This window comes from Polypterus senegalus, chromosome 17, assembly GCF_016835505.1.
Source record: "Polypterus senegalus isolate Bchr_013 chromosome 17, ASM1683550v1, whole genome shotgun sequence".
Taxonomy (NCBI): Eukaryota; Metazoa; Chordata; class Cladistia; order Polypteriformes; family Polypteridae; genus Polypterus; species Polypterus senegalus.
In genome coordinates, this window is record NC_053170.1 from 66825250 (window position 1) to 66969428 (window position 144179).

At 39.7% G+C, this 144179-nt stretch overlaps 1 protein-coding gene across 3 annotated transcripts; it reads right to left on the reverse strand.

The window, feature by feature from the left end:
- Window positions 1-15761: 15761 nt before the first annotated feature.
- Window positions 15762-75999, reverse strand: si:dkey-93h22.7 (zwei Ig domain protein zig-1). Of its 3 annotated transcripts, XM_039739995.1 has the most exons (8): window positions 75872-75988; window positions 72613-72639; window positions 68541-68582; window positions 63681-63722; window positions 60869-61129; window positions 55141-55422; window positions 20263-20362; window positions 16067-16207 (listed from the first exon to the last, which is right to left on the reverse strand). In XM_039739995.1, the coding sequence occupies exons 1-8, from the start codon at window positions 75945-75947 to the stop codon at window positions 16174-16176; spliced, it is 864 nt and encodes a 287-aa protein (XP_039595929.1). In that variant the 5' UTR covers window positions 75948-75988; the 3' UTR covers window positions 16067-16173. The 3 variants fall into 3 exon arrangements, with proteins under 3 accessions (XP_039595927.1, XP_039595929.1, XP_039595926.1); XM_039739993.1 differs by lacking the exon at window positions 20263-20362 and having other exon boundaries at window positions 15762-16207; window positions 75872-75983; XM_039739992.1 differs by lacking the exons at window positions 16067-16207; window positions 20263-20362 and adding an exon at window positions 31829-32096 and having other exon boundaries at window positions 75872-75999.
- Between the last annotated feature and the right edge of the window lie 68180 nt (window positions 76000-144179).

Below are 144179 nucleotides of genomic sequence, written 5' to 3' on the forward strand. Positions count from 1 at the left end.
GGGGCTTCATGGGAGTTAGGGTTCAGCACAGCCCTGTTGGTTTCTGTTAGTGCCGCCAAGGGGTGCTTGCGGGGTCTACAGAGCCCTAATTTGTTGGGCTTCTGCCTCACCCGGACGTGCTTCCAGACTATGGTAATGGGCCACCAGAGGTACACCCAGGTGCAGGATAAAAGAAGCCTGCTGCTACTGTTCCATAGAGCCAGAGTCAGGAGGAAGAGGGATGAAGTTTGCTGATGAAGAATTGGAGGTGGAAGGATACAGAGAGAGAGAGAAGAAAAAAGCTTTCTGTATTTTTGTGCTTTGGTACTGTGCCGTGGGAAACGGCTGAAAAGTGTTTCCCACTGAATAAAGCCAGTGTTGTACTTGTGAGCTTTTGTCTGCATCTGTCTATATCAGGTTTGGGGAGCTGGTGTGCCCCCATGTACGCCACGGCACATAATAAGAGATGTGCTACTAATATTGAAAAAGTTAAAAATCAAATAAATCAAGATAACATTTATCCTACATTTAAGGAAGTTCAGAAGTAACATATTTTGCAGAAATTTTCAGATAACTGGGAACATTCCTAAAGACTGAAATATAGCAAATGTTGTACTATAATGGGGCGGCACGGTGGCGCAGTGGTAGCGCTGCTGCCTCGCAGTTAGGAGGCCAGGGTTTGCTTCCCGGGTCCTCCCTGCGTGGAGTTTGCATGTTCTCCCCGTGTCTGTGTGGGTTTCCTCCGGGCGCTCCGGTTTCCTCCCACAGTCCAAAGACATGCCGGTTAGGTGGATTGGTGATTCTAAATTGGCCCTGGTGTGTGCTTGGTGTGTGGGTGTGTTTGTGTGTGTCCTGCGGTGGGTTGGCACCCTGCCCAGGATTAGTTCCTGCCTTGTGCCCTGTGTTGGCTGGGATTGGCTCCAGCAGACCCCCGTGACCCTGTGTTCGGATTCAGCGGGTTAGAAAATGGATGGATGGATGTACTATAATGTAACAAGATAAAAAAATGTATGTGTCATAGTCCGATTCAGAAAGCCACTCAGGATATGAAGAATACCTTTACTAACACGTCTGAGGAGCCACACAGTACGTGGAAGAAGATGACTGAGTTACAGATGCTTGTTATATTTCTTAAATATACTTGTCAATTTCAAAAGTGTGGGATTATTTTCATTTCTCTTGTTCTTGCTAGTTAACGATAAACAGCTCCCTTGGAGTCAGAATTCTGTTGCACTAGATTATAGTGGTTCTGTTATTAATTCTTGTCCTTATTGTAAAGTAGCAGCATGTCCTGGGTCACAGATTAAGAGGCTTTAATCTAAATGTTTCCTCAGTGTGCTGCAGGCAAAAGCTAACAGGTAATAAAGACAGAAGTCATTTAATATAACCAATATATAATTAATTAGTGAAAGTCATATTTATCAGTAAAAATCAACTCAAACAATCCCTGATTTTGTTCTTCTGGAGCAACAATAATCAATTATCATTTACTTTAGGCAAATGATTGTAGCAAGTATACATTAGCATAAAGCAGTTCGAGTGACAGTGCAACATAACCAATTTCAGGAGTGGGAGCAGACGTATTTACCATGATTTTGATGACAGGTGGCATAAACACTCTCAATGCACCCAAAATCTGGAATAGCCTGCCAATAGGAATTCGCCAGGCAAATACAGTAGAGCACTTTAAAACACTGCTGAAAACATATTACTTTAACATGGCCTTCTCCTAACTTCACTTTAACTTAATACTGATACTCTGTATGTTCAATTCTTCATAATAACTATTCACAGTGACTCCAAAATCCGTACTGACCCCTACTCTCTCTTCTGTTTCTTTTTCCGGTTTCTTTGTGGTGGCGGCCTGCGCCACCACCACCTACTCAAAGCATCATGATGCACCAACATTGATGGACTGAAAGCCAGAAGTCTACGTGACCATCATCATCATCAGGTCCTTCCATGAAAACCCTAAATACAAAGAGGACTGTTTCATTTATGTTAGGTAGATTGCCCAGAGGGGACTGGGCGGTCTCTTGGTCTGGAACCCCTACAGATTTTATTTTTTTCTCCAGCCTTTGGAGTTTTTTTTTGTTTTATCTGTCCACCCTGGCCATCGGACCTTACTTATTCTATGTTAATTAATGTTGACTTATGTTTATCTTTTATTGTGTCTTCTATTTTTCTATTCATTTTGTAAAGCACTTTGAGCTACATTTTTTTGTATGAATATGTGCTATATAAATAAATGTTGATTGATTGATTGATTGAGTAACATAACAAAATGATGATAAGAAAATATTAGAGCAATGAATACTGCTTTTAACCAAGCCAGGCAAAAATAAATAAAATTATTTAACCAGTCAGTATTCAGTTCAGCCACATGAAGAATCTTTTAGGCTAGATAGGATATACTCTGAGAAGTGTCCAGAATGTAGGAGGCAACATTTCTGCCCTATCACCTTGAAGATCCCTTCCTCGGCTACCAAAAGCATACTCAGGTCCATTCAGTTTTGCAAATTCACAGTTCTTGTAGCAAGAGTCTCACCTGAAAGTTCTTGAAGGGCCTCAAAAGGTGAGATTAGCCAGCAGTTGTATTGCAGTGCCAGTTCATTTATGTGAGCTCCAGCTGCAGGCCCAAAATGTGAGGCAGAAAATTTGCTCCATACCAAATCCCATCTCAGGTAGGAGTTTTCCGAGGAACTGAGATGGAGGCCCAATTAAGCCAACATGCAGGTGTATTCAAGGAGTGTGCAGGCACAGTAGCCCTCTCTCCTCGGTATCCTCATGTGGCACTTGATGCCACTGCTCTACTGCTAAGTTGTTTGCATTCCTGTGGAAAAGTCACCTCAGATAAAAGAGTATTGGAGTCATCGAGTGGAAGGGTCCTTTCATCAGAGTGGCCGGCCCAGCACTGACTCAGCTGTAGAATGTCCAACAGGAGGGTAGCAGCTTGTTGGCCGAGATCTCCAGAAATCTGACTGTGTTTGGGTTGTCTGACTCCTTTATTACAATCTGGCATTGATTCTAGAATTAGCTGATGGATAGATGGTGTTGTCTATTAATTTTATTAATTAGTTTCTCCTTTATTTTTGATGCATTTGAATAAAGTGTATCCTTACATGTAGTACTTCTGTATTTAGTGAGTTGTATAATCTATTCTTGTATTTTGCCTTTTAGTTTGTACTATTGTATTTCTGAACTGGCAGTTATAGATTGACTGTCTAGCTCTGTGAAGAGGATTATTTGTGATCTGTGTTGTGTGTTATATTTACCCAGTTACTTTGACCCCCATTGTATGCCGAACCTACCTGGTAGGGGGTCTCTATCACTGAATTGCCTTTCCCAGGATTTCTTCAATTTTTATTCCCTTCAAAGTTAATTTTTTTGGGTTTCTTGTCTTCTTAGGCTGGGAGGCTGTCATTGTTAAATTTGGCCATTCTGTGTGTGTGATTATGAATTACACAAGAAATAAATTGTTGTTCTCAGGCATTGTGGAGGCCAGAGGCTACTCCACCAGGACTGTGCAAAAGACTGAAATCAGGTCTGGGCAGGACTCTAGTCCATCACAGGGTCTACTCTCACTTTCATACACACACAAACTTTGCAACTGCCAACTAACATTACCTAAATAAATAAATAAAAAACTTTGTAATTAACTCCTTCTTTGCTTTAGCATGTCTGGCTGTAGTAATTTTCATGAAATGACACTTGAAAAGCTATTCAGTTATGACAAATCATAGGTTGTAACACAAGTGAAAGGCAAACTTTGTTACAGTAGCTGACCATTATTGATAATGGGTGAATGTGGCACTTTGAGAGTAAATTATAGGGTGACCAGACTTTCAAAGTGCCAAAAAGGGATGCTTGTGTAGAATGTATGCATATGAATAAAACCAATCTTCATTTGTTTAATGCCTGCTTTATCTCATCATCATCATCATCATCACAAAGGCATCAGGACAGAGGAGAAAAGCACTATCACAAATTAACTTGTATGATTTCACGTAGTGCTTGAAGTATAAATGCCAGTACTCACTGTTTTTTGTGCTTCTTGTTCCTCCTTGCGATGCTGTTCAAATATAAAACAAGTTCTTAATCACACAGGTTTCCCATTTGAGGATTCATGCATGCTGTTTTGAGTGCACTATATTGCGACAATGTTTGTTTCATGCGTCACTGAAAACGTTATTAGATAGGCAGCCTATTAAAAGTGGGAAATATTTATGTTTTTCATGTCCTGCACCCTACCTGAGTCGAATGTCAGATAAACTTCTTTCAAATGACCACGCCGACAAGAGTTTCCAGTTTGCTTTCTTTACTGAAGCCAGTTGGAACAGGGTAACAAACACTACAAGTAAATTGTAAACGCAATAATGTGAGAAATCCTTACATACAAGCTCACAATGAATTTAATGACAGAATTATGCATTATTTACAAATATACATATATTGTGGTAGATAGGGGGCGCTCTCGCTCCCTTGAACCCCTGTCCACGACTCCAGACACCAGATAAAAGTCCAAATGATGACTTTATTTGAATGCCACAGTGCACAAAGCACACTCTCCACCACAATACTCATATAACTCACAATAATACACTAAACCAATCCTCCAGCTCCCAGACGCGTTGCCACCCTTCCACCCAGCTCAGCTCCCCGTCTGGGAGCTCTCACAGTCCTTTTATATTCCCTGACCCGGAAGTGTTCCCAATCCTCAGTCCATGTGATCCTGTATCACTCTTGGGTCAGGTAAAAGTTCTTTTCTTCACCCCGGAAGCCCGTCGCTCTTCCCTTGATGAACCGGGTCATAGGGCACAAATAAGTCTTTGGTCCTCCCTGCAGCTCCCTCTTGCGGCCCCTGTGGTATCCAGCAGGGCTGAGGATAAAAACTACACAGTCCTTGACTCCCTGCTGGTCTTCGGGGCACCTCCATACTGCAGGGAGGGCTCCATCTGGCGGCTTAGGGGTAATGGCCAGGATGACAAGCCGGCCACATCTCACAGTATCCCCAGCGGAAAACCAAGGATTTGCGCGTCTTGTCCCACACGGGACATCTTCCCCCAAGGAGATCCAAAGACCGGGTCCCGGCGATGCAGTTGCCACTCCCGTGTGAACCTAGGAGGAACATTGTGAAAATAAATATTTTGCTGTCCTGCCACATCTTACTATATATATATATATATATATATATATATATATATATATATATATATATATATATATATATATATATATATATATATATAGTGGACTAAGCCCCGGACACAGACAGGAAGACGTGTTGTTAAGCACCACCACACGTTTATTTACAAGTCCAACTATTTACAAAGTGCACCAAAACCCCAAACTCCCCCAAAGTCCAGGCCTCTCACACTCTCTGCCTTTCTCTTCACACCGCCTCCACTCCTCCCCTTCAAGCTCCTGTCCTCTCCTCACCCGACTCCAGCTTTGAATGAAGGGAGACGGCCCCTTTTATAACCACCCAGATGTGCTCCAAGTGTCTTCCAGTAACCTTCTGCCGACACGCCCCTGTGTAGTGGAAGCACCGGCTGTGTTCCTGGAAGCACTCCAGGTGTCCCCAATCCTTTTCCCCCCAGCACTTCCAGGTGTGGCGAAGTGCTGAGGTCCAGGGCTCTCTAGGCATTGGGGCACCCCTGGCGGACACGATGGGACCCTACAGGGTTGAGCTTCTAAGCTCTCTACCCGTGGTCACCAAAGCAGCCAGGGCAGTCGCCCCCTTTTGGTCTGGAGGAGGCGCAAGCCCTCCTCCGGTCCTCCTGGGTGTCACGGCTGGGTAGCAGCCCAGGCACTTGCCACTATATATATATATATATATAGTGACAGATAGAAGGCTCTATCGTCCTCTTGAACTCTCAGACAATATGTCAGACACCAGGTAAAAGTCCAATAGTTGACTTTATTAATAAACAACAGTGCACAAAGCAACCTCCTCTCCACAATACTCATAAACTAACAATAATACAATTCTCAATAACAAATCCTCCACTCCCAGACACGTTGCCACCCTTCCACCCAGCTCAGCTCTCCGTCTAGGGATTTCCCATAGTCTTTTATATTCTCTGACCCTGACAAGTAATTTTTTTAATGTAGTGAAAACTCAGATAACAGCTGTAATTTGCCAGACTTTTTTTACCTTAAATACTTCATTAAATAACTTTAAATACTTAACAGACTCACAAATATGCATTAATACAGAGAAATAAAAATCTATAAAACATTTCTATGTACCGACAATGCCAAACTGAACATTTAAAGCAAAAGAAGTGAGACAAACATGTGCTCTCCCTTTGATTTTACTCTCTGAGGCTCAGCTTGATGACATCATTGCCCAAAGACAGGCTGTACCCCAAGTAAAGAAATATTGAATTTCACCAATAGATGGTGCTCATCTTAATCTTTTCCTATTTCAAGTCTTAACTAGAACAGCACACTTCAGTCATTTGTCGTAACGCCTAGCCTGAAATCATGGCTGTCCCTGTCACTGGGACATCTGGTCACCCTCAAAATTATAGTGTCAGTGAAAGAGTGAATCATTATAAACTGCAAATAATGGGGCTGTGAATTTGGTTTAGTGTTAGTTTAATACGGAGTAAATGTTTATTTACTTTCTCCATAACAGCCTACACACCACAGTGTACTTCATACAATTGCAGGTAACCTTTTGATTGCTTGCATTTTATACTTTTACTGTTAGGAAGCTCATTTAATTTACCTGTTATGACTTAATCACTGGATGGAGTAAAATGCTGGTGCACTGAATCTGTTCTATTTGCACTCAAGCCACTGGGAAGACTTCATAAAGCAGAAAACAAGATGCTGATGCAGAGGTTTCTGCATGCCCAGCTGAACTGCCAATCAGACCACCTATGAAAGCAGCTCATGACTATAAATAACCTTCTACCTATGCATGCACACTGCCTGGCATTTCATTAACTTTTATTGGGGATCTGTTTGCTGTCAGTAGTGGCTATTGTAGGTGTTTGTAACACTGAAATATTTTTTTCAGGCTTTCATACTTTATATGCTTTCAGACCATTTATTCATTAATTGAAGATGTTTTTGCAGTACCCAATCTAAAGCTGAAACTTATCATACAATTACTTTGTACTTACTTCAATTGTTTAAACAAAAGTAATGCACGATACCCTAAAAACAACAAAAATACTGCCCCTCAAGGACTCTTTATAACAGATAAGGTCAAGGCACAAAGGATCTCTGTCTTTTCATTCCTTCAGTCAAAAAATGACACCCCCTTTCTGGGTAGTTGTACTTTTATGGTCCAGGGACTGGAAGGGGTAGATTCATTTGCCCTTACTGGGTGGCTTCTTGGCACTGTGGATGAAAAGGAAGACAACACGGGTAGCGTCAACACCCCCTCCCAGCCCAAGGTTGGATTGCATACCTGGGAGGAACCCAGAAGGGGACCCTCTAAAGTGCATACGTGGCACGGCTCCCTTTCAGCTTGGGCCCACAGGGGCGAGCAGATCTAGCCATAAGGTTCTGGACCCAGTACAGTGTATCATCATTGTTACGGAAAGACCCTTGCTGGTGGAGCACTGTGTTCTTATCCAGCTGGAGACTGAGGAATCAGCAAGTCACCCTCAGGTTGGTTTCTCTATGAGAGCATAACCACTGGAGAAGGGGTGTGGTCTGTCACCAGGGTGAACTCCTTCCCCAACAGGTAATACCATAACTGGGTGACTGCCAACTTGATGGCAAGGGCCTCTCATTCAACAGCTGCATATTCTGTCTCCTTGTCCAGCATTTTATGACTGAGGTATATAATGAGGTGTATAGCCCAGTTGACGACTTGGCTCGACATGGAACAGAGTCGCCGCTTTGGAGGAGAAAGGGTAAAGTAAAGTTAGGAGAATGTAAGATCGGGGCTGACATAAGGACTGTTTTCAGGTCACCCAATGCATCCTTTTATCTGGGGTCATTCTTCCTTGGAAGTGCAGTCAAGGGAGTGGCTCTCTCATTGAAAGAAAGCCTGTACTTGCCTCTTGGTTTGTGGCCGGAGTTAGTCCCGAATGGCAGACTCTTTGGACCACTGTGGCTTACCTCATCCTCCCCCTACCACGTAACTCAGGTATTTTGCTTTGGTCAGCCCAAAACAACATTAGGGGTTGACAGCTTGTGGATCAACCCCAAGAAAAGTGAAGAGGATGACCAAGACATGCTGCAAGTGCTCTCTTCCCTCTATCCACCTGATGCTGAAAGGTTGTTGGAGCCCTGTGCTGCCCAAATGGGAGGATGTAGTACTGCCAGTGGTGTGTTTTTTTTCTTTGACTGAGTCCGTCAGGGGAATCTGCCAATAACCTTTAGTCATGTCTAGGGTGGACAGGTACCAAACACCACTAAGGCGGTCTTCCAGGAGGTCTTCCACCATTGCCATGGGATAGGGATCAGACTGGGAGACCTGGTTCAGCCAAAATAATTTGCTGCAAAACCACCATCTTCCATCGAGCTTAGGTATGAAAACTATCAGGCTGTACCACAGACTGTGGCTGGCCTCTATTGGCGCTTTTCCACTGCATAGTACGGCACGACACAGTTCAGTTCAGCTCACTTTTGGGGCGTTTTCCACTGGGAACAGTACCTGGTACCTGTTCCTTTTTTTAGTACCACCTCAGCCGAGGTTCCAAGCGCACCGAACCGTTACCAAAACGTGACGTGTAAACTCTGCTGGTCACTGATTGGCCGGAGAAAATCGTCATTACTGCGTCACTGGCTATTCTTTTCTTTAAAGGTACACACACGCGGAAGTTTGTGTCCCGTCTCTCCATCGCTGGACGCAGTTTGTTGCATAAGTGGATGAATGTTTCTTCAGACATTCGAAAAGTTCTCCAGCCACTGAGTGTTTGTAAAACCGGGAACAATCACATCCCACCACTCTGAAGCACGGTTAAATGTCCAAACAGATGGTCTGTTGCGGCGACTTTTTTGCAAAATGTGGAAGATCTGTAATATACAGAATCAGCATTTTAATGTTACACTGGCAGTTAAGTTCATTTTATACTTTGCAACAGTGATAAAAGTTAGCTAGTGACGTGCTTTTTTTAGATGCTTACCCTTGCGCGTCGTCGAGCTAAAGTGTTGTCGTTGTCTGCGTGTTGTTGTAAAAGTTCCACGGTGTCACGGCAGTAGAGGCGGCGCAACTATAACGACACGTGAATAATCCTGCCCACTCTAAAGCGGTACGAAACTGCAGTCGAAACGCAAACCGAGCCGAACTGAGCCGAACCAAGGTGAGCTGTACTGAACCGGGCTGTGCCGTACTATGCAGTGGAAAAGCGCCTTATGACACAGAGGTCCAGCATACGTTGTACCTCCAGCTCCACCTCTGCCTGTTAGGCCTCAGTGAGTTGATATGACCTCAGGATCCGTCACAATGGCATGAGCGATCAATGACATCTTGCCTGGCTTTGGGTTAACAATTAGCTTATGGCCCCCAACTCATTTTTTTGCCAAGACATAAGGGTGTTCCCAAAGTTTAGCTGTTCAGCATCCTGTAGTCATGACATTGCCGTTAGTTCAATTTTGCCATGTAATACACCCATTTCCTTTGGATGGCAGTTAGGCTGATAGACCAAGTAATTCTCCAGCCCCTTTCTCTTGCAGACCTCAAAGGGTTCCTGCCAATGGGCTAGTAGTTTCAAATGTGATGTTAGGATCAGAACCATGACCCCTATCCTCTAGGCAGAATTCACGGAGGCATCTGTTGCGGCTATATATCCTGGCCTGGGATCACTGTGCACCCTCAATGTGTTCCTTCATTTGATAAAATTGCTCAAGCAATCCTTCCTTCTGTTGATGGTATACAGAGGTTTTGAAATGAGTGATGCAGATCATCTTTGTATATGGATTTGATTATCTTTTTCTTTCATGGCTCCAAAATCCATACTAACCCCTACTTTCTCTGCTGATCTCTTTCCGGTTTTCTGTGGTGGCAATCTGTGCCACCACCACCTGATCAAAGCACCATGTAGTCCCTACACTGAGGGATTGAAGGCCAGAGGTCCACATGGCCAGTATCGTCTAATTCTTCCACGTGAAGCCTGAAAACCACGAAGGCTGATTAAGATCATTAATGTTAGGGAGAATGCCTAGTGGGGGCTGGACAGTCTCATGACCATGGAACCTCTGCAGATTTAGTTTTTTTTTGTTTTATCTGTCCTTCCTGGCCATTTGACCTTATTTTATTCTTTGTTAATTATTATTGCCTAATTTGTATACATTTTTCTCTTTTTTTTTTCTTTCTTCATCTTGTAAACCACTTTGAGCTACATCATTTGTAAGAAAATATGCTATACAAATAAATGTTGATTTCTCAGAAAATTCTCATTGTAAAGGGCATCCCCTGGTCTGTCTGGATTTCTTTGGAGATGGTTACCTGTGAAAAGACACTAAAAAGCTCTTGGGTGATATTTCCCATAGGGGTAACCTGTGGATAGCAAGTGGCATAATCAACCAGGACAAGGATAGAAAGTGGAAAATGGGTTGTCAAAGACGTAAATCATACTTTATTTCTAACATACTACATCTTAGAACAAGGGGAAAATGTATAAGTAGTGGAAGTTTCCAAGTCTAAACAACTCTTATAGATAAGCCACATATACTTGGCACATTTTACAATGGAAATTTCAGCATAGTAGGCTGAGGAACAATTCTGCCCAAAATTCCTCAGTATATTCTTGTCTTGTATAAGTCTTTATTAATTGGAGTTTGGTTATTATATAATTTTTTTTAGTAGTTACCAAAAGTAGTGTTAAATTGTAAGCTATCATGTATGGCATTATCAAATGTTGGCCAAAAACACCTTGTGACCTTTTCCAAATGCATAGTTACTGTTACATGTAATAGACTTCCAAGCCATCTATTGATTAGAATGTAAATTGCATCCAGCGTTTTAATAGTCCTGAATATTAAAATATGACAAGTAGCATTAATAGTTTAATCTTAAGATTAGGTACTATAAAATCTGCACAGCTAATAAATAAATGATTTATAAACATGTGGAAACCAGTATAATACATACATAGTTTTAACATTAGAAGAGTACTGCAAAAACATCTACTGTACAATCCACCTTAATAAAAGGATAAGTGCCTGTGTGTCTCTCTGGTTGTTCTGTCTCAGTCTTTTCAACATAAAATTGCATATTTGCATACAAATATTTGTAGTAATAAAATGAATAGAATTTATCATTTCAATAGATGGGACATCACAGATATTAACAGTGCTTTTATGAGTCCTATACCAAAAGGCATATAATAGAGATATATGCATTGCAGTTGTCATTCCAACAGATGGTGCTTTACAAACACAAGCACCATCTGTTGGAATGACATGCAATGGATTTTATTACTACATGAATTACAAAATAACAACAACAGAAATGTATTTCTTGCATAACCCAAAATCACACAAGGAATGCCTCAATGGGCTTTAACAGTCACTGTTTTTTGACAGCCCCACAGCCAAGATACCCTAAGAAAATGAGAAAAAAAAAACTCCCAAAAACTATTTTAATGGGATTTAAAAGCTGAGATTGAAGGGGCATCTCTTATAATAGCAGTCAGATAATTCCACAGCTTTAGGCCCTGTAATTGAAGGCTCAGCTCTCGCTGTAATTTTATTAATAATAAGATTATAATAAGCAATAAGCAATGATAAGCAATGATAAGTTCAGTGTAGTAAGTAGAACCTTGACCATTTAAGGCTTGGCATGTTAAAAAGAGGATTTTGAAATCTGTCCTAAACAATTGGGAGCCAGTATAAGGACTTACGAACTGAAGCTACATGTTTGTATTTTCTCGTTCTTGTAATAATTCTTGCAGCAGCATTTTGTATTAACTAAAAGCTGCATAAAGAATAATTTGAGCAGCCAGTGAACACTGCATTGCAGTAGTCAGTTCTCCTAGAAATAAATTAATTAATTTCTTAGAGTCCTGCATATCAAGAAAAATGTTTTGGATATTTTTCAATAGAAGGTGTACTGCAAACATTAACATTAAGGTCTTCGTTGATTATTTAGATTTCAAACTGTTTTAGATGGGTAGCACAGGTAGGAGCATTAGAACAATCTAGACATGAACAGGCAATTCAGCCCAACAAAGCTTGCCAGTTCTCTCCATTAAATTCTTTAAAAAAAAAACATCCAGCCTGGTTTAGAAAGTTCCTAAAGTCTTACTGTCCACTATGCTAATTGATAGCTTATTCCAAGTGTCTGTGGTTCTCTGTGTAAAGAAAAACTTCCTAATGTTGATGTGAAATTTACCCTTGACAAGTTTCCAACTATATCTCCATGTTCTTGATGAACTCATTTTAAAATAACAGTCTCAATCCACTGTACTAATTCCCTTCATAATTTAAGCACTTCAGTCATGTCACCTTTTAATCTTCTTTTGATTAAACTGAAAAGGCTCAGTTCTTTTAATCTTTCTTCATAATTAATGCCCTTTAACCCTGGAATCAGCCTAGCCACACTTCTCTGGACTTTTTCTAGTGCTGCTATGTCCTTTTTGTAGCCTGGAGACCAAAACTGCACACAGTACTCAAGATGAGGCCTCACCAGTGTGTTATATAGCTTGAGCAGAACCTCCTTGGACTTGCACTCCACACGTTGTGCTATATAACCTAACATTCTGCTTACTTTCTTAATGACTTTTAAACACTGTCGGGAAGTTGATAACATAGAATCTACTACGACTTCTACACCCCTCTCATATGGTGTACTCTCGATTTTCAGACCTCCCATTGTGAATTCAAACCTAACATTTTACTTCCTATGTATAATACTTTACATTTACTGACATTAAATTTCATCTGCCACAAATCTGTCCTAGCCTCTATAATGATAAGTCCTTCTGTAATGATTTAACAGATTTCCCTCTACAATTTTCAAATCCTTCAGTACCTCCTTAGAAGTCCTGTTTACCGCTGGGAGGTTATCCACTTACTCACTTGTGAAGACCTAAAAAATGCAAGTTTAGAGCATCCACTATTTCACTCTCTATCTTTTAATTCCCATTTACTATTTCTGGTGCTCGTCACCTTCTCCTTGACTGTACTTTTACTACTAAAACACTGAAGGAATCTCTTAGGGTCTTCTTTTGCCTTATCTGCTATATTCCTCTGCAACTATCTTTTAGCCTCCCTAATGGCTGCCTTCATGTTCTCATAAGTCCTATGATTCACTTTGAAGTTATTAGTCTCATATGCCTTTTAAAGCTGTTTTTTCCTTTGCAGCTTTTTAAAAACTCTTTATTAACCCACTGTGGGGTTTTCATAAATTTCCTATTTATTCCAAATGTAGGTATGTATCTGTCCTGTATTACATGTAAAATATTTTTAAACCTGCTCCACTGCTCCTCAACTGTCTCCACACCTAAACGCTTATCCCAGTCTATCCTCCTTAGACTTGGCCGTGTTTTCTCAAAATGTGCCCTACCAAAGTTAAACTTAACAATTTTAGTCTTTGCATCTGCAGCCTTACAAAATACTTAGAACTGTATCCCAGTTAATATAGTTGAAGTCCCCCATGAATATAATTCCCTCCTTAAGCTTGCCTTTTTAATATTAATAAAAAGATGTGTGTTGATATTACTGTCTGCATTGGGAGTTCTATAACACACTCCTAAAGTAAGTCCTCTTTCCCGAATGCTTTCCAGGTGAAGCCATATGTCCTCACTAAGATCGGGCTCATTGTTCAACCAAAGAACACTTGCATTTAAATTCTGTTTGACATAACCAGCAACTCCACTTCCCTTTCTGTTCTGTCCATCCTTCCTAAAAATGTGTATCCACATATGTTACACTCATCCCCATCTTTGTTATTTAGCCAGGTTTCCATCATTTCTATAATATTATAATTGTGCTCGCGACATACAGCTCCAACTCACTTGCCTTATTTTTGATACTTCTAGCATTAAGGCAAGCTATTTTTAATGTACTACTCCTTCTATATTTAGGTAGTTAATGAATAAAAGATCTAAGAAAGATGTATAGTGTGAAAGCCTGCAAAAGTGATTTCAGTGTTAGAACCAAGACAAAATATGAAATAATCAGTTTTACAGACTGTACACCTCATGAACAATAAACTAAATGATAAAATGTGTATTTAGCTAATATTTAAAGATGCTTGTGGCTTATTAGCTAAACATTCAATGAAGCTGTCTCAACATGAATAATATGCTACTAAATGGTAAAAAATGTTTTACTAACCATTTGTTAAATAATTTGTAAATGTTTTAAAATAGATTACCTAATCATTGTAATAATAACTCAAATGAACATGAACTCATGTTTTAAATGTTGTAACTGATTTATTAATGAAGGATATTATAGTGTTACCATGTTCTACAGTTCTAAACCAGAGACTTTAAAGAAGTGATAACAATAAGAATTTTAATTAGACTCCATGAATATGGACAAACCAAGAAACTTTATAACGCCTGATCAATGTCACACCATCTGTCATTATAGAAAAATGCATTCTTAAAATTGGTAATCTACACGTGCTACAAAAGTATTATAATCGCATGAGAAAGTATTGTATTTCACTAAGCATTAAAAAATGTAAGAGTTGGGATTAAAAAGTGCTTATACCTACATATTTTTATTATTCTGTATAAGCTAGAAACCCGCAATACTTCATAAGCCAAAGGTTAGACATGCGGGAGAGCTGGAAAGGGATGGGCCCCTCACGTAGAGGGGGAATGTGAACTTTTTGGCTGTAAATAATGGTAGCAAGCGCTGATCTAGTAGGGAGCACAGCTAGGCCTTGTCAGACAGACATGATGGACAGAGAGAGGTTTGACACCCCGTCAGCGGACAAATAATGGTGGGATTAATTAGAGGCAGAACTAGAGCAGGGGAATGTTAGGAGTCAGATGAGGATGAATAATGACTTGTGTGATAAGAACTGTAATAAATGTAAGAGCTACCCATGGCTGCTCGCTCATTCCATCTGAAGTGAGTCTGAATGTGCGCTGTACAATAAATCTTGATTTTGTTGCCTGTCCTGAGACTTCGAGTGCCTTCTTTGGGGCTGAAGGTACCCACACCAGTCTGCTTCCACATCATCCCTGATGTCAGCAATAAAAACTGCAAAGTGACCATCTACACTAAAGTTCCGAAATGGCATCCTGGAATAGCACAAAAAATATTTAACATATGTAAAGATGCATTTAAACAAAAAAATGTGGCCATTGATTTTTTCGATCCCCAAAAAAAACCCAAAATGATGTCTAAATTAATTTTAGAGCTCCAAGAACCATATAGAAAAATGAAAAATTGAGAGTGAAATGCCGCAGCTCAGATGGAGGTGATGCTATGTCTTGATTCCTTCATATTTCTTTGAGAATCTTCTTTGGCACAGGTGGAAGAATGCCCAACATGCTTTCCTTTTTTGTTGAAATGCTGTTTTTCCTCTTGGCTTTGTTGCATCTTATATTCGTGGGCTGTACAGCTACCAAACAGTCGGTTGGCGCACTAATAAGCTTGGCCTAGGGTGCAAAACAGCCTAGCACTGGCACTGCATCTAACAGCAAGTCAGGGTGATATTTATCTGGCAACCCTCTGGCACTGAAACATTCTGAGACCACCTCAATTCTTAGAATTCATTGCAAGAGATATAGTTTTAAACCTAAATACTATAAGTACCAGGTAAAAATTAACTTATGTGAATGTGATTACTTCAGGCTTTCTGTAGTTTGTTTAGTTCTTAGTTTAAATAAAGACAATAGAATTGGAGGTGGCATTATGTTTTATCATAAGATTTATTCAGCTGATAAATATAAAATCTAACACCTTTAATAATGAAAGCGTGTAAAATAAAACAAAGAATCAGGAAAGTCAAGCTAAATGAAACCCCTCTGATGAAAGCTCTACTAAAAGAATAGAAGCCAATGCAGTGCTAACATTTCAAAACTATATAGCATTGTACTGCAGAAAAACAAATTACTGTGTGGTTTTTATTTGTAGTTATGAACAAATTTGGATTTTTTTCTTGGTATTACTGGTCCCAAACCCAGGAATTGTTCCATAGATTTTCACAGGCATGATACTGGAAAGGAAGAAGTTTGTAAAAATCCCTTGGTCTCTATAGTTAGTTCTTCTGTTCCAACAATGGAGGTGAAAGTCTGCAGTAGCGTGTAAATTGATAATTCAGTGCTGGCTTGATACATTATTCTTTTGTTTCCTGGAATAAAAAGAAAAATAAGTAACTAAAGCATTTAGATTAATTCTAAGCTGCATTACATTTTCTTGTAATTAATGTTTCCATGATATTAAATAAATAAAAGATATTCATCAGAAACCATAAAAAACTGAAGTAATTTAATCAGCAACTTATCTAGAATTTTTTGATCTGATACTTTTTAATTTATTTTAATAATTGCTTTTGATTTGCCATATCTATGTCTTTTCCATTTCTTTCTCTACTCAGTGACTGTGGTTTAATTTTGTTTGCCTTGGAGTGAATGCATTGTCATATATGATGGCCAAATTCTCAGATATATTTAAAAGAGATAGAATATTTGCCTACAGAATTCTTTTCTAATTGATTGGCTGTGCAATGCTTTAGAATTTGGACTTAAAAACACCCTGTATACTGTGCATACAATTTTTTACATTGCATGTTATTGCATGACATTATGTTATGTGTTTACATTTCATTCACTTATATTTGCAAAAGCTGTATAGTGTATTGGGTTTGTAAGTGGAATTGTGCTTAATAAAGAATAAAGTGTAATTGATTGGGCCTGTTATTTGCACATCATGTGTCAATGCTGTCCTTATTTTGTGATGCTGCTAATGTTGTAGCCTACACATACATTTTTATGGCTGCTCTAAACACATGTGTTTTGACAGTCTGGTCATGGAAAGAAAATATGAACTTCTATGAAAAAGATTTCATACAATGATTTATTAATAAACTAATCATTTCTTTTCATGTGACATATTAATTGAGTTTAGAGTTTTAATAAGTTTTATTTATGACAAGCTTGTAAAAATAGCAACACTGCAAATTAGTCATATGCACATGATTTATGTGTGCGATGCACAACGATTAATACATGATCAATGTATTTAGTTCCCAAACATATTTCTGAAATATATACTGTCACACGTGTCACACATGTGAGCATGGGAGGCAGCTAAAGGGCTTGAGTAAGGGCAATCCAAACCCAGACTGGGATGTGGCAGAGTGCACTGACTCTTTATCTCTCTTTTTTCTCCCTTTCCTGAAGCCCATTCACAGGAGATTCCACCTGGCTCTCTTGACATCACTTCCAGGTCCGAGCCTACGGAAGAAGACTGGCTCCGGCCCCTGTGATGTCATGTCTGGGCTCGAGCCTATGGTTGAAGACCCTTATGAGCCTGACCCCTTTGACCTCACTTTCTGTCTTCCCCGTTAAAAGCCTCCACCTTTTTCCTATTCCTTCAGTTCTGTTTTGGATTCAGTTTTGTGCACATCAGTGCTGTTAAACATTTTGCAACTTTGCAGCCAGGATACCAATATACGGGTAGCTGCCCCAAATCTTTTTATGACTCTTAATGTCTGGTTTATGCGACAATACATATACTGTATGTAATATCAATAACAATGTGTAAAAACATCACAAATATACTTTTTATGGGCAGTCACCATTCTTAAGATATTTTCTTATGCTTCTGATCTTACACACATGAAGCGAAAGAAAACTTCATGCTTAAAGCACTTTTGCCTAGAACTACATGTGCAGCATACAATTTGTCTCATCTCCAAATCTTTTCATTTCTTCAGTTACATTTCTGCATGTATTGCTTCTTGGCAAGTCAGTTTTACTCCTAAAGTAACTATTGCAGTACAAATATAATAGTCTCATAAATTGCATAGATTTTAATTCCAAGATATGCTGACTACTGTACATTTACATGTAAGTTGTGTGTTTCTGCTAATTACTTTGAGAAGTGTGATTTCCTTAAGTAGCTAAGAATTTATTGTCAGATTAATTGTCATGTATAAACTAGAAACACTCTTTTGTAATTCATTCTGTTAACAAGTTGTCTGTTGTAAAGATAGAGAAAAACACTACTGCAAAACTACTAAAAATATAAACAATCTGCTTACTGGGATAATGAACAAAAGATAAAGTAAGCAAAACCTGAAAAGATTATATATATGCATTTTACATGTATGAAAAGAAAAAACTTTATCACAGTATATCATTTTCCTCAATATATCTCTCTATTATATAAAAAATCCTGCGACGAGACAAGACTTTTTGGAAGATTTTTTCAAGTCCTGCGAGTCAAGACTTCGGCCATGAGATGTTTTCAAGTCACGCCCTACTCTCAACCATATTGAACCACGCACGCAGTACTATCACCTCTCATGTGAATGCTTTTGACAGACACAGTTCTTGCTCTCTCAGTTCTTATAAATTTTAACGTTTACCTCACTTTAAGTTCCCAACTAAAGAAGTATTATGTCCAAATCTTATTGAAGAATTTCATCATGAAGGGTTATCAACAGTGAAAATGAGTACATGGGCAACCCTAGCACCGAGAAACGATAAAACGATGAAGTTAATATCGAATGCGTATCAATACACTATGCTGAAACAGTTGGTAGTGACTGTGCGGAAGATGAAAACATCAACTTACAATATCCCAAAGAATATCTATAACCGTTAACACCGTCTGGTCTTCCTCCGCACGAATTACTGTAGAAAGAAGGATGTATCCAAGAAAGATAATGTAGTACATCTTTAGAGACATTAGACAATGAAGGAGATCTTGATTTGCCATTCATATTAAATATTAAATATTTAAATTAAATAGCTTTTGCAAAGACAATTTACAAATCTCAGAGCCCAACATTAGAAAAAGTCGTTTTATTTAAACTAAACTAAATTCAATAACGGGTAGTTATACGTTGCATTGTCACGATGAAAGTCCAAACACAGAATCCCAATTCAATGTGATATTGACGAAAATTTAATTCAAAAAAATTTTTTACTGATGTTTTACAGTAAAAGTGTTAATTTTAAAATGTTTTTAAGTGTTAATTTCAAAGTCAAACAAACCGAAATTGTATTATGCAACAAATAACTGTAACGCAACATGAAACATAATTTACTTTCAAATTATTACGTTTTACTATTTTTTAATATGGTTAATTACTCGCTATAATGTAAAATAGTTAGTAAATTGTACATCTGCATTCCCATACATGCGCTGCCGAACTGCAAAGAGGGTAGCTCGTGGCGCAGGCACAGGGGATGGCGAGCGCTGTGATCAGGGGAAAGCCCGCTAGTCTTAAATGAAATAAAGGCTGAGATTATAGAATGGAGTAATGGACATAAAACAAAAGCTATTACACAAAAAGTAAACATATGGAAAATTAGAATGTTCCCCAAAAATATATTATAGATTCAAATTTAATATCCCACATGCTATACAATAAAGCATGTACCCATAACAAAGTAAAACTCAAAAATAAATATTCTATACATGTCAATGGATGATACAAAAATATGAAGTACATATATAGTAAAGACTTTATAAACAAATTAATTACAAATGTTCAGTAAAGCACAAAAATATTGATTACTTAAGTATTCACCCTCTTTAATATGACAAACCTAAATCATCACTGGTGCAGCTATCTGGCAGAATAAGTTACATACTTTTTTTAGGTGGAGAGCATCTTTCTGTAGTCATGGTGTTTCAGTTGATTCTAGTATAAATGCACCTATGTCTGGAAAATCCAATTTGTAGTTTTATGGACACAGTGTGCTTGCATGAACATAAGCCAAATATTGAAATTTAAAAGAGAAAACATCCCAAGCTAAATTCAACCCCAAAGCAAAAGCTATAACTGCTGCCCTAATATAATATTATATTATGCATTTATGTGTGGCACTGTGGTGTATTGAGTAGTCGTGACAGATTATGGATTTAGTGTTGGTGTTCCAATTGCATATTGTTCCAATGTCTGTGTGGTTATCTCCACAGGTGCTCTGGTTTTTTTTTTCTCCTACATCCCCAAAGATGTGCAGGTTAAATTAATTGACATGTCTAAATTAGTATGAGTATGGTGGGACCCTGAAATGAATTTGAGCCCTGTGAGGTCAGTGCTGCAGAAATGGATTGGGCCCCTGTGCTGTCCTGAATGGTTTGAGAATATTGCCTTATGCAGAATATGTGTGTAACATGTGTAATCTGTTCAACAATAAACACATACTATTTGAATAAAATATTACTGACATTTTAAAGCCAATCAGAAAGCATGTGATGAGCAGTATCACTAGTATCAGAAAACAAGCAAACCCCACTGCAATTTCTTCAATGGTAATTGGTAACAACTCTGAAAAAAAGAAAACAAAATTAGTTTAATGACAGCATAGAAAAGAAAAAAAAACTGATCCATCACCAACCTGAATTGTATGCTTTGTATTTTACCTTTTTATTACTTTGCAACAATTTAATTTTACAGTGTAATCTTTCATCAATAGTCTGTCCACCTCAGATATAAAAATACAGTTTTCAAAAACAACATTTCTTGAAGGATTCCACATATTATCAGAATGATGGTATCATTCTGTGAAAGAAGTGTTACTGTCTCATAGCTCCAGGGACTTATGTTAGGCAGCTTTCATTGTCCTCTCATGTCTAATTGTGACGTCTTTCAGACAGTCATTTTTCCTCACACATATAAGGGATGTTTATGTTAGGTTAGCTGGAAACCCCAGACTAGCCAAATTGAGAAAAACTGGATGTGTCAGTGCATGTGTCTTTATTACAAAAGACTATACTTAGATTTGTACCCAATACTGCTCAAAAGTCAACAAGCTCTCAAATCGACTGTATTTAATATGTGCTTTCATATATGATGACCTCTATCAAACTCTGGATTTGAAGTGTTCACTTAAATGAAGTGAATGGTGTGCCTCAGTGACTAATGATAAAAGGTGTTTTACATAAAGTAATACCCACAAGGGAAATTAGCTGGTATGGATGAACAAACTAAAGATATTTTGGAGACGAGAAAAAATAGTCATTATTTTGATGGTGTGCCTAGCTAAGTCCAAGCCATATGTATTTGTCATTGATGAGCTGGACTTAAAATTGTTGGTGACTGGCTATAAAAATGTACTATTAAGATGAAATCAAATAAAAGCAACTCACAAAGGATAGAAGGAAAGAATTTCAAAATTATTAGGAACAGCGCTGGCCTTATGTGTTCCAACTATAATCAGAGAATACTGCCAAAAAAATCTCTGGCATGATCTTAAGTCACTTTTGACAAATTTAGTGGTTTGAAATATGTTTTGACCTTTCTTTATTGGAGATTTGTTTTATGTTTATGGCCTTTTTATCACCTTGTTGATGAAATTGTTCTGTTGTATTGCACATTGAGACTACTGTCACATTTACAATACAATACAATGCAATTTATTTTTGTATAGCCCAAAATCACACAAGAAGTGCCGCAATGGGCTTTAACAGGCCCTGCCTCTTGACAGCCCCCCAGCCTTGATTCTCTAAGAAGACAAGAAAAAAAAAAAAAACCCTTGTAGGGAAAAAATGGAAGAAACCTTGGGAAAGGCAGTTCAAAGAGAGACCCCTTTCCAGGTAGGTTGGGCGTGCAGTGGGTGTCAAAAGGAAGGGGGTCAATACAATACAAAGAACAAATCCTCAATACTGTATAGTATAAAAATAAAAATTTTAAAAGTACAGAGCAGAATTTAACAGTAGATGATATCACATAATATGATTTGGATTTGTTTAGAGTCCCAGTGTCCTCATCCATCAAGCTGCCTCCCCCATTTGGCCATTCCACAGCTGAAACAGCGCTGGGCCAGCCAATCCAATGAAAGGACCCCTCTTTCCTATGATTCCTGTGATCCCCCATCAGGGATGACTTTACCTTGGCAGGTGGGTCGTGGCACCAAATGCCACATTTCAAGTGTTATCATTGTTGTCCATGAATTAGTTGTACATATGAATGTTACATGCCATCTTATTTAATTGTGATGGGTTGATGAGGCTTTACCTGAATTAAAGGTAAGACTTTGTGAAAAGAATAAGAAGTATGCTTTTTGTAAATAATTACAGGCTCACAATACAGCTTTCTTGATTATGATTTACAAAAGTCTAACTTATCTATTCATCATTCTCAATCTTTTTTCATAGCTCATGATGGAATGGCAGCCTAGTAGCACATCTCAGGGCTTTGGCCAGTGCTGATGTTATCTTTTATGTAACATGGAGACCAGAACTGCACATGGTGTTCCTGATGAGGCATCACAAGTTCTTGACACACATGCTATTAAATGCAAAATCTTCTATTGCATTAGATATACAGTACATTATAGTACTTAATCCATAATGTATACTGTCTATGTTTGGACATTATTAACATTAATAAACCCATTATGATTCTTACAAATATGATATAAATGTATATTTTCACCCTTCCACAACCCAGTTGTGTAACTCTTAACATTTTTACTTCCTAGGTGCAAAATCTTATATTTATTTACATTAAATGTCATCTGTCACATATCTGCTGTAGTCATTGTTTACTGTCTTTTACAAATTTATCCAGCTTGTTAGTAACCTTCCTATTTGAATGATTTACCTATATTAAAATGAAGAGATGACCTAGCACTAATCCTTGGATAAACTGAGACGCTTCCTCAGTTATGTAACCTGGAGTCCTCAGGTGTTTTAGGTCTTTTAGAATCAGACACCCTCATTCCAGGTGACCCAGCCAGGGGTGATCAATTCCCAGCTTGTGTCCCAGCAGTAACTGACCACAGGGCCTTCCTCTTTTGGTTGTTACTGTGGTATCAATGATTATCCTAATGACCTTCTTCTGTGCTAGCTTCACCACACCCAACTAGGACACAATTTTACAGAGCAATTGTCCTGCAAAGCCCCAATAGCCCACCTCTATTGGCTCACAGTGGGCTTTCCTCTCATATGTCTCTTCCATGCACTCTTCCCAGGGTATGGCAAGTTCTAACATGATTACCTTTTTGATAGACTTCGAGAAGATGACTGTGTCTCAATGGAGTTATAGCAATGTGTTCAGGAAACCTTAGCTGCTTGCCCAAATATACACTTAACTGCCAGTCTGCAGATAAGGTGAGGAGGCCTGTTGCTGGTCTTGGCTCTGGGGTGAGCTTTTTTCCAGTTCTGACAAAGGAAATGATCTTCTTTGGGTGGTTGTGCTTGCTGGTGGAAATGGCTAAGGTTATTACCTCAGCAACTGCTCTGAGTACCTGGAAATGTTACCAGGGGTAACAGCCTTCTCCAAGGGCATTTGGGCAGTTGCGGAGAATATGTTTGCAAAGAGCACAGGATGGTGTTTTGATTTTCTTCAAACATAGAGGTTTGCTAGACTTAGTAGACCATTATATATAGCCATGATCTGTAAGCAGACATGCTGGAAATCTGCCCGCAGGATGTTTTTTCCCTTGTAACCTTGCACTATAATTCAGATTCTTCTCATGTCTAGACTCCTTGTTGACTCTGACGCACAATCCTGCTAGCTGTCTCTTCCTCCACACATGCTCTTACCTGATCTGAATCAGACTGTGTCTCTGATTGCACTGGGCTTTCTTAATCTGCCTCATTAGGAAGTAGCCCAGAGCAGCTCGACCTGTAGCCACATTTCCCACAGACTGTCTGTGCCTTAGCTGAGACTCTGCAACTTCCAATGCATTGGCTGCCCTCCACTCCCTGCCTATTCTGACCTCAATCCCAGGAGAGGGAACCTTGGGGCCTCTCTCGTCTGCAACACCAACACCTCCTCTGCCAGGCTACTGAAAGGCAAGCACAGGCAAGACATAGCCACCTGTGAAGGTAGTTACCAATCCTACTCTCCAGAGACTCAACAGTTGACATGGGGTTCTCATATACAAGCAGATGCCACAATATCTTGGTAAATACAAGCCATGAATCTTCCTAGTAGGCCTGATTTGTCCAGCTTTGTGAGCCAGCCACCAAGGTCTTTCATGGTCTTCTTGTCCGAAAGCCAAGGCTCTTCACTGGTTGCTCTATGATAGATGAAATAGTTGTCCACTACTCAGCCCCTCCTTAGCATCAAGGTTTACTATGTTTTAAAATCATCCTTGCTTAATTGATGAGCTCTCTAGGCCATGGAGGATCCATCTGGCACCTGGCACTGATGTTGTCATTATTATCAGATTGTCCATGGATGATCTGGCTGGGGTTGTCACAACCCAGACTTGTTTTAGGACCTGTGCACTCAAATGCTACTGATTTGGCAGTCATATTTATGGTGAGGGCAAAAAGGATAGTGGAGATGGTATAGTCTCTTAAAATGCCTTTTCCAGACTGTTCCAACTCAAAACAATGGACCCAGAAGTGACTCTTAGCCTGAAATTTGTATAAAATTCAGTATAAGTTGTATGATGTCACTAGGAACGTGGTGTCTATACAGAGCTATCTCAATCAGGCTGAATGGCATGGGCTCATAATCATTGGTAAGTCTAATCACTGAACAACTAGGCCTCCTTTTTCATTCACAGGCTTTTTCGAATCAGTTGTGTGACAACACCAGTGTGCCTCAAACAGCTAAACACTCCTGGAACCCCACTCTCTCCCATCCTCACCAATGTATACCTTGTTTTTAACATTAACTAATTTCCCTGTAGAATATATTGTTCCTTTCTGAATTTAAAACAAGTAGTGAAAAGTAGTGAATTGCATGTACTTTACTGTACTTGACTAGATTAGGTAGGGAATTATACATTTTAAAGTATTTCTAAATGCAAATACTGAAAGAAAAGCATGCCTATTTAAAGATACTACATAAACATCATTATATTTTCAAGGTGAGTCATTACAAAGTACAATTGATTGTCTATGTTTAAAATCCAGAGTTCAAAGAAGCCAATGAAAAACAAAAACTACACGCAAAAATCTGAGAGTCATAGGTCATAGTCTGAAGTGCAAAGTATTTTAACAGATAATGCAATGAGCGTGCAGTTTTTCTCTGGCGCTGTAGGTGAAGGCATCTCAGAACTTCAAGGTGTAATGGTCCAGCGTATAGGCCAAGAACTGACTGTGCAGTGTACGCTTTAAATCTAGTCAGCAGTGACTTTGTTTCTGCCACACATGAAGATACTGGAGCAGTGGAAGATATAGTGGAAACTTTTTGGTGCAGTGACAGCAGCGACACACTTTATAAAACAACATATGGTACTATATTACTGCTCACATTTAGAAGAGCTGTCCAGTCTCAAGAACATAAGACAAAACTGCTTCATTATGCAGAAAAGACTGGATCCCAACTTCTATATAAATACTGTATATGGGCACTTGCAAAATGTTTAGAGTCACTATTTAAGTAAGGCTACAGCAAAAATCCCCACACTGAGAATTGTAATGACGAGTGCATAGAAAATTAGAACATTTGAACAATCTAGATAAGAACAGGCCATTCAACCTAACAAAGCTTGCCAGTCCTATCCAATTAATTCTTAACAAAAAAAAATCAAGTCTAATTTTGAAAGTCACTAAAGTTATGTACCATGCTATTTGGCAGCTTATTCCAAGTGTCTGTGGTTCTCTGTGTTAAGAAAAACTTCTTAATGTTGATGTGAAATTTACCCTTGACAAGTTTCCAACTATGTCTCCGTGTTCTTGATGAACTCATTTTAAAATAACAGTCTCGATCCACTGTACTAATTCCCTTCATAATTTTAAACACTTCAATCATGTCATTTTTTAATCTTCTTTTGCTTAAAGTGAAAGGCTCAGCACTTTTAATCTTTCTTCAAAATTCATCCCCTGTAGTCCTGGAATGAACCTAGTCCCTCTTCTCTGGACCTTTTCTAGTGCTGCTATGTCATTTTGTAGCCTGGAGACCAAAACTGCACACAATACTCTAGATGAGGCCTCACCAGTGCATTATAAAGCTTGAACATAACCTCCTTGGACTTGTACTCCACATATTGTGCTGTTTAACCTAACATTCTGTTTGCCTTCTTAACACTAGAATCCCCAAAGCCTATGAAAAAAGTCATAATCCCGGGCCACCTTAAATTCCTTCGCACCTCTCCATTAGCGTCTTTTGTTTTGCAACATTGTTGATCAGCACAAGCAGCAAGCAGCCTGCCATTCCATCGCCCACTGCCACAGCTCAAATCAGACAAAAAGTTCTCCCAGCTCAAGTCTGTTTATCTGGGTGTGAGATGCCTGGAGTTGTATAGGGTAAATAATATATAGTTATTTGGAACACATGCATTTAAAATGTGTTCTTTGTCTACAACGATCTGGGTAAATGTAGGATGACAGAAAATGTGAAGCAAGAACTGTTGAACGCATAGTTTAAACAGAAACTTTTTATATGTTATAGTACTAATGACAAAATGTTGACGTGAAGTGTATAATGTGTGACGACTGAAGAAATATCTAATAAACACTTTCACAAAAGGTACAATTATAACACAACAAGGGTGCTTTTCTTTAAGAATATATTCAAGAATATAACCAAAGAAAATGAAATCAGGTTAGAAATCGATCCTGAGATGATCGCTTGGCTGGTGCAGAGGTAAGAACTGCTGACTCATAACTAAGAGGTTGCAGGTTCAATTCTGGCTTCTTCCGAGGTTTACCATTTTGAGTAGTGAGCTGCTCTTATTGTTACTATTATAGAATAAAAACATACACTTGATTTGACTCTATAACAGCACCACCCACACCAGTATGTATGTATGTATGTATGGACTGGGTGTTGGGCAAGATTGTGGGGTCCAGCAGCTGTGGGGCACCTGTTGGTGAAGAAAGATTCATGGATCTTGACTTTGCTGACGATGCTGTGATCTTCGTGGAGTCAATGGAGGCTCTGATCAGGGCGTTCAAGACACTGAGCGAGGAGTCTGAGTGGCTGGGCTTGCAAGGGTCCTGGATAAAAACCAAGATCCAGGCCATTAATGACCTCTTGGGAGCAGCCATCAGCAGTGTGTCCATTTGCGGAGAGAGTGTCGACCTTGTCGAGAGGTTTACTTACCTTGGTAGTGACATTCATGTCTGGTGACTCTTCCTATGAAGTCAGTAGACAGAGTGGGAGAACATGGGGAGATCATGAGGTCGCTGGAAAGGGGTGTGTGGCACTCCCGATATTTATGCAAAAGGACGAAGGTCCATGTCTTTAGAGTCCTGGTGCTTCCTGTCTTGCTATGTGGCTGGACTCCTTTGGTACTGTGTCTCTCTGGAAAATCCTTGGGTACTGTTGGTTTGACTTTGTGTCGAACGAGCGGTTGCTCACAGAGTCCCGAATGAGGCACATTACCTGCTTGTGAGGGAGCGTCAGTTATGGCACTACGGCCATGTGACGTGTTTCCCAGAGGGTGATCTGGCTTGTAAGATCCTCATTGCTGGGGACCCGAGTGGCTGGACCAGGCCAAGGGGTTGCCCACGTAACACCTGGCTGCTGCAGATAGAGGGTCATTTCCGGAGGGTAGGACTGGACCGCATGTCTGCCTGGATGGTTGCAAACCGGGATCCTGAGTTGTTTTTTTATCGCATAGTGGGTGCAGCAACGCACCGTATCAGTGCATGCTTCCCAACTTGACTTGACTTGTAACAGCCAGTGTCAATTTATGGTACTTGTAAAGATTAGCATTTTTTCAGTCCCTTTCACACTCTCCCTGATCTGACAGTGCTGTTTACAAATAAAAAGAGGTGAACTTAGATGAGGATGAGTGATCTACATTGGAGAAAGAGAACAAAAGCCCTCCCTGCAAGAAATGTTCAGTCACACATAAGAACAATGCAACTGCACGAGGCGTAAAGGCGAAAGATGGCACCATTTGAATGCAGCAACAGGTCGGGCATCATCATGGCAGTGAATCTGCCTTTCAACAAAACAGCAGGACCTACAGAGCTTGCCAAGGAATCGTGCAAAGTTCCTTTTGCGATTACGTTTTTTGATGGTCTTTATATGAAAAACATTTATATGTGATTTATATAAACGCCACATTGAATATTTTTTGCTTATCTTCCTACAGAGTAAAGACAAAGTAGACTACAGACGTTCCTGTGCTTGAACGACATAAGCATGCTGACAAAGTACATATGCAGTGCCACTCCTTATTTAGGAAAAGAACCATTATGTAAGGTGCAGGTAGAAGGTACAACTTTCACTATGTCCACTATGACTCATAAATCCTTCTCATAAGGTGTACTCTCAATTTTCAGACTGCCTATTGTGTATTCAAACCTAACATTTTTACTTCTTATGTGTAATACTTTACATTTACCAACATTAAATTTCATCTGCCACAAATCTGCCCAAGCCTGCATGCTGCCTAAGTCCTTCTATAACGATTTAGCAGATTCCAAATTATCTGCAAATCCACCTATCTTGGTATCATCTGCTAACTTAACCAGCTTGTTACTTATATTTCTATCTAAATCATTTATATGTAAGGTTTCTAAACTCTTTTGGGACTTGCCCTAACGGGAAGATACGCTGAAGAGCATCCTGAAGCATGATCGGGAAGATCGTGGAAGATAGCCTATCAGTTGTTGGGGCAACCGCAGGCTCGCAGCTCTGTAGCAGCTTGCAGCGAAAGCAAATCCGAGCTGACTGCGTTCACGCTATAAGTATCTGTCGTCGATGGGTGATGCAAAGAACATTATAAATGCAGGAACAGTATTACAGTACATAGCCACTAACTGGGCCACAACCCTGCCTGATTGCTGTGTCTGTGTATAGAAGGGTAGATCCCGCTACAATAAATAACCAGGCTGTTACTGTTTCAAGTTGTATGAAGCTGGTTTTCCTAATGTACTGAGACTCAGCTTCATGTTTTGGGGTGCAAGACAGGGATTCACACATTACAATATATATTAAAAATAGCACAGGCCCTAGCATTGACCCCTGTAAAACATCACTCTTAACATCAGCCAATTCTGATAATGTTCCTCACACCATCACCCTCTGCTTCCTTTGTCTGAGCCAATTCTAGACCCATCTACAAAACATCACCTTGAAATCCCACTTCTCTTAGTTTGATGCCCAGCCTCTCATGTGGCACCTTATGAAATAAATAATATCATATGCTCCACTTTGATCTTATCCTTTTGTTGTTTCCTCATAGAATTCCAGCATGTTGGTAAAACACAACCTCCCTCTTCTGAACATATGTTGACTGTTCAGAAAAACTCCTGTACTTGCCATGTGCTACTCAATCTTATCCTTAATAATTCCTTTAATTAATTTTCCTAAGATGCACGTTAAGCTTACTGGCCTATAATTGTTTGGTTCTACCCAGTCACCCTTGTTATATAACGGGATAATATTTGTCATTTTCCATTCCTTCGAAATCTCCGCAATGCATAGTGACTTTCTAAAAATATGTGATAAGGGTTTATACTGTATATTGTGATGTGTGAGTCATTGTCTTACAACCCAGAAAGGAGGTTGAGTCTCGGTACTTTAGCAAAATCTGGTTTATTCAGCTTGAAAGAGGAAAAACACTGTTATTTATTATAGCGGGATCTACCACTCTCCTTTATTCAGGCATAGCAAGCAGGTCGGGGCCAGGTTAGTAGCCAAGTTATACTGTTCACTACATTTATAATGTCCCATACATTACCCATTGGCGAAAGCTGCTTATAGCACGACTGCAATCAGTTTGTAGTTCTCTCTGTGGCGCTATGCTGGGGTACTGCGAACCTGCGGTTCCCTCAGTGACGGACAAGCAGTCTTCCACAGACGCAGCAATCATGCTTTGGCGTGTTGTCCCATTGTGGGGTGGGGAGAGGGTACCAAAAGAGTTCAGAAACCTCACAATATGTACTTGCTAGCCTCCTTAAGAACTGGAGGTTAAATATTATTTGGTCCCGGTGATTTTCTTGACTTCAGCCTATTTATTCTAAACAGTTCTTCTTTCTCTACAATTTCTAAATCACTCAGAACCTCCTTAGAAGTCCTAATTATTGCTGGAAGGTTATCTACTTCCTCACTTGTGAAGGCCTGAGAAAAATGTAAGTTTAAAGGATCCACTATTTCACTGTCTGTATCTTTTAATTCCCCTTTACTATTCCTGATGCATTTCACCTCCTTCTTGACTGTTCTTTTACTACTAAAATACTGAAAGAATCTGTTCGGGTCATCTTTCTCCTTATCTGCTGTATTCCTCTCCAACTGTCTTTTAAACTTAGTAATATCCTTCTTAATGGTTGCCCTCATGTTCTCATATGATTAATAGGATTCATTTTGGAGTTATTAATATTAGACATCTTATCACCAGAATCCCTAAAGCCTACAAAAAAACAAGTAATCCCGGGCCACTTTAAATTCCTTCACACCCCTCGTCATCAGCATCTTTTGTTTAGCAAATGTGTTGATCAGCACAAGCAGCAAGCATCCTGCTATCGCACACCTGCACCACCCCTCCAACGACGGTGCTGAAATTAGTCACAAACTTTTCCCAACTCAAGTCTCCTTATTGTGGTGTGAGGTGCCGGGATTTATATTGGGTAGATAATATATCAGCAGCAAGCAGCCTGCCATTCTATCCCCCCACCGCTGCAGCTCAAGTCGGACAAAAAATTCTCCCAGCTCAAGTCTGTTTATCCGGGTGTGAGGCGCCTGGAGTTGCATAGCGTAAATAATATATTGTCATTTGGAATACATACATTTCATGTGTGTTCTATGTCTACAAAGATCTATGTAAGTGTAGGATGACGCAAAATGCAAGGCAAGAAATGCTGAACACATACCTAAAGCAAAAACTTTTTCCATGTTATACTAATAATGATGTGAATTGTCATTCAATTTACATGTTTCTGTCAATGAGTTAAAAACCCAAGCTCAAATGTCAATCGACAGAAAGCTGATATGTATTCTTGGATGGTGCAGTGGTATGAACTGCTGCCTTATAAACAAAAGGTTCAGGGTTTGAATCTGGGCGCTCTGCGTTTTAAGTAGTGAGCTGCTATTATTATTACTATAATGTAATAAAAACATATTCAGTTTTATTTTGTCAGTGACGTTCATATGGTACAACGAACTTGTCTCTCCCACTTTGGGTTGATGACATTTATCTCCATTCTTTTCACAAGAGCAGTGATGACCACAGTTTGTGCTGTGGTTGATGCCAGCTTAGAACTATTTGTTGTTCCGGCAATCAAAGATACGATGTCCTGTGACCGGTATCAGACTGGACAAAGGCAGAATCGTAAAAACAGAAAGCTTCATCACAGCGCTTTCACTGGCTAATAGACTGCTGCACTGCAACTCAACTCTGCTTGGCACCATAAGTAAAATCGGACTTCCACCTGTAGCTAAAGGTCACTTTAGTACGCAAAGAATATGCCACACTAGTGTTTAGATCTGGCAGTGCCATGCTTATAGTGTATGTGCTCAAAACGAAGAAGTCTGTCTGCATTTTTAGTAACATGCACCATAACACAGAGTACAGGCAAGATCGAAAAAAAATGTTCAAATGACAACTCAAGTTCAAATGGCATAGCATTTTCAAATAGTGATGTTTTCATGTATAAATTTGTGTGTGCATGTAAGAGAAAGGCAGAGACAGATTTGATCTCATTCAAGTGGTTACTGGAATATAAAATAAACACTTTCGCAAAGGTATAATGAAATAAGTGTGTTTCTATTCAAGAATAAAACTGAATAACACAAAATTGGCTCTGTTTTTAGGCAAAATTGTGAGTGAGCCCACTCCTTTGGCTGAGAAGCAACCCCACACATGAATGGTCTCAGGATGCTTTACTGTTGGCATGACACAGGACTAATGGTAGCGCTCACCTTTTTTTCTCCGGAAAATCTTTTTTCTATATGCCCCAAACAATCGGAAAGGGGATTCATCAGAGAAAATGACTTCACCCCAGTCCTCAGCTGTCCAATCCCTGTAACTTTTTCAGAATATCAGTCTGTCCCTGATGTTCTTCTTGGAGAGAAGTGGCTTCTTTTCTGCCCTTCTTAACACCAGGCCATCCTCCAAAAGTCTTTGCCTCACTGTGCGTGCAGATGCACTCGCACCTCCCTGCTGCCACTCCTGAGCAAGCTCTGCACTGGTGGTGCCCGAATCCTGAGCAATGAATAAAGAGTGGTACTAAAACATCCTCCGAGAGCAACTTCTTCCAACTATACAAGAACAGTTTGGTGATGAGCAATGCCTTTTCCAGCATGATTGAGCATCATGCCATAAGGCAAAAGTGATAACTAAGTGGCTAGGGGAACAAAACATGTGAATATTCGGTCCATGGCCAGGAAACTCCACAGACCTTAATCCCATTGAGAACGTGTGGTCAATCCTTAAGAGGTGGGTGGACATACAAAAACTCACAAATACTGACAAACTCCAAGCATTGATTATGCGAGAATTGTGCTGCCGTCAGTCAGGATTTGTCCCAGAAGTTGATTGACAGCATGCCAGGGTGAATTGTAGAGATCTTGAAAAAGAAGTGCCAACACTGCAAATATTGACTCTTTGCATAAACTTAATGTAATTGTCAACAAAAGCCTTCAAAAATTATGAAATGCTTGTAATTATACTTTGGTATACCATACAAACATTTGACAAAAATATCTACAAACACTGAAGCAGCAGTCATCAGCAGTGAAAACCAATACTTGTGCCATTTTCAAAACTTTTGGCCATGACTGTAAATAGTTTTGTTTATCTACTGATAGTTCATGTTATATATTTTTAGTTTTTCAACACTCATGTATTTAAGGATATGGAGCACAATCACAAGAATTTTACTGCAGCTTGTTCTTCTAAGTTCACATTTGATGTTTACAAAGAACATATTAACTGTGCCTTGAGTTTTTAAAATTTACTTCTCTATGCTAGTTCTATTCAGATTGCTCCTGCTTAATATCAACATGATTCAAAGGTGTTTTCTCCATTAGACCACTTTATTTACAAAACTGTAAGCTTTTCTCTCCACTCAGATCTTTGCTGTATATTTTATAATAATAACTACAAACTGCATTGTCAGCTGATTTTAAGAGCTGATTTTGATTACTTGATTACCATGCATGATACCATTTGAAATTTGAAATATACGGCTTGCTTCAGTGATGTGCACTACTAGTGTAAAATACTGAGATGAGTGAGGTCAGCCGGTTTATAATAATAATCTAAATAATACAGCAGTTATATAATAATTGCAATTAGTATTGTGCAAGTCTAGTAATAAAAACATGTTGACTTGTTTTCATAAATTTAATTCTCATTCTAGGGAGGGAAAGTATGAGGCACTTTATAGTTGATGAAGGACCCAATTTGTTAGAAGTAGACAATAATTACAGTTGAATACCACCAGGTTGTTATATGTTTTATTTTGGATTTTGTTTGGATAGTTTTCTTGTGTTGCAAATACTGTAGCGGCTGGAGGTGCTAACCCAATGTAAAGACACAATTAACACACACTGCAGTATAGGAGGAGGCGGGGTGATGAGTGGAGAGGCAACAGTTATGTATATAGTTTAAGCACATTCAATAACGAAGTTAGTAGTTTTTGCCTGCTTCGAGAAAATGTTATCTGGCATGTTTTCTTCCTTTGCAGGGCGCTACAGTGGTGACCTCTTCCAGAGTTACATTATACATGCCTGCCAACACGATTTTGGAACAGTAAGCCACAGCATGGTTCACCCAAGCAGAGACACAGTTTGTGTTGTAAGACATTACAGCAGAAGACACAAGGTACTAGTATGTTGTTGCAGCTCTCGGCGGCTCCATGGTATTCAGGGTAGTGAGTATCCTTGAAAATCCCCTGGATATGGACAAGTATGTAACCTTAAAGGCATACCTTTAAATGAAAATATGGCGTTACAGAGTCAGAGCAGGCACGGCGACTGCTCTCATTGCCAGGCCTCAGAAATGTGAAGCACTCTACATTGATGGATCAACACGTTAGCTTTTCTAGGCACCCATAAGTCTTGTTTTATATTTAGAGAACTGTTTCTGCACCAGATGCCAGAAAAAATGCTCACTGCCCTGGCCAGAGTGTCAGTTGTTGACTACCAAAAGTTAGCCACGATGGCTGACAGCCTACACTCTGTTTTGCAGAGCTATCTTTCTCCTGCAACCCTCGTCAGGCCCATTAGCAAGCCTGCAGCTCGCATTGCTCTTCCTCTTCCTGCCACGATCCTGACAACTGATCTGTGTTTTTACCATGCCCGATTTGGCAAGAACGCAAATAAATGCCACCCTCCTTGTAAGTTTAGCCTAGCTGGGTCGGTCAACACTAGCTCATTAGATCCTGCAGACAACCTGCTTTACATAACAGATGCCCAGTCCGGCTGCGGTTTTCAATGTGATACTGGTGCAGAAGTGAGTGTGCTTCCTGCATCATCTATTGATGTGGCTTCAGGGAGAGAAGAGCCTGTTTTGGCTGCAAATGGTATCACCATCCCCACCTATCGAACACAGCATACCACCTTATCTTTCAGTGATATACGTTTCCATTGGGCATTTGTCTTGGCCAAGGTGGCCAGGCCGCTACTGGGTGCAGATTTCCTGTGTGCAAACGGTTTGCAGGTTGATATTAAGAACAGTCACCTCGTAGATGCAAAGGACTTTTCCACCCTTCTCTGCACACTCAGCAGTGTTACAACCTCCGCCCTGTACGATATGATGGCTCCGACTTGTGACTTCGCCCACCCTTTCAACGAATTCCCCCAGCTATCCATACCCATTTTTTCCACAGCAGAAACCAAGCATGGTGTTGAACACTACATTTCTACTTCTGGTCCATCAGTCCATGTCCATGCATCGACTGGCCCCTAACAAGCTGGCTATTGTGAAGGCTGAATTTACCGACATGGAACGACTAGGAATTATGTTCCAATCAAATACCCAAAGCAGGTGGAGGTTTACGGCCATGTGGGGATTACTGTCGCCTGAACAATCACACTGTCCTAGACTGCTACCCAGTTCCACACATGCAGGATTTCTGGTCCCCGGCTGCCTCCAAGTACCTGTGCACCTGGCTTATCCCCAAAACAGCTGTCATCACCCCTTTCGGAATTGTTTGAATTCCTGTGTACACCATTCGGCTTTAAAAATGCTGTGCAAACATTCCAGAGGTTGATGGACTCTGGCCTCAACAATTTTGACTTCCTTTGTGTGTACCTAGACAACATCTTGGTTGTCAACTGCTCCAAAGTGGAACAATTTGCCCTTCTCCGAGCCTTGTTTGAGCTCTTGAGCCTTCGTGGGTTGATCATCAATTCTACTAAGTGTCTATCTGAAGTGCCTGTCATAGACCTCCTGGTAATTACATTTGAAAAGAGGTTGTGATTCCTTTGCCTTCTAACGTCTCTGCTGTCACCGATTTTTCCACAAGTCCGCACTATACGTGCCCTCCATGTGTTCTGGGGCATGGTCAATTTCTGCCACTGCTTCATTTCTCAGGAAGCAACTCAGGCAGGTATTTGAACAGTGGGCTGATGATGCGTGGCAGCCATTGGCATTTTTCAGCAGATATTTAGGGCCCAATGAATGTGTCTGTAACTGGCCATTCGACATTTCTACTTCTTGCTTGAAGGCCAGCTATTCACTGTATTTCTTGACCACAAACCACTTGTCCACGCATTGCCCAAGGTCACTGAGCCATGGTTTGCCTGGCAGCAATGGCACCTGGCTTACATATCAGAGTTTACAACAAACATCCAGCATGTCGATGGCAAGAATAATGTGGTGGCTGATTGCCTTGGCCAGCACTAGCAACCATACACATTGAAATTGACTACTCCCAGCTAGTGGCTGACTAGGCTAAGGACCTGAAGGTCCAGGCTCTTCACTTTCCAGAAACTGGTATGTAGTTGTCAGAGGTGCAATTGGATGGTAGTGCTGCTAAGCTCCTGTGTGACACCATCACAGGTTACCCACACCCAATTGTCCCCAGTAACTGGAGGCGGTGCATTTTTGACACCCAGCCTCTCATGCCCATAGCTGAGGGCATCCCAACATTTGGTGGTGAGCAAATTTGTTTGCCGGGGCCTCAAAAAAGATATTAAAAGCTGGGCAGCAGCTTATGTTGTATGCCAGAAGGCTAAACTACATAGCCATGTTAAAGCCGTCTGACACCTTTCCCAGTGCCAACTTGCCATTTTGACCATGTTAACTGGAACCTGGTAGATCCCCTTTCCTCCATCTCACAGTTTTACACACCTACTCACAATTGTTGACAGGACTACCAGGTGGCCTTAAGCTATTCCTTTTATATCCATGACTGCAGCATAAGCAATGAGAGCTTTTATCAGCATTTTGGTTCCATGGTTTGGCACAACCTCCCACATCACATATGACCAAGGTGCACAGTTCAATTCAAAGCTCTGGGCTTCAATGCCAGAGAACCTTGGGATAACACTACGCTATAAAACTGCCTACCACCCCCATGCTAACGGCCGTTGTGAGCAATTTCACCAGTAGCTAAAGTCAGTCCTCAAGGCCTCTCTTACCAACGACAGCTGGGTCAACCGTCTGCCATGGGTGCTGTTGGGATCACATACAGCTCCAAAAGAGGATCTGCAGGTCTCATCTGCTGAACTGGTGTTTGGTCAGCCTCCCTCTTTGCCCAGAGATTTTATCCCTCAGAGTTTTGTCGCCTATACTGCATCCCGACACCAATCTCTACTCCCAGACAGGAGCAGTCAACTTCCAGCCAGCGCCTCCTGCCCAGCACAACTCTCCTTGCTCCTGGTTCCCACGCCACCTGCAATCAGCAATGTTCGTGTTTGTCTGGCATGAGGCACATTGCGGCCCACTGCATCTTTCATCTTGCCTGAAGAGGAGGCTTGAGTTGCCTTGAAAGCTTCCATATTGTAATCTTTCTAGTTAGCCAGTAAAAGGTGTCATTTTTCTTAACTTCTCACGCCTGTGCATAAAAATGTCATCTGAGATTCAGAGAGCATTGGAAGTATCGGATGAAAAGATTATTTTATCAGATTAGACAGTCCAGCATAGACTCCACTAGAGAATGCCCAGGAGGGAGTGGGTGGCTAGTTGTCCTAGGTTCCCAGGGCCAGTATTTATCAAGTGTCTCAGAATTACTCCTAAGAATTGCATTAAAAGTCTTATTAGGATAAGAATGTGTACTGCCTCACAGCAGGACTGAAGAATTTGTGAGGCACTTTACCTCCAGTCCCAGCCGAGGAGTCGGAGGTCAGGTCTAAGAATGAATGATATTATGATTTTGCCATCCCCTTTGCCATAAATTAACACTCATGATAATGTTTTTCAGTTTTCTGATACTAACACTAAGGCTTCACCACATTAATAATAATAGTATTCAAAGTAAAAGAAGAAGAAAAACATAAGGTAAGATATTGTGCTAAGCTGCATATAATTGTTGGCACTTTGAGGCAGCATGAATAATATTGTAACAAGCACTGAGATGGACAGACCAAGACATACACACCAAATGAAAGTCACACCCGATGACAGGCATATGTATTTAATAATGAATGATCCACAGCTGTACTTTAAGAAGGATCACTTTCCTGCTGTTATGGCCATTGGTAATAATGCCTCATAAAGAAAGTTATACTGAAATTAGCGTTGATTAATCCTGCACTGCTATACTCTTCCTGACCATCTTCTAGAGTCATTTGACATGTCTATCTCCATAATCCCCCTTATCTTCTATCCAATGCTCTGAGAGTTTCCGCCTACTGCCTTCATCCTTCCCAGTTTATAAGGTGTAAAGTGAATTGTTTCAGGTGTTCATGGAATGAACTCACTGTAACAGGTTACATTTAACTGTCAATCACCTGTCCAGCCCCACTTATCTTCACTACGCTTGCAACTTCTTCTTCTTTTTGCGGCTGCTCCCGTTAGGGGTTGATCATATTTTTCCATATCTTTCTGTCCTCTGTATCTTGTTCTGTTACACCCACCACTTTCATGCCCTCTCTCACCACATCCATATGTGCCCAGCCACACTGCAGAAATTGTTCACGAGTGGTCTGAAGAACATGATAAAGAGTTCAAGGTGTTGACTTGGCCTCCAAATTCCCCAGATCTGAATCAAATCAAGCATCTGTGGGATGTATTGGAAAAACAAGTCTGATCTATGGAGGCCCCACCTCGCAACTTATAGGAATTAATTGATCTGCTGCTAACATCTTGGGTCAGATGTGTTTGGCAGCACAAGGAGAACCTACACCAGGGCTATTGAATTGGCGGCCCGCGGGCCACATGCGGCCCAGAATCAACCTCCGAGTGGCCCAGCCCGTGGTTCCGCCCATAGATAATAAATTAAAATATATTATTCATAAATTGTTATAATATATATTATAATATAATATAATTTTATATATATATATATATATATATATATATATATATATGCCCCCCGGGCTGGAGCCGGCCGGGACGCCAGGAGGACGTGAGGAGGGCTTGTGCCTCCTCCAGACCGCGAGGCGTCCGTCCTGGTTCTGTTGGGGCCACGGGTTGAGGGCATGGAAGCCCTTCCTGTAGGGGCCCGTGGTCACCGCCAGGCGGCGCCCCGATGCCGGTTTATCCCGTGCAGTTGCCGGTCGGGGCAGGAGCCCGGCCCGGGACGCCTTGGAGGACCGGAGGAGGCGAGTGCCTCCTCCAGACGGAGTGGGGCGTCCGTCCTGGTTAGGCAGGGGCCTCGGGTACAGGGCTTTGAAGCCCAGCCCTGTAGGGACCCGTGGCCACCGCCAGGCGGCGCCCCGGTGCCTAATATCCCGGGAGCCCGGCACTTCCGCCACACCAGGAAGTGCCGGGGGGAAGACTTTGTGTGGCACCCGGAGAGCTGCCAGGAAGACAGCCGACACTTCCGCCACGCTTGGGCGTGGCTAAAGGCGGAAGCACCTGGGGCTCATCCGGGGCATTATTTAAGGGGCCGCCTCCCTCCAGTGATTGGTGGATGTCGGGTGGAAGTGGACAGAGCTGGAGAGCGAGGACAGGAGGCGGCCAGGAAGGCACAAGAGACTGTGGGCCCTGGACTTTGGGGAATCGGTGCAAGAAGGCACTGGGGTTGCGTGAGTGCACTGAACTGTAAATAATATTAGTGTAAATAAAAGTGTGTGGAGCAAAGTATGCTGTCCGTCTGTCTGTGCCGGGGCCAGCCTTCACAATATATATATATATATTATATTAATATATAGTATATTAATATAAATATAAAGTATTTATTATGTCTATGGTCCCGCCAAAAACGCGCATTCCTACGTAAATTACGTAGCCTGCATCCCGCAAACAATGCAGCGCGTGCCGGTAGTAGCTTAGATTACTATCAATATGTCTTTCTCAACACTGAAACGTAAAATTGCCAATGAAAACCGTAAGTTTAACCCTGCCTGGAATGACAAATACTTGTTTATTTTACCGCCACATCCAAACGCCAAACCGATGTGTTTAATTTGTAATGACTGCGTTGGAGTATTTAAAGATTACAATGTGCGGAGGCATCATGTTGAGAAACACCACACTTTTCGCACCAATTTTCCAGAGGGATCTCAAGAGAGGGCTGCAAAAGTGCAGAGTTTGATTGCATCTTACAACCGGAGCAGTACTACCATGGTGCGGTCATTCACAGCCCAAGAGAGAGCTACTGCAGCTAGGGTTGCCACCCGTCCTTTAAAATACGGAATCGTCCCGTATTTGAGAATGAAATTGTGCTTGGCCCCCAAGGGATGTGGCCCCCGCTGCAGTATGCGTCCCTTATTTTTTTGCATTAAAAGTGGTAACCCTAACTGCAGCATCCCTTCGTGTTTCCTGGATACTGGCAAAAAAGAAAAGGCCATTCACAGACTCTGAAACCGTGAAGGACTGTATGCTGGCTGTCGTGGATGAGGTGATAAATGACGATAAAATTAAAATGAGCGTGGTATCTGCTATAAAAAACGTACCCCTGTCAGATACTTCAAACATTCGTAGGGTTGAAATTCTTGCTGCAGATGTGTATGAAACGCTGTTAGGAGACCTGATGAAAGCTGATACTATGTCTATAGCAGTAGATGAGTCCACAGACAAAACTGATACTGCTCAGTTGTGCATATATGTCCGTTTTTGATGGCAAATGCTTCCAAGAGGAGCTGCTCGGCCTACTGCCGTTAGAAGGACACACAACTGGCGGCGATATAGTCTTTGGGAAAATTTCCGCCTTTTTTAAAGACAGTGGTCTGGATATGAAGCGTGTGTGCATGCTTGTGACAGATGGGGCTCCGTCCATGACAGGGAAAGTGAATGGTTTGGCAGCACGTTGGTCCGCTGTTGCACCTCAGTTGATCTCCTTACACTGCATTGTGCATCAGGCGGTGTTGTGCGCAAAACTAAGCGGGGCGCTCAAAACGACAATGGACAGCGTTATGGCTATAATTAATTTTATTCGCTCCACATCAAACCTCCAACACCACTTATTCCGCATGCTGCTGTCAGAAATGTCTGCTGAGCACCACGACCTTCTTTTGCACAATGACGTGACGTGGCTGTCCAAAGGCAAAGCACTGGAGCGTTTCTGCGGTCTCAGAGAAGAGATCATAATTTTCCTACGCGGCAGCAAGCAAAAAAAGGCAGAAACGCACTTGATTCGCATACTGGACGACAACTTCATGGCCGATGCCTGCTTTCTGAGCGACATATTCAAACACCTGAACGATCTCAATTTGGGACTACAAGGCAGAGACAAAACTGTCATCGACCTTGTGGAACAGATGCGCGCATTCCAAGTTAAACTGGACCTTTTCGCAAATGATTTGAGCACAGGCCGAATGCTGCATTTTCCGACATTCCGCAAAGGCATCTTACCCCCGCACAAATCACGAATGTGATGACAGATTTCATTGCGATGTTGAAAAATAACTTTGCTGGTCGATTGGATGGACTTGATCTGCCCACAGAGTTGGCCGTTTTTGTCAGAGACCCGTTCACTGTTGCAATAGAAGGGGACTTATCCGCCAGAGCTAAGAAACTGGTCCCTTCCATTGACGAGGGGAAATTCACACTCGAACTTGTTGACATGCAGTCATCTGTAACCATGGCACTGGAGCTTTCCACTAACGGGCCTGCAATGTTTTGGACTGATGTCAACGCACATCAGTTCCCTAACATTAAGAAAGTAGCGATCGTCATGCTCAGTATGTTTGGATCAACATATACATGTGAGTCAAGTTTTTCACACATGAACTCCATAAAAAGCAACTCTTGTTGCTCCCTAACTGACCATACTCTCCACCAATGCCTTCGAATTGCATTGACAACTTAGGAGCCTAAAGTCACTGCTCTCGTTCAAAACAAAAAATGTCACTTCTCCCACTAAGTCAGCAGGGTAACTGTAGCCTACAATACATCAATATAATGTGGGATGTGTAACAGAGGCATGCCTAATCACACATGGTGATTTAAAATATGTTCCCTCAGTGTTGTTATAGTTGTGAATACTGTGCACTTTTTATTTTATGCACTTTGAGATGTTCCTGGGTCAAATGTGTGTAAGTTGTTTATTTTGTTTCAAAAGGAAACAATGTTATTTCTAATAGCCTACTACTGTGCACTATTTTGTTTTATGCACTTTGTGATCAGATAGGTCAGATATGTAGCCTAGGTCAGTTTTTTTTTCTTTTGTAAGTGGAAAAAATAGGAGCTACCTCAGATTCTGTTAATTCAGCTCTTTTTGTATGCACCTTTTGCTCTGCAAACTGACCAAAGTTAAAAGAGAAACAACGAATAAACCTTATGTTTTTCAATAAATTTGTTTGTGTTGGTTTTTAAAATGTGTCATTACGAGCTGCTTTGCCTCTAAAATGACTGGCCCAGCTAACCTTCTTGGTTCGACAATCTGGCCCAACTGAATTTGTAATTGAATAGCCCTGACCTACACAATATTAGGCAGCTGGTTTTAATGTTGTGGGTGAGATAACTTGGATATATATAAAGAACACTTAAACACAGGAATAGTGTACTGTACTTTATATGATTATTAAATTTCAAACAAATTTAGTCTTTACATGTCTATGAAATGCAAAAGCAAAAATTGTAAGATATCTAAACAAAGCACATGGTAACCTTATTGATTTCAACTTTTAATTAATTTTGTATACTCCTAGTAAAAGAGGTCCATTGTCAATTAAAAAGCACAATCCATTTTTATTGCTTGAGCAGCAATGATAATTAAAATATGAATTATATAAAGTTGCTATGATCTCTAGATTAAAAAACTATAATCACCTTTACTTCACTATTAGCACTTAGACTTATCTTGCTCAACTGGTAGAATCCTAACTCTCCTCTTTTAAGTCAGTAGGTAACTAATGTTATATACTATTTGAAATTGGAAAAAATCTAATTCTCACTTAGAGGATCTGTTCAAAACCTTTTAAAAAACTGGTAAGATATAATCAGTAACATTTTAGAATAAGTGTTTATATTGGGGAGTAGGACTCCTTTCTCACTTTACTACTCTCAAAGTTTTATTCTGGCTGTTGGCCTTCCTCTCTTTCTCATGGGTTGGGGTTGAATTGAATTTAGTTTTGTTAAGTTTGACTTAATTGTATGGAATGTTACATGCTTTTAATAAATTCAATAAAAGATAAAGAAAAATTGTTTTCATGTTCATAAAGCCAGTTTATAACATTACATGCAAAACTACGATTATCAGTCTTTCTATTAAATGTTTAAAATGTACTGATTAAATGCCAAAATTCTAAACATAAGACACAGACAGAAGAATCCAGTGCCATTACTTTGTTTGTGCTTTCTACTGGATTTGAATGTATGAAAATAACTTGATTTTCAAATCAAAATCCAAATAAACAGTATAGCAGCCTTGACAGTTTCAAACTTTAGTTATTATTGTGTATTTCCAGAAATGGGGCCCCTAATCAACTGCAAAGAGTCTAATACTCTCCCTCACTGGAATGAGGTTTAAATCTATGAAAATAAGTCAACAAAGTTTCAAAGCTAGAAGTGCACTATACTAATTACAATTTGAAATCAACACTAAGGTCATTTTTACCTTGTTACCTGAGTGCAGAATGCAGCTGCTAGAATCCTAACTAGGAAAAGAAAATCCGAACACATTTCTCCAGTTTTGATGTCACTACACTGGTTGCCTGTGTCATTCAGGATTGATTTTAAAGTACTGCTTATGGTTTATAAAGCCTTAAATAATCTCGCTCCATCTTATATATCGGAATGCCTGACACGTTATATTCCAAATCATAACCTTAGATCTTCAAGAGTGTCTCCTTATAATTCCAAAAGCTAAACTTAAAAGAAGTGGTGAGGCGGCTAAAATCTGGAATAGCCTGCCAATAGGAATTCGCCAGGCAAATACAGTGGAGCACTTTAAAAAAAACTGCTGAAAACACACTAATTTCACATGGCCTTTATATAACTTCACTTTAACTTAATACTGATACTCTGTATGTTCAATTCTTCATAATAACTATTCACAGTGGCTCCAAAATCCGTACTGACCCCTACTCTCTCTTCTGTTTCTTTTTCCGGTTTCTTTGGTGGTGGCCTGCGCCACCACCACCTACTCAAAGCATCATGATGCACCAACATTGATGGACTGAAAGCCAGAAGTCTACGTGACCATCATCATCAAGTCCTTTCATGAAAACCTTAAATACAAAGAGGACTGTTTGATTTATGTTAGGTAGATTGCCCAGAGGAATCTCTACAGATTTTATTTTTTTTCTCCAGCCTTTGGAGTTTTTTTTTTTTTCTGTCCACCCTGGCCATCGGACCTTACTTATTCTATGTTAATTAATGTTGACTTATGTTTATTTTTTATTGTGTCTTCTATTTTTCTATTCTTCATTTTGCAAAACACTTTGAGCTACATTTTTTTGTATGAAAATGTGCTATATAAGTAAATATTGTTGTTGTTATTAACAAGTAGTTGACCACGTTCATGTCAGTCTGTTACAATACTGAAGCAAAATGTACTGAATATTTTAAATACAAAAACATGCAAACAATGTGATTGTGACAATGAATGCATGGCAAGCAAGTAATCAAAATTATCTTTAAATATCAGCTGACAATGTAGTCTGTAGTTATCCATAAAATATACTTTGATACAGGAGACATCAGTGAAGTGAAAAGCTTGCAAACAAAACGCTTTTGAATCATGTTGGCATTAGGCAATCATAATCTGAATAATCCTAAAAAACCTCAATCTGCAGTTAACATGTTAATTTTAAACAGCACAGTTGAACACAGATAAACAAGCTACAGTAAAATTCTTGTAATTATGGGCCACACCTTAACTCAAATGGGTTCTTGCAAATAAGAGGAAAAGTTCTTATATCCAAGTAACTGGGATACAGTTTACACAGCATAGTGAAGCTGAACTGGCTTATGTCCTTGAGACAGAACAGCTCTTTTAAATGTGACCAGTGATATATAGCAACATCTTTTTTTCCTAAAGAGTGTTACTGTTACCACTACACATAGAATTTTCCCTTGCATCTTCCTCTGCACCGATATCTAAAGTATATGTATAGAAGTAACAAAGTCAATGCAGACAAGATTTAAAGCAGGTACTTGTACTGAGCATAATCAGTTCTTGAACAATACACTGGACCTTTACAACATGATATGCTGAGATGCATCCATTTACTAAGACAGAGAGAACTACATGACCAAAACATGTAGCATTTCCCAATCATGACCGACAACTCTCAACATTTTTGCATGTAGTTCTCTTGTAATTGACCACTTTTAGCTCTGGATTTTGAATGTAGCCAATCAATTGCACTTTATTACAACCCTTAATAAACATGTAACAAAACAGGATTGTTACTAAATAAACATACTGTGACAAACAAACACACTCTTTTGTCAAGAAAAACACTTTTACTCCTTTTCTTTATACTGGTAGTGTTGTACATACAGGTGCAAATTGCAATATTCAAATTAAACCTTCCTCCTTTTGTCCCGATACCAGGATGCATACACTAGGCAGCATCAATCAGAGGAGATGGGCAAACTCCAACTTCAATAAAACAATCATTACCAAAAATTTTAAAAAGTGGTGGCTCTGAGGCTAAGGATCTGTACTGATATCAGAAAGGTTCAAATCTGTTACTTCCATAAGGGATCTTACTCTGTCGGCCCCATGAAAATTGCTCCAGGAGTGCTGTACAATGACTGACCCTGTGCTCTGACCCTGAAAGGTCACACAAATAGATAATTTCCCTTCAGGGGTTAATACAGTTTACCAAATGCCAAAAAAACCCAACAAACTCTTTAAAGCTGAACATCTAAGAAATAAATAAAAGTATGGTTTTAAATGCAGTGGCACAGAGCATCCTGGGATGTCAAAGAGATTATTCATCTTAATTCTCACAGGGAATCTAAAAAGGTCCCATGTGAGAGGATGGACATGAAACTGAAAGAAGTGTTAATTCAGAGCATAGTGTATAGAAGTTTGCAAAATTTGGGAAAAAACCAGGAAGCAAAGGGTTATATGGTGCAATGAAACTTTTCAGAATTAGGTGATGTTAATAGTGGTGTCCATCAGGGGTCAGTGCTGGGGTCACATGATCTTTTTAATATTTATAAATGGATAGAAATATAAATACCACATTACCTAAATTTGCTGATGATACCAAGCTAGGTGCAATGGCAGATTATCTAGAATCAGCTGAATCATTACAGACAGACTTGGACAGAATACAGGCATTGGGCAGAAATAAATAATATAAGTAAAGATATTCAGATATGAAAACACAATGAGAAGTCTGAAATTTGAAAGTACCCCATACAAGAAGTGCCTAGCAGTCATAGTGAACTTGTCACTATGTACATCCAGGCAGCGTTTAGAAGCCATTAAGAAGTCTACCTGAATGTTAGGTTATATAGCACGATGTGTAGAGTGCAAGTCAAAGAAGGTTATGCTAAAGGTTTACAACCCACTGGTGAGGTGAGAAGACACCAGGAATACTGTATACAATTTTGGTCTTTAGGCTATAAAAAGACATAGAACCAGAAAAAAAAACCCAAGGAAGATCACCTAGGGTTCCTCACATGTCTAAAAACCACCATAATAAATAAAAATATGCTGTCACACACGTGTCTTTAGGAGACAGCCAACAAGCCCTAAGGTAAGTGAAACCGCAAGGGACGAAGGAGGGAATCATGGCACTAATATCTCTCTCTCTACCAACAGAACCAACAAAGGAAAATAATGACTCAGCGCTTCCTGAGTCCAACCCTGACTTGATGATGTCACTTCCAGTGCCGACATGATGACGTCTCTTCTGTCCCCATATTTTGATTTAATTTCCTGATTTTCTTTTGTATAAGTAGCCCCGTGTCAACCTCTGTTTTTTGTCAAACGGTTTTTGTTTTGATCTTATGCTTACTATTGTGTCCTTGGGCTGGACATTATATGGGGCTACTCCCCAAACCTTTGTGAAGTTGTCACGAGTTTTCTTTACTTACTATAATGCTTATAACTAAAGGTAATACTACAATAATGCAATGGTGTGAATTATATGGAGTTCTTTGTACAATTTTGGTCTCCATGTTACAAAAATGCTCTAGATAAAGCCAAGAGAAAAGTGACTAGTCTGATTCTGAGACACAGATCTGTTATCTGTGAGGGAAGATTAAAGGAGTTGAACCAAACTGGAGGTTAAGAGAAGACATGATTGAAGTTTTAAAAATTAAATTAAGGATTTAGTACAGTGGATCCAGATGGGTACTTAAAATAAGGTCAAAATAGGGACACATAGTTGGGAAGATTGTTAAGAGTAAATTCAACACAAACATTAGAAAGCTTTTCTTCATACAGAAAACCATAGACAAATGGGATAAATTACCAATTAGTGTGGTAGACAGTAGGACTTCTGAGATCTTCAATACTCAATATATTTTGGAGAAATTAGATGGATAAAATTAGTGAGCTTTGCTGGGCTGAATGACCTGTTCTCATCAAAATATTTCTAATGTTCTAAACCCTTTGGTGTGTGTGCACAGCTTTCCAATATAGTGTTGGATCTTTAAGGTGCTCATATTAAAATAAGGGCTGTCCATGGTTCTCCTTTTTTTAAAATCACACATTTGCACTTCCGGCTCAGCCTTTTCCCAGTTGAGCCAAATGCACACACCAGAGAAGAAGTACTAAAATCCAATACTATTTACTCTTTCAAAAGTAGCCACTGTAATTTTGAAAAAAAATAAAAGAAATCTATGCCAGGAATTCAACAATCATAAGAAATTACGCTGCACCTTGATTTTTACCCACATCTGAGAAGACTTGCACTAAATTTCATAAAGTCACCAAGGAAGCCTACACACGTTTTTTCTACTTTGTGGAAAAATAGCCAGCAGTATGATGCTCCAGTTTCAAAACAGCCCACAATTATGGTACAGAAAAAAATAACAAAGTATGCATAGCAAGTCAAGTTTTGAATGTTTGTTGGCCTCAATAGAACAGCTACGGGATGTGCATAGTGCAGTCCCAGTGGGGTTGTGTGTACACTCTGTGTATTATTTCAATGTTATTTTGGTTTGCCCTTTTTCACTACAAAGCTATTATATTCTAAGCTGTCAGATGACCATATCAAATGGTATCAAAATGATCTGCTGTCAATCGAGACAGTCCAGGCATCAAACATCCCATTGTATAATCAAAATTGAAGTCAGGTGTGTATGAATGTGCATGTTTTGCTAGTCAATAGCAAAAGAGGAGCAGAAATCATCAGTTAAATAAGGTAATGTTTATACTGTATTAAAAAGAGATGAGTACTGTGTGACTTGAAACATGCATCTCCATTGCTCTTTTATGGATGTTGGAAGAACCTACGAAACACCTGGGATAACCAGTTTGGTTTAATTTTGATGCCAGTCATGCCTGCATTAAAGGGAACCTTAATATTCATGTATGGCTGTTTTGTTGCACCAGCAGGAGTAGAGTATGTAGGGCTTGTGTGGCTTTGGAGTGCAGTCATATATGGTCCAGTTTAAAAGAGTTAATGGTTGAGATTCCTCAAAAGAGCTTAAAGCCTGAAGTAAATGAACACATTCCTGGTGTTGACCAATGTGTCTACTCTCAATTAAGTGCAGAGTTTTAACTGTGAAGCTGATTACATTAGATGAATGATCCTAGACATTTTAACACTAGAAGTCCCAGACTTTTCTAACCCTCCTTTAGCCAAGAGGCTGCTAACTTGGCTACTCTTTTGGCTAACATTAGCATCAATTCATGTGTAAATTAGGTCATTACCTGAGCAATTTGCAGGGGAGTGGGGGAGGGGGGTGAATGGTTGCTGGTGGCCTGTTTGTGTTGTGTGTTGATAAAAGCAGAGAACTTCCTTTTGTGCTGAGGTGGATAAAATCTCACTGCACATAGCCTACTACTTCAGTGCCCTCAAGAATTCTGTGGTGTACAAACCTCCTCTCCAAGGAAAGAAAATGCAGATAGCAAGTAACCCTAACCCTAACCCTAGTTGTATCTTTTTATTTAGGAAGATATTTCATTTCATATTATTTCCTATTTCATTTCAAACAAGTAAGTGGAAAATACTAAAAGAGCAGAGCGGAGTGACACAAAATATCCACTCTACCTTTATTACAGTTTACATTTTTTGTGTGTGCAGGGTTAGGGTTAGCTAGTAACCCTAACCCTAGTTGTATAAATTTTATTTAGGAAGATATTTCATTTCACTAGAAGTCCCAGACTTTTCTAACCCTCTTTTAGCCAAGAGGCTTGTTTGGGGACTGACCTCACAGAGACAGCGAAAGATGGCACAGTGTGGCGTGAAGAACAAGTGGGGACCCGTCTCCCTTTCACCCCAATAGAAGCGTACGCCGCAGATGGAGAGCCAACGGCTAAGGCCAGGAAAAGTATCTCGAACTAATGGCATTTATTGCAATTGTCATCTTGCGGGGGCTTACTAAGGTTCCATCACTACGTGACTGCTGGTCAGCAAACCTGGGAAACCCACAGATCATTGGAACTATGCCGCGAAACCGCTTCCAAGACATCATGCGACACCTACACTTTCATGACAGGTCCACCCGCAGTGATCGAGCAAAGACTGATAAGTTCGCTGCAATTTCCAGTGTGTGGGGATCATTTGTCACCAACTGCATCACGTCCTACAACCCTGGTCTACATATCACCGTTGACGAACAGCTTTTCCCATCAAAGACTCGGTGCTGTTTCCTGCAGTATATTGCAACTAAACCTGACAAGTTTGGAATCAAGTTTTAGATGGCATGCGACCTAAAATCCAAGTACATTTGCAATGTCCTGTGGTGTTATGGGTCCACAGCTCGTTGAGTAAAGGCCATTTTTAAATAAGTAATCGATGTGCTCGCGGCTTAGTGAGGGGACGTTTGGCCATAGTGGGCCGCGGGACGATCCGTAGGGTGTGGGCGTTTCTCACCTAGTGCACAGGTGAGGAACTGCCCACATTCATGATTGTCCCGTGGCTAATGCTGCAGCTGCTGTGGCCCTCGTCATTTTAAAAAGAAGCGCGAGTCGGTTTTAAGGGAGGAAACGATCGGAGAGAAAAAGGAAAGGAGAGGACGGAGGTTACCGGGAGCAGGAGAGGAAGCAGGTCGGTGAAAGAGAGAGAGAGCCGCGAAGAGCGAGCGGACGGGCGAGCGGACGGGCGAGCAAATGAGCGCTCGTGGACAGCTGCGTGAAAGCTGGGTGTTAGGCCGACACCCAGGTGTTTGTGTTGATGTCGCTCCCGCTGAGCGATCAGGTAGCGGGAGTGACCAGGGAAGGCGACTGGCCGCAGAGAGGCCATGGAAAGGCAGCGGAAGTCGGGAGACTTGGTGCTGGAATCCCCAACGTGGGCGACCTGGCCGTTGGTTGGAAACCAAGTTCTCAGAGACTGGGATGAGTGCCATACCGAAGCCAGGGATCGGGAGGACTCCAGTCTCATGCGTGTGTTTCAGGAGGGCAGCTGCAGAGAGCGTCTTGCCTGCTGCTTGGCCCAAACAGGATAAGCAGGTGAGACGCTAACAGAAAATAAGCACGGAGCTTGTTTGTTGTTTTTAAGACTGCTTCCAAGAGAAGATTTTAACCTCTCCTTTTAAAGGATTGTTTTTTTCTTATTGTTGTTTTAACCGCCATGTTCTTTTATGGATTATTTATTGACTCTTTGAAAGAACTGCACTATTTATGGAACACTGTTTTTGTTGGTTTTTAATAAAAGCACTGTTGCACTTTCTACCTTCCCCTTGCTCAGTAATTTGCCTCCATTGACTAGCTCACTCGGTAACATTATCGACGGTGTTGGGTTCAAGGGTTCCCAAACAGCCATGGGAGCGTGGAGCCAGAACCCACATCGTCACATGTCCTCCCATATCTTGGCAAGGACCCCAATCATCCCAGTGGGGAACGACTGTCTGAAAATGTAGTGATGAGGCTGATGGAGCCATTCCTAGACAAGGGCAGAAATGTTACCACGGACAATTTCTTCACATCGCTGTCACTTGTGCAAAAACTTCTTAGACGGAAAACCACCATCCTCGGCACAGTCAACAAGATTCTTTGGGAAATTCCTCAATCCGCTAGACACACAGATCGCAATGAATTCACCACTCAGGTATGTTGCAGGTCTTTTGTGGTTCTATGTTTATGTGTTTCTAATTTTTAGAATCAACACCTCCAAGTGTGTCATTGTGTGTAAAAGTGCTATGAAAATAACAATTTATCTTATTTCTTAGGTGTTTTCAACCACTGCTGCCACGCTGACGGCGTATGCGGCCAAACGGAAGAAGACCGTCTATATTCTTAGCAGCATGCGCAGCGTGGTTCAGACTGATAATACCATCAAAAAGAAGCCAAACACTGTCACCCTTTACAACACCACAAAGTGTGGCGTGGATGTGATGGACCAGATGGTGCGGGAGTACACTGTCTGCACAGGAACAAGGCGCTGGCCAGTTGCCGTGTTCTATAACATGATTGACATGGCAGCAATGAATGTACATGTGCTGTATCAAGCATGCACCGGGATGCAGGAAAGATGGGTGGACTTCCTGGTGGAGCTTGCAAGAGAGTTGGATAACTTTCATATGGCTGGGAAGGCGTCAAGAAAAGAACAGTTGCTTCAGACACAACCCTCCACACCTAGCCCTGGAAAAAGAGCCATTTGTCAGGTCAAACACAAATGCAAGAACAATCATGCCACTGTGCGATGTGTTCACTGATACACATGTGGTAAATGCAGACTAGAGATACCATGGCAGTGCCAGGATTGTGAGTGATTGCTGAAATGTACTCACTCACTTTTAATTATTATTTGTAAATATGTGTACAAATGGTTGGTTTGTTTTTTTATTTTATCAATAAATCTCAGCAACAAAGAAAAAAACCCCATGTGTGTTGATTTCTCCCTAAGATGGCGAAGTGAAACACAAGTTTCCTTGAAGTGGCTCAGCATGGCCCCACCTTGTTTGCATAACAAAAGCATCTGTTCACAGGTGATTAAGGATATCAGCTAAAAGCCTTCCAGCCCATCGGCTGTCCTGCGGGTTTTATAGGTAGAAAAGCCAAATGGCTGCTTTCTGGGACTTCTAGTGTTAAAGAGATAAGTGCTGTGAGACTTGAAACGTGCGTCATATTGCTATTTAACAGATGCAGGAAGAGTGGACGAAACACCGGGGGTGACCAATTTGGTTTCATTTTGAAGCCAGTTATGTCTGCATTAATGGGCACCTAAACATTTGTGTCTGGCTGTTTTATTGCACCAGCAGGAGTAGACTATGTAGGGCTTGTGGGGCTTTGGACTCCGATCACATGTTGTCCAGTTTAAGAGTTAATGGTCGTGCTTCCTCAAAAGATCTTAAAACCAGAATTAAACAAAAACATTCCTGGTGTTGACCAACATGTCTCCTCTCAATTAAGTGTGGAGTTGTAACTGTTAATTACAGAAGCTGAGTGTTCCTAGACATTTTAAAGAATTCTGCACATACATAGAAAAATCTGGTATGGCACATCCAAAATTTTCACGCCAAACGTGAGGGTGATTCACACAGCTATTTGCTTAATACTGTCCCTTCAAACATCATCATCTCTTCATGTTGTATGTGTTAAAAGAATTTGGTTTTCTCAACTTTTTTAAAGGATATGCTGGCATTTTCACTGGCCAAGGATCTCTTCTATGTCTTCAATGATGATTATTATTTTATTAACAATATGTTTGATTTTTAAATTTCTCTTTCAGTAATATGTGAGAAATATGATTAAATGAAAACAAACAAATACTTTATTAATATGGATATTGTTATCTGTCTATGTATGATTCTGCTGTGTGCTGGGAGAACAGAGAGAAAGAATGTCATGTGACTGGCTGCAGAGCCTAACCTAATGCCTTGTTTTAACCTTTACGTGATTTTTATTATGAAATATTTATTATAGACTTTTGACTTGGAACTGCACTGAACTTTAATAATTGGACTTTGATTTAATAAGCATGCACTTTGTACAACTAAATCTGGTTGTTGTGTGTGTGTCTCTCTCTCTCTCTGTGCCCACCTCAGTTATGAACTACTGCTGGTTCAAATGGACAGTGTCATATACCTGCGATTGGGAGACAACTTGAGGGCTCATCCAGTTGCAATTCCACCCCAGGATGAGGATTGGCAGTGTTACCTAAAGCTTCCCCTTCTTTTATTCCAACAGATCAGACAACCACCAGTCCCCGTGACACCACTTCTGGGTTGTTCTTTCCTGGCCCTGACCCTTCTAGTCTAGCTTCCTCTTAAGGGGCAGTGCTGCCATCTTTGCCTCCGTAAGCGATCTTACTCCTGTGTGCAAAGACCTTTGAAACTTTTTGCCTCCTTCCCTTAATTCTGGCCATCAGTGACCAGAGTCCAAGCCACACAAGCCCTACATAGTCTTCTCCTGTTGGTGCAATAAAACAGCCATACACGAATGTTTAGGTGCCCATTAATGCAGGCATAACTGGCTTCAAAATTAAACCAAATTGGTCACCCCCCATGTGACCATAAATATTTGGACAGAGACAACTTTTTTCTAATTTTGGTTCTGTACATTACCACAATGAATTTTAAATGAAACAACTCAGATGCAGTTGAAGTGCAGACTTTCAGCTTTAATTCAGTGGGGTGAACAAAACAATTGCATAAAAATGTGAGGCAACTAAAGCATTTTTTTAACACAATCCCTTCATTTCAGGGGCTCAAAAGTAATTGGACAATTGACTCAAAGGCTATTTCATGGGCAGGTGTGGGCAAGTCCATCATTATGTCATTATCAATTAAGCAGATAAAAGGCCTGGAGTTGATTTGAGGTGTGGTGCTTGCATGTGGAAGATTTTGCTGTGAACAGACAACATGCGGTCAAAGGAGCTCTCCATGCAGATGAAAGAAGCCATCCTTAAGCTGTGAAAACAGAAAAAACCCATCCGAGAAATTGCTACAATATTACGAGTGGCAAAATCTACAGTTTGGTACATCCTGAGAAAGAGAGCAAGCACTGGTGAAACTCAGCAACGTAAAAAGACCTGGATGTCAACGGAAGACAACAGTGGTGGATGATTGCAGAATCATTTCCATTGTGAAGAGAAACCCCTTCACAACAGTCAACCAAGTGAACAACACTCTCCAGGGGGTAGGTGTATCGATATCCAAGTCTACCATAAAGAGAAGACTGCATGAAAGTAAATACAGAGGGTGCACTGCAAGGTGCAAGCCACTCATAAGCCTCAAGAATAGAAAGGCTAGATTGGACTTTGCTAAAGAACATCTAAAAAAGCCAGCACAGTTCTGGAAAAACATTCTTTGGACAGATGAAACCAAGATCAACCTCTACCAGAATGATGGCAAGAAAAAAGTATGGAGAAGGCTTGGAACAGCTCATTATCCAAAGCATACCACATCATCTGTAAAACACGGTGGAGGCAGTGTGATGGCTTGGGCGTACATGGCTGCTAGTGGCACTGGGACACTAGTGTTTATTGATGATGTGACACAGGACAGAAGCAGATGAATGAATTCTGAGGTGTTCAGAGACATACTGTCTGCTCAAATCCAGCTAAATGAAGTCAAATTGATTGGGCGTTTCATGATACAGATGGACAATGACCCAAAACATACAGCCAAAGCAACCCAGGAGTTTATTAAAGCAAAGAAGTGGAAAATTCTTGAATGGCCAAGTCAGTCACCTGATCTTAACTCAATTGAGCATGCATTTCACTTGTTGAAGACTAAACTTCGAACAGAAAGGCCCACAAACAAACAGCAACTGAAAGCCGCTGCAGTAAAGACCTGGCAGAGCATTAAAAAGGAGGAAACCCAGCATCTGGTGATGTCCATGAGTTCAAGACTTCAGGCTGTCATTGCCAGCAAAGGGTTCTCAATCAAGTATTAGAAATTAACATTTTATTTCCAGATATTTAATTTGTCCAATTACTTTTGAGCTCCTGAAATAAAGGGATTGTGTTAAAAAAATGCTTTAGTTGCCTCACATTTTTATGCAATCTTTTTGTTCAACCCACTAAGTTAAAGCTGAAAGTCTACACTTCAATTGCATCTGAGTTGTTTCATTTAAAATTCATTGTGGTAATGTACAGAACCAAAATTAGAAAAAAGTTGTCTCTGTCCAAATATTTATGGACCTAACTGTATACAGCATTTGCCTTTGAGGAGCCCCAACTCTTTCTAACTGTGCCTTGTTTTTATTACAGTGGCGTAGTCAGCAGGGTCCTGTTTGACCTGACTAGGTTGGTAGCTGCCCTGACAGAGGAAGTCCAGGTGGTGTGGATACAGGTAGGGAACCTGTGCCCCATCTCTTTCTAAATGTCCTTTGTTTTTATTATAGACATTTTGTGTCAGATATGCACCCTTGACGTTGACTTCTGACAACTACAATCTGAATAGCAGGACAGCTATTTTCTAACATGAAGATGGGAAGATGAACATGGAGCTCTCTGAATATTTTTAAATATGAACAATCTGGCAGATCAAACATTTATTTGGTTCTTTCATTTTTGTAGTCAAATAGCAGCCATAAATGCAGTGACCACCAAATGCTATATAATGATAACACATGTAACATTTGGGGATTAAGTTAATATTTCTGACACTCTCATGTATGATTATTCAATTAGGTAAATCAAGGGAGATAAGCAAAAAGATGGGCATTTACCTTTCACAGTCACATTGAGTGCAGAACTTGAAAAAGTCTGGTTGAACTCATTGCAAGCCTGACAATGGTACATCCCCGAATGTCTCACTTGCACGTTATTAATAATCAGTGTATTATTGAGAAACATGACTTCTTCTGATTCCTCCAACAATTTCTTATTGAAATGCCATTTGAATTTGACATAAGTGGCATTTCCTACATTACAGTGCATCTTGACTGGTTCTCCTTGCCGTAAGTCATCCAGGTCAGTATCATTATGTATAGAAATACTATTTATAGGAACTGCAAAGACAAAGAGAGACACACAATGAATTTTGCAAGTTACAGTATAAATGTGCAGATCATTTTTTGCTCACGTTTATAAGAGACATTTTTACACTTTTGGAAAAAATGTGACTTTTTCATAACAAAGACCGTTTTAAAACGTTGTAGATGTGGACACTAAGATTCTAAAGTCATATGCTATGATCTTGCTTAGAAAGATACAGTTTAGGTTTTTTTCACACATGTATACATAGATATATCTCATAATTTGTCAACATGCGATGCATATATAGTTAACACTAGAATTACCAGAGCCTACGAAAAAACTCGTAATTCCGTCCCACCTTAAATCGCTTCTTAAAATCGTTCACAGCTCTCCACCAGCGTCTTTTGTCATCTAAATGTGCTGATAAAAGAAAAGCTGCAAGCAGCCGGCTATTCCATCCCCCCACCGACTTAGAACGTGCACAAACTTCTCCCAGCTCATGCCTTGATTGATTATCTGGGAGTGAAGTGGAGTTTTAGAGTGGAAAGAATAGATCATTATTTGGAATACACGAATTTCACGTGTGTTCCGTTTCTACAGTAATCCGTGTAAACACATTTTTAAAACAGAAACATTTTTCATATTGTAGTAGTAAATGACAAAATGTAAGCATAAACTATATAATGTATGAAGCCTGAAGTCCAAATATCAAACACTTTCACAAAAGGTACACATATAATAGAACAAGAATGCTTTTATTCAAAAATATAACTGCAGAAAAAAGCCACCTTAGCATGCCATATTGACACATACTTACTACAGTAACCACGGTAGCATAATGGTATCGGCCACTGACTAGTATCCAAATGGTCATGAGTTCGATCCAACATGGTTCAATTTTGAGAAGTAAACTGCTCTTATTCTTACTATTTTAGAATAAAAACACGCATTTGATTTCAGTGTGCAACAGCCAGTAATTTATGATACTTGTAAAGGTTAGTTTTTTTTTTATTCACTTTTCATTCTCAGTCTCAGTCGTGTTCAGGATCCTTCTCTACCCCCCCATCTGAGAATGCTGTTTTCACATAAAGATGCGCTGTAGCTCTGCAGCGTACTTGTGACTGCATTCTCGTACCAATGCTTGCGAACTGAAGTGCCTGCGTGCACTTTTCGTGGCATTACACGTCTATTTTTTTGAGCATGCCCGTGTCGCTCAAACACAGGAACATATGTTGGTGTACAAGAATAAAAACAAGTGCACTTTTATTCTAGACTATAAGTGAAGAAAAATAAAGCAAGTTACAGTAGGCGGTTGATACGACAGCTTGCGTGGTGCAAGGCTAAGAACTGCTGATTTCTGATCCGTGCTATATAAAATCATCACATTCAAATATTAACAATTTCCACACACCCTTCCTACATTCACGACATGTGTACTTGTTGCAGTGTACATCTCTCTGTGCTATGGTTCCTCACTCAATGAGCACCTGACATTGTACTTTCTTCCCTATATAAATAACATTCGAGTATAGCGCGTCTCCAAATAAATCACATTTGAATTATAGCGCATCTTTATGTGAAAACAGCATTGTCAGATATGGTGGGGGGATCGTGAACGCGACTGAGAGAATGGAACTGAATAAAAAAAAGACTGAAATCAAATGTATGTTTTATTCTAAAATAGTTATGTACATGCAATATTATTTGAAAACGAACAGCGTCAGATCGGGTTTGAATATGCGCCCGATCTGACGCTGTTCGTTTTCAAATCATATTGCATGTACTGTGCGTTGAAACTGCTGCACTGAATAAGCTGACGCCTTCTGTAACAGAGTCGGCGTGTATTCAAACCCGATCTGACGCTGTTTGTTTTCAAATAATATTGCATTAGTGTGATGATGTTTTTACATATATTGTCTCTTTCATTCATCTTGCGGTTTGTAATCAGTGACCGCGTGTTTTTTCCCCGATCTTGCCAGTTCGCACATGTTGCTGTATGGTGCTGTTTCTTTTGTACTCCAGGACACGCAGAGGACAGAATAGTACAGAGCAGTAAGTTCAGCGCTATATGCAATCAGACAGACAAACAGGCAGAGAAGGCACTAGATATATAAATAAACAGGGAAGGCACTGTATAATAGATATATAAAAAACAGCTAAGGGGATAGATATATAGATAGGTAGGAAGGAAAGGCACTATATGATAGGCAGACAGGGAAGCTCCTATATAATAATACAATTACTGTTATTACTATGTAGATAGACAGGGAGTTCAGCGTCGCAGCGTGTATTCAAACCCGATCTGACGCTGTTCGTTTTCAAATAATATTGCATGTACTTAACTATTTTAGAATAAAACATACATTTGATTTCAGTCTTTTTTTTTATTCAGTTCCATTCTCTCAGTCGCGTTCACGATCCCCCCCACCATATCTGACAATGCTGTTTTCACATAAAGATGCGCTATAACTCAAATGTGATTTATTTGGAGACGCGCTATACTCGAATGTTATTTATATAGGGAAGAAAGTACAATGTCAGGTGCTCATTCAGTGTAATAGGAACCATAGCACAGAGAGATGTGTACACTGCAACAAGTACACATGTCGTGAATGTAGGAAGGGTGTGTGGAAATTGTTAATATTTGAATGTGATGATTTTATATAGCACGGATCGAAATCAGCAGTTCTTAGCATTGCACCACGCAAGCTGTCGTATCAACCGCCTACTGTAACTTGCTTTATTTTTCTTCACTTATAGTCTAGAATAAAAGTGCACTTGTTTTTTATTCTTGTACACCAACATATGTTCCTGTGTTTGAGCGACACGGGCATGCTCAAAAAATAGACGTGTAATGCCACGAAAAGTGCACGCAGGCACTTCAGTTCGCAAGCATTGGTACGAGAATGCAGTCACAAGTACGCTGCAGAGCTACAGCGCATCTTTATGTGAAAACAGCATTCTCAGATGGGGGGGTAGAGAAGGATCCTGAACACGACTGAGACTGAGAATGAAAAGTGAATAAAAAAACTAACCTTTACAAGTATCATAAATTACTGGCTGTTGCACACTGAAATCAAATGCGTGTTTTTATTCTAAAATAGTAAGAATAAGAGCAGTTTACTTCTCAAAATTGAACCATGTTGGATCGAACTCATGACCATTTGGATACTAGTCAGTGGCCGATACCATTATGCTACCGTGGTTACTGTAGTAAGTATGTGTCAATATGGCATGCTAAGGTGGCTTTTTCTGCAGTTATATTTTTGAATAAAAGCATTCTTGTTCTATTATATGTGTACCTTTTGTGAAAGTGTTTGATATTTGGACTTCAGGCTTCATACATTATATAGTTTATGCTTACATTTTGTCATTTACTACTACAATATGAAAAATGTTTCTGTTTTAAAAATGTGTTTACACGGATTACTGTAGAAACGGAACACACGTGAAATTCGTGTATTCCAAATAATGATCTATTCTTTCCACTCTAAAACTCCACTTCACTCCAAGTAATCAATCAAGGCATGAGCTGGGAGAAGTTTGTGCACGTTCTAAGTCGGTGGGGGGATGGAATAGCCGGCTGCTTGCAGCTTTTTTATCAGCACATTTAGATGACAAAAGACGCTGGTGGAGAGCTGTGAACGATTTTAAGAAGCGATTTAAGGTGGGACGGAATTACGAGTTTTTTCGTAGGCTCTGGTAATTCTAGTGTTAAACAATAGTCATAAGTATGATTTAAACCAATCATATAAATATGAGTAAATAAATCCTAATTAAATTTATATTATATTCATTTAATACTTGAATAGCACTATATGTATACAACTGGTTATGCATTAATTTTTCAATGTCATTATCCTTACCTAGCTGTGAAAAAGTAGTTGCCCACTCTGATTTGTTTCTGCATTATTACATATTTACACAATATATATTTCAAGATCTTCAAACAAGATTTAACAACTGACACAGGGATTCAGAGTGAAAAACATACTGTAATACAAAGTTGTTAATATTTGTTTATTAAAGAATGCATGTATATGTTGTACACATCCTCTTATTCTTATTTCTTTTGAAATCTAAATAATGTGGGCATGGCTAAAAAAACGTCTGTCCATTTCACATAGTTAAAGATATGTACAACAGAGGTAAAATCTTACTTACTCACATTTACAGTTTTCCTGGTGTTTTTATTTGATATCAAAGGGATCATCCCTAAATTGGCCTACTCTCTACTCCTCTTATTTTATAGACTGTAAGGTAATGTAAGGTAAGACCTGTGCGTTGGAACTGGGGAGTCCTCTACAGCGCATCTTCAACCTGAGCCTGGAACAGGGGAGAGTCCCAAGGCTTTGGAAAAGATCTTGTATCACTCCTGTCCCAAAGGTATCACGTCCTAGTGAGCTGAATGACTTCCAGCCTGTTGCTCTGACGTCACATCTGATGAAGACCATGGAGCGGCTGCTGCTTCACCACCTGAGGCCACAAGTCCGCCACGCCCTCGACCCTCTGCAGTTCGCATACCAGGAGAAGGTGGGAGCGGAGGATGCCATCATCTATATGCTACACCGATCCCTCTCCCACCTGGACAGAGGCAGTGGTGCTGTAAGAATTATGTTTTTGGACTTCTCTAGCGCCTTCAACACCATCCAACCTCTGCTCCTTAGAGACAAGCTGACTGAGATGGGAGTAGACTCACACCTTGTGGCATGGATTGTGGACTATCTTACAGACAGCCCTCAATATGTGCGTCTTGGGAACTGCAGGTCTGACATTGTGTGCAGCAACACAGGGGCGCCGCAGGGGTCTGTACTTTCTCCGGTCCTGTTCAATCTATATACATCAGACTTCCAATATGACTCAGAGTCCTGCCACGTGCAAAAGTTCGCTGATGACACTGCTATTGTGGGCTGCATCAGGTGTGGGCAGGAGGAGGAGTACAGGAAGCTAATCAAAGACTTTGTTAAATGGTGCGACTCAAACCACTTACACCTTAACACCAGCAAGACCAAGGAGCTGGTGGTGGATTTTAGGAGGCCTAGGCCCCTCATGGACCCTGTGATCATCAGAGGTGACTGTGTGCAGAAGGTGCAGACCTGTAAATATCTGGGAGTGCAGCTGGATGACAAATTGGACTGGACTGCCAATATTGATGCTCTATGTAAGAAAGGTCAGAGCAGACTAGTGTGAATTTCCCCTTGGGATTAATAAAGTATCTATCTATCTATCTATCTATCTATCTATCTATCTATCTATCTATCTATCTATCTATCTATCTATCTATCTATCTATCTATCTATCTATCTATCTATCTATCTATCTATCTATCTATCTAATTTACTTTTAGAGAGTTAGTGTAAGTTTTTGGTGTAACTACTATGTGGGTATCTGTTTACATACTGTATTGCTGTCACACTTTGTTTTATATTAAGATGAAGTTAAGCCAGAATTAAATCTTAAACAGTAAGTAGATCATACCTACTACAGCAAGGTGGATGGGTTGACTCATTTGGACTTTTCCTGTTGAATTATATATTCCTTTACATGTGTACTCTCCATCAGATGTTATTTTCACCACAAGTGGAAATTCAGCAACATTTGTTGTCGAGGTGTATTCTCCCAATAGCCGCAAAGAACCCTTCTTTAAAAGATGGTATTCAATTTCCTGTGGATTTCCTGTTGTATTGCAAGTGAAGTCAATTATAGAGCCAAGTAAAGCCTCATTAGGACCAAAGATGTCTGATGAACAAAATGAAACAATAATACAGTTAAGGGTCCATAACATAAAAATATTCTACTGTTAATTCATTTAATCTATCTAAAATATGCAGCCTGTCACTTCAACGGATATCTCTTGAGTTTACATTGAATTTATCAACTTTTTTAAATTGCTTCAATTCGAGTTTCCATTTGATTAGGATTACTCTCTGAATGGTCACAAATCTGTTGTTTACTATGTATTTCTAGAACAAAAACACAGCACAAAATAAATTGTAATAAAATAAAAGCTATCAAACTTAACACATACTATAAGGCAGATGTAGATTCTTATACAGATTTTAAAAATACCAGTTAATTGAAGACAGAAGCAGGCTACCAAATACTTAAACCATATGTAATTTATTTTTTGTTTCATTAGCCCATTGGTTATCTTCATAATTTTCTATGTAAAAGAAAGTCTTTTATCAAACATTACCAATGTCCACAAAACTCCAGAAGACATTTCTGTAGAGATATCCTGCACTGATACATGCATTCATACACAAACACTTGGTTCCTTATAATAATTTAGCCTTCAATGGCAATATGATAGGGAAGAAAATAACCCATAATAGTTATTTTTATAATGACACAAGCCTGACAAGTGGAATGAGTGGGATTGAATGGCTGGTGTTTTTCCCAGTGGGTAATACAAAATAACAAAAGGATGAAGAGAGAGTGCTTCCTAGGCCATGCATTCTGTGGTAATTAATTTGCCTTGTTATGATATTTTTATAGTTGTGAAGTTGTGAATTTTATATCATAAAGAAATTAAACACATTTAACAAAGTATCATAAAGTAATTAAGCATGTTTAGCAAAGTTCACTATATAATGTAAAAGCATTTCCAAGTAACCTACTTTGTCCTGTGCCCGGCTAGCAACTGAAAGCAGCCAATGATGATAAGAAACATTATAAGTGATCTAATTCTGTACCTTTTACTTGTGTATAAAAAGACCTCACCTAGCAGAAAAGGGGGTGCATCTTGTTACTGAATGCTGTGTGCCTCTAATTACAGAATCCCGTGACAGGAGTGCTCCCTCTTGGAAGAGAATAAATGGTACATGAGTCAAACTTTACCCTGCCTGTTTTTTCTTAGGAGTTATAGGTCACCCAGGGGGGACGGTCATTACTGCCACAATTCCAACAGCATCCCTCTTATTGAGCTCCAATTTAAATACCTGCATGGCCTCATGAGAGTTATATTCCGAGTGGACAGCATTGTTGGTGTACTTGGATGCCACTGGAGGGACCTCCAGGGAGGAGGCTCTTCTATCATGTACTGGTTGTGTCTGACCAGGAATTGCCCGCAGGACCAGCTTGAAAAGAAGCCCTCACACTTTAGACAGGACAATCAGGTGGGAGCACATAAGGTCAACACTCACCAGGTGAGGAAGATGGAGGATGAAGGAAGAAAACATGGCCTGTACTCTATTTTTGTGGTGCTTTTGGGACCTTTTTTTTTTGTTTTGTTTTTTCTGTCCCCCCTGGCCATTGGACCTTACTCTTATTCTATGTTAATTAATGTTGACTTATTTTATTTTCTTACTGTGTCTTTTATTTTTCTATTCTTCATTATGTAAAGCACTTTGAGCTACTTTTTGTATGAAAATGTGCTATATAAATGAATGTTGTTGTTGTTGTTAAAAGAGACGGTTTTGTGTTGAATAAAGATAATTTTAGACTAAAACTGGTGTCTGCTGCTGCAGCTGTGTCTGAATTTTGGGGTCTGAAACACCCTCTATATGCAATAGTGGATAGAAGTATTTAGATCCTTGACGTTAAACAATCAAAAATGGGCTTCTAATATTACCCCACTTTATTAATATTTTGTTGTAAATGTTGTTCTAGTCATTTATGAAAGGGATACTTAGCAGCAATCTTATCTTTGTCACCAAATGAGCACACACCATATTTTATGTGGTTAAAATAACTGTCATACATCTACCCTCCTATTCCTGTTTAAGTAATGTTTTGATAACTAGCATGGATTGATAGAGGAAAGCTTATGTTGTCAAAAATAGTATCTTGAAGTAACAAAGCAAAATCACACCACAATAGAAGGTAAGGGTTTATACATCACATGTCTTGTTAACCCAGGGAAGGGAAACTGGCTCAGTATAATTCGATTTAAACTTTTAGACATGTGATCTTTGCAGCTTGGTTTGAAGCTAAGAATTTATTTTTAAACAAACACAATGCAAACATTGAAAATCACAGCTAAACCTAAGCAAAATTACTGACAAAGGAATTGTGTTTTGTATACAGTAGTATTTATTGCATTTTATGACTATAAGTGACTTGAAATCTCTTTTGAAATCAGTTTCTGAACTCTGGATTTTGAAGCTGAGACAGCAGCACAAGTTATTGTCAAAACAAAAATTCCTAGAAAGTTTGGAACTCTCTTAAAAACGCCTCATCAGTATTCTGCTAGTCTATTGAAGTACAATAACTGTGGAGATCACGGTATTAGGTAAATGTGGTATCTACCATAACTGTGCCATCCTTATATCCATTTATATGTACTTACCAATCCGTGAATCATAGTCTAGAGTTGCCTGTTCATGGGTATCTTGAAAGAAAAACACAACATTAAGAATAATTGCATTTCATCTAAGGCTTATTCACATTTTGCTAGTATGCTGGACTGCATTAAGCACAATAACTCTGCTGTTGAGGTCTTAGTTGACCACAATTATGCCATATACTTATTCATCGAAGTGCACTTACATTTTTGTGAACCGGGTGGGACAATTTGTAAATGCATATGGCACACTGGTGGAATACCACCTTTGGAAACCTGGTGATCCAGGTACACTTTTTTTGTAGCTTAGCTTTATATAAAGGGTGCAGGACTACCTGCAACTTTTTATAGTAACATTTATTTGTAAAGTTATGTTGTAAGTGAATGCAGATCACTCTTCTACCACAATATAAACACAATTAACAAACAGATTTTTTAAAAAGTTATGGTAAATGGCCTGTATTTGATATAGCGCCTAACTAGAGTTCAAGAACCCCCCTAGGCGCTTTACAACACAACAGTCATTCACCCATTCACACACACATTCATACGCTGGTGATGATAAGCTACTATGTAGCCACAGCTGCCCTGGGGCACACTGACAGAAGTGAGGCTGCCGAACACTGGCGCCACCAATCCTTCCGACCACCACCAGCAGGCAAGGTAGGTTAAGTGTCTTGCACAAGGAACCTGCGACCCTCCGATTGCTGGACAACCCGCTCTACCGACTGAGCTACTGCTATGTCATGTCATGATGATGTGTAATCTTTTTCCAATGTACACAATAATATTGTTTTAAAAATGAACTGAAATACTGCATTAATACTGCATTCTGTTTCTTTTTTCTGACCAAATTTAGACCCCATCCATTACTATCTGTCAAAACATTATTAGTTTGACGTTGGGGTTTATACTGACATGCAATATGTCCTTTACAGTGTAATATGCCTTTAGCTGACCACAGCATGTGTATACAGCTGTATTTCAATTTGTCATGCTTGGACCATTAAGAGTGTCCAAGTGTTATTAAAGGTGAGGTTTAGGTCTGCAAAAATATGTTCACACTCTGCAGTTTAGGGCTAATCATAGGAAGCATGTTCATAACATTCACAATACTATTCAAGAGCATCTTATTTTTTTTATAAGATTCCTTTCCTGTCCTTTCTGTGACTGCATAAGGCAAGATTTGTTTGTAATGCAGTAGCCCTCTGATTTCCAAAGGCTGGTGTCCTTTCCTAAGGCTGACCACCTGAAAATCTGTAACAGAAGCACTGTTTTAATATTCAAGCTATCACAGGTAATCCACAAGCTGCTGAATATTTAGGTCACTTTCTCTGCTGTAGTAAACACTGTCAGTTGAAGAGAGTTATTATATAAAAAAATTCTGAGATGAGACTAGACTTTTTTCAAGAGACAAGACTTTTTGTCAAGAGATTTTTTCAAGTCACGCCCTCTTCTCAACCATTTTCAAACATGCACACAGTCCTCTCACCTCTCATTCGTGTGAATGCTTTTGACAGACACAGTTCCTGCTCTCTCACTTTAAGTTCCCAATTAAAAAAGATGTATTATGTCCAAATCTTATTGAAGAATTTCATGACAAAGGGTTATCAATGGAAAAAATGAGTACACAGGCAATCCTAGCACTGAGAAATGATGAGGTAAAATGAATTAATGCCAAAATTGTTGATCGGTTACATGGCAAATTGGTTAATTGCATATCAGTAGACTATGCTAAAACAGTTGGTGGTGATCGTGCAGAAGATGAAAACATCAACGAACAATATCCTGAAGAATATCTACAACTGTTAACACCGTCCTGTCTTCCACCACACGAATTACTGTAGAAAGAAGGATGTATCCAAGAAAGGTAATGAAGTACATCTTCCGTGGATAACATTAGACAACAAAGGAGATCTTGATGTCCCATTTGTATTAAAACGTTAACAAGTTCCCGTTAAAACTGCTTTTGCAAATACAATTAACATATCTCAGAGCCAAACATTTGAAAAACTTGTTTTATTTAATGGAGAGAAAGAAACAAAATTCAATCACGGGCAGTTATACGTTGCGTTGTCACAATGAAAGTTCAAACACAAAATCAGAATTCAATGTAATATTGACGAAAATTTAATTAATAAAATAGTTTTTACTGAAGTTTTTACAATATAAGTATAAGTTTAAAAAGTATTTACGTGTTAATCTCAAAGCCAAACAGAGCGAAATTGTATTACGCAACAAATAAATCTAATGCAACATGAAATATAATTTACTTTCAATTTATTATGTTTTACTATTTTTAATATGATTAATTACTCGCTGTAATGTAAAATATACTGCTCAAAAGAATTAAAGGAACACTTTTTAATTAGAGTATAGCATAAAGTCAATGAAACTTATGGGATATTAATCTGGTCAGTTAAGTAGCAGAGGGGGTTGTTAATCAGTTTCAGCTGCTGTGGTGTTAATGAAATTAACAACAGATGCACTAGAGGGGCAACAATGAGATGACCCCCAAAACAGGAATGGTTTAACAGGTGGAGGCCACTGACATTTTTCCCTCCTCATCTTTTCTGACTGTTTCTTCACTAGTTTTGCATTTGGCTACAGTCAGTGTCACTACTGGTAGCACGAGGTGATACCTGGACCCTACAGAGGTTGCACAGGTAGTCCAACTTCTCCAGGATGGCACATCAATACGTGTCATTGCCAGAAGGTTTGCTGTGTCTCCCTGCACAGTCTCAAGGGCATGGAGGAGATTCTAGGAGACAAGCAGTTACTCTAGGAGAGCTGGAGAGGGCCATAGAAGGTCCATAACCCATCAGCAGGACCAGTATCTGCTCCTTTGGGCAAGGAGGAACAGGATGAGCACTGCCAGAGCCCTACAAAATGACCTCCAGCAGGCCACTGGTGTGAATGTCTCTGACCAAACAATCAGAAACAGACTTCATGAGGGTTGCCTGAGGGCCCAAATGTCTTCTGCGCCATGTTCTCACTGCACAGCACCGAGGAGCTCAATTGGCATTTGCCATAGAATACCAGAATTGGCAGGTCCACCACTGGCGTCCTGTGCTTTTCACAGATGAAAGCAGGTTCACCCTGAGTATATGTGAAAGACGTGAAAGGTACAGGAGAAGCCGTGGAGAATATTATGCTGCCTGTAACATCGTTTAGCATGACTGGTTTGGTGGTGGGTCAGTGATGATCTTGGAGGCATATCCATGGAGCGACTCACAGACCTCTACAGGCTAGACAATGGCATCTTGACTGCCATTAGGTATCAGGATGAAATCCTTGGACCCATTGTCAGACCCTACGCTGGTGCAGTAGGTCCTGGTTTCCTCCTAATGCACGACAGTGCCCGGCCTCATGTGGCAAGAGTATGCAGGCAGTACCTGGAGGATGAAGGAATTGAAACAATTGAATGGCCTTCACGATCCCCTGACTTAAACCCAATAGAACATCTGTGGGACATTATGTTTCGGTCCATTAGGCGCCGCCAGGTTGCTCCTCAGACTGTACAACAGCTCAGGGATGCCCTCATACAGATCTGGGAGGAAATGCCACAAGACACCATCCGTCGTCTCATTAGGAGCATGCCCCGACGTTGTCAAGCATGCATACAAGCTCGTGGGGGCCACACAAGATACTGAAAAGCATTCTGAGTAGCAGAAATTAAGTTTTTGAAAAACTGGACTAGCCTGCCACATCTTCATTTCACTCTGATTTTAGGGTGTCTACACAATTGAGCCCTCTGTAGGCAGAAAACTTTTATTTCCATTAAAAGACTTGGCATCGTTTTGTTCCTAAGACATTGCCCTGTCGTTATTTGTATAGATATCCAACTTCATATTGAGATCTGATGTATCTAATGTGTTTCTTTAAAGTGTTCCTTTAATTTTTGTGAGCAGTGTAGTTAGTTCTATTACGCATATGAAACAATTCCAATGAAAATAACAGTCTGTTTAAATTGTACATCCGCATCCCCATGCGCAAGCTGCAGAACCGCAAAGAGGCTAGTGTGTAGCGCAGGCCCGGGGGTTGGTGAGCAAAGCGCTCTAGCGAATGTTCTTCAATCTGGCACCAACATAATCAACCTCTCCTCAAAACTCACCCTTTACCATACCATGGAGCCATGTCTACATCACCATGTAGTTAGGTAAAATTTAGTGTGCAGCACACAGAAAAAACCCAGCTTGTGTACTTAGACATGAAGTCATTTTTGCTGTGCTGCCCCTACAAACAGGTAGGTAGGTTTACTATACTTCAAGGTTTCCCATGAAATATCCTTGTCTTAGGCACATTTTCCATAACTGTCATTTTGGTAGTGATTACAAACACCCTTTAATCTATTATACAGATAAAAACTCCAAGCAGTCTTTTTTAAATTTGTGTGTCCTTGTTTGTTATTTGGGCTTGGGAGCTATGGTAACTCTACAAGCAGGTGGGTGCGTCAGGTATAAACCAGCTTTTAGTAGGTGGTTAAGGCATTCTGGCATGCTATAGGCAGCAGACTTTAAAATCAACATGGATTGGATATTTTGGTTTTATCCAATTGTTTTTGATTAGAAAATATTGCATGCAACAAAGATCTGAAACATCTGGAAGTCTACTGGACTTTGCTAGTCTGTAGTGTGGTTGCCTGGAATTGCTAGTCCCAGGTGTCTGGACTACTGATTTGTTCACCCCTGCATAGTCTTGAGTTCTCTCCTAAAGAGGAAAACAAAACTTAAAATACTTAATGCATTTGATCTGCATTTAAGGCATATCAATATTCTTCTAGTATGTTGGACTGAAACACAATTTGGCTATGGAGTTCTTTACAATAATATGCCATCTTCATATATTAATCTACAGTATACTTACCATTCTGTGATGAATATCCTGGAGTTGTGCTTTGATAAGCAACTAGAAAGAAAAACAAAGCATTAATAACACAGTGCAAACATGTTTGCCTGTCAAGAAGCCAGTGCCTTGGTATCTTTGGCCACAGATCATCACAAGAAAGGAAACACTTACATTCTAAAATATAAAACCAGTGCAGAATTTCCAATTAACATTACTTGTGTATTTTTAGTATGTGAAAGAAAACTACAGTGCCTGGGAAAAGGAAGAAAAAAAAAAAAAAACTAGTCACACATATCATGCAAACTTGGGACTCTAATGTAAGACGATGTGTTATCCATTTTGCGAATTAGATATTCTTAATGCTAATCTGTTCATTTTAATTTTATTGAAAGCCTGAAAGCTCTGAAATGGATCACAATCCTAAGCAATCGTAAGCAATAAGAGCAGATTCAGGGTTCTGACCTCAAGACACTTATCAGCAAAACAAAGTGTTATGTTCAGCATGCAGAAATATTTGGGAATACAGAGCATTCTGTGTTTGCAGTTTCAGAATTAAAACTTAACTACATATTTACTTACGCGTATATCTCTTTGTGGGCCTTAAAGCACCTAGGAAATCTCTAAATATGCCTGGAGATGGTTGCTAAGTACAGTAAGACCTAGGTTTCTTATAACATTTTATTATCATGGTCATCCTGACAACATATGTGCATGACACTCTGGTAAGCATTGTTAGTAATTAGTGATTTTCAAATCTGTCGCTGATATTTAATGTTGAATTCCAAATATAATTTTAATAAAAGAAGGTGCTGCATAACTGAGTACAGTTCTCTTTCAAGCTGAACAAGTGCCAACTACAGCTTTTTCTTCAATTTGTGGGAGTCTCTGGACTGCAAGAAGGAACAACTGGACAAGCACACCTGGTCTGAAACTTTCAAACAAACATATGATGTTGCCAGCAGCTTCTATTCCTTCTGAATGCATCTTGTCAAATGGCGGTGGTAGTTACTTTGGGTCATAGGGGTTAGTGAATAAGAAGTCTTCCTAACTCCAGCATAGCGGAATAAATCGTTTACGCAGATATAATTAATGTAGTCCTTTCTGCATTCTCAGTCTATATTCCAGTTACACAATCCCAGTCACTGACATATTTACTGTTTCCCTGCTCCTTACTAATCAAATCAGACAAGTGCTGTCACTTGTTACCGATCATCCACACTATATCATATTCAAGGCTTTATTGTCCTTTCTGTCATACACAAAAAGCAAAGCACACATGTTCTTTACATAAGTGCAATTATAACAATAGTAAAGTGGAAAGAATGAGAAATAACAGAAGACGGGAATATTTATTAGAAGAGTCTGGGCGTTACAGAGAAAAGGTAGTCTTGTCTAACATTACTTTAGATCTTGTTTGCCGCCTCTCAGTCCACTGCAGCCTCATTGTGACCAAATACAATGAAACATACAGACAATGTACATCATAAGTATGACATACTTACTGTATACGGAAACAAGTATACATTCCATTGCCAAACGTAAATCTACAAAGCATTTCTGTTGATTATCAACAGAACACAACACAACCACTAAGTGTTTTTATTTCTTTCTTGTTTATTTTTGTCAAATACTAAAAATCTACTTGATCAGAAATAAATTATTACCCTTTACAATGGCAGGAGGTAAAAATCTATGTGACCAGAAATAAATTATTACCCTTTACAATAGCAAGATTTATAGACCTCAAGTGGCAATGAATGAAAGATGGATTATTGTAAACTTGTTGAACTGCCTTCCGCAAATTAGTCTTTGTATTTTTGATGGCAATTCTAAGTGGAAATGATTCCAGAACAGAGATTTCTTATGTCATTTTCCACAGTATCTCTCAAAATTATCTAGCAATTTAGGCAGAGTTGTTAATTTTTATCAAATCAATTCCAGTCATCATCATCATCATCAGTTGGTTGCTCGCTGCTGCTGTAATTAAACGAAGTTCGTTTTGAAGGAAAATCAACCGTAACTAAGTTGTTAGATTTAGGCCAGCATTTGAAATGATTGACCACTCACTCTATTCTAGAAAACTATGTTGAGCACTTGACGCACCATCATTGTATGATTTAGCTCAGTCAGTCATTTTCCAACCCGATATATCCTAACACAGGGTCACAGGGGTCTGCTGGAGTCAATCCCAGCTAACACAGGGTGCAAGGCAGGAAACAAATCCTGGGCAGGTTGCCATTCCACCGCAGGGCACACACACACCCACACACCAAGCACATACTAGGAACAATTTAGGACCACCAATACACCTAACCTGCATGTTTTTGGACTGTGGGAGGAAACCGGAGAACCTGGAGGAAACCCACGCAGACACGAGGAGAACCCAGGAAACGAACCCATGTCTCCTTACTGCGAGGCAGCCCCAATTTAGTTCATATTTATCAAATTAAATTCAGTTCATACAGAAATGTGCTGACAGTGCTCCATCATTATATTCCGAAGTAAAACATGATGTCCCACAAGCTCAGTACTCAAATTTGAACTGTTTTCACTTTATATGCTTAATTTGGGATCTACTATTATAAAACATAATATTCACTGATATGCATATAGTATCCAGCTATGCCTTCTTTTTTAGACCAAATAATGCTTATTTGGAGTTGTCCTTAATTAATTATGTCAGTGAATTAAACAAGTAGATAAATGAGAATTATTTGTCCCTGAGTACAGTAAAAGCAAAAATGCTACTTACAGAATACTGAGAAATTAATTCATGCATTTATTTCCACAAGGATTAATTACTGTAATGCAGCTTTCAATATGCAGCTTTCAGTTAATTCCGAGCGGCTCACGTGAACTGACTGTGAACGCAGTACGCAGACAACAAGCAAAAGCTCCAAAGAGTGCTGAACAAAAAATGCATTACACAATTGAGAAGGTACAAAGGAATATGAAGCGAGTGACGCATACAAGCATATTCATAAGTGCAGCTACTGCGGAAACAAAGCACACGGTGGAAAAAGTCAATGTCCAGCTAAAGGAAGACGGTGTAAAAAATGCGGTAAATTGAACCACTTCGCTAAAGTTTGCAGGACTGGGAAAGGTAAACCCGTGCATGCAGTGTGTGATGTCTCAGATAAAGAGGAAGACGAGCTGTTTATTGATGTAGTAAGAAAGGAACAACCCTCTGAAGCTGAACAAGCCTTTGTAGACATATCAATAGGAAAGCAAGGTGTAAAGCTTAAGTTTAAATTAAGTTCATAGACACGCTGCCGCTAAATATTTGCAGGCAAATCCACAACTTAATACTGGAATGCCTGCTAAACATCTTAGATTCACGAGTACCAATTTGGGTAGTGAACACTTCGATGAATGAAACCTGTTATCTTTACAACGGTTGACAAACACGGAATGTAATTTCAACACAACACATCCTACAAATACGAACCTGATTGAAAGAAATAATGATAATCAAATCCTTGATGACTGCAACACTCATAACAGTCACAAAACAATTACATTGACAATCATATTACGTTATTTTAAAAATTTTTCCTTTTCTTTTTCATAACTTCTTTAACACACTACTTCTCTGCTGCGATGCGCGGGTATTTTGCTAGTACTTCATATATACGCGAAAATCAGGGAGGTCTAATAAATGGTATTTTTGGTCTAAAATGTTGAGATTCATCAAAATCTTGACATTGGATCTTTGGACAATTACAATGCATTCCCTATATTTCGTATACGAGAAAGTAAAAAAGCAAAAGAAGATTTACAGCAAACAAGAAATAAAATAATATGAATGGGAAAAAACAAAATGCTCAAGTAAAAAAATTACCACAACATACATGCTTCCATAAATACTGGCTGAAATCTCAAGATATTAATCCATGTTTTAACTACCTGGCAAAGGATTCACAATATCACAATATGAGGTTGGGTAATGAAAAGAGTTGGGACTTCTGGTCTCTATTGTCTTCATAAGCATGTGTTTTGATTTCTCGTGGCACCACGGCAGCATAGAAATATCATACTTAAGAGTTATACAGGGGAGTCCCAGCAAATGGGAAAAATTTTATATACTTACAGGACTGGTTATCCAGACAGGCCACAACTTTAAAGGCAAAAAAAGAAAAAGCATAATCAAAATGAATGTTTAAAACAAGTGAGTTCTAATGAGTTATAATACTACTTATCATACTGTATATATCACTGTCTTTCCCCAGGGTTATTATGAACAGTTATTTTATCCTTCATCACTAAACCCTCTCAAACTACCTACTTTTCTTTACCCAATACATCTGTTTAAATATTACAATTCTTCAGCAACATGCATTCATTTAATACTCTGTTTTGATATTATTTTGTCAAAGGAAGGTTATCGTTTTTTGTATTCATTGAGGCTTCCTTTTTAAAATGCATAAGATGAACACCTCAGGCACTCTTACGTCACCTTGAGGTATTATGTTAACTAACCTGAGGTTGCTAATGGTAAAAATATGTATTTTACTAATGACTCCTGTCAAATAACTAATATTTGAAGTGAGTTACTGCTTTGCTTGAGTTGGTAGGCTCATGCTTGGGTGAATACAGAGATGTGGTGACGAGCAGAAGGCAATATATGGAAGGTGAGGAGTGATCTCGTAGCTGTGGCCTTATGTATATATGTACTGTATGCGATTTAAGATGAAGATACAATATGGGTAAGAATGTGGTGGCATCGGGCTTTAGGAGATGTTAGTAGGGAACAGGAGAATTAGTGGGTAAATTGGAGGGGTGGCTGGGGAGCCTGAAATATGTGTGGTATGTATAAATGTGCATGTGTTGTTGGCGGAAGCACTAAAATGGCCTATTGTTTTTCTCTTCGTATTTCTCAGATATATCAATTTACTTTATATAGTCTGTGATAAGGAGAATAGCCTTGTGGCAGATCTCTACCCCACAAACTCATAGATACAAATGAAAACAATAAACCTGCTCCCATTGTGTGCTTAACTCAGATGTGTTTCCACCTTTCATACCACATTTCTGTAGAAGTGCATTTACTTTCTCTTCTGTTATTACCATCCTTTTCTCACTCTAGACACTGAACCATCATCCTTCTTTTGTGTATTTTCCCATTTTCGTCCTGAACCTACATATTGTTATCCTCTGACATGATGGTGACTTCAAACTATTGCATGCTTCCCACCAGGCTGTTCCTCTCACACATATACTGGTGCCCTAGCCTATCCCCATTTACATGGCTTTCAGTACACGTGTAAGACTCTCTAACCTTAGCAGCACCTGCACTCCCACATTGATGCATGAAGGCCCTCTCTTGCTACAAATGTGGCTTTCTGCTTTCCATAGAGATTGGCTGTGGGGCTGAGCCTTGTCCTGTGCCAAACTAGAGGTGCCCTTGTTCCTGGTAACGTTCTTGAAAGAAAAGTGAATTCCTTATTGTTTACCTGTGGCTTATTTTGTCAGTAGGAAAACGATGAGAGTGCAAGAGGCATGAAATAGAGTTTGTTTGGCCAGAAGTGTTAAATTATGTGAAGATCATGCCGCATAAAAGGAGGGAAATATAAACAAAATTTCCGGCTATCTGTGATCCGTAAATTAGAGGGCGTTTAATAAATTACTGGCAATCACAGACAATAACATTCACCCTCTGTATGCCATTCTCACTGTGCTGACACAAAAAGCACTACAGTATATGAGGTAATGAGTCCCCCAACAGTAGGAGTGTTGCTCATTTTTCACTCTCTGAAATTGTTGCTTTCATTTTATATTGAGCTTTACTTTTTGTAGTATGCAATTACTTCTATAAATTTTGAGATTTACTTCAAGATCAATACAATATCATTCCTTCTTTCGTTCTTTTTGTCCTTATTTCTTAAGCCCATTATCATGTGATAGAGAAGTAAGGTCATTTAGTTTGCAAAAAACAAACATGGTCCTCCCAGAACAGATGCCTACGTACAGGTAAAGCGATGCCAGCGAAATGAAACTGTGTGGAGAATCCTGTCTGATACTATGAACCAATCATTGCTGATTGTCATACTCTTAATAGAGATTAAGACCTACAACCTTTTGAAATAATCTCTGGTCTAGTTCAAGTTAATGGGAATGTAGGAGCATAACATGTTAGGAGTAGAACTTTTCTTGTAATGTTTATAAAGTGTACTTTGTAAAGACACTTTATTCAATTTCTAAAACAACTTGTTCTGTTTTACTACTGCAAAATGTACATTATTAATACTTTGGTGATTGCACAAGAATTGCAGGAATATTTTGATAATTAAAGTACAAAACGTAAAAAGCTCTAAAGAGCTCAGTAGCATTGTAATTCTACATTACAGAATTTGTTTAATGTTTAATGATGGATTGTTAATAAAGCAGAATCTGATACTATATCATAAGAAAGAAATTACTTCTCATTTTATTTCTTCAGTAATGTTATTAAACATTTTTTAGGATTTGAACTTCTCCTGATTTTGGTTTCTGTCCTGCAAAGTGCTGCATTTTCTGAACTTAATCCTCATTTATATATTTTGTGAGCTTTTGACAATACAGACAAACTAGCTTAACAACAACAACTGACATGCAAAATAATTAATATCCAAAGGAAAAAATGCATATAATTACACACTTTGTACAAATTGAGAACTTAGTGTGTTTTCCTTAAGGATGATATAAAACTTTGTATTTTGCTTAATACTATTTGCCAAGTACAGTTGCAGCTACAGACGGTGATGTTTTTAAACAAGTTAACAAGATGACTATTCGGGTTATGTATTAAATTCAATTTTTAAAAAGGTTTTTTCCCCCCCCACATGATTATAATTAAACAAATAAGTGCAATTACTTTGCAGCAATAATATTATTTCAATTATTAAAAAAAAACTCTGCAATCTGACGAAAATATAACTTCTTTCTGAGCAGATAACTGAGAATAATCAATATAATATATGTTAGTTTCAGTCATGGGATAGAAACAAGCAAGTGTTATTGTGGGTTTCAGTGTGCAAAGATATCCTTTTGTGTCAGTTGGAAATGTTAAATTGGGTGTCTTGGTAAATTCCAGTAACACACATACCTTGCAAGGACAGAAAATGCATGGATAATTTTTAGTTCAGTTTTTCAAATGATAATTGCTCTAACTCTGTTTTTAAAAATGTAGTACACAGCTTATAAGTCACCTTGATTTGGAATTATGAGCTATCTAAAGACAAGCTACCATGATTAAAAACAGAATTTCAACCTAAATTGAATACCGGTATTTTCCGGATTCCTAAAAATAATTATTATAATAATGCAATAAACAAAAAAAAACAATAAATACATAGGTAGCTCTTACTTACCTAACAATAAGTTAAAAAGTTTTAAAGCTTTCATTTCCATGATGTTCACACTATGATCCTTCAAGTGGAATCTCATAATTAGTAGAAAAATTATGCTTGCAGTTAACTTTAAGATGCCCCACCCAAAACTCACTGGGCAGTTCACATGATAGCTCAGGTTCTTCCTAGCTTATGGCCTGTTGAGATAATGAAAGAAGGAGGTGCATGGAGCATAAACGTACACCGCCTCCGTAGCAAGTGGGGTAGTAAAGTCAGAATTGCTTTTTTTACTATATGAACCTGCAATTTGAATATAAATGAAAAGATGGATACTAATCAAAAGTATCATATGTCACATTTTGTTTCGGACTAATCATTTGCACATGCACTTTACCATTTTAGAGCAATACACCTAATAGTACTCCTTCCTCCATTTTAAGAAAGAATTTGGTCTTGTTATATGCTCTGTGTTAATTGTTTGAATGTAAATAATAACAGAACTGTACAATTGTTTTGTAGTCCATCTCTAGTTTAGTATTAAAGTAAGAATAAGGCTATAGCTCCTTTTCCACATTGTGCACAAACTAGGCATATGTTAGTTTGTCTCATAGTTTTTCTCATTGGTGCCCCAACAAGTAGACACTGGATTACAAAAGAAAAAACTGTGAGCAGTTTAAAAATATAGCCCACCTATTTTTAAAATACTTTAAAATAGCCATCTTTAGGGCTAATTCACCTATTGAAAAACCTCTGCACTAAACACACAATCTCAGAAACAGTAGTCTTACTACTGTATCCATCTATCCATCCATTTTCCAACCCGCTATATCCTAACTACAGGGTCACGGGGTCTGCTGGAGCCAATCCTAGCCAACACAGGAAACAAACCCTGGGCAGGACACCAGCCCACCGCTGGGCACACACACCAAGGACAATTTAGAATCGCCAATATGCCTAAGCTGCCTGTCTTTGGACTGTGGAAGGAAACCGGAGCAATACCCATGCAGACATGGGGAGAACATGCAGACTCCACGCAGGGAGAACCCAGGAAGCGAACCCGGGTCTGCTAACTGTGAGGCAGCACCACTACCCAGTGCGCCATCATGCCTCCCTCAACAATTCATGATATTTATAATACATTTTATTTAAAAGTGCTTTTCAAAATACCCAGGGAAACTGTACATTAGTATATAATGTTAAAACATATCAAACAGTCCAATATCTATACATAGTTAACAAAATCAACAAAAAGCAATATTAAAAGATAGCTTTTCAGTTTAAATTTAAATGTAGAAAGTCAGGTATAAATACAAAGCTCCAAAGGCAGGGCATACCATAATCCATGGGCCCAATACAGTCAAAGCTCTATTACTCAGATTACGCAGCATTTAGCAGCACTGAATCTGTACAGCAAAGTAAGCGTGATGGAACTTGTGGGTTTAAAACAGATAAAGTCGGCCAGACCATGAAGGGTCTTAAAAACTAGGAGAACTAGTTTATATTGGATGTGAAAAGGACAGGCAACCAATGTAATTTTTGAAGTATAATATGCACCCAAGGTTTTAAATTGGTAACAATCCTTGCAGTTGAATTTTGGACATATTGTAGTCTATTTATGGTCCGTACAGGGATACCACACAACACTGTGTTGCAATAAGTCATGAGGTTACAAAAGTGTAGATAAAGATCTCCACTGCAATATCCGAAAGAAAAGGATGTAACCCTGAGATCTGCTTAAGATGGAAAAAGGCCACCTTGGTAATATTATTAATATGTGGTTCAAAGAGAGTGTGGGATCTTAAAAACCACCAAGGTTTTTGACTTGTGCAGATAGAAATGTAATAAAGCGTAGAGTTTCTAATGAAAATGTGTCCATTTCCCATAAATTAACTGGAGATGAAATATTGAAAGCCTGTGTTTTTTCACTATTTAGTCTAAGAAAAGTTTTTGAGAACCAGTGTTTTATATCAGCCAAACAGGCAAACAATGCAGGAGGAAGTAATATTTCTGTAAGTCCTTTGTGTAAATTATCTGCATAACAGTGAAACAACTCAGGAAAAAAAACAAGGAGCAGACTGTTTATATGTCATAGTGTAAGTTAAGAGGAGCAAGATAATCCAAACTAGCTAAGAGGATATACTCATAATGAGAAACTAAAATAGGCCATAAAGATCCACCGTTTGGAGGAGGAAACTGATTCAATGAATTTACAAGAGCAGTGACACTTATCTTGTTTGTGTTCTTCGGAGTGATGTTACAAAGTGTTTTCTATCTGTGTGGTTGACCAGGGAAAAGCAAATCAAACAGAACAGCCTTATGGTCTGAGAAAAAATGGAGGAAACCATAAAAATTAACAGAAGTAATACCTAAGGTACACACAAGGTGTTTGAAAATGTACATGCTGATTAAAATCAAAGCACTGAAGTAAATTAAGAAAATCTGCCACTTACAAAGAATTAGCAAAGTCCGCATGTATGGAAAAATCACCAAGCAGTAGCACAGCAGGATATAAAAAACAGTGAGAGATGAGCAACTCAGTGAGTTCTGCCATAAAAACAGATGACTGTTTTGGAGGATGATAAGCAAGTAATATCAGCAGAGACCTTATGCCAGAGAGCAGTAATGCCAAATACTCAAAAGACGTTACATTGTGAGCAGAAACCGGCTTGATCCTAAACTTAATATATAGCTGCAACACCACCCCAGTGACCATTAATATATGGCTTTTCCAGATAACAAATATTTGGAGGAACAGCCATATTTAATCCAAAATGATCATTAGGTTGTTGCCAAGTTTCTGTCAGAGACAGAAAACTAAGATTATATCCCACAAAAAAAGTCTGCAGTAAAAGCTGATTTGCTATTCAGAGAGTAGACATTGAAATGGGCACATTTTGCATTGTGCATATAATTAGTGGATTCTGGAATTAAATGCCTTAAAGATACAAATTGCAAGTTCTCAAAATTTACAGTACAAGATAGTCCAGTGTCAACAGTAGAATAGTGGCAGTAATAGCATGGAGCCCAGATGAAGTCAATATTATTCATAATCAAACTTCTATGACTGTACCTGGGTCAACATAGAATTCCTAAGTGTCTGTACAGAAGATTCAATGATGGAGTTTGGTGCTGAGAAAGCTAAAAAGCATAGATCTCTGAAAAAGAGTACACTTATTTACAGACTTGTTCAAAACGCAGATAGCTGTTTAGTGTTGGAGTGTATTGTTTAGTATAATTTGAGAAACTAAATGAGGTGGATCAGAATTTTTACAGAAAAATGGATACTGTTATATTTCCATAATATATATAATATTTACAATCAGTGTTTTAGTACTTAATCATTGTGAGTCTATGGTAATACAAAAATGATTTATAAGATATTTTTGTACAGCTAAAACACTGCTCAAAATATTATTTAAAAACCTTTGCAAATTTAATTGTGCCACCTTTTTTAGTAATAAAATATAATTTTATGAGTTTTTCTTTTTGCAGTGCACTAATTACTAATTTCTCATTACTGAAATGAAATTATAAAACTAAACCCGGTGTTTCGTGGGCAGTTCTAGAGACTCCGTGAAAGAGCAATAGACACTCGTTTCAAGCCTCACAGCACTTATCCCTTAAATACTTCTAGGAATGCTCTATTTCTGTAATCGAGTTCACAGTTAAACTAAGCCTTTAATTGAGAGGTGACACATTGGTCAACAGTAGGAATGGGTTCGTTTAGCTCTGGACTCTAGCTCTTTAAAGTAAACGTGGACATTAAATGTTTAAAACACAATGGAATTTGATGCGAGTGCAAAACAAAATAGCCCTAAATAGTCTCTTCCTGCTGGTGAATCGAAACAGCCACAAACCTATCTTTGGGTTTGATTTAAAGCAGGCAAGACTGGCTACAAAATAAAACCAAATGCATCATCCCCGGTGTTTTGTGAGCAGATTCAGACACCAAGAAATAGCAATAGGCACTCTTGTTTCAAGTCTCACAGCACTTATCCCTTAACCACGTCTAGGAAAGCTTTGCTTCTTTAATCAATTTCACAGTTAAAACTAAGGCTTTAATTGAGAGGAGACATGTTGGTCAACAGCAGGAATGGGTTCGTTTAGCTCTGGGTTCAGATTCAGTCCCTGGGTACTCTTTTACACTATATCACAGACATTTTTTTTTACCATGTATCTTTGACATGTCACATGTCACATGAATATGATGAACAAAACAAAGAGCAAAAAAGGATGAAGACTGAATAGTTTTGCCCCCCCTTAAAAGAGCAAAAATATTGACATGAAAATTATTTTCTTTTTGTACCTTTGTAGAAATTCAAGGCTTACATCAAGATTACATCCTTCCTGAAAGCTGTAGAAAGAACAATTTTAACATCCAGTGGACATTGCATTGCAGTAGTCAATCCTATTAGAAATAGGTTCATGAATTAATTTCTCAGTATCCTGAATATTTAGAAAACCACTTAATTTTCTATACTTTTAAAGATGGAAGAAACATGTCTTGGACAGTTTTGTAATGTGAGCTTTAAATGACATTTTGGAGTCAAAGATAATGCCTAGATTGTGGGCTGATTCAGTAAAACTAATAGTGATTCCAACCAATTTAAATAATGACAAAATATTGTTGCAATCAACATTATTTCCTCCAATATTAAATGTCTCTGTTTTATCTGTGTTTAAAGACAAGTAGTTCTGATCCATCCACTCCTTTAATTCACTAACACTTCTAATTAAAGACAACATTGGAGATACGTTATTTGGTCTAAAAGAAAGGTATAAGTGGGTGTTATCTGCATATGATTGAAAATTAACATTATGTTTTCTAATGTTAGATCCCAGTGGAGGCATGGAAAGTGAAAGCAGTAAAGACCCCTGTACTGAGCTTTGCGGGACTCCATATTAACTTCTATGTATAATGACAGACTACTGTAAGTGCAATTCTGTACGTAATGGAATCGATTTGATAAATAAGAACTAAACCAGGCAAGGACATTAACTGTAAGACCAATTTCATTTTCCAGCCTATGTAGTAAAATAGAATGGTCAGTTGTGTCAAATGCTGCACTTAAGTCTAACAACATAATTACATTGGAATTTCCTACATCAGAGGATCGCAGAGTGTCATTTACAACACATGTTAGTGCAGTTTCTGTAGTATGACTAGTACGGAACCCAGACTGGAATTTCTCAAATAAATTGTGATGCATAAGTGTAGGATTAAAGCTAACTGTCAACTACTTTCAAGTATTTTAAAGAGATAGGGTAAATTCGATATTAGTCTTGTGGAAAGACAGCCCCCGGGCACAGACAGAGAGACACCAAATGTTCAAAACACACGTTTACTACTGTCCTCTCTCTATACAGCGCCACACAATGCTCTATTAGCCAAACTCAGTCCCTTCTTTCTTTCTCTGTCCTTGAATCCTTCTACCATCTCTACTCCTCTCCCCACAAGCGCCGCCTTCCTCCTCCTGACTCCGGCTGATGACTGGATGGAGGCGGCCTTTTTTTATCCCCACCCGGACATGCTCCAGGTGCCCTCTGATGAACTTCCTGTGGCACTTACTGGTGTGGCGGAAGTGCCGCATGAGCAACTGGAAGCACTCCAGGTGTCCCTGGTATTTCTTCCGCCAGCACCTCTGGGTATGGCGGAAATGCTGACATCCAGGGCTCCACAATCGTCCGGGCGCCCCCTGGCAATGGCCAAGGGCCCCTATAGGGTTGAGCTTCCATGCTCAATTCTTGTGGCCCCCATACAAATCAGGACGGCTGCCCTCTCGTGGTCCAGGGGAGGCATAGTCCCTCTCCCGGTCCTTCCAGGCGTCCCTGGTGGGTACAACCCCCAGCAGACAACCAAAGTCTCTAATTATTAAGTATATGTGGGTGAAGGTCTGACTTTTTAAGTAAAGGTTTGATAACTGACACCTTGAGTGCATTAGGTACTGTACCATGCAATAATTAACTATTGATAATGCTAAGAATTGGTGCTGCACAAGCACCCGTTGTGAATATTACTAGTTTTGATAGCACTGGATCTAGAGATTAGAGATTAGTAGGCTTCATTTTAGAAACTAAAATTAAGGCTTTCTGTTCTGTTACAGGATTAAAATTTCTAAAGTATCGAATGCCAGCCTAGACAGGGTCTGCCAAGCTAGTATGAGGTTTGTACTGTGATGCTGAGATCTGGGATCTTATATTTTAAATTTTCTCATTAAAGAAGTTTAGAAGGTCTGTATTGCTAACGTCTGTAGGTATTTTGAACTGTAGTTCTGAATTCAAATTTGTTAAATTAGCCACTGTTCTAAACAGTACACAAGGATTATTATTGTTATGTATTATTTTAGAATAGTATTCTGAGCGAACTTTAAGGAGAGCTTTTTTATATTTTGGAATAATACAAAAGATCCCCTCCAGTTAGGATGAAGAGCATCTCTCTTGAAAAATCAACAACAACAACATTTATTTATATAGCACATTTTCATACAAATAATGTAGCTCAAAGTGCTCTACATGATGAAGAAAAGAGAAATAAAAGATAAAGTAAGAATTAAAATAAGACAACACTAATTAACATAGAATAAGAGTAAGGTCCGATGGCCAGGGAGGACAGAAAAAACAAAAAAAAAAAAACTCCACATGGCTGGAGAGATAAAAATAAAATCTGCAGGGGTTCCAGACCATGAGACCACCCAGCCCCCTCTGGGCATTCTACCTAACATAAATGAAACAGTCCTCTTTGTACTTAGGGTTCTCATGGAAGGACTTGATGATGATGGTTATGTAGACTGCTAGCTTTTAATCCAACAAAGTAGGAACATCATGATGTTTTGATTAGGTGGTGGTGGCGCAGGTCACCACCACAGAAAACTGGGAAAAGAAACAGAAGATAGAGTAGGGGTTAGTAAGGATTTTAGAGCCACCATGAATAGTTATTATAATGAATTGAATATGCAGAGTATCAGGATTAAATTAAGGTGAAGTTATGAGAAGGCCATGTTAAAGTAATGTGTTTTCAGCAGTTTTTTAAAGTGCTCCACTGTATTAGTCTGGCGAATTCCTATTGGCAGGTTATTCCAGATTTTAGGTGCATAACAGCAGACGTCCACCTAACACTTCTTTTAAGTTTTGCTCTTGGAAATCTAAGCAGACACTCATTCGAGGATGTAAGGTTACGATTTGGAATATAGGGTGTCAGACATTCCAATATATAACATGGAGCAAGATTATTTAAGGCTTTGTAAACCATAAGCAGTATTTTAAAGTCAATTCTGAATGACACAGGTAACCAGTGTAGTGACATCAAAACTGGAGAAATGTGCTTGGATTTTCTTTTCCTAGTTAGGATTCTAGCAGCTGCATTCTGCACTAGTTGCAAATGATTTATGTCTTTTTTGGATAGTCCTGAGAGGAGTGCGTTACAGTAATCTAGACGACTGAAAACAAACACGTGAACTAATTTCTCAGCATCTTTCAATGATATAAGAGGTCTAACATTTGCTTTGTTTCTTAAGTGAAAAAATGCTGTCCTAGTGGTCTGATTAATATGCAATTTAAAATTCAAATTACAGCCAACAGTTACCCCTAAGTTCTTTACCTCCATCTTGACTTTTAATCCTAATGCATCAAGTTTATTTCTAATAACCTCATTGTATCCATTATTGCCAATCACTAAAATTTCTGTTTTCTCTTTATTTAGCTTGAGAAAATTACTATTCATCCAATTAGAAACACAAGTAAGACATTGTGTTAGTGAAATAACAGTGTCTGGGTCATCAGGTGCAATTGATAAATACAGCTGTGTGTCATCAGCATAGCTGTGGTATCTCACGTTGTGCTCCGAGATAATCTGACCTAACGGAAGCATGTAGATTGAGAAGAGCAGCGGACCCAGCATAGAGCCTTGTGGAACACCATATAGGATATCATGTGTCTTTGAGTTGTAATTACCACAACTAACAAAGAATTTTCTACCTGCCAGGTAGGATTCAAACCAATTTAAGACACTACCAGCGAGGCCCACCCACTGACTAAGGTGATTTCCAAGAATATTGTGATCAATGGTGTCAAATGCAGCACTCAGATCTAAGAGGATGAGAACAGATAAATGGCCTCTGTCTGCATTTATCCGCAAGTCATTTACTATTTTAATGAGTGCAGTTTCTGTGCTGTGATTTGTTCTAAAACCCGACTGAAATTTATCAAGAATGTCATGTTTATTGAGGTGGTCATTTAACTGCATAATGACTGCCTTCTCTAGAATTTTACTTAAGAAAGGCAGGTTAGAAATGGGTCTAAAATTTTCAAAAGCAGAGGGGTCAAGATTATTTTTCTTGAGTAAGGGTTTAACTACAGCAGTCTTAAGACAATCTGGGAAAACTATGTCAAGAATATATCAATTAGCACGCCTGATACTTCTTTGAAAAAACTTGCTGGTATTGGGTCAAGGACGCAAGTGGAGGGTATCAGTTGAGAAATTATTTTATATAAATCAGGTAAATCTATCCTGGTGAAAGAATTTAATTTGTTTATAACGGAGTACTGGGGCTTAGGAGGATTCGCAGTGTTGGGGAGATATACTATATTATTTCTAATATCATTAATTTTTTGATTGAAAAATACATTAATAGCCTCACAGGTTTCACTGGAAGTATTTTTGGAGGCATTCCTTTGTATTACCTGGGTTTAGCAGACGATCAATTGTAGAGAATAAGATTCTGGGATTACTAGCATTGTTTTTTATAATATTAGAGAAATAGCAGTGCCTCTCAAGATGGACTGTGTTATTGTATTCTGTTATTTTAACCTTCAGTATTTCATGGTGGATAGTTAGTTTAGTTTTCCTCCATTTACGCTCAGCTCTAGGCCTTTCCCAAAAATCATCCCAGTTGTTCACAAAGGCTATGCTTTTATTTGCATTCCAGGTTTCTAACTAACAGTGAAGGGGATGCAATTTGATATAAATCACATCCCCTCTATATAATCTTGATAAGGTGCCAGATACAATTCAATTCCAACATTTTCTTTCTTCTGTGGTGCATAGGGAGATGCAGCTCCCCTTTAATACCTCATATTGCTGTAAATAAATATCATTAGTGCCAACATGTAGCAATAAGGTAGATACTTCATCATGAGCCAGAGGATCCAATTTAACCTGAATGATAGATAGATAGATAGATAGATAGATAGATAGATAGATAGATAGATAGATAGATAGATAGATAGATAGATAGATAGATAGATAGATACTTTATTAATCCCAAGGGGAAATTCACATAATCCAGCAGCAGTATACTGATACAAAGAAACAATATTAAATTAAATAGTAATAAAAATGAAAAAAGTTAAAATAAAATTAATGTTAGCATTTACTCCCCCGGGTGGAATTGAAGAGTCGCATAGTGTGGGGGAGGAACGATCTCCTAAGTCTGTCACTGAAGCTATTCCTCTGCCTGGAGATGATCCTGTTAAGTGGATGCAGTGGATTATTCATGATTGACAGGAGTTTGCTTAGTGCCCGTCGCTCTGCCACAGATGTTAAACTGTCCAACTTTACTCCTACAATAGAGCCTGCCTTCTTAACAAGTTTGTCCAGGTGTGAGGCGTCTTTCATCTTTATGCTGCCACTCCAGCACACCACCGCGTAGAAGAGGGCACTCGCCACAACGTCTGGTAGAACATCTGCAGCATCTTACTGCAGATGTTGAAGGATGCCAACCTTCTCAGAAAGTATAGTCTGCTCTGACCTTTCTTACATAGAGCATCAGTATTGGCAGTCCAGTCCAATTTGTCATCCAGCTGCACTCCCAGATATTTATAGGTATGCACCCTCTGCACACAGTCACCTCTGATGATCACAGGGTCCATGAGGGGCCTGGGCCTCCTAAAATCCACCACCAGCTCCTTGGTCTTGCTGGTGTTAAGGTGTAAGTGGTTTGAGTCGCACCATTTAACAAAGTCTTTGATTAGCTTCCTGTACTCCTCCTCCTGCCCACTCCTGATGCAGCCCACAATAGCAGTGTCATCAGCGAACATTTGCACGTGGCAGGACTCCGAGTCATATTGGAAGTCTGATGTATATAGATTGAACAGGACCGGAGAAAGTACAGTCCCTTGCGGCGCCCCTGTATTGCTGCACACAATTTCAGACCTGCAGTTCCCAAGACGCACATATTGAGGTCTGTCTGTAAGATAGTCCACAATCCATGCCACCAGGTGTGAGTCTACTCCCATCTCAGTCAGCTTGTCACTAAGGAGCAGAGGTTGGATGGTGTTGAAGGTGCTAGAGAAGTCCAAAAACATAATTCTTACAGCACCACTGCCTCTGTCCAGGTGGGAGAGGGATCGGTGAAGCATATAGATGATGGCATCCTCCGCTCCCACCTTCTCCTGGTATGCAAACTGCAGAGGGTCGAGGGCATGGCGGACCTGTCAGATACCTTCACCCCTATAAGACATTTAACATTAACTGCTGGTTTAACATAGTTTGGAATTCTAACATTCTACATATGAAATGACCAATTATGACCCCTTTATTCTTTTCAGGATCCACAGGCGTGCTGCAGAGTGCCCAGAATAGTGCCACCAAATTGGTGACCCGGGTGCTGAGGAACATAATTTTGGCTTCTTAGACCACCATCTCACTGTTCTGTTACTTATCCTGTGGCTGAATTGGTACTGTTGATTTCGGCCTCATACTGACTACAATGGGACCTGGAAAGAGACTGAAGCCAAATCATTAGTAGTCAAATTGTATAAACACATCGAGTCAATTCAGTTTTCGGTTTGCCTAATTTCTATCAAGTTTCTAACATGGTCCTGGTCATGGTTTATCACTTTCTGTTCCCTTTTTGCTTTCTGCATTCAGCTGAATCATTAGGAGACCATTGGCTTTAAACTTTTACCACCCACTGGGTGATCAACTTCGTGCTGTTGGTTACATTTTCTTGTCGGGTGTCGGCATTACTGCAGCTGAACTTTACTGACTAATTTGATTAGTTATTGGCTATTCTTTTCAGACACTGTAAAACTCTATGTGTGTGTGAAATTCCGCTTTCATTCTTCTGCTCGCTGCTCAGCCCCACCAGATGTTGTGTGAAATAAGGAATAAGCTCATTATTAAAATGTTTCTAACATCCATAAGCTGTCTTCCTGGACATTTGTTTTTTACAATTTTCTATCATAGGTTCAATGTAATTACTTATCTATAAAAATTTTGCTCTTTGTGGTTTTTGGAATTGTCTTCATGCCACGTGCTGCCAGCCTGTTTTTGGCTGCGGTGTGGAATAATTGGCCGTGCAGTGTTCTCTATATCCTTGGCTGATTATACTTTCAAGTTGCCGAGCAGCACAAGCAAAATGAATATTTTGGACCAGGAAATGAATCAAAGTCAAAACACCAACGAAAGTGTCATTACCAAGCAACACTGACCAAGAAGCTGAGCGCCAAAAACAAGAATGTTAAGCAAGTTTGGAGACGGAAGGGGAAAAAGCTTTAAAATCAGAACAAGATTAGAAACACATAAAGTAAGGGTTTTGTTTTTAGTGTTTATTCGAATCATGGATAGTGAGTAGAGTATTGTGTCTTTATTTAAACCAGCACTTTGAGAGCATATTTGTGACACTCATCATGTGCTTAACAGCCACAGAGCAGCATAGCCATCAAAAGTTCCAAAACTGTGGTGCCCATACAAGGAAACACACAAAATGGTGGCGCCCATGAGAAACAAAATGGTAAGAAGATGACAATTAACCAAATAATGATAAAATTTAAATAAATGGTGACAAGATGACAATTAACCAAATAATGATAAAATTTAAATGATCATTAATAAATAATTATGTTTTTTGAAAACACATTTTAGGCAATTATGACTTTTATTCCACATTTGAAAACAGCTGAAGGAAGCTTATAAGATAGGATGATTGTCTTATAAATATTTTAATGGGTTCTTTGATGATCGTCTTTATTAACTCATGGGTATTGCAAACACTTTTCTAGGTGCCAGGGTATCTTCAGTCTATCAAATTACGCTTCAAATTACGCAATTTTTATTCTTGTCACCATTTTGTTTGATCTCACACTTGCCGGTGTTTTGTGTCAGAGAATTACTGATTTTTTTTTTTAAATATCCAACTTCCCTTTGTGTTGTATAGTTTTTTTTAAATTTTATTTTGGCTACCATTTTAGTTTGTTACTGCGTCCACATTTTGTTAGCTCATCAATAGGGTAGTGTCCTCAGATGTTGTGACTTGTGGTAACCGATGCTATAGGTTTATAGGGTGGCTGAAAGTTCACTTTCCTATATGAACTGTGGATTCAAAACCCAAACAAACGTTTTCTAAAATTTACCATTGCCTCACATCTTCACTCACTAGTAACTCAGTCTCTGCCTGCGTGCTCTTTGCATGTTCTCCTCATGTCCATATCCAAGTTCCCTTCAGCTTTTTCTCAAAGTCCTTCAGCTCCAATCTGACCCCTGACCAGTGAGTGTTGTTCCCCTTGTGATGGGTTGCTGTCTGGGTTTATATTTTCCTGCTCTGAGCCCACTGCTGCTGGTAGAGACTGCAACATGTTGAAAATCTGAAATTTGAAAAAGAAGGTCCAGAAAATGGATGGATAGGTGAGAAGCAAACTAACTAAATTAAAATATATAAAGAGATAAGCGGGTTAGGAAATTGATGGATGGGTGGAGACATGAGTCAATACAATCAAACAACTTAAAGTAAAAGTCTAAGGGCACCAGGTCTGCTCTAGGTGGTTGACTGCTGAAGTTCTCAGATTAGTTGATCTCCATTCACTCTACTGAGTGTTAAACACCAACCATAACGCATCAATCACATTTGTTATCAGAAAAGGAGCTTCTCGTCCAGAATGGAGAATTTAAACACTTTGTCATACAAATCAGTGGAATGAATACAAAGAAGCAGTGAGGATTTGATCCCGTGTCATTTGTCAATCAAGTGGTGATGCCTAACTTATTCAGTCATTACCCAACCCGTTATATTCTAACACAGGGTCATGGGGGTCCACTGGAGCCAATCCCAGCCAGCATAGGGCACAAGGCAGGAACAAATCCCAGGCAGAGTGCCAGCCCACTGCCGGACACACACACCCACACACCAAGCACACACTAGGGATAATTTAGGATCGCCAATGCACCTAACCTGCATGTCTTTGGACTATGGGTGGAAACCAGAGCACCCAGAGCAAACCCACGCAAACATGGGGAGAACATGCACGCAGGGAGGACCCAGGAAACAAACCCAGGTCTCCTTACTGCAAGGCAGCAGCGCTACCACTGAGCCACCGTACAGAGATGAGATTTATGAACTAATTATATTAAAAAGTGCAAAAATATGAAGAAAATATTGCAGCGTTAATGGAGAATAATAATATCATTACAGGGACAGATTTCTGTGTTATATAGAGCCTTTTGTGTTGACAATACAAACTACAGTTACTAATGGAAACTCACACTGTAGTTTCTCAAGCAGGTGTGATTCTCCCAGGGTCAAACAGCAAGGTCGACACTGAAAATGAACCTGCGTTCTTGTGGCAGAGTAATAAGATGACGGCAAGATAAATTTGAGTGAAGAAGGAACCCAATGTTATCTTAAAAACCTGTGTAAAGAAAACCAAATTGAACATTCAGATAATCCCCTCCCATTGTCACTGTGTATCAGGAGTCACTTCACTGCGGAGAGCTCAGGGCTCAGGGCTTCAGCTCGGGTCTCCACTTTCTACTCCATCACACTGGACATCGACTCAGAACCTGCAGGAGGTGACCATCCAGCACACAGTGGTCATCCACATCTGCACTGACATCTACAATTATATTTCTATCTAAATCTAAACATATTTATACAAATAGTTTAAGAAAAAGGAAAGTCAATATGCAAATAAAAAACCTCCAACACTAGATATGTGTAAATACTGCCCTCTTGTGGTCTCATAGGCAATTTAAATAACTTTTCTATCATTTTTTAATCCTTTTCCAGTCTTTTTAAACATTAAGGCTGTGTTGAACCCTTGGCACAACTAATTTCAGGCCAGTCGTAGCTTCTGCTGTTTACATTTCCATTTGCTGATTTTCTCTGAAAGAGCTTTACTGGGTTTTCTTTTGAAAAGATTTGACTGGCTGGTGAGGGGGCCACTAGAGTGGTATGGGCAGTGCTGGATTAACCATATAAGCAAAGTAAGCACATGCTTAGGGCATCAATGGTAAAGGGGGAAGCACAAACATTTTTCATGGCCAAAATTATCACATACGGTATTAAATTAATTAAATTTATAGCCATTTTCAAAATTTAATGAAAAATGAATAATGCCTCCCTGTACCTCCCTATGCCGTCACTGTTCATAGATGGTGCCTTTCACAGTGCGTTCTGCATACTGGTGACATCTACGATGGGGAATTCCCGTTTCATGGCGATTCCCTTAAACGCCATGTTATGTCAAAATATTGTGAAAATAATTTGATTCAAAACAATATGTTTTTATATTTTTAAATAATAGTTAATAGTTGATTAAAAATTATCATGTAATTATTGTGTTTTATGAATTATCTGTTATTTAACTTAAAAAAGATTTCTAATGCGTAGAAAGTATTATTTTCTGTTTTAAGCAAAAACAAAGAATCGTCCCAGTTTGAGGAAAAAATATTCTGGTAAGTCTATTTAATTCTATTATTGGATATTTTTAAATTCATTTACATTATGTAAAAGTGAAAATCATACAGCTGATTACTATTGGATAAAATTGTTTATAATAAAGATACACTAATATACTAATAAAGATTTATTAATAAAATTTTCACAAAATATTCTTCAAATCTTGTACTAAGAATATGTGTAAATAGATTTGCTAAACTGACACAAAAGCCATAAATAAATTAAATAATCAAAATGGTAAATCTACGGTTTTCATTTCAAAAAAGCCTTTAAAATTGACCCCAAATGTTAAAATTTGCAAAATTTCGGATGCCATTTTCTCTTCAAGTAATGATAAAAATGTGATCAGATCTTTATCGAAAAGCAGTGCTGCACAAAATACATTTTTAAATCAGTTTTGGGGTTAAAGTCATATCAGCACCATTTGCATAATTGTTAACAAACTTGAAACTGAGATGAAAAGGAGAGGAGAGATATACACAGAAATGGCTGAGAGATTTTCTTGAACCGAAACAGCCACAAACCTTTCTTTGGGTTTGACTTAAAGCAGGCATGACTGGCTTCAAAATAAAACCAAACGCATCATCCTCTGCGTTTTGTGGGACCTTCTAGACCCCGTAAAAGAGCAATGGACACTCAAGTTTAAGGTCTCACAGTATTTATCCTTTAAACATTTCTAGGAAGGCCCCGCTTCATTATTCGACTTCACAGTTAAAACTAAGCCTTCAGTTGAGAAGAAAGGTGTTGCTGAAGAGATGGAATAGGTTAGATTAGCTCTGGGTTCTGGCCGTTTTGAGTAAACACGGATATTAATGCATAATATAGGACGGATTGTGACGGGAGTTCAAAACAAAATAGCCCTTTATAGTCTCATCCCTGCTGGTGAACCGAAACAGCCACAAACCTATCTTTGGGTTTGATTTAAAGCAGGCATGACTGGCTTCAAAATAAAACCGAACGCTTCATCCTCAGTGTTTTGTGGGCTGTTCTAGACTCCGCGAATGAGCAATGAACACTCACCTTTAAGGTCTCACAACACTTATCCCTTAAATACTTCTAGAAAGGCCCTGCTTCAGTAATCGACTTCACAGTTGAAACTAAGCCTTTAATTGAGACGAGACGTGTTGCTGAACAGACGTAATGGGTTAGTTTACCTCTGGGTTCTGGCTGTTTTGAGAAAACATGTACATTAATGCTTAAAATAGGATGGATTGGGATGGGAGTTCAAAACAAAATAGCTCTATACAGCCTCATCCTGCTGATGAACCGAAACAGCCACAAACATATCTTTGGGTTCAAAAAAAAGCAGGCATGACTGGCTTAAAAAAAAACCAAACGCATCATCCTTGGTGTTTTGTGGGCCGTTCTAGACTCCACGAAAAAGCAATGGACACTCATGTTTAAGGTCTCACAGCACTTATTCCTTAAACATTTCTAGGAAGGCCCCGCTTCATTATTCTACTTCACAGTTAAAACTAAGCCTTTAATTGAGAAGAGGCTTGTTGCTGAACAGAGGGAATGGGTTAGTTTAGCTCTGGGTTATATCTGTATTGAGTAAACGCGGACATTAATGTTTAAACCAGGACGGATTGTGATGGGACTGCAAAACAAAATAGCCCTATATAGAGTCTCATCCTGCTGATGAACCGAAACAGCCACAAACTAATATTTGGGTTCGATTTAAAATATGCATGACTGGCTTCAAAATAAAACCAAACACATCACTCTCAGTGTTTTGTGGACCGTTCTAGACTCCGCGAAAGAGCAATGGACACTCACATTTAAGGTCTCACAGCACTTATCCCTTAAACACTTCTAGGAAGGCTATGTTTCTGTAATCAACTTTACAGTTAAAACTAAGCCTTTAAATGAGAGGAGACGTTTTGCTCAACAGCAGAAATGGGTTTGTTTAGCTCTGGGTTCTGGCTGTTTAGAGTAAACGTGGACATTAATACTTAAAACAGGATGGCCTGAATGTTACGTCATGTGTTCATTTTCTAACTTATTGTGTTTTAGCATCTTGAAACAACTTGCTAGACTCTGAGAAAGGCTCCTTTAGGAAGTTTTAAAATCTTTTCAATTGTTTTTTTACTCAGTACGTGTTCCACAATTATCATTAACTGCTTATTTTATAACTAGAAATGTCAGTGTTTCTAATAATGTGTTTATCACCTTAGCATAATCATATTTAGATCAAATAGATTGTAATTTTTTGTACTGGAGCATAACAATTCATCAAATAAATGGTTATGGCATGCAAGCAGTCAAAATATGTTTATTTTTTAATTTTAGACACATGTATAATATATTTTATAATTGAACATTAAAAATAAACATAGCAAACCAGGCCTTGTAGATTTCTGATTCTATGATGTAAGAGGTTTTCTTTTATAAACTAAGTGGAGCCAGGAACAATTAAGAGCAATTGCTCTCCAGCCTGCCTGTAAGAAAATAATGAATGAAAGTAAATACTGATAAAAGTCTAACAAAATGTACTGAGTTAAACATGTCAGAAAAGCACTATAATATGAGTTGTCTTAAATTAAGAGAAGCGGAGGGCAATTGTTATGTTCATTATGTGGAACAGTAGAGACCCCTGCTGGCCATAAATTGTTATGCAGTTAAGAGAATTACAATAAGGCTTACCCTGCAGCAGCATTGGACATAATTGATGGAATGCTGGCACCATTTTTGACAAGAAAAGGTAATTCAGCTCAGCAAATCCATCATTCATCTTCACCTAATTCCTCTGATATGACATCTAGTTGAGTTTTGAAGGTCCCCAAAGTCCTGCTCTCTATTGCACTACTTGTTCACTTATTCCATATGTTTAATGCCCTCTGTGTAAATACAAGCTTTCTAATGTCAGTGTAAAATTTTCCCTTTACAAGTCTCAATTTGTATGCTAGACTAGCTGTTGGGAAAGACTATTTTTACTTAAAAATGCTCTTTATCATCATTATTATTCCTAATATAAACATTACTGTCCATGTTAAGAGTATAATTATTTGATCTCTATTCATTGATTTTTCAAACCTCTTTAATCCTGTTATACAGTAATTGTGGAGCTGTAGCCTATTCAGGCAACTTCTGGCACAAAGCAAATTTAATAATAATAAGAAAAATAAGAAGACAATTCAATTACTTAATTCTGATCTCGGCCACCATACTACGGCATTAATCTATGTTGAATTCCACCTAAGGCTACTGCAGGACAATGACTTTGCATATTCATTCCTAATTCCAGTTTAAAGCTGTTGTCTTCATACGGAAGCGCTAAAAGGGTGTAAACAGGTTTGCCTACTTACTCTCAATCAAGACACCACGTTATTTGAAAACCTTATTTTCTGAAACCAGTATCATAATTTGAATTGCATTAATATTGTTTAATTACTAAACAACAAATCTGCTGTGAACAAGACTCTTTGAACATCTGTGCACCATCAACTGGTAATTATGAAAATTACAATACGTTAATGACTTAGTTGCATGTCAGGCAGACAAGAATGACTCTCTCTGGGAAGACGCCAATCTCTAGAATGGAAACATCAAACCCATGTCACTGATACTTCCCATATTTCGGCAAGCTGAATTCACATTTAGGGATATCACAAAATGAATTTCAGATGTCTTAAAATGTAGTTCACTTTTTAAGATATCTGAAACTCCTGTACATAAATTCCATAGTATTATAAATATAATACTTGCATAAATCCAACATTTCAGTTATATGAATGAATTGGATGGAAAATTTACATGTACTGCAATAAAAATGCAACAATTTAAAGGTTTGAGTGTAAATATTTTTTGAGTGAATGTACATTTCAATTAAGAATTTTTCTTTAGAAATGTTGGCCCATATTGATAGGATAGCATCTTGTAGTTGATGGAGATTTCTGGGATGCACATCCAGGGCACGAAGCTCCCGTTCCATCACATCCCAAAGATGCTCTATTGGGTTGAGATCTGGTGACTGTGGGGGCCATTTTAGTACAGTGAACTCATTGTCATGTTCAAGAAACCAATTTGAAATGATTCGAGCTTTGTGACATGGTGCATTATCCTGCTGGAAGTAGCCATCAGAGGATGGGTACATGGTAGTCATGAAGGGATGGACATGGTCAGAAACATGCCAATTGGCACTAAGTGGCCTACAGTGTGCCAAGAAAACATCCCCCACACCATTACACCACCACCACCAGCCTGCACAGTGGTAACAAGGCATGGTGGATCCATGTTCTCATTCTGTCTACGCCATATTCTGACTCTACCATTTGAATGTCTCAACAGAAATCGAGACTCACCAGACCAGACAACATTTTTCCAGTCTTCAACTGTCCAATTTTGGTGAGCTTGTGCAAATTGTAGCCTCTTTTTCCTATTTGTAGTGGAGATGAGTGGTACCCAGTGGGGTCTTCTGATGTTGTAGCCCATCCGCCTCAAGGTTGTGCGTGTTGTGGCTTCACAAATGCTTTGCTGCATACCTCGGTTGTAACGAGTGGTTATTTCAGTCAAAGTTGCTCTTCTATCAGCTTGAATCAGTCGGCCCATTCTCCTCTGACCTCTAGCATCAACAAGGCATTTTTGCCCACAGGACTGCCGCATACTGGATGTTTTTCCCTTTTCAAACCATTCTTTGTAAACCCTAGAAATGGTTGTGCGTGAAAATCCCAGTAACTGAGCAGATTGTGAAATACTCAGACCGGCCCGTCTGGCACCAACAACCATGCCACGCTCACAATTGCTTAAATCACCTTTCTTTCCCATTCTGACATTCAGTTTGGAGTTCAGGAGATTGTCTTGACCAGGACCACACCCCTAAATGCATTGAAGCAACTGCCATGTGATTGGTTGATTAGATAATTGCATTAATGAGAAATTGAGCAGGTGTTCCTAATAATCCTTTAGGTGAGTGTATATCTCTGGTGAGTCTTCCTATGAAGTCAGTGACACACCCTGTGTAGTGGGAATTGGAATCACCAGCCTACACTCTAGGTGTCTAGTATGTGGGATCGAGCGTGACCAGGATGATGGTGTAAGACAGGGAGACACGGACACAAAAGGGTTGGGTTTTTTGAAAAAGAAAGTGAGGTTTTATTTACAGGTGCACTTAAAGAAAAAATCAAAAATAATGTCCTGTGGAATTTATATATATTAATACAGTCCAATACCGCAAAGGACACTCAAAATCAGTAATTAAATGTAGCCCAAAATTACTATATATAGTATTTACAGTGCTTCCTGAAAGTCCCAAAAGAAAAAGAATATTGCACACAAACTAGTGGAATCCATATATATACACACACAAAGCAAAATGTGAAGCGGTCTTCCTCCGCAGTGATCAAAGCCAGAAAGCTGCTCCTCCAAACAGTGTATAATACAGAATTCACCCAAAAATATTCAAAATACAGAAAAAAAAAATAAAATAAAAAAATAAACAGTGCACCACTAACCACAACCCAATAAATACCTCCACCAAAGTTAATCCAGAGATATTTATATGAAAAAAATATTTACAAAAACAAAGCACAAGCCGTAATGCTGTTCTGCCAGGTACCTTTCTCTAAAAAGATCTAGTCAGAAAGAACCCCCTCTAGAGGCCATGATTCCCTTTTGTATTCGGCACGCCTACGCTGACCAATTAAACCGCTGTACGTCATCCTTCCCGGGGTACGCGATGACGTGAACGCGTTAAAAAGTGGCGTCTACTATCCCACATAATTACTATAAAAATCGAGCAGCCGGCGCGCACGCGTGTATAGCTGTGCCGGCTTTTCAGACGCGGACTGCACTTCATGCCTTAAGTGATAGTAAGCCTAGTGATGGGCGGAGTGAAGCCTCAAAACGTTTGAAGCAATAGTGTCGGAAATCGTATCGAAGCATTTGACACTCACCTCTCTAGTGACCCCTCCTGGCCATTTGTATTAACAGCACATTTAACAATTCTTATTAAGTCTTATCAGAGCATTGTGGATGAAACCTGAATGTCTGAAGTTGTGATAGATATCTTTGAAGTCAAAATTATAACTGGGAATAAATGTCAAACATTGTAACTCGGCATACGCTTAGCAAGCAATTATGCTGCAGTAATCGGGTCAACGTTGACTATATACGTTTACTTCTAAACAACGGTAATCAGTGCAGGCGCCGAACGTATGCGTAACGGTGGCTTGAACAATTGCACCAGTCGCACAGCGCCAGCTCTCGTGTTCAATAACAAACCTGGTCAGCATCTGTTGGGTATTGCAGATTTCCGCTGCCTGATGCGTTTGATAGAGATTGTTCCGATTATGCGACAATGCTCCTTGAAAACCTGAAGACAGGAGCCTGCCCTGGATGGTGTTAGACTCCGAATCGGAAATTTAATCCGCACAATGTACATTTATTTTAATTCCAATGTAAAACCAGCATATATCAGTATTTGAATTAAACTCAAACTAGACTACACCGCGTGGAAATGCGATTGGTCCATCACTATCACTCTAAATTTTGCAAGAACTAGAAGAATTGCTAGTAAAAACAGTAATACTGTAGCCACAATACATTACACTGAAAATAGTCCAATGTGAAATGCTCTTAAATTTGCACTAAACTACTGTAACGTTTACATACAGTATAATACAATACCGTGGTGCTTAATTGAAATAACTCCATGGCAATTCATTATAGTTTCCTTTATCAATTATGCACGAGTTTTATTAAAATAACTCCTGGGTTGAATTTTAGAATACTGTAGTCCCATCTTTGTAGAAAATAAAGAAATGTTTCACTATGGAAAACAAATCTGGACAATGCAAAGTCGATGTGTTGCACATCCTACAAAAAAGGAAAAAACTCAGCCAGTTTGATATTTCAAATTAAGTTTTAATAAAGACATAGTTTGCAATAACCCAAAAACATGAGTGGACAAAGTAATTTGTACAAAAACCCAACCAGTTCTGTCCAGTTGCATCAAGTATCACTAGAATGTGGATCCTCAAGAACTTTGACCTGGGAAGCTTGCAATAAAGTTGGTGAGTGCAGCGGTTTTAGTCATTTTTATTTAGAAAAATAATTTGTTCTGCTGTGCTGGGCTTCAGGCAACTTTTTTCAGAGGACGCCCCCAGTCTTTGAAAAAATGCGTTCACTGGGAACAGACGTTGCTGGCAGACAGATACTTGATGGCAAGCTGAGAAAGATTAGGGTAAACAGTTATTCTCTCCTTCCAATACAGGAGAGAATCTTCTTGTCTACCAAGATAAGCATCCGTTAGGGATCTCTTCACCTCCGCAGTGGCACTGTGGACTCTGAGCCTCAGAAACACGCAAGTCCAAAAGTTGCCATAGATTGTCTGTGGGACATGCTGCTTCCAAGAATGGGGCCAGGGCTGATGAAGGCTGAGGCTCTGTTTGAAAGAGTCAAAGAGTACATGGGTTTATTCACAGTACACATTAAAATGTATCAAATACCAAAAATAGACATTCCATACAAAAATCACCTTGGGGTGTTACGTGCACACTGTCTGGAGAGGACCGCATTAGGGATGCACATTCCAAGGTGAGTTGTCGCTCAGCCTCTGACACAGTCTGGATTGCCAAAGCCAATAGTTTTAAATCTTGGGTCCAGCAGCATAGCCAAGGCCAAAACCCGGATGGATTCCAGTGTATGGAATCTGGAGCGCAAGCTTTCCTTCAGATGCACACCTAAGACAGAAAATAGCAGTCATTAAATGTTAAAGGGACACAACTATTCATTGTACAAAAATGTTTTTGGATTATTGCAGCTTACCTAATTGTATGGACTCCTCCCTGGTCACCTTGGTACTCTTCTGAGATCGTGTGTTGCAACATGCGTTATAGTGGGATCATTTTTGATGCAGACACCATTTTTTTCTGCAGACATCTCAGTTGTTGCAAGTTTTAGTGGAAGGAGGGTCAGGCATTCACTTATAATATCATACTCCCCACTTAAGGGAACAACCTCTGTATTTAAATGAGAGGGCATCACCAACTGCCTCACATTGGTCATACAGACGCTGCAGCATGTCGTAAGTACTGTTCCATCTGGTGTCCACTTCTTGAACCACCTTCTGCACTGGCCTGCCCATTAGCTGCTGCATCTCCAATAGTTTTTCCTTAGCATTGCAACTTGACCTGAACAAAAACACAATTTTCCTTGCTTTTTGGCGAATTACCTGGAGCTTGGGTGTCTGGTCAATTGCCTTCTTTACTACCAGATTCAGGGTATGGGCAAAGCATGGCACATGACGAACTTTCAGCAGCTAGGCACTGGGAACAAGATTGGCTGCATTGTCAGTCACCATGCAGTGTATCTTGCCACTGATTCCCCAGTCAGTCATTAGCACTCATGGACTCCGTGATGTGAGCAGCAGTGTGTGTCTGGGGAAATTGGCGGACACAAAGGAGAACTGTGGCCAGTTTGGCTTCAGCTGTGACATAATGGCATGTGACACCCAGATAACCATCCATATTAATTGAAGTCCACATATCAGAGGTCAGGCTGACATAAGTAGCCCGCCTTACCTCAGCCATTGCCTTCTCTTTGCGGCTGCACAGTACTTGGCCTGAACCATGGCTTTTAGTGCCTTTCTGGTTGGGAGGATGTAGCTGGGATCTAGTTTGTTAACAAAAGCCTTGATCTTCGACAATAGAAAAGGGCTGCAAATCTTTTATCACCATGTCAACCAAAGCCTCATCCAGTTCCTCTTGTCTGCCAAAAAACCCCACACACACACAAAACAAGCTTATTGCAGCAAGCAAACTGTGTACACCCGCAGCAGACCTCATGCTGCAGACACTTTCACTACTGCTGGGTCATAATTGCTAAAATATTTGTAATACTATAAGAATAAAAATTTGTCATACCTTGCTTAGAATTTACAGTGTGAGCAGATACAGCGGGATTGTCGTACTCCTCTGTAACGCCAGGATGCGTCGACCTCAAGTGACGAAGCATTGAAGACGTGTTACTGCTAAATGCAAGTTGCTTATCGCAAATCATGCATTTTACCTTTGATGGAGATACTAAATCAATGTAATTCCACACCAGAGATCGAGACCTCTTGCGTGAACCTTCCATTGGGTATCCCAAATGTAATCGCAAAGTAGATTAGTCGTATTATTGGTATGTTTATATCTCACCTCACTCGTCTCCAAAAAATAACCTTCAAACTTAGACGCATGCGTTACTACTTTTAAGTAGTTTAGGTGCGTATTAGACTGAATTGGGATCAGGTGAGTGTTTTGGACACTGTGACGTTCACAGGTATAAGCTCCAGGTGTCACTGATATACTGATACGAACTGGCGCTACACATCCACATCATGTGCATTGGAAATGAGACGCTGAGCTTTTGACGCACACGTTTCAAAACGACACCTTAAAGCTTGTTTAAAAAGTGCACGTGAGATGATGAAGGGGAGGCAAAGCCAAATGTCACTGAGATCTGTCGTTTGCTACTTTGATCAACACTGTCAACTACTTCACCCCATGTTAGCCTTGTTAATGACGACCCTGTAGACACTTCATCGATTGATAGAGACGCCGACCTAAAGATACTTATGCACTGGAAGCAAAGAGCAGGCAGCTATCCATATTTATAGTAATTTCCCAAAAAATCTGTCTTTACCAGAAACATTTATTCTTGTTTACCGTAACTGCAGCCCATACTAATCAAGTATCTCGAAGCATCCGCAAATAAGACTTGATACATGTATACCACCTAACATTCAAAGTACAAGACCTGCAGTTTACCTATTGTAACATAATATACCTACTACTACTAATGAAATCCCCTACGTTAGCTAGTTCTACGGCAGGGGTTCCTAATGTATTGATCGCGATCGATCGGTAGATCAAAAAAATTTTTTTAAACCTTAGTCTATCATATATCCTCCCTATGGCATTTGCCACTTGATTGACATACAGAGCGGCCAGTCTGAGGTCGCTTGTCTTCTAACACACTGGTCATCCCGCACGATCAAACGCACGAGCTACTACAAAACTCCGGCTGTCTAAGTGATCTAGTTAGCCTTCCAATTTATATGGACTAAAGAAGGGATTTAAAAAAATGTTTGGGGAGGGTATTGCTATTCCAAAGAAGGAAAATGTGGAAAGGCACTTTCAAACTGTTCATAAAAACTACGAAACTGACGTCCTTCCAAAAAACGATCTGAGAAAGAGAAAGGTGACGGAACTAAAATCGCAGTTAATCGGACAGCCATCATTTTTCACTCGGCTGAATTCAAAAACTCCTTGACTACATTATTCGGCTGTACTATATGTAATTTTTGATGTAGGTAGAATATTTCGACCTGGTCATTTTAAAAGTACTGTAGATCGCAAGCCGAAAAAATTTTGAACACCTCTGATCTACGGTTTCATCATACACATGAAACAAGACACATATTTTTATTAGATGTATCTTGATCACACTGCTGCCTCACAGTAAGGAGACCTAGGTTAATTTCCCAGCTCCTCCCTGTGTGGAGTTTGCATGCTGTCTCCGTGTCTGCGTAGGTTTCCTTCGGGTGCTCTGGTTTCTTCCTACAGTGCAAAGACATGCAGGTTAGGTGCTTTGGCGATCCTAACTTGTCCCTAGTGTGTGTGTGTGTTTGCATGTGCGCATGTGTGTGTGTATCCTGCGGTGGGCTGGCACGCTGCCCGGGATTTTTTCCTGCCTTGCACTCTGTGCTGGCTGGGATTGGTCCAGCAGACCCCCGTGTTAGGATATAGCAGGTTGGACAATGACTGACTGAATGACATCTTGAATATTAATGCAGTAATTATAGCAGTAATAATGAACCTGAGGAAGAAAAGGAAGATTTATGAGAAGTGACCGAAACAGTGATATCGTAGCAGACAGTATATAAACAACATATAGGACAGTAAATAGAACATATAGAATATCAAACAAAAAAGTGTATAGCATTTAACACTATATAACATAATATGACTATATACTATGTATAGATAGATAGATAGATAGATAGATAGATATAGATTTCTATATGCAGTGAATAAACGTATAACACTCTTCACTATAGAAGTGAGGCAGTGCAATACAGAGATTAGAATATTTAGGAGAACAGCTAGAGTATTATGGTGAAGGAAGTGTTTTGAACCGTATTAGTACAGCTGCACTTATGCATTCTAATATTCAGCATTTTAATATGCAAAATTTGTTGTTTTATTTTTTGACACTAAGTAATGTACTGCACAATAATTTCAGTTGTGTTGATGATCCAGAAAGATTTGTTTCAACAATCATAACTCTGTTGAAATTTTGTAACCTGGTGGTGGAATATGCAGTGTAATGTAATTAATATAACTTCCTAATTCTCAGGTCGAAGCAGTAAGCTAACATAAGAGTGGAAATGTCCTGCTGCCACCATGCATTGCGGTTGGAAGCACTCAGCAGACATGCGTAGTACTTAGATTGCATCATGACGGGCTATGAACGGGGCTACTGAAGCCTCAGACATGCGTACTACTGAGATCATGACGGGGCTACTGAAGCCTCAGACATGCGTACTACTGAGATTGCGTCATGACAGGCTTTAAATGAGGCTCCGAAGCCTCAGACATGCGTACTACTGAGATGATGACGGGGCTACTGAAGCCTCAGACATGCGTAGTACTGAGATTGGATCATGACAGGGCTTCGAGCAGACATGGTCACTGGTTACTGAATCTTTGTGAAGCCTCAGCACACTGAAAGGCATTGACCTCTTAATTTTGAGAGTCTATCTGACACTTAACTCTCTAGTTATATTTTGTAATTCGTATTGACATTACACATTTCAGTTGATATGGTTAAGCTACAATTCAGGTAGTTGCTGAGAATTAATTATTGTTCTTGTGGATTGCTGTGATTTCCTTTGTCTGATACATAGTGTCAAAGATATATTGTCATATATTAACTTTATATATAGATGAAAAGATTAGGTAAATCGTTCAACCTTTTTATGGAACACTTAATTTTGTTCAAAACCGTACGTCATATAGTATACATCTATACATATAATTTTTTCGTCTTCATTAGGAGAATACAACAATGATACTCTCGTATCAATTAAACCATTTTAACGTGCATATGTCAAACAACATACTGTATTTCATCCGCCGCAGTAAGAACAGTAGTAGTAGTTCAGTTGTGCAGAGCTCGTTAATTATCCGGATTAGGTGGCTCAGTGGTGTTGTCGCTCAGGTTCGCGTCGCTGATCCTCCTCTTGTGAAAGTTTTTTTTCTATTCTTCCATTTAACAAGCTTGGACGGATAGCGAGCGAATCGAGCTATCGAGGGAAGGTTGGGCCACCGTAGTCGGGCAGGTGGCACACGCCCCTAATTATATTGTGTATGTAAAGAGTTTCACTGTAAAATGTAATAAGCTTCATATTTATGTGTTTGGAGACCCTGGTGTCATACTGAATTTGTATTGTAGAAAAACAAACTACTGTCCATTATGCCTAAATGTGTCTTTTCGTGTCTGATCGCTATACGGCACTTCCAACTTGGGACAATTCGCTATAAACAGTTTCAGCCAACCAGCGCCTTCTAAACATGCAGAACGACAGTGTGAACCTTTACTGTTGGGGCTTATTGTATTGTTGTAACTGGGACTGAGGTTGCTTTGGAAGCACATAACTAATAAGTTAAGTGCATATGCACCTGGGGACTGGGGTACTGATAGTAGCAAAGCATTTTGGGATCAAGTAATTGGTGTTGGGACCTTGTTATTTAGATGCTTTTTCTTCCTTTGTATTCTTGTCTATTTTCGCAACCTCCTCTCCTATGCAAATGCTGTCATCAAGTGGATGATGGAGGGCTCAAAAGTCCATCTAGAATTTAAGCCTTCTCACTTGTTGAGTGGGACTCTTTGCTGACTGAATGAGCAAATAAAGACTGTGGGGATATGGACTTTTATTGATGGACTATAAATATTGCATGGAGAGTGTTTTAATGATTGTAACGTTTTAAATACTGTACATTTCATTGTAAAAGGGCTCAATAAGTCTGCTTTTTGGGTCATTGCGTGTGCCTGTTTCTAGTTCCCAGAGGACAAATAAGAAAGGAAAAGATAGTGGCAATAAAACGTTAACTAATTATAAAAAAAAAAGGAAATCTCTTGGTTTGGGGGTTCCAGTGACCATAATCTACTATGTGGCGTGGTTTGGAATTTATCACATCATGACATATGTAGCACTTTGGTCAACTTTTGTTGTTTTAAATGTACTTTATAAATACTGTAAACTAAACTACACTTCAATGGAACAAAACATGTTCATTGTTCATTTTTCTGTTAAAGAGTTTCATCTCAAAGTGGTATATATCAATTTTATCTAAATGTGAAAATGACCTTTTCATTGAGATCAAATGCATTGGGGTATTCTGCCAATATAAAGTGTTACATGTTTATTAAATATACATTCCACTTTTAAAATCAATCTAAAAAATGTCAGTTTTTTCAAAAAGGTTATTTTTTTATTTTAATGACAAAATGTATCATATCCATTGAACTTTTTTCAAAAGATTTTACACATCCACAAAGCAACGAAGGCATTTAAAAATAAATCAAAACAAAAATATGGTGAACATAGATAGATAACAGTATTAGAGAGAATACACAGGATCAAAATACCTTTAGAAACATACAGTAAAGAAAGTCAGAAAGAAATTGTCAAGCAGGTCCACGAAAAGATAAGGAAAAAGCTTAAGAGACACCCTGTGGGACAGAGATCTTTCCTAAAAGCACTTTTACTATATGGAAAAAAGGTTGCTCAAAAACAGTACACACAAGTGTACAACATCCTCACATTTTCAGTTTTAACACAGTTGCTAGTAACTGGCAAATTAAGCAAATAACAAGTCTGATCTATAAAAGTACACTGTTAAATGTAAGTGCAAAGCAAGATCCTGTTTAATTGCTGCAAAGCTTAAGGTTTTAAAGACAGACAGCACTATTGTTGTGTTCAGTTGCATCAAATGACAGCCTCCTTCAGGTCACCCCGCACTTTTATCTCAACTGACTGAATGGGGTGGGCCTATCAATCACCTGAACGTGACATTATCAGTCTTTTTTTCTATACTGGAACAGAACTCATCATGATAGTGCCCTGTCTTTTCTTGCCACTCCCCAATGATTTCACAGGAACGTTCATCAGACTCAAGAGTGGGGATTGAGCAATCTCATCAATGAGGTTGTGAAAATGGAGCAGAGCGTCAGTGTTACAGTGAAGAATCACTTAATGGTGGACTACTTTGAATTTGTACAGTTGTAGTTCAACTAACCAGCAAGTAACCTGAAGTTTCACCTCTATGTTAGCATCTACCCACTGCAATGGAGCATGATTGGCTTCAAGAGTATACTCACATTCCAACAAATAATTTTTCAATTGCATTACTTCCCAATTGACAATGACGATTTCTCTTTTCAAGTCCCCATACCTTAGTTCCTGTGGTTATGTGTGTTTTCTCCAAGTGATATGTATGTCATGTTAACTGGTCATATTATGTGTTCCTTGCACTCCAAGCTGCCAGGATTTCCTATGATTTTCATGGGCCATAATTTGTAAAACAGAACTTCAGAAAATGAATGACTGGGACAATGATCAAAATCTTTTTTTCTGTATTTGGAAATGAATTTCAAGAAGCGAGATGAAGTTCTTTAGAAGTTTAAAAAAAGGAAAATATTACAAAATGTGTTTTGCATATACAAAATGTGATAACTTTATGTCTGTGTGCATGTGTTTATTATCTTTGCAGATCTAGACAATGCAATTTTCTTTGTTTACCTTGTAGCTCTGTCAGGGTGCATGGGGATCATGAGTTCTTCATGTCACAAATTCTCAATTGGATTGAGATCTAGACTCTGACTCAGTCTCTCCAGGACATTAACATTTTTGTTTTTAAGTGATTTCCATGTAACCTTGTCTTTATGTCAATATCAGTGTCAATTTCTTTATAGAGCACATTTAAAGCAACATCAATAATGATGTAGCCAAAGTGGTTTACAATAAAATATACAATGAATATAAATAAAATAAATAGAATAAAATACAATAAAACAAGATCAAACTAGCAGTAAACTGAAAACAAAGTAATGGCTAAGAGGAAGGATCCATCAGTATCACTGAAGGTCATGGAAAGCCAGAGAATAGAAATGTGTCTTCAATCTCATTTTAAACATTTCAATTGAGGGTGACTCCTTAATGTAATTAAGCCCTGTGCTATTTAGTTTTGCACTCAGTATGAGGGACAACAAGAGATAACTGATCAGTAGATCTAAGCTATCTGGATGGCCGGTGTATAACACACAATTCAGATAAATAAGTGGGAGCATACTCATGTATTAATAAAAATGATTGGGCTGATTATTTAATTGGAAAGCCCATCTCCTCTCAAGGTACAATTTTTAATTTTTTTTTTTTGTAGATGGCACCAGGACTTCCAGCCCAGCCACAGGGGATACACAAACCAGTGTGTTTCTTTGTGCCGGTCCCAAGCCTGGATAAATGGGCAGGGTTACGTCTGGTAGGGCATCCAGTGTAAAATTTTCCCAGATTAATATGCGGACAACAATACAAATGTCCATACCTGATCGGTCAAGGCCCAGGTTAACAACAGCCGCCACCAGTACTGTTAGCCAACTGTGTGCTGGTGGAAATGGGGTTACTGTTGGCCAAAGAAGGAGAAGACGAGGCAGGAGGCAGAAGGACAGGAGGAAGGTAAAGAGAGTGGAACTGAGGGAAGGAACTTTGAATGTTGGCAGTATCACTGGTAAGGGGAGAGACTTAGCTGATATGATGGAGAAAAGGAAGGTTGACATATTGTGTGCAAGAGACTAAATGGAAGGGGAGTAAGGCCAGGTGGATCAGAGGTGGATTCAAATTGTTCTATAATGGTGTGGATGGGAGGAGAAATGGGGTAGGGATTATTCTAAAGGAACAGTATGTCAAGAGTGTTTTAAAGGTGAAAAAAGTGTCAGACACAGTAATGATTATGAAGCTGGAAACTGAAGGTGTGATGATGAATGTTATTAGTGCATATGCCCCGCAAGTTGGATGTTTAATGGTGGAGAAAGAAGATTTTTGGAGTGAGTTGGATGAAGGGATGAACAGTGTACCCAAGGGACAGAAAGTGGTGATTGGAGTGGATTTCAATGGACACGTTGGTGAACGGAACAGAGGAGGTGACGGGTAGGTATGGTGTGAAGGAGAAGAATGAAGAAGGTCAGAGGATAGTTAATTTTGCAATAAAGATGGACATGGCTGTGGTGAATACATATTTTAAGAAGAAGGAGGAACATAGGTTGATGTACAAGAGTGGAGTAAAATGCACACAGGTAGATTATATCCTACTAGCCAACCCGCCGCGTAGCATACGCCGCATAATCAGGCCACTTTTTAAATGATTTTTAAGCACAGAGGAAAAAATAAACATTTGAAAAATCCGTAATTTAATAAACCACCAAGAAAAGTAACATTGCAACAATGCATGCTACGAAGCAACATACAATTGTCCGTGACTGAAAACCGGAGGAGCGCCTTCTCCTTCCAAAGCGAAGGACGGGGTTGAACGGCGCTCATTCAGTACACACTGCCCGCTTATGTGCCCGCCCCCAACTCCCTACCTCAGTCGCTTTTGTCTGTGTACAGTCCACACGCACCTGTGAGTCACGTTGACTGTTAATTTTCCAAACACCGCCTCAGTCGGTTTCCACGTTGACTTTTCATTGTTCTTTGCGGTTCTGGGTGCTTTTTTATATATAATCCACCAAGTCACCCGACCCAGGGTATGGTAGGGATGAGGTTACAAAGGGCAGGAACGTAATCAGTCCGAGCGTATGACCCGCACGTACTGGGAATTTCTCGTTCGTGGGGAACAATCGCAAGCCACGGTCTCCATCACGAATGGGGTTCAACGGCTTACCCATGCCGGGTAGACACATGTTGATCCATTCAGTGTAGCGCGCGTGCAGTACCACACATACAAGTGCATCACAGACCTGTTAATGCTCAATCTCACGTGGCTGAAAGCCACTTGTCCCTCTAAGAATTTGGACGCCGACCGCTGTTGGGTCGTGTAACTATTTAGCAGGCGGGAGTCTCGTTCGTTTTCTGAAATAAGCTGCCAAATCGCTCCACTAAGTAAGAACTGCCATGCACCACCACCCACAGAATCGAGAAAGAGCTGTCAATCCTCTCCGTGTCCGGGCCGGGTGAGGTTTCCTGTGTTGAGTCAAATGAAGCGAAAGGCTCCACACCTGGTGGTGCCCTTCCGTCAATTCCTTTAAGTTTCAGCTTTGTAACCATACTCCCCCCCTTGAACCCAAAGACTTTGGTTACCCGGTTGGCTGCCCGTTGATCGCCTGTTGCGGGGCCTGCATTGGTGAATCAGGTGAGACGGTAATGAAACAGAGGCACAGGGCTTATTGGTTTTTAAAGACTGCTTTCTTCATTGGGTTTTAACCAATGCATGGAACGAACCAACACACAATCGTCTGTGCGGCGCACAGGCGCGGAGGGTGGAACGGAAGGAGAGGAGGACGACATCCACTCCGCTCCCTCCGTCATGCTAGTCTGCTGATTTCTCGTTCAGTATACACCGCCTGCTCAAGTGCCCACCTCCAACTCGTCACTCGAGTCGTTGTCGTGTTTGTACAGTGCAGATGTGAGGCTAGGGTTGCCACCCGTCGTTTAAAATACGGAATCGTCCCGTATTTGAGAATGAAATTGCGCGTTCCGTGGTCTTGGTCCCCAAGGGATGTGGCACCCACTGCAGTATGCGTCCCTTATTTGTTTGTATTAAAAGTGGTAACCCTACCTGTGACTCACGAAGACTTTTCATTGCTCTGTGCGGTTTTGGCTGCCTTTCTATATATAATCCACCAAGACACCCAACCACGGGGGGGGGTGTGTACAAAGTGCAGGAGCATCTAAGAAGACGCATGTTTGTCGTGGATGCGAATTGCTGTATGTAGCGTGTAAAACAGTTTGCTATGAGCAACAGTTTCTTCAATGACATTTCTCCAAAAAAACCCGACTGACAGAAACAAGTTACCTGAAGCAGGAATTTCTATAACATTGAAAGAAGTGTTGTTTCCATGAAATACATTTGAAGCGGCAGCCATGGAGGGCAAAAGAATAGTCAACGTGGCTCACAGCTGGGTTTGGACCGCAGCACAGACCAAAGCGAGTGAGTATGTGTTTGATGAGCTGTTTGATTTGGCGGGCAGTGGTCTGAGGTGCGTTCCTGAGCACGTGGGAGGAGGGGTAGAGTTTGTGGGCAGGGCTTCGTTGTTCCTTTCGCATGGTTTTTCATGGTGGACACGGTTGGTGTCGAAACCGAAAAGAATAATGAAAAGTCAACGTGGCTTAGACGTGCATGTGGACTCCTAGCACAGACGAAAGGGGCTAACTGGGTGGTCGGTGAGTTTTTCGTCCGGGCACATGGGTAGGCAGTGTGAATGTGTAGAGAGCGAGGGTAGACGCGGGCCGGTGAAAAAGGAGTGTTGGTGGGCAGGAAAACGTCTTCCGTGTTCCTGCAGGAGCATCTAAGAAGACGCATGTTTGTCGTGGATGTGAATTGCTGTATGTAACGTGTAAAACAGTTTGCTATGGTGCAAGCAGTCATGCGTTGTAACCGAAAACTCGTAGACTGCTTACTTCATTGTGTTTTAACCTCAGTTGTAAATGATTGTTTTAAAGATCCCATGAGATACCCCTCGCAAACCGTTTCACACGCTGCATATGGCGATTCACCTCCGCGAGAAACATGCCTCAATGAACAGTCAACGTAGCTCGGAGGTGCATGACATGAACATGGCATTAACCTGACCTGCACCGCATGTGGCCTCCACGACAGACGAATATAAATGACGCCACTTTTTCTGTGTCCTCGCGTCCGACTTGGTGGGCGTGGCCCTGCGAGTTGTCGTCATATCCAATGGTCTTGGAGTTGGTGGGCGTGGCTCCTTCCTGCGTGCGCCATAGGTGTCTCACTTGTCGGCGGCTTAGTGAATCCACGCCCCTTCCGGCATGCTTTTCATGGTTGTCTTGCCTTAGTGAATTATATATATAGATGAAGAAGAGTCAATCTGAAGGAGATCAAAGACTGTAAAGTGGTGGCAGGGGAAAGTGTAGTTAGGCAGCATAGGATGGTGGTCTGTAGGATGACATTGGAGATCAAGAAAAACAGGAGAAGAGGAAGGGCAGAGTAAAGGATCAAATGGAGGAAGTTGAAAAAGGAAGACTGCAAGGTCGAGTTCAGGAAGAAGGTGAGACAGGCACTGGGTGGCAGTGAAGAGCTGCCAGACAGCTGGGCAACAGCAGCAATTGTAGTAAGAGTGACAGCAAGAAGGGTGCTTGACATGACATTTGGACAGAGGAAGGAGGAAAAGGAAACCTGGTGGTGGAATGGGGAAGTACAGGAGAGTATACAGAGGAAGAGGATGGTGAAGAAGTGGGATAGTCAGAGAGCTGCAGAAAGTAGACAAGAGTACAAGGAGATAAGCCACAAGGTGAAGAGACAGGTGGCGAAGGCTAAAGAAAAGGCTTATAATGAGTTGTATGGGAGGTTGGACACTAAGGAGGGAGAAAATGACCTGTAGCGATTGGCTAAACAGAGGGACCGAGCTGGGAAAGATGTGCAGCAGGTTAGGGTGATAAAGGATAAAGATGAAAACATACTCACAAGCGAGGAGAGTGTGTTGAACAGATGGAAAGAATACTTTGAGTGGCTGATGAATGAAGAGAATGAGAGAGAGAAAAGGTTGAATGATGTGGAGATAGTGAATCAGGAAGTGCAAAGGATTAGCAAATTAGAAGTAAGGACAGCTATGAAAAGGATGAAGAATGGAAAAGCCGTTGGTCCAGGTGACATACCTGTGGAAGCATGGAGGTGTTTACGAGAGATGGCAGTGGAGTTTTTAACCAGATTGTTTAATGGAATCTTGGAAAGTGAGAGGATGCCTGTGGAGTGTAGAAGTGCACTGGTACCGATTTTTAAGAATAATGGGGATGTGCAGAGCTGTAGTAACTACAAGGGGATAAAATTAATGAGCCTTAGCATGAAGTTATGGGAAAGAATAGTGGCAGCTAGGTTAAGAAGGCAGGTGTTGATTAGTGAGCAGCAGTATGGTTTTATGTCAGGAAAGAGCACCACAGATGCAATATGTGCTCTGAGGGTGTTGATGGAAAAGTACAGAGAAGCCCAGAAGGAGTTGCATTGCATCTTTGTGGACTTGGAGAAAGAATATGACAGGGTGCCTCAATAGGAGTTGTGGTATTGCATGAGGAAGTTGGGAGTGACAGAGAAGTATGTAAGAATTGTATAGTATATGTACAAGGGAAGTGTGACAGTGGTGAGAACTGTAGTAGGAGAGACAGATGTATTCAAGGTGCAGGTGGGAATACTTCATGGATCGGCTCTGAGCCCTTTCTTATTTGCAATGGTGATGGATTGGTGACAGACGAGATTAGACAGGAGTCCCCGTGGACTATGATGTTTGCTGATGACATTGTGATCTGTAGCGAGAGTAGGGAGCAAGGTTGAAGAGATCCTGGAGAGTTGGAGGTTTGCTCTAGAGAGGAGAGGAATGAAGGTCAGTAAGAACAAGACAGAATATATGTGCATGAATGAGAGGGAGGTCAGAGGAATGATGAGGATGCAAAGAGCAGAGTTGGAGAAGATGAATGAGTTTGAATACTTGGGATCAACAATTCAGAGTAACGGGGATTGTGGAAGAGAGGTGAAACAGAGAATGCAGGCAGAGTGGAATGGGTGGAGAAGAATGTCAGGAGTGATTTGTGACAGATGGGTATCAGCAAGAGTGAAAGGGAACGTCTACAGGACGGTAGTGAGACCAGCTATGTTATATGGGTTGGAGACGGTGACATTGATCAGAAAGCAGGAGACAGAGCTGGAGGTAGCAGATTTAAAGATGATAAGATTTTCATTGGGTGTGACAAGGATGTACAGGATTAGAAATGAGTACATTTGAGGGTCAGCTCAATTTGGATGGTTGAGAGACAAAGTCAGAGAGGCAAGATTGTATTGGTTTGGACATGTGCAGAGGAGAGATGCTGGGTAAATTGGGAAAAGGATGTTGATAGAGCTGCCAGGGAAAAGGAAAAGAGGAAGGCCTAAGAGAAGGTTTATGGATGTGGTGAGAGAGGACATGCAGGTGGTGGGTGTAACAGAGCAAGATGCAGAAGACAGGACGATATGGAAGAAGATGATCCGCTGTGGCAACCCCTAACAAGAGCGTCCGAAAGAAGAAGAAGATGGCACCAGGACTTCCCTGTATTTTGCTACATTTATTTTACCCTCTGCCCTCACAAGACTTCCAGGGCCTGCAGCAGAGAATCATCCCTAGAACATGATGCTGTCACCACCAGGCTTCACACTGGAGATGATGTCTTTTTAATAATGTGCAGTGTTTGGCATGGCATTTACTTTGATGGCCAAAAGAACATTCTTCCAGATGACTTTGGTGTCTACCAGGTGCATTCTGCTGAGATGTCATGATGTTTTTTTAAAACAGTAGCTTTCTTTTTGCCACTGTCTCGTAAAGCTGGCACAGATGAAGAACTAAGTCATTGTACACATTGCATATTCAGTCTCATCCACTGTAGCTTAAAACTCCTTTAGAGTTATCTTAGGTCTCTTGGTGGCCTTCCTCCCTAGCCTCTTTCTTGCATAATCACTCAGTTTTGTGGATGGCCTACTCTGTGCGGTTTTATACAGCTGAGATGCACACTTTTCATGTCTTAATGATTGATTGATTGAACTGCACTCCAAGGGATATTCAGTGACTTGGATAATTTCTTGTCTCCATGCCCTGACTAGAACATCTCAAATCACCTTTTCAGGAAGCTGCTTCAAATGTTCTTTTTGTCTTCATTGTGTAGGGTTAGGGCATTATACTGATTTGCAACAAATGGAACTTTCCAGATAAGGAGGTTTTATATTACTATTAACTGAAATGCCTTGACTACAGACAGGTGGTCACAATTAAACTATTTATGTGATTTCTAAAACTAATTGGCTGCACTAGTGATGGTTTAGTGTGTCTTATTAATCGGGGTGAATACTTAAAACTTATTTCAATTATTTCACGCTTTATGTAGTTCATTTAGACCACTTTGCCAAGATCTGTGATCACTTTGACCTTAAAGACACCTTTTTCAGTTAATAAATGTCAAAAAAGCAAAAGTAGATCCATTGTGATTGAATGTTGTATAACAATAAGAGAACACTTCCAAGGGGATGAGTACTGTTTATAGGCTGTGAAATTGTAAATATACAGTATTATTAAAGCAAATTTTAATTAAACCCTTCCAAATTTTATTATTTAGAATGGCTGCACTTTTTAATGAAAAACAAAGCAGAGATGTCTGACCTTAACTGTATGGTGTCATTTGCAATGTTGCAGTCTGCCACAACAGAAATAAACAGCATGAGGCTGAAGAGGAGTGAGGTGCTCCAGGTAATGTGAGGAAACTCAGGCAAGTGCAGCTGATTAAATCACTTCAACTCAACCCAGAAGGCAAAGGTTGCCCTGAAAAAAATCCCCCCTCACATCACAAACACACTCAACGTAGGCACACACACCGTGTCCAGTCTGGGCTCATCAAACTCTTAAGCACTGACAAGCTTCCCCTTTTCATTCTCAGATTCTAAATAACTACTTGCAGCTTGTATTTATATTTTTATGTAGGGAGTTTTTTCATGCGAGAGGACTGGAAAAAAAAAAATCAATGAAAGCTGGTAATAACAGCTAAATTGCTACTCCCTATGTTATCATATCAGTGAGTATTTCATTTGTGCGTGGGCCCCAACTCATCAGCTCTGCAGTGCTTCGCTAATTTGTATTGGAATCCAATGGTTTCCAGTTGCATTCAATCCACTCTGTGTAACAGGTGGCAGTTTTAACTGTGACCAATTATCCATTTCAAATTGGTTTTCACTTCAGTAACTATTAACCATTCAGAGGCTCTGCTGTCACTGAAAGGAGGAAGATGGAGGCGCTTCTGTGGCGTCTTGCCAACAGTGCTGCACTTTGCTTGTCTCATTGATATATGTGTTTTATTTATTTATTTGCTCCTGGAGATGTCTTTTAGATGATGCACATTTCTTTGAATGTGAAACCCCAGTGCAAGACAGGTGATGCTGGAGGCGAATGCATTAGCTAGACAGAGTAATCAGTGCATAGCAGAAATCAAGAGCTGCATGGATGTTAGAAAAACCATGAGAATAAAATCTCTTTCTCTTGGGATCTGCCTGTGGCCAGGAAAGTTGGACATTTAGTAGCTGGATAAATTTCCAAAAAACAAAACATATGGTGCAAGCCAATGATTGTGATGGAATTTAATAAGTGTGCTTGAAAATGGATGGATGGATGTATAACTTGACATATTCCTACATTTTACCTCAATTTTTCCCAGTTTTTTTTTTCTCTACATTCCTGGCCCATTAGGTTTTAATTGATTTTTAAGAGATAGTGATGGTAAAGCACATGGTTAATATATCCACCACCAACTTTAAATATTTTTAAATATGAAATAATAAAAACAAGAAAAAGGAGTTGTTTGGTAGAACTGCATTTATAGATTAAACAATTGGGTACTGGGAAATAAAATGCAAGTTAAAAATACTTTTCAGCCAAACTTTCACTGGTTGCAGCACTTGCAGGCTTTCTTCTCTAAAGCTGTGATAACCATATAATCTTACTTTATTTTATCTAGCACCTTTCGTTAGTACTTTAGTGTTTTTCAAGTATGCGACAATTTCACTTCACTTTCTCTCTGCTAGCTTGGTGAAGGTGATAGTAGAAACATGTCAAGCTGGATAAACCAGATTAACCATCCATAGCAAATTTTTTTCAGCTGTTTCTGGGGAATTCCCAGATTTTCTCAGGCCAATCCACCATTATCCATACAAGCCCACCATCTTTGCTGAGGTCCTGTCTGGGTCTTATCCAAGTGAGCTTTGTATGATACACCTGCCACTGTGATGTGCCCTACCTTCATGCCCAGACTACCTCTACTGGCTCCTGTGAATCTTGAGAAAAAGTAGCTCTACCCGGAGGTTCACCTGTATTAAAAAATATTGTCACATCCAGGGCCAGCAACGATGCAAATGCCTGAGGCGGTGCTTTAGTCAGGTTGGCATGTTTTTTTAACATTACAAAACAGTAATACAAAAACGTTAAATGTGTACCTAACGAATTTCATACGCATCCACTACCATATTTATGGGGTTTATTTTCATGATTTATACATACTGATATAGGTGCAGGATAGCGGGAGGAAAGGCAGTGGGCAGGGGCAATTTATGGTAGTTCTGGTGCAATGCTAGAGAAAAGTTGTAAAGGTGAAAATTATGCTCTCCTTTTTTCTATTTCATGTTTCTGTAAGAAGAATGAATCAACATCATATCACATATGTGCTAAATAAGTTGTTTTTAAATGGTACTAAAACCAAAATAAGTCTCTAGTATTTAACTCACCAGTCTACTAGGCTGCTTACAGTGCTGTCTGCCCTAATATAATGACAAAATTCTAAAATTAGAAGTGTAATGATTATCCCTACCCATGATTCAAGTTTGCAGTTAATTCTCTAATTTATGCAAAGAATGCAACACAACCATCCAAGTAATGCATAGTGTCAGATTTTAAGTGAGATAGCAACTACAGAGATCTTTTTTAGCATGCCAAGAGCAAAGGTTTAGCAAGACCAGTGTTTTCCAACCTTCTTTCTGTGGTGGCACACTTTTTGTAACCGAAAAAAATCTCATGGCACACCATGAGTCTACCAGCCATAGAAGTATTAAATCTATACACGTGTTAAACTGTCTGAACAGTCAGGGCAGGGGGTAGCAAAAAAAAAGCATCTTGGATGTTGGCGTTCGCAGAAACAGCACTTAGTGAGTGCTTTGGAAGCGTTTTCCAGCTGCTTCGTCCCTTTGCCTGCTCATACAGGTGGTCCTCACTCTGCCTCAATCCACTAAACTGGAGTCAGAGGCAACTCTTATGTCCACTGTCCCTCGACTTTTAAAGAATCGCTGGCAAACACGCACCCAGGCAGATGGACCCCCAACATGTCTCCTTGCTGCTAAAGTGCTCTGTAAGCAGTGTGTCTGTAAAATGGCGATCACAGAGCTGCTTTTATGTTGGCTTCTCCAGAAAGTCCCATCCTCCTTGGACAGGTCATGAGCATCTGAAGAATGTGTCTCTTTGAGATGAGGACCCAGGATCACCACACTGTTATTTCCACAGCGCACCAGTTGAAAAACACTTGTGCAGAGTATAATTATCAAGTCGTTAATGGTGATGAGCAATTGATGATAGTATTTATGGAGTTTTAACACAAATTATAATGTATGTCCATTTAAGAGATGTTCATTCTATCAATTAAGTCAGTCTTTAGCAGTGTATTCAAAGTCAACATTCGTTTTGATAGTTTTTTACTTTGAAATGTCTGTGTCTCATAAGCTATGTCAACTTCATAATTAATGCATTTGCCCCATTTTCTTTTTGCCTTCTTTTCAATTTGCCTTTTAAGAAAGCATTCAAATTCAGGTTTTACTTGCTCAAGTAGTATTTTGTTAAACATTCAGGTTTAAGGTCATTGTTTAAATTTAAACTATGCCATTAATGTTTTAAAAGATTTTTTGTGTTGATTCTACCTTAATTTTGTGATATATTGTGTATTTACTTCATGATTTATATATTAATTTTATAATTACATGTTTCAATGTCAGATGAAAATAATCATGATTTTTTAAACGATTCTCAGCCTTAATATATATTATATAGTCGTGCATCTGTGTCAGTGGAACACTTTCCGGGCTCATCTGAGGTATGTACTGCCATCGTAGGTCAAGAGAGGGCACTTGTGCTTACTATGTCCTCTTCTGTTTCATCCACAGTACTGACAAGACACCCATTGAAGGTATTTGACTCCACACTTACAGTTCCCTACCTATAAATCTCGAAGCTGACGTATGGACCGTCTTAAAAACTGTTCTTACTTTTGCTTGTTTTTTTTTTGTTTTCACTTGATTAAAAGGGGATGATTGGTTATGGTGCACCAACATTTTTCCCTTGGACTTGATGTTCTTCACTCATTCACTCATATATATTGTTTGGGATAAAGATTCATTTTTTATTTATTTACGCTTGTGCTCCACAGTTTAAAATTACAAATTAAACAATTCAGACATGATTAAAGTGCATATTGCAGGCTTTAGTTGAAGTTACACGTATATTATCACATATTAATCAGATTACTAGGACAGCATTTTTTCACTTAAGAAACATAGCAAAAGTTAGACCTCTTATAACATTGAAAGATGCTGAGAAATGAGTTCACTCTTTTGTTTTCAGTCGACTAGATTACTGTAACATACTCCTCTCAGGACTACCCCAAAAAAGACATCAATTCATTTGCAACGAGTGCAGAATGCAGCTGCTAGAATCTTAACTAGGAAAAGAAAGTCCAAGCACTTTTCTCCAGTTTTGATGTCACTACATTGGTTACCTGTGTCATTTAGAATTGACTTTAAAATACTGCTTATGGTTTATAAAGCCTTAAATAATCTTATATTTCGGAATGTCTAATACCTTACACTCCAAATTGTAACCTTAGCTCTTCAAATGCGTGTCTGCTTAGATTTTCAAGATCTAAACTTAAAAGAAGTGGTGAGGCGGGCGGCCTTCTGTTGTTATGCACCTAAAATCTGGAATAGCTTGCCAATAGTAATTCGCCAGGTTAATACAGTGGAGCACTTTAAAACACTACTGAAAACACATTACTTTAACATGGCTTTCTCATAGCTTCATTTTAGTTTAATCCTGATGCTCTGTACTGTATATTCAATTAATTATCATTATTATTCATGGTGGCTCTAAAATCCGTACTAATCCCTACTTTCTCTTCTGGTCTTTTTCCGGTTTTCTGTGGTGGTGATTTGGGGCAGTCGCCCATATATTGTACCTAGCTGCAATGGCTAATTGAAGTTGCACACATGTGCACAGGACGAGTTCTCAACATGAACTGATGAGTAGCGGCAAAGATGGTGGCTTTTAAGGCCATCAAAGGAAGTGATGTCATCGATGTCAGAGCCGGAAGTGACGTCACTCTTGGCCCCAGAACCGGAAGTGACATCTTTCTTGGTGTCTTATTGGGAGATGGAACCCGAAATAACGTCACTCTTGGCGCCGTAACTGGAAGTGATGTCTTTTATGAGAAATCAGGCAGGTCTTCCTGTGTTTGGTCTGCAGAGAAAACAGAGAAAGGTTTAATGCGCCCTGCCGCCCCCTGGCCTGGCGTGGAATTGTCTTCTTTCATTCCACTCAGCTTCCTCTTAGTCGCACGTGTGTGGCACGGAACAAGACAAAACATGATCAACAGTGATTCCTTTGTTCTCTTCTTTCCTCAAATTCCCCTTCATCCCGACTCTAACTTCCTGAATGAGGTTGACTTTTATCTTGAACCCGGAAGTAGTTCTGGTGCCACTGCATAGCCTGGCGGAAGTAAGACTGAGTCATTTGGAAGTTCCCTAAAGCAGGGAGCACAACTCCCTGTAACACCATCTGGTGGAATCTACGGATCACAGTGGGGTTGCCTTACTGCACTACAAGTACCATGAGATTTATGGTGGGCATTGGAATGGCTCCTGAAACCCATGGATGCTGCCATCTAGCGTGTTGGAGAGGCATATAGTTTTATTAATAGAGGCATATAGAAACAAAGCCTTGCTCCATCATTCTGTCACTTTGGCTTCCTGGCCAGTTAATGGAAAGAAAACAGTCGCAGCTGGGATCACACAGCCACTTTTTCTGAATGCACTGGAGGGCTTTTGGTTACCCTTTAATGTGCTATGCGCTAGTCAACTCTGCTGAAATATGTCATTCCTTTATTTTTTAAGGCAGAATCAACTAACATCAGTTTTTTTTTTCAATTAACATTCAGTACCAGCTCTTTTCTTTAGACATTTTCAACCCATGGCCTACATTCCGGTCAAGTAAGTTGTGAAGCACTTCAGAGCTGATGCTCTTCATCTGTCAATTAATCTTTATTTAACAGAGAATCCTGCATGAAGTGAATTGCACTGGCAAGGGTACTTTACACAATGCAATAAATTATAGGAAGTCCGCTTTGAAACAAACCCATAAATCAATACATACAATTTCATAATGCATTGTGTCAGTAGAACAATTTGAGTGCATCCAGGAAAACTTGATATGCAGGATTAGAGCTTTCAGGAGATGAGTAACTAGCAAACAAAAGATACAGCTATTTTGATTTGTTTGTTATTACCTGCTGGTATAGAAATATTTCTGGCTGGCAGAGGTGCATTTTTTTGTTACTTCCAGCAGGGGCCACTGGAGATCTTCGCTTATAGTACTTAATGAATAAAAGGCAGCTTTTCAACAGATGTTTGAAATGTCAGGGTGCTACTGCTAACTTTATGTGAAAAGAAGCAAAGCAGATCTCTGTAATTTGTAATAGAACCATAAATATTCGGGGGGGGGTGTGGTCTCGTTTGGAGAAACATTTTCACACCTTGTGTTAGGAGTCACATTTGCTGCCAGTTGGTAAGCAAAAGACTAAGTGAAGTAAATGTGCTGTTCATCTGGGGATGTGGACAGTAGTATTATGTGACTGCTGACATTTGCTAGCATGTGGCCTTTACCAGACAGCGGGCTTCATTTGGTGAGCAGTGATATGTGACAGGCATCAAACTTCTCTGCAAGGTCTATCAAATGTATATCAAACTGCGCCTTCCTGAAGGTGGTACATGGCATATATCAGAGAATGGCAGGCAGAAAGTCTACAGTAATTGTAGGACTCTCCCAGTTTAAAGGATGGCGGGAGGACACAACACTTTGGGAACAACATAGCTGCTGTGATGTAGCCAATGTAAGAACTACATGCTGCACTACAAATCCTTCCTTGTAGCGCATAGCAAGACATCTAAATTAACATTGCTATCTGTTACACTGCAAACAGTAAAATAAACATGGATGCTAAATCAAAGTGTGAGAAAACTCTTTTTTATAATCTACCTAATAAATAAAAAAATAAAAATATGCTCTTTCTTTGTAAAGTTTCATCATATCCAGATGCTGTATATAAAAATGTATAAATTGCCATGGAGGCATCTCCTCATGGTTTATAAAGACCCTCTAAAATTAGCACATTTGTTATTCATCAAAACAATATTCATGAAAGTGATACAAAATATGAAATATGAATAGGCAACCATGAAGTGTTCATAGTCCCCCACAGGTTTTCTCTGCCCACACTCCTGCAGTGGAGCAAAAATCTTCCAGGAAAAAAAAAAAAAATTAATGGTTTCATCACAGCATTGCTTCAGGTTGCTGGATGGTTTAATTACAAATCTGTGAATTATGCCTCTGCATATTCATGCACAGTTAAAATTTATAAGAAGCAAAAATTCATTGACCATTTCTGTTTGCAGAATGGATTACATGCACTACTATATTTCATTCTGCACTATGTTAAAACTCAGATTGTCTGGAGCATGTGGTCAGAGGGACAGCACACCATGGCTACAACTGTATCCTTGTGTCACATCCTAACTGATGCTTAAGAAAACCTTGTAGACTTGGAGGTAATTAAATCTACCCTCCAGAGATAAAACTGCCATTTAAGTCCTGCTTCTAAAGTTCGCATCCTCACTTGCTACAGAACAAAAGAATCTAAGTGCTGTATCACATTGAGCAGACATCGACACATCAGTCAGGTTCTGTGCTTTTCCCTCTGGCACGCGTGGGTGGCTGTCTTTAAGATCCAATTGCAACAAATCATACCCCTTAAAACTGTTCTAATAAATGTGCAGGGCATGTATACTGCACAGCCATGAGGAAGTATAAAGGAAGAGAAAGATTGTGCTAGTCAAAACTATTATAATAGTGATATAAGGGGACTGGCCAGCCACCACATTCAGAATAAATTCTATAGAGACCAAAGTATAAACAAATGGTGCCTTTATTATTCAAATAAGCAAAAGGATACAGGGAGATTGCAAATGTGATGAAAAGCAAAAAGGCTGCTGTCCTAAAAGTGCAGGTGTTTATTCCACCATCATCTGGGATGGCACATCTATTCTCCCACTACTGCAGTAGCATACAGAAGTTCTTTCTCTTGCATTCTGTTTCCTTCTCACAACCCCAACACATTTGCCTTCCACCAGTGAGACTGCACCCAGCTGTCCTCCCAACTGTGCAAACAATGGTGAGAAACCTCCTGCCTGGATCCCATCCATCCAGGTCTGAAATTACTTCTGGAAGCAATGGTAGATATATAAGAACTTACGGCTTCTATGAAGGCCAGGTCTCTTGGGTACCATGCCCGGGGCTGTATGTTTCAACCTAATGGACAAATGGATAAAGATCGACCTCCTGCATTAATCTTTCTGAGGCAGAAATTTTTGCTGACCTCTGTCTACAAGAGAGTGTTTCAACCTTCTGCCAACCTTAAATGGTATTATTCTTTCTATAAAAGCTGGCACTTTTGGCATTTATTGAGTTGCCTGCATAGGTCCTCCAAGGGCATGAGGTGGTGATAGCAGTAAAGTTAACTGAAAGCTGTCGTGTAACCACAATAATTTGAATCTTTATTAAATATAGCATTAGTTTCAAAGCACTGCAAATTTATATTTTGGCAACATCCAATGTAAAATGATAGACTTAAAAGAACACATGATCTAAATGTAGCATCTACTGTACTATAACAGTAATAGTTTAAACTGTATCTTATATTAATTATATTATCAGCACCAATTATAGTGTACAGAACTGAGGTGGCCCAATAGTGACCACAAGGTGCTGCCAGAGAGCCTCAAACCATTGATACATCAATACACCACACGATAACAGAATAAAATAAAGGATATTTATTCACTCCAAAGCACCACAAATAAGCCAAAATACACAATAATTACACAATTCTTCCTTCTTTCTCCTACAGATGACAGTTGCCCACTGTCTTCCAACTCTGATCCCATCCCAATGAGGCACAGAGTTCTCTTTTAACGTTGTCCTGGGAACTGCTTCCAGTGTCAAGTCATCCTGAGCAGTTTTGGGTCGTGCAAACATCAGGACAGTCCCCGCTCGGCAGCACCCTCTGGCTGTCCCCAAAGACCCAGTCAGGGCTGCATTTCCAGGCTCGACTTCCCATGAAATCCTGCGGGTGTTGTAATTGGGTTTAGCCCAGAGGAACACTGTCACCTAGTGTGTGGGGGAATGACCTGCTCCGGGTGAGCCCGTTGTCTCTGTACTTCTGTTATGGCTTCCTGGCTGTATATAAAACCTACTGGGCATCCACTATATACTGTATATATATATATACACACACACACACACTAGGGGGCTTTGCCCCCTGCTCCCTTCACTTGCCGACCCCTTCCCACTTCCCACCCCTGCCAAGGCGCTAAGCTCCATTGTGAAGAGGGGTGTTGAATGCACCCCAAGGAGATACGACCGATCCTCCGAAACCTCTCTTAAATGGTCTCTTACCTCTTCTTTGCTTGATCAGCTGCTGGCTTGCTGCTTCTGCTGTGCCGTGTGATCTGCACTTTGTTCACCTAACCCGTCCAAAACAAGCCAATGCTAATGCACCACTGTGAAGAGGTGGGCTGAACACACTTCAAGTAGATACAGTTGCTCCTCCCAAACCCCTCTTTAATGGTGATACAATGGAAATCAAATAACAGTTGTTTCTCATTTCCCCCAGATGTCCTCAAACACTATTCAATCTCTTTTTGCTGTTCCGTTATTTCACCCAGTAAAATTTTCCGTTTGTTTGCGCTAATGCGATCTTTACTCTACGGATAAGCACCGTTGTGAAGAGGGGGGCTTAATGCACCACAAGGAGACTCATTTGCTCCTCCCAAACCCCTCTTAAATGATGATACAATGGGAAACAAATAATAGTTGTTTTTTTAACCGCCTCTTTGCTCGATCAGCTGCTGGCTTGCTGCTGCTCCCGTGCTGTGTGATCTGCATTTCGTGTGGCGCTTCAAACATTTTAAAGTCACTGCCTCGTCTCTCTTCTCCCCCAGACATCCTCAAACACTATTCAATCTTTTTTCACTGTTCCGTTATTTCAACTTGTAATATTTTCTGTTTGCGCTAATGTGATCTTAACTCTCATTTTTTTGAAACTTTCGAATTTTCTTACTTCCATTATTTCTAATCTGCTCTTCATGTGTCAGAGGGGGACATTTTTGTACACTGGGTCATTCCATTTCTCTCTTAGGAAAAGAAACATGGAAATATTATATTTAAAGCAAAGCAGATGAACAAGCAATAGGCACCCATTGTTTGAACTTAGGTGAGAAGTTAAAGGCAAATTTCCTGGGTTATCCTGTAACTGATTATTGTGATGGCTGTCTACAGGATATTGGTATTTACTGTCTTGCAAAAGAGTCACCACTTTGAAGTTTTTGGCTGGTTGATATTACAAAGAATACAAAGTTGTGATAACAGAACTGCTCCTTCCTTGGAGGATTTCTGTATTTACCTGACTTGGCAATTAACATGCTTGACAATATTGGTTTCTAAACAGCAGATCTGTACTCATTAATGGTTGGTAACAATACATTTTGTTAACTTGTGTTTTCATTATTTGTTAAACCTAGGAAATTTAGATGTGCCATTGTTTAATCTGATTTTCCAGAACTGATAATTGCAGGGACTGAAGGAGATTTAAGCTCTGGCCAGGAGAAGGCAAGGAGAAGGACAGTCCACTGAGAACACTTCCAAGACACTCGGACAGAGCACAGGGGCACAGAGGCTGACAAGGGTACGTGGCTGGCATGGCGTGAGGCACAAGGACAGCAATACCTCCAGGGAGAAAGAGACAGCTCCACAAGGAGATGCCGATTGTGGGTCCAGCGAGAGATGGAAGCCGCTTGATATGACCAAGCAAAGCTGGCAGATGAGAAATTAGGCGTGCCTAGGTCACAGCAACACGAGGAGCCCAGAGTAGAAAAAAAGGGAACGACGAAGAGACAGGGATTCAACAATTTGACACAACTTCTGTTGAGAAACGAGTGTCCGGTGAACAGAGTGCATCCGTGAACAGTTGAACGACTAAGTGTTGGGATAACACAGTGCACAAACTGGACTCTGCACCACTAAAGGTTGTATCCTCCAATTCTTGTTTTTAACGGACTTTTAGAATGTGGACTGTGTGCTTTCCTTTTTTTAAAAAAGGGAATTTCGAATCTGATATTGTTAGATTTTGTTTATGTTTATTTATCTTTTTAATGTACTTATTATTGTCTCGTGTAATAGAAGTTACTGTTGGTTTTCCTGAAATTACTGTTGTGTCTTTCATTGTGTGTTTACTCACCGCCCAATTTAAATAAACCTGTGCGCTATTATCGGTAAATTCCAGGAGTTCCCAGTCTCTTAATAAAACTGGGTGGTGTATTCAGATATTTCAATGGTGTCTAAGTTAGATTACCTTTAAGTGTGACCAGACACCTGTCACATAAATTTTTCTGCATGTGTATCACGGGACTTTTTATAGTAGATATCTATACTAATAAAAGGCAAAGCCCTCACTGACTGACTGACTGACTGACTCACTCACTCACTCACTCACTCATCACTAATTCTCCAACTTCCCGTGTAGGTAGAAGGCTGAAATTTGGCAGGCTTATTCCTTACAGCTTACTTACAAAAGTTAAGCACGTTTTATTTCAAAATTCTACACGTAACGGTCATAACAGTCGATAACGGTCGACAACGTCCGCCATGTTGAACTTTCTCTTTTATGGCCCCATCTTCACGAAATTTGGTAGGCGGCTTCCCTACGCTAACCAAAACCGATGTACGTACTTATTTCGATGGTATGACACCACTGTCGGCTGCTATATTGAACTTTCCAATGTCACTAATTCTCCAACTTCCCATGTAGGTAGAAGGCTGGAATTTGGAAGGCTCATTCCTTACGGCTTACTTACAAAAGTTAAGCATGTTTCATTTCGAAATTTTACGCATAACAGTCATAACGGTCAACAATGTCTGCCATGTTGAACTTTCTTATTTATGGCCCCATCTTCACCAAATTTGGTAGGCGGCTTCCCTGCGCTAACCGAAACCAATTTACGTACTTATTTTGGTGGTATTATGCCACTGTCAGCCGGCATATTGAACTTTCCCACGTCACTAATTCTCCAAATTCTCGTGTAGGTAGTATGGCTGAAATTAGGTACTTATTTCGGTGGTATGATGCCACTGTCAGCCACCATATTGAACTTTTTAACAGTCTTTGTTATTTATGGGCCCATCTTCAAGAAATTTGGTACACGGGTTTCCAATGCTAACTGAATCCTACTTACGTACATATATATGTCTATAGCCTGCAGCTCAGTCACGGTGTGAGGCGGCGTTGGGTCCCCCATCCCAACACCTCCCACACTGTTGGCTGCCTGCCCATGTAAGGCCGTCCGTCGCTCCAGTCTCTTCATTCCCTTCCTTGCTTCGCCACGGGATTCACGTCTCCCTGCTGATAACTACAGCCTTTTTATTTAATCCACGGCTTCTCCGCTGTTTTATTGTTTGTTTATTACAATTATAGTTATTGTATTGGTATTTTAGACTTACTTTACATTTCTCAGGTACCCATTTCCTTTATCATTCCAACCGTACCCGCATTAACATGTCTATCGAGGTGATCACCATCAATCAAAGAACTGTCACTTACTGAGTGGTTTCCATGCCCAGAGATGGCACCTATCTGTTCCATTCTCTTTGTTACATATTGCACGGCCATATCAGGCTCACTCTTGATATCTGGAGAAACATTGTGTCTTATGTATTGAATGACTGGGACAGGTTCAAGGTATGGACTGATGACGGTACAGGAGATAATTATACTACACAGGAGCACTAGAAGAGTGAAATGTTTAAGCCCTTCACCTATGGTGCTGCATGTGAGTTGATGGCTGCCGCTGAATTGTTCGGTTGTCGCTTTCAAGTGTCCCGAAATGGCCAAATATTTTACACCTTTGGACAACCGCCAATGCCTCTTAAACATCTTAGATTCACAGGTGACGATTTCAGTAGTGGACACTTTGATGTTTATGAATGTTTAAACTCTCAAAAGCTGGATGTGAAGTTATCAATGAAACCGGCTGTATACTTACAACGCTTGACAGATGACGAATGTCACTTCAACACAAGTCCTACAAATACCGTCGTAATTGAAACAAACCATGAAACTCAAACCGATTATGACAGCTGCAATCCAAGCTGTGAGATTTGAACCAAGATTACTCTTCACATGGCAAACTGTACATTGCATGCTTAAGAGTAAGCTCAGCGCACAGCTTGGTCATATTACAACCGGTGGGCCGAACTCACAATGTGGTATACAAAGAGATCCTTAACAAATAATTATTAGTATATTTTCCCTCAGTTTAAAAAGGTTTAATTTTCTTCTTAATAAAACTTTTAAGGCAGTACTTTGCCGCTTGAAGCACGGGTGTTTTGCTATATATAGATATAGATATAGATTTAATATGTGTGTGTATGTGTATATATATATATATATATATATAGATATAATGTGTGTGTGTATGTGTGTATATATATATATATATATAGATATATAGATATACAGAGAGATATATATATATATATATATATATATATAATGTGTGTGTGTGTATGTATGTATGTACAGTATGTATGTGTATATATATAGAGAGATATATATATAGATATATATATACAGTGGAACCTTGGTATACGTCCTTAATTCCTTCCAGACCCTTTGACTTATACCAAACAAATTTTTCCCATAAGAAATGATGGGAAAATGATTAATCCGTTCCCATGAAAAAATAAATCCTATTGCTATTGGCATATTATACATTGATGGGGTTGTATAAAATAATTTAAACACTGCTTAATACTAAAATACATAAATACAAAAGAAATTAGATGAAATAAATGAAAATTTTACCTCACTTTACTTTATAATGACATTTTTGTTTTTCACAATCGTAGATACCTCGTTCTCAGCAAACGGTATGCAACAGCCATGTCCCGGATACGCATGCCACCTTCATACTTTTCAACAATCAATTCAAATTTACATGAAAAAATCACAAAATCACGTTGTGACGATGCAGGTTTGCTGTATGCTCCCATCTGCTGCCAGGGAGCTTTTGAACCCTACACCGTCGGTAATGTGCCTCGCTGCTAACCTCATCGGTAAAGCAAAGGAATGGTGAAAAAGTGCAAAGTGCTTTTATTAAAGCAATTAACAAAACAAGGTGTTCAAATTAAAGTGCAGTCTCCAAAGTTTCAATAAATAATCCATAAAATCAGAAGTGAAATGTGGAGGTTAAAAACAATAGAAAAAAGTCTTCTTAAAAACAACGAAGTTAAAATAGAGCAGAAAGCATTCTTTTTACTCCCCTTCTAGCTGACTCGCGCTTCTGTTTATCAAGATAAGCAGCCCCAGGAACAATCATGAATGCGGACGGTACCTCACAAGTGCACTTTGGTGAGAAACGCCCACATCGCTAATCGCCCTGACAACATTCAGCCATATAACCACTACGCCCCCTCACTAAGCTGCGAGCGCGGTGATTATTTATTTTAAAGCTGGACTTTGACAGGAGCTGTGGACCCGCTATATCCCACACGTGAAAGTTCACAGAGAGTTATAGCGAGGGTTGTTCACTGAATGCTACCAATTGGCGCACTAACGCTCGTGGGCAGTCATGGCTTTGTCTCGAGAGAGGTAAACAAGGTTAGCACGCGAGTCGTATTCCAAACAAAGGTCGTATACCAAGCAAAATTTTTCGTGTCCAAACAGGACATATATCAAGTTGGACTTATTCCAAAACAGACTTATACCAAGGTACCACTGTATAGGGATATAGATATATATACTGTGTATATAATGTGTGTGTATGTATGTATGTGTGTGTATATATATATATATATATATATATATATATATATATATATATATATATATATATATATGACAGCAACACTCATAACAGTGACAAAACAATTACATTGACAATCATGTTACGTTATTTTCAAAATGTTTCCTTTAATTTTCATTACTACTTTAACACACTACTTCTCGCTGCAATGCGCTGGTATTTTGTTAGTATATATATATATATATATATATATATATATATATATACAGTGGTAATGGAAAGTATTCAGACCCCTTCAATTTTTCACTCTTTGTTATATTGCAGCCATTTGCTAAAATCATTTAAATTAATTTTTTCCTCATTAATGTACACACAGCACCCCATATTGACAGACAAAAAAGAAGTTTTGAAATTGTTGCAGATTTATTAAAAAAGAAAAACTGAAATATCACATGGTCCTAAGTATTCAGACCCTTTGCTCAGTATTTAGTAGAAGCACCCTTTTGAGCTAATGCAGCCATGAGTCTTCTTGGGAAAGATGCAACAAGTTTTTCACACCTGTATTTGGGGATCCTCTGCCATTCCTCCTTGCAGATCCTCTCCAGTTCTGTCAGGTTGGATAGTAAACGTTGGTGGACAGCCATTTTTAGGTCTCTCCAGAGATGCTCAATTGGGTTTAAGTCAGGGCTCTGGCTGGGCCATTCAAGAACAGTCACAGAGTTGTTGTGAAGCCACTCCTTCGTTATTTTAGCTGTGTGCTTAGGGTCATTGTCTTGTTGGAAGGTAAACCTTCGGCCCAGTCTGAGGTCCTTAGCACTCTGGAGAAGGTTTTTGTCCAGGATATCCCTGTACTTGGCAGCATTCATCTTTCCCTCGTTTGCAACCAGTCGTCCTGTCCCTGCAGCTGAAAAACACCCCCACAGCATGATGCTGCCACCGCCATGCTTCACTGTGGGGACTGTATTGGACAAGTGATGAGCAGTGCCTGGTTGTCTCCACACATACCGCTTAGAATTAAGGCCAAAAATTCTATCTTGGAGTTTGCTAAAAGACACCTGAAGGACTCTGAGTTGGTGAGAAATAAGATTCTCTGGTCTGATGAGACCAAGATAGAACTTTTTGCTTTAAATATATATATATATTTGTAAACGACAGGTGGCACTGTTGTCCCTTTAAACCCAACAGACAGAACTCAGGAAACCAGGTAAAGCACCAAGAAGATTCTTTTTAATTATTTTCTTCTTTAAACAGTGCTCCCCAAGCACCACAGCCACAATAACACAAGCAAGTAAATCACAAGGAACAATAATAAACAATTCTTCTCTTTTTCTCTTCCTCCACACCTCCCAGCAAGCATTGTCCACCTCCTCCCAACTCTGGCTTGCCTACTGGATCTTCAGCAGTCCTTTAAATAATATTTGACCCAATGGAGAACTTGAGTTTTTCATCAGCCCATAAGTAATTTGGGGTTTCCATTCTTGTGATCCATTAGTACTTGTGGGCTAGGTGGGAACTTATTCTCCCACCATCTTCCCAAGGCGTCCCCTGGTCCCCTACGTTCCATAGTGCCCTGTGGGAATCCAGGGCACCACTGCAGTTAATGGAAGCTGCCATCTAGCGTCTTGAGGAAAGCAGTGTCCTAGAAAAGCTGCCTCTCCCATCCTTCCATCTCAGGGGCGTCATGGCCAGGTTGAGCTGCCAACTGTCTCTTACAATATATATATAGAGAGATAGAAATGGAGACAGAGAGAGAGAGAGAGGCTATTTAACAATATAACTAAATGTTTAATCTTTAACTATTAACATCAACTTTCCCAACTGTTAACATATATGTGACCCAGAAATGCAAAATACAGAATACATCAAGTCAAAAGCCATTAAATTATCAAAATGTTAAATTCAGGTGTACAGGAGCATATCACATTAATTCAAATATACAGTGGATTTACAATTTAGAAAGTATTAAGGCCCTTTCACTCTCTGCACACATTTTTGTTTAGGTTTCATTTTAAATTGATAATTTTGCTATTTTTGCCCATCAACCTACACTCAATAGCTCATAATGACAAAATAAAAAACAAGCTTTCAGAAAGGTTTTCGAATTTATTAAAATAAACATTCATATACTCATTCATACAAGTATTCAAACCCTTCCTTCAGTACTTTGCAGAAGCTCTTTTGGTAGCAATTACAGTTTTAAGTCTTCTTGGGAGAAGTCTCTACAAGTTTTGCACATCTGCATTTGGGCAGTTTACCTTATTCTTCCTGGCAGATCCTCTCAGACTCCCTAAGATTGGAGGTCTCTCCACAGATGTTCTATGGGGTTTACGACTGGGCCACTCAAAGAAAGTCAGAGACTTTGTTACGGTTGTCACATATTCTTTGTGTGCTTTTAACTGTTTCTGCCGCTTGCTCTCTTTAGAAGTTTATGTCCAAGGGAATAACTGTATTTGGGATATCTCTTTAATAGGAGTAGGGGGCCAAAATGTGCTTTGGTGTGACGTAGCTATTTAATGCCGTCTGGACAGTTCCTTTTGAAACCAGCAGTATTGCCTGTTCCATCGGCAACTTTGCACATGAACTTTCCCAAGATTGGGGAAGCATACATCACAGATGACATTCTGTGATTTGTGGAGCAGGGGGACATGCACCGACTCTCAGTGAACTTATGGGGGTGTTGAATGCCTCTCTTCAAGGAGCAGTTGGTTGCTGGTGGCAGGCAGCTAAGCGGACTATTGATGGCTGGGCTTCATTCAAAAAGCCTTTTTGGATGCCTTCCTCCCTTCTGACTATTATGAAGAATTGGAACGGAGATTACAGGAAATGGAACAGCAGCCAGGGCAAGCCATTCGGAACTTTGCATATGAGTTTCAGGCCTTATGTCTTAAGTGGAAACCAGACGTAACAGATGAGGATATCATGCATCACTGGGAGCTTGCAACTCAAGACTAACTGGGAAACTAAGAGCCATTGTTCGAATGGTGGATGATCTTGTCAAACTAGGGTCAATGGTGGAACGAGACTGGGTAGCTAAAAGAGTGTTTAGGCCTTCTAAAATAAAGCCAGTTGAACCAACCAGCCCAAATATCAAATCCCAAAAGAAGAAAGAACAGGCAGAAGCCCGGCTAGCAACTGTGTTTGGCCAACCTTCCCTCCTGGTGGTCCCAGTCAGGCTGAGGGACTTATGCGGTGAGGCCGTAGTTGATACAGGGAGCACTTTTACTTTCATGAATTTCTGTATGTGGCAAAAGATCAAGACCTCAGATGACAAACTGACAGGGTCCACTTCAGTCAAATTTGTACTGGCAGATGGCAGAAGAGGGGTTGCTCTAAGCAAGGTCCAAATCAAATACCAACTGCAGCAGACAGTATGGAGGACTGACACTTTTATATTGGATGATGCCCATCTGGTCATGCCTTTACTTTTGGGATTGGATTCCATTGTGGCTGCACAGATGACCCTTTGCCCTTATTGGGGAGAGTATACCTTGCCTGGGGGTGGGATGTTTCATTTTGGAATAAAAGGGTCGGAAGAACTTGGCCAACCAACCTCCCAGTTTTATTTAGCGGTGGCAGAGGTCATGGCCAAGGCCATGGAACCACATATAATTAGCCAACCAGAAGAGGTATTATACGTACATGATTATGCAGATGGCCATCTGTATGGACGGACCAATTGGGGACTACTCAGGTTGTCACTCATAAAATGTATACATCTGATGAGCTGCCCATTAAACATCGGGTTTATAGAGCCTCTCCCCAAAAGATCAAAATCATTAGGGAAGAGCTGGATAAGATGCTGCAGGCTGGCATAATTGAGCCATCCTCTTCTCCATGGGCTTCGCCAGTGGTGTTAGTTTGTAAAGGTGATGGGTCACATTGGTTCTGTGTGGACTTTTGAGCCATAAATGCTAACACAGTGGATGCTTACCCTATGCCTATAATCCATGACATTCTTGAATCTCTCCATTGGGAAACAGTGTTTTCCACTTTGGATCTAATCTCCAGGTATTGGCAGGTATGGATGGGTGAAAACAGTGTACAGAAGACTGCTTTGATAACCCCTGATGGTTTGTACCAGTTTCGGGTTATGCCCTTTGGGTTGGTTAATGCCGGGGCTACCTTTCAGAGACTAATGGAACAAGTTTTGAAGGGGCTACTCCAAAAGATTTGTTTTGTCTATGTAGACAACATCATTGTTTTCTCTCACTAGATCAACATCTTCAGGATTTAGAAACAGTCTTCCGTCATCTCCATCAGGCCAACCTTATCTTGCACCTAAAGAAATGTCACCTGATGCAATCCTAATTGACCTTCCTGGGCCATGTTGTCTCGGCAAGAGGGGTGGAGGTAGATCCCGAAAAAAAACATTGCCATATGGGACTATCCAACTCCTACTAACGTGAAAAGCCTGCAGTGATTTTTGGGAATGATAGGTTGGTATCACAAATTTATACCAAACATGGCTGACATTACAGCCCCTTTGCATCACCTCACCAAGAAGGGAGCCCCGTGGCAATGGTCACCTGAATGCCAGGAGGCAGTAACAAGGTTGAAGAACGCTTTGCAGGAACCACCCATCTTGGCACAGCCAAATCCACAACTCCAGTTTCAAGTGAATAACGACACAAGTAATGTGGGACTTGGAGCGGTTCTTACTCAGTGTGATAACAGCGGGGAGCATGTCATCGCTTATGCCTCAAGAAAATGAAGGGGACCTGAGCTTAACTATTCAGCCAGTGAAAAGGAGTGTTTGGCAACACTATTTGGTGGGAACAGCATTCAGCATATATACAGATCATAATGCTTTGACCTGGGCTTTCAAGTGCTCAAACACTTCTTCCAGACTTACTAGATGGATGCTTCGACTTCAAGAATTCAAGTTTCAGGTTTACTACCGGAAGGGTCATGGCAATATAGTGCCAGATGCATTGTCCCGGATCCTAGAAGAGTCCCAAGAGGCACTTGTGGCTGTGGTCAAACCCTCTGTATCTGAACTGCCCCTGGACTTGCAGGTAATCGCTCAAGCTCAGACAACTTGTTCTGTTTGTCAGGGGTGCAGGGAAGGGTCAGGGGGTAGACCTGGGCATATTCATTACGAGGAACTCCGAGGGGTGCTGTATTGGATGATTCCGTCAAGATATGGAGGCCATAAATATCAGCTAGTGGTTCCCCAAAAGCTAATTCCAGAGTTTCTCCAGTACTTCCATGACAGTCCTTTTGGGGGGCACCTGGGGAAGATCAAGACCCTGTTGAGAATCCTGGAGGTAGCCTGGTGGCCCACCATCTTTAAGGATGTCTGGCTTCATGTTAAAAACTGTCGCATATGCCAACAGGAAAAAAAAACGGCTGGATTATATCAATCCACAGTGATGAATGAACCAGGAGAAATGGTGGGGGTAGATTTGCTGGGACCATTCTCGAGGTCCAAAAGCAAAAAGACTGTACTGTTGGTAGTAGTAGATTACTACTCCAAATGGGTGAAACTGTTTGCCTTGCCCAATACAAAGGCAGGGAAGATCTGTTCCATTTTAAGGGAAGACATCTTCACTTGGTTGGGAGTTCCAAAATACACGGTGTCTGACAGAGGACCACAGTTTACTGGTGAAATGATGGAAAATCTTTGTTCTAGATGGAGGGTGGTGAAGAAGCTTAACAACAGCCTATCATCCCCAAACGAACATGACTGAACGGGTAAACAAAACCCTTAAGACCATAATTGCATCCTATGTGGGGAAGCACTATCAAGACTGGGACCGCTGGTTGCCAGAGCTTCGATTTGCTCTTAATACTGCAGTACACGAAGTGACTGGAGAGACTCCTGCTCTATTGGCTGTTGGTAGGCAGATCAAGGGACCCCTTGAGCGTCTCATTAAAGCCACACACCCTAATTTGGTGTCTTATCTTAACGATACACCAGCTAACCACCTTAAAGGAGCAAGTGGAGAATTGTGTGGCAAAGGCCAATGCCAGACAAGCCAGATCGTACAATAAACGTAGGAAAGAGGCCCACTACACTGTAGGGGATCTGGTCTGGATTAGGTCTCACCCACAATCTTCTAAAATAGATCAGTTTGCTTCCAAGCTTGCACCAAAATATATTGGTCCAGCAAAAATAATACAAATTTTAGGACCTAATAATTACAGGGTTCAGTTTGGTAGGGGAACAGAGACTAAAAGTGACACTATGCATACAGTGAACCTAAAGCTCTACTTTGGTCCATCTACAGAGGGGGGGTGGGGACTATGTAATGGTTGTCACATATTTTTTGTGTGCTTTTAACTGTTTCTGTCGCTTGCTCCATTTAGAAGTTTATGTCCAAGGGAATAACTGTCTGTCTACACTTTAAAAGGCAATGAGGCGCGTATTTTGAAAGGGGAGCATGAGAAGAACGATTGTTTAAGAAGGAGCTGGGAAGGTGAATGTAAAACAAGAAGCTTGCGGTAAAGCAAACAAGACTCCGTGATAAGGACGGTTGGGTACACGGAAAAGGAGTGCTGGCTTACCAAGAAGGATCTGCGGAACACGCGGCTTTACTTTCCTTTTACGGTGCGGGCATCGACTATGGACGGATGCTAACGCTGAGACACCCGGGTGAGACGGGCTTCATCTTTCAACAAAGGAATCATCGCCAGGCCGATGAGATTGCTTCTTTTACATATAGATACAGTATACGAGTCAGTGGAACATGCCGTGTGGATAAAGACTTAAAACAAAGTTAATATAAAATGGACTGGGGAACGTGGGGGGATTGTATGTGTGTCTAATTTATATTTTTGTATATATATATATATATATATATATATATATATATATATATATATATATATATATATATATATATAGCTGCCCGCAGTCAGCCGGAGTGATGCATTGTGGGAAGGTTGTACGTTCACTGATTTTTCTAATGTTTTTCCTGTTGTATTTATTAATTTCTTAACTTGTAAATAATGTTGTGTTTGTGTTCAATTAGTTGGGTGGGTTTGGGTCATCGCCGTCCGAGGTTATTTATTTTGTAAAAAGTACCGGTTATGTGAAATGTGTCTTCGTGCATGACCTTGACAATGGCAGTGCAATAATGTTGAGCTTTGTTTACTGGCTATCTGTGAATAAAGAGATACAACAGGACAGAGCTGTATTCATTGCTAAGATTTCATCTAAGCAATTAATGCCGAGACACTCGGAGTCGTGCAGTGTATGGGACACGAGTGCTTGTTACTTAAAGAGCTGGGTACAGCTGCGTGCACAATGCTGGCAATCCGCTAGCCGACAGCTTGGGAGAGGTGCACGGCAGAGATCGGCTTTAAAAACTTCAAGACTCGACCACAATATATATATATGTGTGTGTGTGTGGGTCTGTGCTGTGAATCTATTCGTGCTTGTAAAAAGAGGATATTTACGTTTCTTTTCCATGCTTTCTTTCTTTCTATCTTTTCTGGTTCACTTTTTTATGGGGAGTGTATTATAGAAGTGTTATTAATTAGGGTTTGCTTAGTTGTTATAGATTTGCTAAGGATTGATTAGAGGGTGTTTATCGTTTGTTTGATTGATTTATAATATATATTCTTTTTGTTTGTTTAAACAATTGTTGGGGTGGTTATTTCCTTTTTATAAATTCATAAAAAACAACGCTAGCTGAGGACATCAAATTGGGGCTAAGGTTGGGTCTGGTTCCGTTCCTAGTAGAATTATTTTTCCTAAGAGTGGGAGATTTTTTGTGTGTGCTTGGCTCCGCATCCAACTTAAGAGGAACTTGCTACAACTTATCTCAAAGCCACTCCAGTGTTGTCTCGGCTATATGCTTCAGGTTATTGCCAAGCTAAAGCAGAAGCGCCACTTGAGTCTGATGTTGCATGCATTCTGGAGCAGGATTTCTTCAAGGACCTCTACACATTTGGCTGCATCCATCCTTCCCTCAACACACCTATAGTAAGATGCTACTACTGCCATGCTTCACCATAGTGACAGTATTAGGTAGGTTCTGAGTTGTGCCCAGAGTTCAGTTTCTGTCTCATCAGACAAAGAATATTTTTCTTCATGCTCTTAGAGTCTTTTAAATGCCATTTGGCAAAGCAGGAGTTAGCTACTCTACCATAAATGCCTGATTGATGGAGTTTTGCTGAGATGATCATTGTTTTAACAGGTTCTTCCAACAGAGGACTTTTAAAGCCTTTTTTAGAGGATGGCCAACTCTAAGAAGAGACCTGGTAGTTCCAAACTTCTAATATACTGAAAGCTTTAGAAATTGCTTTATACTTTTGCCCTGATCTATACCTCAACACAACTTCATCACAGAGGTCTACAGAAAGTTCTGTGAACTTCATGGCCTTTTGCCCAGACATGCAGTGTGAATCAAAGGACCTTACACACTCAGGTGTGTACCTTTATTAGCTATGTCCAAACTGGGTTTGCCAAAGGTGGACACAAATCAAATTCCAGACATTTCTCAAGGATAATTAAAGAAAGTAGTATCCACCCGAACAAAAATTAGAGTCTGAATTCTTACATGTATAAGAATTTTCAGTTTTTGATTTTTGGTAAACTTGTTATGTAATTTTGTCATTATGGTTTACTGAGTGTAGATTGATGAATAAAAATGGTAAATTTACTTATTTAAAATTAACCTTACAACACAATAAAGTGTGCAGGAAGAGATAGGGTCTGAATACTTTATGAATTCATTGTAGTTCACACATAAAAAATGCTTTCAGTCAGAAAGACGCACACTGTGAATATAAACAAAATCGGAAATGTTTAAAAATAAAGAATAACAATGTATCATTGTCAACAATGCTAAATAGGCTTTCTTGCACTATAACTATTAATACAATTAATGTAAAGTGTTACAATGTGATTACTATGGGCACTTGTGTGGTTAAATTCTATATTAACCTTCTGAAACCAGGAAAACAGAGAGACAGTGGGATTGTGCTGCACTCATTTGAAGGAGGCATCCAATGTGGCAACTGAGAGCACAGAGCAGCCTGAACAGCACTAACAGTTTCACTTTGCTCCCTTTACTGGTTGCCACAGGAATGCTTTATTTTCTTTAAAATTAAAACAACCTGAAGTAGTTTACAGTAGTTTGTTCCAAAACTCTGGTCGCAACCCGATTTGGTCGTGACCTGAAGTAATTTCCCCAATAGGACTGCATGTAAATACAATTAATCCGTTCCGGACCGTACGAGCTGTATGTAAATATATTTTTTTAAAGATTTTTAAGCACAAAAATAGTTCATTATACCATAGAATGCACAGTGTAATAGTAAACTAAATGTAAAAACTTTGAATAACACTGAAAAAACCTTGAACAGAGAAAACTAACACTGCAAGAGTTCATGCTATAGCCTTACGGACCGCTCTCTGTAAACACTTTTAATGAGTTTTAAGCACAGGGAAAAAAATGAACATTTGAAAAATCTGTAATTTATACAAAAACTAACCATAAACAATGAAGAAAACTAACCTTGCATGAGTCGAGTTCTGGCATGAAGGAAGGGAGGAGGAACTGGGTGGAAAGGAGATTACAGTAAAGTCTGTGATAATGTGGGTTCACTGCATGTTCCCATTTCACTTCCAGGAGCCCTTAAACCCGTCACCGTTGGTAATGTTACCGATGAGCATGACAGTGAGGCACTACAATGGAGCAATCGGATGGTGCAAAAAGTGGCAAGTGCTTTTATTAAAATCAACAAAACAACAATCCAGAACAAAGTCCAACCTAAATAAAGTGCAGTGCTTTCAGAATTCTTCAATAAATAAATGATCCCATAAAAACAGAAGTGAAGTGGAAGTTAAAATCCAATAGAAAAAGGTCTTCATTAAATACGAGATTAAAACGATGCTCGAAGCAGTCTCTTTAAAAACAAGCCCGGCGCATTCCTTAACTGCCTTCTCTCTCTCTCTTGCTCTCTTTCTCTCGCTCGCTGCACAGGGAATGCACAGGGACAGACTGAACACGTGCGGAAATCATCAGCACGAACAAACCGGAAGGGAAACTGGCTTGTTCGTCACCTGAGTGTGAGGTCGTGAACAGATGCAAAAGTTTGGCAAACTTTTTGGTCGTAACCGGAAGCGTATGTGGTCCGAGGTTCCACTGTACATAAAAAATCCAAACAATTATCTCCAAAATGTTGTAATTTCTTATTTGGTTGATGCCTTTAACCGAGGCAACTTACAACATCTATGACACAATTGGTTACATTTCTTTTTGGTTTTCCAATTGGAGCACAGGCAGGTCAAATAACTTGCTGATAGTCACACAGTGTCAGTAGCAGAATTTGAACCCACCACCTCAGGATTTGAAATCCAAAGCCTTAACCACTACACCACACTGGCACCTTATCATACATGCCTTTGGAGTGTCACAGCTATCCTTTAGCAGTCTTGGGGGACATTGCATGTTTCTTCCCAGGCCAGCACTATCATCGTTTCTCTCTCTTTCTCAGTTGTATTTGTGTACTTTCAGGAAATCTAGTAGACTTGCAGGGCCTTCCACCTCCTGATGATGCCTTTCATTGTACACAGCTATGATAACAAAGTGTGCCTCTACTGCTAAAGCATGTTTTCGTAACAGCACTGATGAGTCCTATGCCATCTTATCCTTCCAGGGGCACCCCTTACCTACCAGGCAAGCTCTCACATATTATTATGATGATTATTATACTCATTTTAATCAGAATTAGACATAATAAATATACCCTGTTTCTCCTACATTCTGACCTTGGATGCATAAAACACTAACAATCACCTTTTTTATCCCTACATCCCTATATTAATTAATTTTCATCACAATTATGGGGTGCCCCTGAAAATAAACTTTCAAACATTATAAATCACTCACTGCAAATTGCAGAGTTTGTAGGAAAATACTTTATCAGATTGTAGAAAGGCAAGACTGCAAGGCAAGTGTCAGTGAGTGCTCCACATACTGGATGGGGTGAGAGTCTTGTGTGGCAACAGTCTATCTGGTGCATCCTTTAAATTATAAGAAAAAGATGGTGGCTGTCTTCATTGGAAATTAATAAATCACAGTCCCTCACAGATGGTAGGGCTTGCTTGCTTGCTTACATTAGAGTATCACCTCCCTTATACAATGACGGCAATTGCTGATACTGTGATACTAACAAGGTTCAAGCTGAGAACAGAGTCCCATTTCAAATTTGGTGTTTCCCATGGCCTAGAAAAATGGAAAAATGAAATCATCATTCTTGTTAGGCTACAAGGGTTTGGTGTTGCTACTTACTGGTGTTCAGTAAACAGGTATGTTATTGAAATGAAAGTTTGGCTGTGCTTATCGATCCAGCACTCAGTGGGAGTGTGGAGGGGCTGGTAGGAGGAAGCAGTGATCAGCGTGCACTTTAAGCAAGTCTGCATTGAGAGAGAATGGCTTGCAGCAGAGTTGCAGCCTCTAAGTGTGACTGTGTCACAAAAAGCAGCTGTACTCGGTGTGACAGCTCCCTTGAACCCTTGTCCACGACTCCAGACACCAGGTAAAAGTATTTAAATGCCACAGTACACAAAGCACCCTCTCCTCCACTATACTCATTCAATTATCACAATAACTAATCACAAATACAATCTTCCAACTCCCAGACGCGTTGCCACCCTTCCACCCAGCTCAGCTCCCTGTCTGGGAGCTCCCACAGTCCTTTTAAATACCCTGACCCGTAAGCGTTCCAATCCCCAGTCCATGTGACTCTCAATCACTTCTGGGTCAGGTACAAGTCCTTTCTTTTCACCCCGGAAGCACGTCGCTCTTCCTTTGACGCACTTCCAGGTTGTAGGGCACGAAGAAGTCTTCGTTCCTCCCTGCAGCTCCCACTTGCGGCACCTGTGGTATCCAGCAGCGTCTTGTATAAAAACTACATGTTCCATGACTCCCTTCTGGTCTTCGGGGCACCTCCATACTGCAGCGAGGGCTCCATCTGGCGGCCTGGGGGTATTGGCCGGGATGACAAGCCGGCCACCTCTCACATCGGAAGTACTAGGTGGGTTGGTGTTTGCTTGGAGGGTGCATACCCATGTATAATGTTACTTAAGACAGGCATATCCTAAGTGATACCATTCTCCATAGCTTATTGTATATTCCAAAAATACCAGAGCAAGGTTTGAGTTTTTATCTAACACTGAATAACTAACACCAGTCTCCTGTTACTGTAAAGTATTTCTTGCACTCCGTAGGACCATAGGGCAAAGCTGCCCACTGCAGAATTGTGCCACCTATAATTCTTTAACATTTTGACAAATTAATATTGCCAAAAGGAATGCAATTTTATTATTCAAAATACTCTTCTTTCTCACAGTGAAAGCTATCTCACAACAGCCCTGTACCATTGACATTTCATCATTCCTTACATTTCCTTTTCACATTTTCTTGCTTTCAGTGATTAACACTCGCTTGGGTAGATTTTGGCTTTTTTGTTTGCTGACAAATTGCCAGAATATTTTGACAATTAGTTGCTGTAAGTAGAAAGTGTAATAAGTTTGTTACACTGTAAGTCTAAGGTATTGCTTGACTATTGTCATGGATAGACTGGCCTCCCAGCTGGGATGGCCCCCATTCCCTTGCCTGGCAAGGAGGCCAGTATATCAGATGGTTGGGAAGAAAGGTGTGGCACTTCCTGTTCCAGCCAGGAGGAGCAGCACTATGGCAGGTGGTACACTGGGACTGGTATCCCAGACTCAGTGGAGGGGAAACCCTTACCTGGCTAGCATAGTGGATAGACAACCTGAATGGAGAAGCATCCCAACCAGGATTGTTAGAGAACCCTTTATTGGTAGGCAGGACAAGAGTAATGAGGGATAGTGGGAGACTGTCTACTTTATTCAGGTCATTTCCCAGTACAGTAGGTGGCATCCCTTTCAGCAAGTCCCTGTTTGGACAGCTGCAAGGAAGCATAGAAATAATGGTTCCATAGATCTGCCCTGTTGGGTTCGGTGGGTGCCACCATGGAGAGCTATCAGGAGATGAATCTCTTGTTCCAGAGTGGTTCCACCTGACCTGGAAGTGCCTCCTGCAAGACAATGGTTTGGCATGGGAAGTACTCCTGGGTCAGGTTTAAAGGGAGCCTTCCAAATTGCCCAAGTGAGTTGAGGGGAAACTCAGGAGAGGATCAAAGGAAGGAAAAGAAAAGCTACCAATTGTGATTGTGAAAGACACCTTTAAGAAAATATTTGAACTTCGGATGATATTTGGTCTAGTTGTGTCTGGGGTCAGAGCTCTGCTATGCTCTCTAAAGGTTACACTTTGCATTTTTTTGTTGATAAGGATTAAGAACAACTTTAAATCAAATGTATAATTCAGAACTGTTATCATAATGTAAATATGGTTTTATATATATAATATGGAGTTATACAAGCATGCAACACCGTTGTCTTCCATTTAGTATGTCGGGAGCATGAACCTAAAGCAGCTGATCTTTGAAACATGATTTTAGTTTTATGAGCATCAGATGATGGCAAGGAGCTTCAAAATATTAGTAAAAGATCTGAAGGGAGATAGAAGAAGGAAGGAGGGGGAAGAAAAAACAAGTATACTCTCACTTACATCCAACACTTCAAGCAACGCAATAAATGAGCCACATAGAAAGGCTAAACCGCTAGCAGTAGCAGGTTTTATGGTGTACATTGCCATAATTTGCTTTCAATTATATCACTATCATCTCGAATAATGATTAAAGATCTGAATTTATTAAAATCTTCTTTCCTGCCCACACATTTGCTCTGTTCTACCACAGAGGACTTGGAACCATGTTCCTTTCTCTGCTAGCTCAATCAGGGTAAGGGAGCACTCTCAAACGGAAGACTACAATGACAGTCATAGCTAGGTGAAATCTGAACAAACTACTGACAGTACGCTACTGGTCCACAGTCCTGGAGGCAAGTGCATTGCAGCTGTGAACTGTGCACCTACAAAGGTTGGAAAGTGTAAGAACTAAAATAATGACGGAGAATTAAACATTAGTGTCCACATTAAAAACATAATCTCTAAAATATTTTTTCTTGCATGAAAAGTTATCTGTTTCTCTAGAGAAAGTAAATAACATTTATTAATCCCAAGGGAAAATTCAGATTCATACAGCAGCAGAAAACATATAAACAAGGATACAGACTTACGGGACAAAAACTAGTCAAACAATTAATTAATCAACTGATATGTAAATCTGTATTCTTTAAATATGTCAAAATGGAATTTCAAAATAAATTTAAGTGCCCCAGGAGGAAGCATTGACATTCTTGACAGCAGTGGGCAGAACAGACCTGCTTCTTAGCAAACCCTGGTGGAATCAGTCTTTGGCTCAAACTGCTCCAAGAGTGCGCTTTCCTGGAATGGAGAGAGAGTATTTTTCATGATGGCATCCAATTTTGCCACCATCCTCTTTATAAGGTATATAACAGTCTGATAAAATAGATTTAGTATTTCACATTATGTTAATTATTTAATCCACGAAAGTCCATTTATTTTGAATTCTTCAATACTCTGACATCTTAGATATGAAATGCTACTGCCTAAGGCAGAATGAACCACTTTCTGAAGTTATAATAACAATTTTTCTTATTTTGCTAACATTATTCGCCAAAGCATTTTCTATACTCAATATAGACAAGGTGCTAAATGATTAAGAGACAATCATTCTCACCATCTTCATCTTGCAGTAATCCAAATCCATATTATTGGCATATATGAACAATTTAAATGTCGGGCCCTGAATCTGCATCTAATTAATATAAACAGACAAGTGTATTGGAAATCGGATGCGACCCAGGGGAGCACTTGCATTTGAAGCAAATTGCTTTGACACAATGCCTTTTATAAAAACTTTTTTGGATGATTCTAGAGAAAGTCAAAAATACAGCTGTACAATTTACACTCTTGTGTTGAAGCCTTCCTATCAAGTATGTCAGATGAAAAAATATAAGAAAAAAAAACAAGATTCAAACTTGAGAGGAAAAAAACAGAGACATGAGCAAAACAAAAAAAATATGTAAATAATGATGCAACAAATAATACAACAAAAGAGTCAATCACAGGCACAGCATGAATGGGGGATTTTGGTATGGGTGACAAGCAGAGGTGGGTAGAGTAGCCAAAAAGTGTACTCAAGTAAGAGTAGTGTTACTGCAAAATAATATTACTCAAGTAGAAGTAAAAAGTAAGAGTAAAAAAGTATTTGGTGAAAAGACTACTCAAGTACTGAGTAACTGTTTGATAATAATAAATGATTTATTTTTTAGAAATGTTGTAATAAGACAGACAAAAACAATGTGCAAATTCTGCTATTTCCAAATAATAAAAAATGAGTAAGAATATATAACATCTGTACAAAATAAAGATGCACAAATAGCACAAAGTCCCAAATCTCAGTTTTTCACAACAAAGCTTTTGAAGTCAATACCTACAGTAGGCAACATGTATGTCTGAACAGTGGAAACTGCTTACAGTAACAAGATATACTGTACACTGACAGTATAATACTGCATATTCACTTGCCCTCCAAATAGCACAGTTAATAAAAAATAACATTAGAACAAGGCAGCTGGTGCATGTACAAGAAATCTCACTTTACCTTGACTGTCTTTGCATGTTTGGTTAAAATGTGCTTGTTCTTCACTCAGTGAAGTGATGGTTAAGCTTCAGCAGGAGTTGGATCTCTTTTTTCATTTATTCTTTCTTTCTCTGTCTGCTATCTGTGAGGAGTTTGTGCTGCTGTGCCGCCACATAGACATACAGGTAGATGTCGCATTCACTGTGTTGCCCAGTCAACACGATACATCAGCGCGTCCGCCATAACGTTTAAAACAGTATCGATAACATAGAACAGATTTTGGGGAATCGTTTAAATGCAATTATTTATATCCATTTATACACTAATAATGGCAATTATTAAATAATAATAATTATTATTATTAAATAATTCCTCCCATATAAGTAACATTTCTTGGACTGCCTTCTTCCATCTCCGAAACATTTCTAGACTCCGTCCTGTCTGAAGCATTGGTTAATGCCCTAGTCACCTAATGTATAGATTACTGTAATGCTATTCTGTATGGCATCTCACAAAAACTAATCCTTCAAAATTCTGCTGCCAGGATAATAACCTGCTCTAAATACACTGAACATATTATACCTATTCTCTCTCAACTTCATTGGCTCACTGTTAACTACGCAATACAATACAAAATACCACTCTTAACATTTAAAGCTCTCCACAACCCTGCTCCTCACTACCTCACTGATCTCCTACAGACTTACACTCCCTCTTGCTCACTCAGATCCTCCTCTGCAGCTCTACTTTCTGTACCACACATCAAACTCTGTTCTATGTGAGCTCAAGCGTCTCTCATAGTGCTCCTCAACTCTGGAATTCTCTTCTCTCTCATATACGTCAGCTCGATTCAATAACACATTTTAAAACTGCTGTGGTCACTGAAAGTCAGGAACGACAGGAGATGGACACCAATGTAAAGTAATAAGCAATTTCTTTATTCTTGGTAAGAAGGAAGCCGCAGCAGCTGTCAGCTCAGTTTGCTACAGGCAGCCTGCAGTCAGCAGGGAGTTTTCCTCTTTAATACCCAGCTTGTTTACTTCAATAAAAAGAGGAAGTGTGTCAGTTCATTTGGAGGTCATACTGTACGTAGATTGCTACAGCTTGTGGTCACACCCTGGATTGGCACATGCAGGAGTCCACAGTGTTTATTATAGA

Bases quoted from the DNA above. Each gene is read 5' to 3' on its own strand.
- si:dkey-93h22.7 (XM_039739992.1), bottom strand. From the start codon at position 75,947: ATGAGATTCCACTTGAAGGATCATAGTGTGAACATCATGGAAATGAAA. The intron at 61,130-63,680 runs GTAAGTACATAT...TTTGTTCATCAG, and splicing joins AGACTATGATTCACGGATTG to ACATCTTTGGTCCTAATGAG. The intron at 32,097-55,140 runs GTAAATGCCCAT...TTCATTGCTCAG, and splicing joins ACTCAATGTGACTGTGAAAG to GATTCGGGCACCACCAGTGC.